Source organism: Cherax quadricarinatus, chromosome 27 (assembly GCF_038502225.1).
Source record: "Cherax quadricarinatus isolate ZL_2023a chromosome 27, ASM3850222v1, whole genome shotgun sequence".
Lineage (NCBI taxonomy): Eukaryota > Metazoa > Arthropoda > Malacostraca > Decapoda > Parastacidae > Cherax > Cherax quadricarinatus.
In genome coordinates, this window is record NC_091318.1 from 2,785,336 (window position 1) to 2,907,934 (window position 122,599).

General features: G+C 41.8%; 1 pseudogene; it reads right to left on the reverse strand.

Moving 5' to 3' along the window:
• Positions 1-3,572: 3,572 nt before the first annotated feature.
• LOC128691085 (glutathione peroxidase-like) lies at positions 3,573-121,567 on the reverse strand (annotated as a pseudogene).
• Positions 121,568-122,599: the final 1,032 nt, after the last annotated feature.

Genomic DNA, 122,599 nt, shown 5'->3' on the forward strand with positions numbered 1-122,599 from the left:
TCATGTCTGAGGGCAATGTGTGGTGTGAGTATAATGCAGAGAATTTGTAGTTTGGAAGTTAGGAGGAGGTGCGGGATTACCAAACTGTTGTCCAAAGGGCTGAGGAAGGGTTGTTGAGGTGGTGGACATGTAGAGAGAATGGAGCAAAACAATGACTTCAAGAGTGTATCAGTCTGTAGTGGAAGGAAGGCGGGGTAGGGGTCGGCCTAGGAAAGGTTGGAGGGAGGGGGTAAAGGAGGTTTTGTGTGCGAGGGGCTTGGACTTCCAGCAGGCATGCATGAGCGTGTTTGATAGGAGTGAATGGAAACAAATGGTTTTTAATACTTGACGTGCTGTTGGAGTGTGAGCAAAGTAACATTTATGAAGAGATTCAGGGAAACCGGCAGGCCAGACTTGAGTCCTGGAGATGGGAAGTACAGTGCCTGCACTCTGAAGGAGGGGAGTTGATGTTGCAGTTTAAAAACTGTAGTGTAAAACACCTTCCTGGCAAGACAGTGATGGAGTGAATGATGGTGAAAGTTTTTCTTTTTCGGGCCACCCTGCCTTGGTGGGAATCGGCCAGTGTGTTTATAAAATAAATAAAATAATCATAGGTGAGTTATCATGGGTGAATCCTTTGAAGGGAGTGGAGTTGGAGGGGGAGTCAGCCATGTTTGTTGTTTTCTGGGTTGTAGTGGTGAGGAGGGTTGATGATACACCGGCGTCCTGCTGGGTAGACAAGTTGAGTTCTAGGGTGCTTGGTGTTATTCTTTTCTTACTGATGTTGTTTCTTCTGCGATATCCTTTCATTATTATTATTGTTTTTTATTAACACACTGGCCGATTCCCACCAAGGCAGGGTGGCCCGAAAAAGAAAAACTTTCACCATCATTCACTCCATCACTGTCTTGCCAGAAGGGTGCTTTACGCTACAGTTTTTAAACTGCAACATTAACACCCCTCCTTCAGAGTGCAGGCACTGTACTTCCCATCTCCAGGACTCAAGTCCGGCCTGCCGGTTTCCCTGAATCCCTTCATAAATGTTACTTTGCTCACACTCCAACAGCACGTCATAGTATCGCTAAAGTAGATACTGTGTAGCTATGGCGGAGAAGGCTTGATTCCCCTGAGTTTGGGTTCAGTGATTGTCTGGCAGTGGAAGCAGTGTTTGGGTTAGCAGGGCTGTCTTCCTTAGATCTTCTATTTTGTCAAGATTTGGGTTACATTCTTAGTATTCTTGGGTCATTTTGTGGTCTACGTGGGTTCATGTAGTTGTACCTTCAATTAGGCCATCACAAGCTTTGATGAGCGATGGTTTCTTGAAGAATAAGAGCTGCTAGGATGCCGCTGCTGCCGCTGCAGAAAGCAGATTAGAAGTATCTATATGAACAACGCCACATGTGCAACACATGCACACCACCACATGTACAACACTACATGTATACCACATGTACAACACTACATGTACAACGCAACATGTGCAACACATGTACAATACAACTTGTAAAATACATGTACAACAAAACATATACAACACATGTACACCACATGTACATGTGAAACACCACATGTACATGTGCAACACCACATGTACAACACTCAATGTACAACATTCAATGTACAACACATGTACAACACCACATGTACAACACATGAGCAACCCTTCATGTACAGCACCACATGTGCAACATCACATGTACAACACCACATGTACAACACATGAGCAACCCTTCATGTACAGCACCACATGTACAACACTACATGTACAACACCACATGTGCAACATCACATGTACAACACCACACGTACAATACATGTACAACACAACATGTACAACACATATAAGCACTACATGTGCAATATTAAATGCGCAACACATGTGCAACACTACATGTACAACACCACATGTACAACACATGTGCAACACATGTACAAGACTGCATGTACAAGACTACATGTACAACACCACATGTACAACACGACATGTGCAGAATTAAATGTACAACACCACATGTACAACACTACATGTACAACACATGTGCACCACCATATGTACACCACCACATGTGCAACACAATGTACAACACTATATGTACAACACCACATGTGCGACATACATGTACACCACCACATGTACAACACTACATGCACAACACCGCATGTATATCACCACATGTACAACCCGACATGTGCAATACATGTACAAGACTACATGTACATCACCGTATGTACAACACATGTGTAGCATTACATGTACAACACCACATATACAGCACCACATGCACATCACGTGTGCAACCCATGTACAACACCACATGTGCAACACTATATGTACACCACCACATGTACAACACTACATGTATACCACATGTACAATACTACATGTACAACACTATGTGCAACACCACATGTACACCATATGTACAACGTCACATGTACAACACTGCATGTAAAACACCACATGTACAACACTACATGTACAACACATGTACAACATTACATGTACAACACATGTACAACACTACATGTACATCACATGTACAACACTACATGTGCAACACTACATGTTCAACGCCACATGTGCAACACCACATGTGCAACACTACATGTTCAACACCACATGTGCAACACCACATGTACAACACATATGCAACACCACATGTACAACACCACACGTACAACACATGTACAACAACACATGTACAACACCACACGTACAACACATGTACAACAACACATGTACAACACCACACGTACAACACATGTTCAACACCACATGTGCAACACCACATGTACAACACATATGCAACACCACATGTACAACACATGTGCAACACCACATATACACCACATGTACAACAACACATGTACAACACCACACGTACAACACATGTACAACACCACATGTACAACACCACACGTACAACACATGTACAACAACACATGTACACCACACGTACAACACATGTACAACACCACACGTACAACACATGTACAACAACACATGTACACCACACGTACAACACATGTACAACACCACACGTACAACACATGTACAACACCACATACCGTATACTTAAGGTATATGGAACGTGAAGTTGTCAGATTTTATTCCTGGATGAGGATGGCAGCTGTAACGCCTTAAGTAAGGAGCACCTTGAAGGAAGCAATTATTAGATACTACGATTTTTATTATTATTATAACTATTGTATTGTTATTATTATTATTATTACAAGTATTATTATTATTATTACAACTATTATTATTATTACTACTATTATATTATTACTATTATTGCAATTATTACAACAATTATTATAATTATTGTTGCGTCTATTATTATTATTGGTGTAACTAGTAATATTATTACATTTATGGGGAGCACTAAATCCATATGGGTCATATAATGGTATGCAGAGAGGAAGTAACTCAGGCTCGATGCAAGGGAAGGTCAGATTTATTATTTTTAACGAGGAATCTCAGCTCCGCAGAAGGTAACCTTCCATCAAGGGTTACTAGACACTACCATGCGCAAGTTTGACCACCAAGAAGATGTGATATATGGGCAGTGTAGGATCAAATGAAACTTGAATTTATACTTTTGGTAATATATTTTAATGAATGAAGCTCTATAACGATTTTGCAGTAGTTAACAGACAGGACCTTTAACCTCTCCTGACTTGTAGAGCTGAGCTGAGTCCAGTTGAATGAGCTGAAGACTGGACTCCAGGTGACTCTACTTTCCAGCGTCGCCCACCCTCAGGTTTGTGGCGACTCCTTCATCACGTCAGGCTGGGTTACAGTCTTGTACATTTACAACTCAGTAGCAGCAGGATGAGGGGGAGGCGTTATCTAAACATTTAATTATCCACAAGGAAAACAATTAAAATTTTGCGAATTCATATATAGTTGGGAAAACTGAGTTATTTGATATTACGATTATTTTAGTAATGTTGAGTTAGACTGCAAAGTTAGTTTTTGGGGAAAAAAATGCATAACTTAAACTCAAAATACCCACCAATAAGAGATATTTACATTACTTTCGTTTCTTATATAGAGAGGGATACCTTCCATTATATTTCATTTTATAATCTGTTATTTTTATGGGGTGCATCTGTGAGACAGTTGAAGGATTCTGTCTAGTCACCAAAAACTTAAATGAAAGAGTCGTTATATGACTAAGACAAGTATTAGGAAAAGAATTCATATTTCTCTAATAAACAAAATACCACCTTCGGATGATCCATGGAAAGGGACCAGTGGAACATGCTGACAGAATGTTTTATAAAGCAAATGCAATGGTCTACAAACAAGCAAGGTAATATAAAATAGCTTATGAGTTATACATTATGACAGAATTTAGTATTCCTGCTGCAAAAGAAACATTATGTCGTTCTTCATCTCAGATGGCTTGGTCCCTGGGTCATAGCGCATGTAGGGTCTTCCCTTCTTGGTGATGAGAAACTTCTCCCAGTTCCAGCGAATGTCATTGTATTTGATAGGAGAGTAATAGAGATAATCCGGGTCAGCAAAAGACTTCCTTGTAGCGGGACAATATTCCTGTTAGAGGGAGATTAGCGTTAGACGTCGATCCACTTGTAAAGGGAAATATTAGGTTCCCCACTGAATACATACACGTGTGTGTGTGTGTGTGTGTGTGTGTGTGTGTGTGTGTGTGTGTGTGTGTGTGTGTGTGTGTGTGTGTGTGTGTGTGTGTGTGTGTGTGTGTGTGTGTGTACTCGCCTAGTTGAGGTTGCAGGGGTCGAGTCCTAGCTCCTGGCCCCGCCTCTTCACTGATCGCTACTAGGTCACTCTCCCTGAACCTTGAGCTTTATCATACCTCTGCTTAAAGCTATGTATGAGTCCTGCCTCCACTACATCGCTTCCCAAACTATTCCACTTCCTGACTACTCTGTGGCTGAAGAAATACTTCCTAACATCCTTGTGATTCATCTGTGTCTTCAACTTCCAACTGTGTCCCCGTGTTGCTGTGTCCCATCTCTGGAACATCCTGTCTTTGTCCACCTTGTCAATTCCTCTCAGTATTTTGTATGTCGTTATCATGTCCCCCCTATCTCTCCTGTCCTCCAGTGTCGTCAGGTTGATTTCCCTTAACCTCTCCTCATAGGACATACCTCTTAACTCTGGGACTAGTCTTGTTGCAAACCTTTGTACTTTCTCTAGTTTCTTTACATGCTTGGCTAGGTGTGGGTTCCAAACTGGTGCCGCATACTCCAATATGGGCCTAACGTACACGGTGTACAGGGTCCTGAACGATTCCTTATTAAGATGTCGGAATGCTGTTCTGAGGTTTGCTAGGCGCCCATATGCTGCAGCAGTTATTTGGTTGATGTGCGCTTCAGGAGATGTGCCTGGTGTTATACTCACCCCAAGATCTTTTTCTTTGAGTGCGGTTTGTAGTCTCTGGCCTCCTAGACTGTACTCCGTCTGCGGTCGTCTTTGCCCTTCCCCAATCTTCATGACTTTGCACTTGGTGGGATTGAACTCCAGGAGCCAATTGCTGGACCAGGTCTGCATCCTCTCCAGATCCCTTTGTAGTTCTGCCTGGTCTTCGATCGAATGAATTCTCATCAACTTCACGTCATCTGCAAACAGGGACACTTCGGAGTCTATTTCTTCCGTCATGTCGTTCACAAATACAATAAACAGCACTGGTCCTAGGACTGACCCCTGTGGGACCCAGCTGGTCACAGGTGCCCACTCTGACACCTCGCCACGTACCATGACTCGCTGCTGTCTTCCTGACAAATATTCCCTGATCCATTGTAGTGCCTTCCCTGTTATCCCTGCTTGGTCCTCCAGTTTTTGCACTAATCTCTTGTGTGGAACTGTGTCAAACGCCTTCTTGCAGTCCAAGAAAATGCAATCCACCCATCCCTCTCTCTCTTGTCTTACTGCTGTCACCATGTCATAGAACTCCAGTAGGTTTGTGACACAGGATTTCCCGTCCCTGAATCCATGTTGGCTGCTGTTGATGAGATCATTCCTTTCTAGGTGTTCCACCACTCTTCTCCTGATAATGTGTGTATGTGTGTGTGTGTGTGTGTGTGTGTGTGTGTGTGTGTGTGTGTGTGTGTGTGTGTGTGTGTGTGTGTGTGTGTGTGTGTGTGTGTGTGTGTGTATGTGTGTGTGTGTGTGTGTGCGTGTGTGTGTGTGTATGTGTACTCACCTATTTGTGGTTGCAGGGGTCGATTCATAGCTCCTGGCCCCGCCTCTTCACTGATTGCTACTAGGTCCTCTTTCTCCCTGATCCATGAGCTTTATCAAACCTCGCCTTAAAACTATGTATGGTTCCTGCGTCCACTACGTCGCTTTCTAGGCTATTCCTCTTCCTGACAACTCTATGACTGAAGAAATACTTCCTAACAATTGTGACCCCTTGTTTTTGTGTCCCCTCTCTGGAATATCCTGTCTTTGTCCACCTTGTCAATTCCTCGCAGTATTTTATGTCGTTATCATGCGTCCCCTGACCCTCCTGTCCTCCAGTGTCGTCAGGCCGATTTCCCTTAACCTTTCATCGTAGGACAATCCCCTTAGCTCTGGAACCAGTCTTGTTGCAAACCTTTGCACTTTCTCTAATTTCTTGACATGCTTGACCAGGTGTGGATTCCAAACTGTTGCTGCATACTCCAATATGGTCCTGACGTATATGGGGTACAGAGTCCTGAATGATTCCATAATGAGCTATCGGAATGCTGTTCTTAGGTTTGCCAGACGCCCGTATGCTGCAGCAGTTATCCGACTGATGCGCACCTAAGGAGATGTGCTCGGTATTATACTCACCCCAAGATCTCCTTGAGTGAGGTTTGCAGTCTTTGACCACCTATACTATACTCTGTCTGCGGTCTTCTTTGCCCTTCCCCGATCTTCATGGTTTTGCATTTGACGGGGTTAAATTCAAGGAGCCAGGTGCTGGACCAGGTTTATAGCCTGTCCAGGTCTCTTTGTAGTCATGCCTGATCCTCAACCGATTTAATTCTCCTCGTAACTTCACATCATCTGCAAACAAGGACACTTCTGAGTCTATTCCTTCCGTTATGTCATTCACATATATCAAAAACAACACAGGTCCTAGGACTGACCCCTGTGGAACCCCGTTCGTCACAGGTGCAGACTCTGACAGCTCGTCACGTACCATGACTCGTTATTACCTCCCTGTCATTCTCTGATCCATTGCAGTGCCTTTCCTGTTATGTGTGCCTGATCCTCTAGCTTTCGCATTAACCTCTTGTGAGGAACTGCGTCGAAGGTCTTCTTGCAGTCCAAGAAAATGCAGTCTATCCACCCCTGTCTCTAGTGTCTTACTTCTGTTACCTTGTCATAAAACTCCAGTAGGTTTGTGACACAGGATTTTCTTTCCCTGAAACCATGCTGGTTGTCGATTATAACTTGTGTCTTTCCAGGTGCTCCAGCACTCTCCTCCTGATGATCTTCTCCATGACTTTGCATACTAAACACGTCAGTGACACAGGTCTGTAGTTTAATGGCTCGTGTCTGTCTCCTTTCTTAAAAACTGGGACTACATTTGCCATCTTCCATACCTCAGGTAGTTGCCCAGTTTCAATGGATGTGTTGAAGATTTTTGTTAGTGGCACACACAGCATCTCTGCTCCCTCTCTAAGGGCCCATGCAGAGATGTTGTCTGGTCCCACTGCCTTTGAGGTATCAAGTTCGGTTGTGTGTATTTTATCCAGCACTTGTTGGTGTACCTCCCTATTCTGAATTCCTGGAGTCCATCCTGTCTCCACTGTGAATACTTCTCTAAATTTCATGTTGAGTTTCACATACCTCATGGTCGTTTCTTGTGAACTCCCCACCTTCCTTCCTCAGCCTGATTACTTGGTCCTTGACTGTTGTTTTCCTCCTGACGTGGCTATACAGCAGCTTAGGGTCCGACTTGACTTTTGATGTTATGTCATTTTTGTATAGTTGCTGAGCCTCCCTTCTTATCTGTGCATATTTGTTTCTGGCTCTTCGGCTTATCTCTATTTTCCTGGGTCCTTTGTCTTCTGTACTTTTTCCAGTCTCTAGTGCACTTAGGTTTTGCCTCCCTACACCTTTGAGTGAACAAAGGACTCGTTCTGATCTTCCCATTATTTCTGTTTCCCTAGGGAACAAACCTCTCTACCTGATTGCATTTTGTTGTCACACAGTCCATCATTTCTTTTACTGGTTTTTCTGCCAATTCTCTCTCCCACTGAACATATTGCAGGAAGTTCCTGATGCCTGTGTAGTCCTCCCTTTTGTAGTTCGATTTTTCCCGTCCTATTCCTGCAACCCTCTCCACTTGTAGCTAAACTATGTAATCAAAGCACAGACCCACATGATCACTAGCTCCAAAGGGCCTTTCGTATGTGATATCCTCGATGTCCGAATTACTCAAGGTGAATACTAGGTCCAGTCTTGCTGGGTCATCCTCACCTCTCTCTTTGGTAGTGTCTCTAACATGTTAATGCATGAGGTTTTCCAGTACCACATCCATCATCTTGGCTCTCCATGTTTTGGGACCCTCACGGGGCTCCAGGTTTTCCCAGTCAATCTCCTTGTGATTGAAATCACCCATAACTAGTGACTTTGCTCTCCCCATGTGAACTCTCCTGACGACCTCGGCTAGTGTGTCTACTATTGCTCTGTTGCTCTCATCTTAATCTTCTCTTGGCCTTCTGCAGACTGGATTGTTCCTACTATGTAGTCCCTTTTGCCCATTCCATCCATTCCTTCCATTTTTAATGAACAATGCAACTTCTCCTCCCCCTCTACTCCCTCTATCTTTCCTCAGGATTTGATAACCGGGTGGAAAGATTGCATCTGTTATCATTCTTATGAGTTTTGTTTCTGTGAGTGCTATTACATCTGGGGATGTCTCCTTGATACTTTCATGCCACTCCTCACATTTATTTGTTATTCCATCTGCATTTGTATACCAAAACTTCAACTCCTTTTCCAAAACTGTGGTCTGGAGGGTACATTGTAGGTGGCGAAGCAGGAAACCTGATAAGGAACTATGGGTGCTTGTTGTGGAAGTGGAGTTTGTAATGAGGTGGGTGGGGGCATTGGGCATGGCATGTGTGTTTTGGATTAGATTGTTTGGTTGCATTGGGGTTGTCCTGGTTGGGGGGTTTCTGTAGGTAGTTGTGAGAGAGGTTACATTTGATCTTCCCCCTTTTCGTCTGGGTTCTCCTGTCCATCTCCATCTTCATTTCTCTTCCCTCCTTTCGTATTGGAACCTTCTCTATCAGCTCGAGATACACCCTCTGGTATGCCGAGATGTCCCTCAGACTTGCTTTTTCCTGCAGGATACTGTTTCGAGCTGTTTCTGCCTTGAAAATCACTTTGACCGGCCGGTGTCTTTCTTTTGCATACCCCTCCTATTCTCAGAAAATTGGCCAGCTGGGTCATCTATTGCTTTCATGATGCTTTTAATAGCTTTTTCCTCCCCTTCTTCAACTTCCTGGAACCCATGAACAAAGACTGATCTCTCCCTTTCATTCTCCAACTGCATACCATTATGTATCCCCTGATTCGATTTAGTTGCCTCGATTGTAGATTTCCTTTCTTCAATCTTTTCACTATTTGTTGTCCCTGGGCCCAGTGGTCTGTCATTTTCCCATCTCAGCTTTCCCTATGCATTGCTGTGGTCTATTAGGGCCTCTACATATAGCTTAGCTCTTTCATTTTCTACAGTCCCCTCGATTGTTCCTGATGTGATCCTTTTTTCTTGGGCTCCACAATGGTTTAATAGGGCCTCTGCATATAGTTTCACTCCTTCGTTCCCTACAGTCCCCTTGTTTGTGACTGAGGTAGCAGTTTCTGATTTGCTCACACTGCTCTTTAGTTCTTTAGGCTGTTTCATATTTTTCAGTTTTCTTATCTCTGACTCTTAGCATCTGCTGCTGTGACTTGCATCTCCCACTTCCTGTTCTCAGCAGCTATCCTCTATTCCATTTTCATGCTAAGCTCTTCTAGCTTCCTTCCCCACTCATGTTCCCTTTTCATGAGCTCTGCTACCTGATCTTCCTTTCCAGACTCATCTTCCAGTCCCCTGTTTTTCATGCTGCTCTCTGGCAACCCATTTATTTTATTGCCTCAGAATTAAAAACTTTGGAATTCTGTGTGGTTGTTTGTGATGTGTTTGTGTGTGTGGGGAAAGTGGAGGGAGGGAGAGGAGGAAGCTGGAGACAGTGGCGAAATGGGAGAGAGGTGTGGAGGGGGAAAGAGGGGGAAATATGCGGGAGAGAGAGGAGGAGGGAGAATCAAAGGGGGAGAGAGAATGGCAGAGGGAGAGGGGGGAAAGAGGGAGAAGAGGGGGGGGGAAGTAGGAGGAGGAGGTTGAGAGAGAGCACGGGGATCAGAGGAGGGAGTGGGAGAGGTAGAGAGGTGGGGGAGGGTGCAGGGGGGAGAGAATGTGTGTGGGTCTGTATATGTGGGAATGTGTGGGTGTGAACGTGTGTGTGGGGGGTGGGTTATTAAGTGTGTGAGTAGTTGGTGGGATTGTGTGTTATGGTGTATGAGTGTGTTTGTGGAGTCTGCGTGTGACACGTAATCTACAAGCTCTACCTGACCTGACTCACACCCACCTCACCTGACCTACACCCACCTACTAGCTTATGTCTTCTATGCTTCACCTGTCTGCTCACCCTATTCTACTATGAATTACCAATTGCTATTCGTTATTGAGTACCTGATATCCTATTCTTTATTGTACTAGAAGAGTTGGACCGGTCACAAACAGCTTGCCGGTAAATTGGAATTCAACACCCGACTCCCCGAAAACCACGTATAGTTGAGATACTTACGATGCAGCCTGTAGCAGCCTGTAGATTGTCCAACTCGATGTCCTGGCTTATATCCGCTTCCATTTCTTGTTGATATATAATATAATCTATTCACTGTATTTATTTCACTTTATTATCCTTCTTGGGCAACATGTGGCAACATTGCCTGGAGCACACTAGGCCTGCCCACGCTGACTTACACCACTAAATATCATTTTCTAGTTCACTTATAAAATTGTGGCTCTCCCCACACTTATGTGGCTCAGGGCAACTTTTAAATCTCTTCAAGGATTGTTCACTACCCTAACACACTTAATTACCCTTGCAGTACTCTTGGGTAGCCCTCAAAAACACTTATATTCACGGAACACTAAAGTTGTGACTTGCGCACGCAGTGTCCCAACTCTGTACTCACCTAGTTGTGGTTGCGGGGGGTCGTCACAGCTCCTGGCCCCCGCCTCTTCAACTGGCAGCTGCCTGGTCAATCTTCCCGCTCCGTGAGCTTTATCATACCCCTTCTAAAAGCTATGTATGGATCCTGCCTCCACTACATCACTACCCAGGCTATTCCACTTCCTGACAACTCTGTGACTGAAGAAATACTTCCTAACATCCCTGTGGTTCATCTGAATCTTCAGCTTCCAACTGTGACCCCTTGTTGCTGTGTCCCATCTCTGGAACATGATGTCTCTGTCCACCTTGTCTATACCTCCGGTATTTTATATGTCGTTATCATATCCCCCATAACTCTCCTGTCTTCCAGTGTCGTCAGGTCGATTATCCTTAACCTCTCCTAGTAGAACATACCCCTTGGCTCTGGGACTAGTCTTGTTGCAAACCTTTGCACTTTCTCTAGTTTCCAAACTGGTGCTGCATATTCCAATATGGGCCTAACATACACAGTGTACAGGGTCCTGAATGACTCCTTATTTAGATGTCGGAATGCTGTTCTTAGGTTTGCCAGGTGCCTGTATTCTGCAGCAGTTATTTGGTTGACGTGCGTCTCAGGAGATGTTCCCGGTGTTATACTCACACCAAGATCGTTATCCTTGAATGAGGTTTGTAGGCTCTGGCCTCCTAGACTATACTCTGTCTGTGGTTTTCTTTGCCCTTCCCCAAATCTTCATGACTTTGCACTTGGTGGGGTTGAACTCCAGAAGCCAGTTTCTGGACCAGGCCTGCAGTCTGTCCAGATCCCTCTGTAGTTCTGCCTGGTCTTCGTCCGATTGAATTCTTATCGACTTCACATCATTTGCAAACAGGGACACTTAGATTCTATTCCTTCCATCATGTCGTTCACAAATACCAGAAACAGCACTGGTCCTAGGATTGATCCCTGTGGCACCCCGCTCGTTACCAGCGCCCACTCTGTCACCTCGCCACGTACCATGACTCGCTGTTGCCTTCCTGACAGGTATTCCCTGATCCACTGTAGTACCTTCCTTGTTTTCCCTGCCTGGTCCTCCAGCTTCCACACTAATCTCTTGTGTGGAACTGTGTCAAATGCCTTCTTACAGTCCAAGAAAATGCAGTCTACCCATCTCTCTCTCTCGTCTTACTGCCATCACCCGGTCATAGAACTCCAGTAGGTTTGTGACACAGGATTTCCCATCCCTGAAACTGTGCTGGCTGTCGTTGATAAGCTCATTCCTTTCTAGATACTCCACAACTCTTCTGATAATTTTTTCCATGACCTTGCATACTATACACGTCGGTGACTACATTTGCTGTCTTCCATACTTCCGGTAGTCGTCCTGTTAAAGATAGTTGTTAGTGGTACACAAAGTGCCTCTGCTCCCTCTCTCAGGACCCATGGAAAGATGTTATCCGGCCCTATCACCTTTGAGGTGTCTAGCTCACTTAACAGCCTCTTCACTTCTTCCTTGGTTGTATGTATTATGTCCAACACTTGATGGTGTACCCCACCCCTCTGCCTTTCTGGAGGCCCTTCTGTCTCCTCTGTGAACACTTCATTGAATCTCCTGTTGAGCTCCTCACATACTTCGCGGTCGTTTTTTGTGACCTCTCCTCCTTCCTTCCTCAGCCTGATTACCTGGTCCTTGACTGTTGTATTGCTCCTGATGTGGCTGTACAACAGTTTTCGGTCAGATTTGGCTTTTGCTGCGATGTCATTCTCATACTACCTTTGGGCCTCCTATCTTACCTGTGCATATTCATTTCTGGCTCTATGACTGGTCTCCTTATTCTCCTGGGTCTTTTGCCTTCTATACTTCTTCCATTCCCTCGCACACTTGGTTTTGGCCTCCCTGCACCTTTGGGTGAACCACGGGCTTATCCTGGCTTTGTCATTATTCCTGTTACTCTTGGGTACAAACCTCTCCTCAGCTTCCTTGCATGTTGTTGTCACATATCCCATCATCTCATCTACTGACTTCCCTGCCAGTTCTCTGTCCAACTGAACCCCATTGAGGAAGTTCTTTATGCTTGCATAGTCCCCTTTCTTGTATTTTGGCTTCATTCGTCCAGCCCTTCCTGGTTCACCCTCCACTTGTAGCTCTACTGTGTATTCGAAGTTTAAAACCACATGATCGCTGGCCCTCAGGGGTTTTCATATGTGATGTTCTCAATATCTGCACTACTCAAGGTGAATATTAGGTCCAGTCTCGCTGTTTCATCCTCTCCTCTCTCTCTCTGGTAGTGTCCCTTACATGTTAGTACATGAGGTTTTCCAGTACCACCGCCATCATCTTAGCCCTCCACGTTTCTTGGCCCCAATGTGGATCCAAGTTCTCCCAGTCGATTTCCTCGTGGTTGAAGTTACCCATGATCAGCAGATTTGCCCTGCTCGCATGAGCCCTTCTGGCCATTTCAGCTAGTCTGTCAACCATCGCTCTATTATTCTCATCATACTCTTGCTTTGGCCTCCTGCTGTTCTGGTAATTACCACCTTGGGACGTCCAGACTGAAGCGTTAGTACTATGTAATCTCATGCTTCTCCTCTGTCTCATCTCTCCAGTGCCACTCCTCCATCCCCTCTGTTTCCTCTGTCTTTCCTCAGGATCTGATATCCCGTTGGAAAGATGGCATCTGTTATCATCCCTGTGAGCTTGGTTTCTGTGAGGGCTGTGTGTGTGTGCACACGATTATCTGCTTAAATTTCCTACTCATTTCTGCAGCATAGCAAGTTCCTGATGATGTGCTGATTGCAACACGAAAGGCTTGGAGCTATCATTCAACTCTCCATGTGCTTTGGATATAGAGGGTGGTAGGAGAAGAAAATATTCAAACAGCTCCGGGGAGAATTTTGAGTTTTCTCTGAAGTAAGTTTATTCTCTTCCCTGAGGATGAGGGTCCGAAGTTCAGTTCTAGAGGTGGTACCTCCCTACAGGTGGTACCTCCCTACAGGGAGGTACCACCGTCCTGCCAAGTGAATGTAAAACGAAAGCCTGTAATTGTTTTACATGATGGTAGGACTGCTGGTGTCTTTTGTCTGTCTCATAAATATGCAAAATTACAAGTACGTCTTGCTACTTCTACTTACACTTAGGTCACACTACACATACATGTACAAGCATATGTATACACACCCCTCTGAGTTTTCTTCAATTTTCTTTCTAGTTCTTGTTCTTGTTTATTTCCTCTTATCTCCATGGGGAAGTGGAACAGTATTCTTTCTCTGTAAGTCATGCTTGTTGTAAGAGGCGACTAAAATGCCGGGAGCAAGGGGCTAGTAACCCCTTCTCTTGTATATATTACAAATTTAAAAGGAGAAACTTTCGTTTTTCCTCTTGGGCCACCCCGCCTCGGTGGGATACGGCTGGTACGCTGAAAGATTATATATATATATATATATATATATATATATATATATATATATATATATATATATATATATATATATATATATATATATATATATATATATATATATATATATATATATATATATATATATATATATATATAACAACACTGTGACTAGCCAAGGACTCGAATCCATGTTGTTTTGGCCCCTCCTCATGGTGAGCGAAAAACCACATGACGCTCTAACCCACAGGATCACCAAATCCTACAAGAATCAAGCATCCAGCAGAGCTAGATGTTAACTTGACCCGAGGACCTTCGGTGGTGTGGACGCCTCTGAGCTAATTTCATTCTACTCCACGTTTGGTGTACTAACGTCAACAAGCAGTATTTTATATTATTGTATCCACTAACACATCTAGTTTACATGTTCTCTTTGTTTTTCCTAATGGAATGTGCCTTGACCAGACCTCAAGAGCCACAGAGATAATTTTTACTAGGCAAAGGTTCGGATCCGTGTTGCTTAGGATATCTTCCCAGCTAGTTTCATTTAGGACATGGCTGACTTGTTCCCATTGTATGTTTTTGTCAATGAAGTTGAATTATGTAAAGACACCCTCATGACTGATCACATTTTGCTGGTCAGGAGAGTTGTGCATATGTCTGTACCTCTATTATGTTGTGATCTGAGTGTATTGTCTCTGATATGGTTATATTACATATAAGATCGTCGTTGTTAATGAAGATGAGGTCCAGCGTATTTTTAGTCATGTAGGCTCTAATATTTGCTGGTTTAAAGAGAATTTGGTGCAGAGATTTAATTGCTCGTGTGTGTGAATTTTCATCTGAGCTGCCTTCTGGGTTGATCTCTGCTAAAAATATTATTTGCTACACTCCTCCATTTTAGGTGTCTCAAGTTGAAATCTCCCAGTAACAAGATGTTTGGGGCAGGAGTTGGGAGACTTTCCAGACAATGGCCAATTTTCCAAATCTGTTCCTGGAATTGCTGGGAAGTTGCATCCAGAGCCTCGCATACAACCACAATGACAAGGTGTCCGTCTTCAATCTTTACTGCCAAAACTTTAACTACATCATTCAAAGTGTTTAGTAGTTCTGAGCTAAGGAGCGACTCAGTGACGTACAAGCCAAATCCCCCTTGTTGCCTGTTTCGTCTGTTCCATCTTAATTAGTTATAACCTGGGATGCATATTTCGTTGTCAAAATGATCCTTTATGTGGGTCTCTATGAAAGCTACAAACATTCCATTTGACTCCATGAGCAGTCCTTTGATGTAAGGAATTTTGTTTGTTGACAGCTTTAGACCCTGTATGTTTGCAAAGATAAATGTCGTTATACTGATGGAATTTAGGGGGGTTTTATTTGCTGGCTTTAGTATCTGTTGTTCTGGAGTGGAGGCCAATGACTGTGCCTCCACTCCCGAAGTGTTTTCAGTTGGTGTAAGAATTCCGTCATTTCTTGCCAATCTTTTTCTTGCCATTATGGGGTAGATTTAAGAATGCTGTGTTTTGTTTTCCGCAGAAGTTTGTGGATATAGGTGGGTGGGTGCAGGAGGGAAAAAGAGTGAATGGTGGAATAATGAGGTAAAGAGAGTAATAAGAGATAAAAAAAAGTTAGCATATGAGACGTTTTTACGAAGTAGAAGTGATAGAAGAAGGGAGGAATGTATGGAGAGAAAAGAGAAGTTAAGAGAGTAGTGAAGGAATGTAAAAGGAGAGTAGATGTGAGAGTGGGTGAGATGCTGTCAGTAAATTCTGCTGAAAATAAGAACAAGTTTTGGAGTGAAATAAATAAGCTGAGAAAGCCTAGGAAATGAATGGATGTAACAGTTAAAAATAGAAAAGGAGAGTTAGATGGGGAGTTGGAGGTATCGGGGATATAGAAGGAATATTTTGAGGAACTGCTAAATGTTGATGAAGATAAAAAAAGCTGTGATTTTGTGCATTTGCCAGAGAGGTATAACATCATTTAGAAGTGAGGAAGAGCCAGATGTGAGTGTGGGGGAGGTACATGAAGCTCTGGGTAGAATGAAAAGGGGTTAAGTAGCAGGGATTGATGGGATAAAGACAGAAATGCTAAAAGCAAGTAGAGATGTAGCTTTGTAATGGTTGGTGCTATTATTTAATAAATGTATGGAAGAGGGTAAGGTACTTAAGGATTGACAGAGAGCATGCATAGTTATTATTAAAGGAATTAATGATAAGATGGAAAGCAGGATAGTAGATGAACAAGGAGGATTTAGGAAGGGTAGAGTGTGTGTAGACCAAGTGTTTACAGTGAAGTATATAAGTGAACACTATTTAGATAAGGGTAAAGAGGGTCTCGTTGCCTTTATGAATTTGGAAAAGGCATGTGATAGGGTGGATAGGAGAGCAATGTGGCAGAGGTTGCAAGTGTGTGGAATAGGTGGTAGGTTACTGAAGGCAATTAAGAGTTTTTACGAGGATAGTGAGACTCAGATTAGAGTATGTAGGAGAAAGGGAGATCATTTCCCAGTAAAAGTAGGCCTTAGACAGTGATGCGTGAGGTCACTATGACTGTTCAGTATATTTATAGATGGGGTTGTAAGAGAAGTAAATGCTCAGGTGTTGGCAAGAGGTGTGGGATTAAAAGATAAAGAATCTAACACAAAGTGGGAGTTGTCACAGTTGCTTTTTGCTGATGAGACTGTGCTTTTGGGAGATTCTGAAAAGAAATTGCAATGGTTAGTGGACGAGTTTGGGAGGGTATGTAATAGCAGGAAATTAAAAGTGAACATAGGAAAGAGTAACGTGATGAGGATAGGAAAAAAAATTTTGGTAACGAAAGATTGGATATCAGACTGGAGGGAAGGACTATGGAAGAAGTGAATGTATTCAGATATTTGGGAGTGGACTTGTCAGAAGATGGGTCTATGAAAGACAAGGTGAATCACAGAATTGATGAGGGGGAAAGGTGAGGGGTGCAACGAGGAGTCTGTGGAGACAAAGAACATTATCTTAGGAAGCAAAGAGGGGAATGAATGAGAGTATAGTTATACCAACGCTCTTATATGGGTGTGAAATATGGGTGGTGAATGTTGCAAGATGGAGAGGGCTAGAGGCAGTGGAGATGTCATATCTAAGAACATTACATACATTCCTCGCTTTACGGCGTTTTGCTTTACAGCATTTCGCTGATACAGAAGTTTTCAATTATTCCCATTTTTCATTTATTCAGACTTCCTACAATTAATATATTCACCAGTCACTATAAGCTAAGGACGAAAATAATTTAAGGTAAGTAATGTGTGTACTGTATATGTATTTTTTATATGAACTTGAAAGTAAAAAAAAAAAACTGATTCACTATACTGAGATTTTTGCTTTACAGCAGTTTTCTGGAACCTAACCTGCTGTATCAGTGGGGCCCTCCCATATAATGCAGGGAATCTGCAGCTTGGAGATGAGAAGGAGGTGCGGGGTTACTAAAAATATTATCTAGAGGGCTGAGGAGGGGTTGTTGAGGTGGGTTGAATATTTAAAAAGGATGGAACGAAATAGAATGACTTGGAGGGCATATGAATTGTTGGATTCTGTGCAATAACTGATAATTGCATCTTCTGGTCAGCCTTAAACGTTTAGTACTGATGTGTTTTCTTCAAAGGAAACACTCTCTTGATGTTAGATTATATAAGTTATCATGTACAAATTTTATCATTCAAATTAGTTTCTGTGAAATAATTGGAAGTCACATTGTTTGATTTTATATGGTTATCCTAAGTTAAATCACCTTAAAGTTCTTTTATGTGCCTATAACATGCGTGTGACGTCAAGAAAATTGGCAAAAAACTTGTTATGTGCACTAAACATACTTTTTTACTGTATTTACATTCTTAAAAGTGCGTCAGTCTTCCTTAGAGAAAAGTTTGGACTGATTTTATTCTGTATATGTCCCAGTTTGCATTTTTTGGAAGAAATTAAAAAAAGTGAAATAGTGCTTTCCATGTGATAATTTTTGAGTGTTGCCTCTGTTTAACGTCAACCTTCCATACTGATAACCAGATGATGAGACTTGTGAGCGCCTTCAAGCTTGATGTGCTTGTGTTGTGTATTTTAGGATACTGGTCTCTTTAGTCGCTTTGGAGGGTTTTAATTAAATTTGGGTTGTATATGTCCTCATTTACTATTTTTATTGAAGAAATCTGAATATTAGTTTCTGTATGATGACTTATGAATGCCTCTTCTGATTCCCTGTAAAACTTCAGTACTAATTTTTACCTGCATTATCAACTTAGGCCTCACTCTGTACTGAGGCTCAGGGGACTGGAGTTATGGAATATGGGGATACTTTCCTCGGGTCGCGCAGTGATCATACAATATCTAGTTTTAATATAGCCTACCAATGAAAACAGATGTCCCCGTGGCTTAGCTGGGAGTACACTCAGCTCACATACTGAATGTCCGTGGTTCGATCCCCGGCATAGCTGAAAACGTTGGGCATGAGTCCCTAGACCTGTTGTCCCTGTTCACCTAGCAGTAAGTAGGTACCTGGGTGTTAGTCGACTGTTGTGGGTGGCATCCTGGGGGTGTGGTTGTATACTTTAGACAGGACTGGGCTTTCAAATAAGCTCTTTGTCTATAAAATTAATTTACTTAAAAAAAAAAATAGACTGCATCATTAATAATATTTCGAAGCCAGTCGGAAGAAGCATATTTAGTTATTGAATAAAAATTAATATTAATATGTATTGAATAAAACTGGACAATTTTGACTTACGGCGAGTGTTGTGTTGAAGAACTCACAACAGTTGTGAGAATTTGAAGCTGGCGAGGAGTTATTCTCCAGCTGTGACACTGATTCCAACCATGCCATTTTTTTAAACATTTTAATATATCAACAAATCTGCCTGCACACAAAGAAAATTTAATGGGTGTTATCCTGGCTCTAAAATACATCAACCATCAAATAATAAGGTGGTTCAAAAGAAGTTAATTTCAACTGATTCAAATTGATATCATTGTTTTACATCTAAGATGGACACATGTGGAACTACATTCCTGAATTTAGTTCTTGTTGTCGAATAATATTAAGAGTTTTTTTTCTTTTACTGAAGGTTTGAAACTCCGGCACTGAGGGTTTTACCAGGTATCCCAGTTATTCCAGGAAGTTAGCGTTGGGTGACACAACTTTGGTAATAGGGATCGCGAACATGTCAGTTATTCCAAGAATCTGGTCCTTTTTACTGTTAATGAAAGAAAAACAAGGAAAAGATAAAGAAAACTCAGGTGACCTCTTTATGATCCTTGTTTGGGGATACCTAAGTAATAATAATAATAATAATAATAATAATAATAATAATAATAATAATAATAATAATAATAATAATAATAATAATAATAATAATAATAAAAGTAACAACAACTTAATGCACAGTATTTCGATCGATTTGTTATCTGAGAAAAATATTTCCGTAGTACATAACGTCAACCATCTGTACCTCAACACAGGTGGTAACAACAGTGCAACATGCTGCTTAACTTTCTGAAGTTAAATATTAACACTGAAGATGTGAAGTGACTCAGAAGATGAGAAGTGACTCAGAAGATGTGAAGTGACTCAGAAGATGTGAAGTGACTCAGAAGATGTGAAGTGACTCAGAAGATGTGAAGTGACTCAGAAGATGTGAAGTGACTCAGAAGATATGAAGTGACTCAGAAGATGTGAAGTGACTCAGAAGATGTGAAGTGACTCAGAAGATGAGAAGTGACTCAGAAGATATGAAGTGACTCAGAAGATGTGAAGTGACTCAGAAGATGTGAAGTGACTCAGAAGATGAGAAGTGACTCAGAAGATGTGAAGTGACTCAGAAGATGAGAAGTGACTCAGAAGATATGAAGTGACTCAGAAGATGTGAAGTGACTCAGAAGATGTGAAGTGACTCAGAAGATGAGAAGTGACTCAGAAGATGTGAAGTGACTCAGAAGATATGAAGTGACTCAGAAGATGTGAAGTGACTCAGAAGATGTGAAGTGACTCAGAAGATGAGAAGTGACTCAGAAGATGTGAAGTGACTCAGAAGATGTGAAGTGACTCAGAAGATGTGAATTGACTCAGAAGATGTGAAGTGACTCAGAAGATGTGAAGTGACTCAGAAGATGTGAAGTGACTCAGAAGATGTGAAGTGACTCAGAAGATGTGAAGTGACTCAGAAGATGTGAAGTGACTCAGAAGATGTGAAGTGACTCAGAAGATATGAAGTGACTCAGAAGATGTGAAGTGACTCAGAAGATGTGAAGTGACTCAGAAGATGTGAAGTGACTCAGAAGATATGAAGTGACTCAGAAGATGTGAAGTGACTCAGAAGATGTGAAGTGACTCAGAAGATGTGAATTGACTCAGAAGATGTGAATTGACTCAGAAGATGTGAAGTGACTCAGAAGATGTGAAGTGACTCAGAAGATGTGAAGTGACTCAGAAGATGTGAAGTGACTCAGAAGATGTGAAGTGACTCAGAAGATGTGAAGTGACTCAGAAGATGTGAAGTGACTCAGAAGATGTGAAGTGACTCAGAAGATGTGAAGTGACTCAGAAGATGTGAAGTGACTCAGAAGATCTTCACAAGTCATCACACTCAAACTTAATATCACAATTTCTTCAATAAAAAATGTCAACTTGGGACACACAACTCAAACTATACGCTAACAAACACCAACTCTGAAGCAGAATATTAAATTTGAAGCTGGTCAGAAGTTCCATTGTTAACTTATCAAAGTTAAGAGACAGAAGCCAGTCAGATGACGCACTCGGTAATTATACCATAAAAAACAGTATCAAAATTTGGGTTTAGGCTCTAATACACAACATAACATTTTTTCTTTACAGATGTTGTGGTCACTTAAAAGTATATTATGTAAATTTAACACATGATAACCCAGTAATGTTAAACTCTGACTTATTTCTGATCAGAAGAAACATTCTCAAGTTATTTCACAGTAAACAATTTACTTAATAAACTTGGCTCAATAAAATTTGCATAACGTAAAATGCAGGCAAAGCTTCCTTCGAGGAAAATACATCAACACTAAAAGTTTGAAGCCGACCAGAAGATGCATTCTCTAGTTATTGTACAGAATTCAACAAAATTTGCATCCACAGCCTATACCTGAAATAAGAGTAAATCTACTTTTAAAATGAATCAGCCGTTAGATATTGATACCGTTCAGAAATTTTTTAATCAGGGAAAAGAGCTAAACTCGTAGGGGTCATAAAACGCCTGTGGAATGGGAAGCATGCAGATTCAATTCAAGGAAGGGGAGGATAAGTCTAGTTCCTTGGATCAAGAGCCCTTCACCAGCATGACGGCACCCCATCCTTGATGAAGTATTATCCAGTTATTTAACACAACACATTACTGTATCATTTCGAGATTTAAAGTGTCAAACTGGCACTAGTACTGGCACTGGCACTTACACTGGCACCAGCACTGGCACTTACACTGGCACCAGCACTGGCACTTACACTGGCACCAGCACTGGCACTTATACTGGCACCAGCACTGGCACTTACACTGGCACCAGCACTGGCACTTACACTGGCACCAGCACTGGCGCTTACACTGGCACCAGCACTGGCACTTACACTGGCACCAGCACTGGCACTTACACTGGCACCAACACTGGCACTGACACTGGCACCAGCACTGGCACTTATACTGGCACCAGCACTGGCGCTTACACTGGCACCAGCACTGGCACTTACACTGGCACAGCACTGGCACTTACACTGGCACCAGCACTGGCACTTACACTGGCACCAGCACTGGCACTTACACTGGCACCAGCACTGGCACTTACACTGGCACCAGCACTGGCACTTACACTGGCACCAGCACTGGCACTGACACTGGCACCAGCACTGGCACTGACACTGGCACCAGCACTGGCACTGACACTGGCACCAGCACTGGCACTTACACTGGCACCAGCACTGGCACTGACACTGGCACCAGCACTGGCACTGACACTGGCCCCAGCACTGGCACTTACACTGGCACCAGCACTGGCACTTACACTGGCACCAGCACTGGCACTTACACTGGCACCAGCACTGGCACTTACACTGGCACCAGCACTGGCACTTACACTGGCACCAGCACTGGCACTTACACTAGCACCAGCACTGGCACTTACACTGGCACCAGCACTGGCACTGACACTGGCACCAAGTGTTTCATTAGTCTACCACAAATGTTCAACATGCTAGTGACTTTCTTTCATGCTTAATATTTTATTACAAGTTAATTATATATTGTAATAGTACAGAAAGTACTAAAGTTTGTTTTAACAACATCAATCTTCTCTTAATTACGTAGGATACAACAGTGTTGAAATTTTTAAGTCAATCAGAAGAAACTATCTAAAATAATGACATAGAAACGAATTTCGGAAATAATCTATATAAAACTGAGCTTAATGCTCATACAGTTACGATATGTTCCTCCAATCTTCCCTTCACGAGGATTGGAAATTTGAAACCGATCGGATAAGAAGTTCTTAAAGTATAAAGGAAAACCTCTGAGGAAGTTAGTGGAAATTAAGAATATTGTTGTTTCTCCTGTCTCGACGTGTCCCGAGTATTTTAAAGTTTCACTAAACTCAAGAAAAACAAAAATGCCATGAAACTTGAGCTTTCAGTATTTCTCAGTTTTCTTTTTGCAGTTGTATTTTGCTTAAAGTTGTCTGCCATCTGTGTTATTAAGAAAGTCCAGTGTGATTAAAAAAAAAAAGGAATATTAGCAAGAACAGAGACCAAACTGAATGAAAAAAATACTTCTAGTTAACATACATTACTTGAAATTAAGACATATGTGCAACATCTGAGTATCTTTATTAAAGACGTTTCGCCATCCAGTGGCTTTATCAATACAAATTCCAGGACATAATATGAAGACAGTATAAGTATATACAGAATATAAGGTAATCAGTCCCTCAGCCTTGGAGTTGGTGTGAAGAACACGACTACGGTGTTCTTCACACCAACTTCAAGGCTGAGGGACTGATTACCTCATCTTCTGTATATAGTTCTGTCTTCATTGTATACCATTCTTGTACAACATACATTAGTGCTTAATATTGAAAGCGAGAGACCAAAAACATCATATGAAGTCTGAAGCCGCTCTGAAGCTGCATTATCAAGTTATCAGCGTTGAAATGTTAAAGCCAATCAGATAAGACACTCAGAAATTATCGTATAAAAAACAGTATTTCAATTTTCCCAAATCTACCATAAAAAAGCAGATTAGCCTATGCACAGATCAAAATCAATCTAAACTTTTCTGTAAGAAAGATTACTCAGCGTTTAAGGAATAAGTAGGTAAGAAAGTAATTTAGTATGTAAGTACGTAAGTGCGTTGGTAAGTACGTACGTCACTAAGTAAATAAGTTAGTAGTTTTTATTTAAGCTTTGGGACCAAAATTCTTAATAAGATAATATGGTCTGTGAGAACACAGACTTTATAAGCACATAAAAATTATATATATTTAACCTTTGAGAATAACCCAATATAATCAATCAATTGAGACATTCTCCAGTTATTTCACGGAATTAATTATAACAAAACTGACACATCAAAACTTACCCTAAAATCAAGAAGCTTCCCTTGAGGAAAACACTTCAGCACTAATCAAATGATGTATTCTGCAGTTCATTCACAAAACTAAAAAGGATTGCTCTTACTCAATCTTAATTTCAAAAATGCTTCATTCATTTGAAAAGCCACATCAATCACTCCAGACTGATGCCATTCATTTTTTAATTTAATCAACGGAAGCGTTAAACCCGATGAGCAGCTAGAAATGTGACGCATTTAGATTCATTCCAAGAAGAGAGTAAGTCCAGCTCACTGGATCACAAGTCCCTGACCAACATGGAGGAACCATTCTTTAGGTAACTTAATCTAGTTATTGCATAACAGTTCCTTACTATTTCGAGAATAAATGTTGCAAATTGGAACCTACACACTACCAACACTACCAACACTACCAACACTACCAACACTACCAACACGACCAACACTACCATCACTACCAACACTACCAACACTACCAACACTACCAACCTTTTAAGTAACATACAACTGTTGAAAATTTGAAGTCTATTATTAAAGTGATTTTTCTAAAGTTATCGCATGGAATCCAGTTTTGAAGTTTTTTATATAAAACTGAGCAGAGAGAACCTGCACATGTCACCTGTAAACATATCTTTACTATTAAAGTTTACCAGGGAGAGAAATTGTAGGCGATCAGAGACAAGACTAGAATGTTTAAAGTGATGCAGCACTAAAGACCAAGAAGAAAAAAACAAGAGTTTTCAATATTTTTCATTTTTTAAATTATATTCTACTTAAAATTGTCTGCATTCATTAATTCTTTTAAGAAAACCCAATTTGATATTTTTTCTAATGAAATGGCAGACACACAACTTCAGTTAAAAATAATTTAAAATAAGAATCAGCAACACCTCGGTGCTGGAAACCCACCAGAAGTAGCAATCATTACTTATAACATGGAAATAAATTTATTTGTTAGTATTGAAATTGAAAATTTACATGGTTGAAAGAGGAATTCCAAGCTTACGTTTAATGAAACCATCGACACACAAAGTATGAAGTCTATCAGAAAAAGACACACTGCATTAATTGCTCTGAATCCAACGATTCCAAGTTTTTAAGTGTCATCCTCATGGAATGAATTTGTTAACATTTTAAAGCTAATAACAAGAGTCATTATTTAATGAATGGAAATCTCTATCAATATTTCTGTAATAAAAAGGGCAAATTGGGAATTATGCAGAACGATAATAACATGAACTTTCAACAAAACACAGCAGAGGTGATCAGAGGAAGCATTCTCCAGTTATCACAGATTCCTAGTTTATAAACTAATTTGGTATATTGATAAATTTGTCAACATATCGACTAAATGGGTACCATCTTCTACATGTATCAGCCATTAAATACTAAAGCCGTCCAGAAGAGGAAGATGAAGACTTAATGATTTAATGGAAATAAAATTTCCAGACTATTTTATGGGTAAAACTGGCATTTGCTTACATACATCGGTGAATTAGAAAGCACCTTTTATGAAGCTAAGTAGTAGTGTTTGGTGGGTTATCAGAGCCATTCCAGGATGCAGGGAATAAGTTCAACAACGTTGTTCATAGGGAACATGGCAATTGTTCCAAGAATCTTGCCCTGGTTACCATATACCAACGTTGAAGCTGATAGACTCATAACTTCTCTTGGAATGAGTGAAATAAAATTTTGGTAATTAATGGTTGTCTGTCCATCTAATATCTACGTTCCACTTTCATACGGGAATTGCAGCCTATTTCTAAGTAAGGTTAAGTTAGGTTAGGTTAGGTCGGGTTGAGTTAAGTTAGAATACCTGGAGTTTACCTGGAGAGAGTTCCGGGGGTCAACGCCCCCGCGGCCCGGTCTGAGACCAGGCCTCCTGGTGGATCAGAGCCTGATCAACCAGGCTGTTGCTGCTGGCTGCACGCAAACCAACATACGAGCCACAGCCCGGCTGATCTGGAACTGACTTTAGATGCTTGTCCAGTGCCAGCTTGAAGACTGCCAGGGGTCTGTTGGTAATCCCCCTTATGTGTGCTGGGAGGCAGTTGAACAGTCTCGGGCCCCTGACACTTATTGTATGGTCTCTTAACGTGCTAGTGACACCCCTGCTTTTCATTGGGGGGATGGTGCATCGTCTGCCAAGTCTTTTGCTTTCGTAGTGGGTGATTTTCGTGTGCAAGTTCGGTACTAGTCCCTCTAGGATTTTCCAGGTGTATATAATCATGTATCTCTCCCTCCTGCGTTCCAGGGAATACAGGTTTAGGAACCTCAAGCGCTCCCAATAATTGAGGTGTTTTATCTCCGTTATGCGCGCCGTGAAAGTTCTCTGTACATTCTCTAGGTCGGCAATTTCACCTGCCTTGAAAGGTGCTGTTAGAGTGCAGCAATATTCCAGCCTAGATAGAACAAGTGACCTGAAGAGTGTCATCATGGGCTTGGCCTCCCTAGTTTTGAAGGTTCTCATTATCCATCCTGTCATTTTTCTAGCAGATGCGATTGATACAATGTTATGGTCCTTGAAGGTGAGATCCTCCGACATGATCACTCCCAGGTCTTTGACGTTGGTGTTTCGCTCTATTTTGTGGCCAGAATTTGTTTTGTACTCTGATGAAGATTTAATTTCCTCATGTTTACCATATCTGAGTAATTGAAATTTCTCATCGTTGAACTTCATATTGTTTTCTGCAGCCCACTGAAAGATTTGGTTGATGTCTGCCTGGAGCTTTGCAGTGTCTGCAATGGAAGACACTGTCATGCAGATTCGGGTGTCATCTGCAATGGAAGAACTTAAACTATAAACTAAAAGACGACAAAACAGTGTGCCAAGAAAATTTTTTACTGATTTTACAACATTGCCATGTTGCCTGTGGCTAAGAAACCTAGTTGAATGATCGCTATTCAGGGATACTTAAAAATACTTTACCTTCAAGTAGGTGAAGAGAGGTTGTTCATTCTCTCCGTTCACGTCAACCTTCCTGAAAATCATGAAGTTGGCTTCAAATCCGTTTCCTGGACGAACGTGCTTGATGCCATCGTATAGCTCTTGTGCCGAACCTGCTGGCTCTTGCTGTAGACCAAACCAAGATGACAGACTATTAGTTACCTTACCATATATATCTATATATATCTATATATATATATATATCTATATATATCTATATATCTATATATATATATCTATATATATATATATATATATCTATATATATATATATATATATATATGTCGTGCCGAATATGTAAAACTGGTCAATTAGCAAGAACTCATTTAAAATTAAGTCCTTTCTAAAATTTTCTCTTATACGTTTAAAGATACATTTTTTTCATTAATGTTAATGTAAAATTTTTTAATTTTGCTCCAAAAGAATCTTAGAAAACTTACCTAACCTTATTATAACAAGAGCAATTTATTTTAGCCTAACCCAACTAAATATATTTTAAATTTGTATAAAATAATTTAATACTAAACAAACACAGTGAAATATATTTTTTTCGTTAGGTTCAGAATGATTTTTGCGAAATTATTGCATACACAATTTTTCACTTGTCCTATATGGCAAGAAGAGCATTGCTATTTAAGCCAAGATCGCAAGTTCTGCCTATTCGGCACGACATATATATATATATATATATATATATATATATATATATATATATATATATATATATGTATATATATATATATATATATATATATATATATATTTTATTTTTTATTATTATTATCACACCGGCCGATTCCCACCAAGGCAGGGTGGCCCGAAAAAGAAAAACTTTCACCATCATTCACTCCATCACTGTCTTGCCAGAAGGGTGCTTTACACTACAGTTTTTAAACTGCAACATTAACACCCCTCCTTCAGAGTCCAGGCACTGTACTTCCCATCTCCAGGACTCAAGTCCGGCCTGCCGGTTTCCCTGAATCCCTTCATAAATGTTACTTTGCTCACACTCCAACAGCACGTCAAGTATTAAAAACCATTTGTCTCCATTCACTCCTATCAAACACGCTCACGCATGCCTGCTGGAAGTCCAAGCCCCTCGCACACAAAACCTCCTTTACCCCCTCCCTCCAACCCTTCCTAGGCCGACCCCTACCCCGCCTTCCTTCCACTACAGACTGATACACTCTTGAAGTCATTCTGTTTCGCTCCATTCTCTCTACATGTCCGAACCACCTCAACAACCCTTCCTCAGCCCTCTGGACAACAGTTTTGGTAATCCCGCACCTCCTCCTAACTTCCAAACTACGAATTCTCTGCATTATATTCACACCACACATTGCCCTCAGACATGACATCTTCACTGCCTCCAGCCTTCTCCTCGCTGCAACATTCATCACCCACGCTTCACACCCATATAAGAGCGTTGGTAAAACTATACTCTCATACATTCCCCTCTTTGCCTCCAAGGACAAAGTTCTTTGTCTCCACAGACTCCTAAGTGCACCACTCACTCTTTTTCCCTCATCAATTCTATGATTCACCTCATCTTTCATAGACCCATCCGCTGACACGTCCACTCCCAAATATCTGAATACGTTCACCTCCTCCATACTCTCTCCCTCCAATCTGATATTCAATCTTTCATCACCTAATCTTTTTGTTATCCTCATAACCTTACTCTTTCCTGTATTCACCTTTAATTTTCTTCTTTTGCACACCCTACCAAATTCATCCACCAATCTCTGCAACTTCTCTTCAGAATCTCCCAAGAGCACAGTGTCATCAACAAAGAGCAGCTGTGACAACTCCCACTTTGTGTGTGATTCTTTATCTTTTAACTCCACGCCTCTTGCCAAGACCCTCGCATTTACTTCTCTTACAACCCCATCTATAAATATATTAAACAACCACGGTGACATCACACATCCTTGTCTAAGGCCTACTTTTACTGGGAAAAAATTTCCCTCTTTCCTACATACTCTAACTTGAGCCTCACTATCCTCGTAAAAACTCTTCACTGCTTTCAGTAACCTACCTCCTACACCATACACTTGCAACATCTGCCACATTGCCCCCCTATCCACCCTGTCATACGCCTTTTCCAAATCCATAAATGCCACAAAGACCTCTTTAGCCTTATCTAAATACTGTTCACTTATATGTTTCACTGTAAACACCTGGTCCACACACCCCCTACCTTTCCTAAAGCCTCCTTGTTCATCTGCTATCCTATTCTCCGTCTTACTCTTAATTCTTTCAATTATAACTCTACCATACACTTTACCAGGTACACTCAACAGACTTATCCCCCTATAATTTTTGCACTCTCTTTTATCCCCTTCGCCTTTATACAAAGGAACTATGCATGCTCTCTGCCAATCCCTAGGTACCTTACCCTCTTCCATACATTTATATATATATAAATGTATGGATATATATATATATATATATATATATATATATATATATATATATATATATATATATATATATATATATATATATATATATATATATGCAAAACAATCACTGTGAAAAAGTAGTGAAATTCCAAGCGCTTTCGTGACTACTCACATTGTCAAGGAACTATGAAAGTAATACAAACAAAGGAAGGCAATTAAAGGGCTTAGACTACACCTCACATTCAACCCCCACAACAAAGAAACACCTGATGCGCGACAATACCGAACTCATAAGAAAAGAGGAACACTGAAGTAGGTCCGCTGGTCCAACTAGACAGGTTCTTACGACATCCCACTAACAAAATATTCTACCCAATAAATAAGGTTTATTATTTGTCCAATGTATTATTAAACTCTAACCAAATTTTAGTAATTATAAATGAGTCTAATTTATATAAACCTAAGGAAATATTCATATTATTTTCAAAACTGCTTTTTATAAAACAAGATTCAATTATATTTCTGTCAACCATGGACATGCTTGATACAACTTACTCAACTTTTTGAAAATCAATTGGATTGTTAAAATCTCTCACATGAATAAATAGAGCATTGGAATCTTGTCCAGTTCTAATGCTATATTTATGTTGTTTTAATCTAAGTTCGAGATTTTTACCAGTTTCACCATAATAAACTTTATCGCAAATTTTACAAGGAATCTTATAGACACATCCGTCAGCGTTTTGGGGGGAATTCTTTATCAAAAGTTTTTTTTTACTGTATCAAGATTTTTAAATACAACTTTAATATTAAAAGTCTTAAGAAGGGAAGGCATATCAACCAAGTTTTCATGGTAAGTTAGAACCAACATATTTTTAGTTGAATAAGGTTGGTTGTTCCTTTTTGGGTTGTAAAAAGTATTTCTAGCAATTTTAAATTATTTATCAATTACATTTCTCGGGTATTTCAGATCAATGGCTATTTCATAAATTTTGGATATTTCTTCATCTATGAACTCTGGACTACAAATACGTAAAGCTCTCAAAAACATTGATGAGAAAACAGACAGTTTAACTCTATCTTGATGGGAAGAATAATAGTGGACATAGGAACAGTTATTTGTAGGTTTTCTGTAAATTTTAAATTTGAATTCATTATTACTCTTAATAATTAAAACATCTAGAAAAGGCAATGAGTTATTTTCCTCAAACTCAACAGCAAAGTTTATAGAATGGGCTAAGCTATTTAACTTGCCAAGGAAATGGTGTATATCTACATTCTTGGGCATAAGACATAAAATATCAACATATCTGAACCATTTTGCTCTATTAGGGAGGATTGTGTTAAGCAATCTTGTTTCAAAAAATTCCGTGTATAGATTACTAAGAACAGGTGAAAGAGGATTTCCCATTGCCATACCAAATTTCTGAGTGTAAAACTTATCATTAAATACAAATTTTGCATCAACAATGCAAAGTTTAATGAGTTTAATGATAGTAGGAACTGGCAATGGTAAATCATAATTAATGAGTTCTTCAGATAAGAAACTTAATAAATCATCAACAGGAACTTTCGTAAACAAGGAAGTAACATCAAAACTAACCATGTTAAAATCATTTAAGTCAGTCAAGGAGCTTAACTTATCAACTAAATCTAAGTTGTTTTTTACATTAAAGTAAGAAATTTTACCAACAATAGGGCTCAAAATGTTAACAAGCCATTTGGACAATTTATACGAAACTGATTCTATGGAGCTAATAATTGGTCTAATTGGATTACCTGGTTTGTGTGTTTTTATTAGTCCATACATGTAAGGTAAAGATGGATTAGTGGAGGTAAATTGTTTAATTAATTCATCTTTGCCTTTCAGTAGAAGTTTTATTGTTTTATTGAAATTGCTTTTATCGGTTTCTAAGGGATTTTTTTCTAAGTTTAGAATAGGTTTCAGTATCATCTAAGAGATTATTCATTTTTTCTTGGTAATCATTTTCTTTCATAATTACAATTGCATTTATTTTATCTGCTTTGGTAAGGCACAAATTTTTATTATTATTAAGTGTATCATAAGATTTAAAGAATCTTTGAGGGCAATTGGGAATGTTTGGTTTTAACATAGAGCTATATACCATTCCTTTACTAATATTAATTTCATCAGTGGATAAATCAGAAGATTTTTCAAAGTTACAAAAGGCTTTTGCAATTTCAACATTATTCAGTTTTTTTGAAGTTGCAAAACTTAGACCAAAACCTAGAGCAGCAGTTGTATTTTTATCTAACACTTCATCTGATAAATTAATTACAAAATTGTTATTAGCATGCTTAGTTTTGATGTTACTTCCTTGTTTACGAAAGTTCCTGTTGATGATTTATTAAGTTTCTTATCTGAAGAACTCGTTAATTATGATTTACCATTGCCAGTTCCTACCATCATTAAACTTATTAAACTTTGCATTGTTGATGCAAAAATTTGCATTGAATGATAAGTTTTACACTCAGAAGTTTGGCATGACAATGGGAAATCCTCTTTCACCTGTTCTTAGTAATCTATACATGGAATTTTTTGAAACAAGATTGCTTAACACAATCCTCCCTAACAGAGCAAAATGGTTCAGATATGTTGATGATATTTTATGTCTTATGCCCAAGAATGTAGATATACACCATTTCCTTGGCAAATTAAATAGCTTAGCCCATTCTATAAACTTTGCTGTTGAGTTTGAGGAAAATAACTCATTGCCTTTTCTAGATGTTTTAATTATTAAGAATAATAATGAATTCAAATTTAAAATTTACAGAAAACCTACAAATAACTGTTCCTATGTCCACTATTATTCTTCCCATCAAGATAGAGTTAAACTGTCTGTTTTCTCATCAATGTTTTTGAGAGCTTTACGTATTTGTAGTCCAGAGTTCATAGATGAAGAAATATCCAAAATTTATGAAATAGCCATTGATCTGAAATACCCGAGAAATGTAATTGATAAATCATTTAAAATTGCTAGAAATACTTTTTACAACCCAAAAAGGAACAACCAACCTTATTCAACTAAAAATATGTTGGTTCTCCCTTACCATGAAAACCTTGTCTATATTCCTTCTCTTCTTAAGACTTTTAATATTAAAGTTGTATTTAAAAATCTTGATACAGTAAAAAAACTTTTGATAAAGAATTCCCCCCAAAACGCTGACGGATGTGTCTATAAGATTCCTTGTAAAATTTGCGATAAAGTTTATTACGGTCAAACTGGTAAAAATCTCGAACTTAGATTAAAACAACATAAATATAGCATTAGAACTGGACAAGATTCCAATGTTCTATTTATTCATGTGAGAGATTTTAACCATCCAATTGATTTTCAAAAAGTTAAGAAAGTTGTATCAAGCATGTCCATGGTTGACAGAAATATAATTGAATCTTGTTTCATAAAAAGCAGTTTTGAAAATAATATGAATATTTCTTTAGGTTTATATAAATTAGACTCATTTATAATTAATAAAATTTGGTTAGAGTTTAATAATACATTGGACAAATAATAAACCTTATTTCTTGGGTAGAATATTTTGTTAGTGGGATGTCGTGAGGACCTGTCTAGTTGGACCAGCGGACCTACTTCAGTGTTCCTCATTTCTTATGAGTTCGGTATTGTCGCGCTTCAGGTGTTTCTTTGTTGTGGGGGAGGAGTGTGAGGTGTAGTCTAAGCCCTTTGTTTGTATTACTTTCATAGTTCCTTGACAATGTGAGTAGTCACGAAAGCGCTTGGAATTTCAGTACTCTTTCACAGTGGTTGTTTTGCATATTTTAAAATCACCTGTTTACTGTGATCTTATTGCATATATATATATATATATATATATATATATATATATATATATATATATATATATATATATATATATATATATATATATATATATATATTTATTTATTTATATGTATTTATATACATGCAAAACAACTGCAGGGGGAGTTGAATAATAGCTCTAGGCCTTTCGTGTTACAATCAACACTCCAGGAGCTTACAAAGTTTCAGAAATGAATATCGCATTTTTGTAACAGTCATAGTATGAACCAGTTTAAGAAGAGAGCCAGAACTTACCTAATGATTGTAGCGACACAAACGGAGGAGAATGATTTTTTTTTTAGCTAACACACATGTAAATATAAATAACTCATTTTACCTTATTCCTAGCATAATAATAAGATATTATCTCCTTTATAGTATAATAATAAAGTATTACATCCTTTATAGTATAATAATAGGGTATTATATCCTTTATCGTATAATAAGGTATTATATCCTTTATAGTATAATAATAAGGTATTAAAAGGACCCCAATGATAATAAGTCTGACTTTTTCGGGTTATCTTAGGTTCTCTACACATATGATAATGATAATGATAATGATAATCTATGTAACTGTATTTGTGTATACCTGAATAAACTTACTACCATGACAGAACCAACGCCGTGGGTTTCGTCCACGAGGCAGCTGTCAGGTGTGCCACCGGGAGTGTGCACTCAGTCCCTCAAATCTCAACATCCGTGCACACAATGGATATCTAAGCTCCCAGAGAGGGCTCCAAGTGGGAACAACCAACAGCCCCTCCCAGCAGACAGAGCTGACAACTACCGCGACTTCACCTCTACAGAGGACCTAAAATTTGCAATCAAATTAACATTCACCAGGACGCTGACACAGCAGATCGCACTCAAGCTGCTAGCAAATTCGCTGACCTCTTGAACAAAGTCAATGATGCCTCTGCAAAACGATACCCCTGCAAACAACAAATCCTGGCACAACCTACTGCTGTTTGGCAGTGGCTGCCTAGTTGTCCCACCAAAGAGGGACCAGTCCTAACAACATCTGTAATTAAGTCAATAAATACATTCCCTAGAGATGACTATTAATTTCTGATATATATATATATATATATATATATATATATATATATATATATATATATATATATATATATACATATATATATATATATATATATATATATGTCGTGCCGAATATGTAAAACTGGTCAATTAGCAAGAACTGATTTAAAATTAAGTCCGTTCTGAAATTTTCTGTTATACGTTTAAAGATATATTTTTTTCATTAATGTTAATGTAAAAGTTTTTAATTTTGCACCAAAAGAATCTTAGAAAACTTACCTAACCTTATTATAACAAGAGCAATTTATTTTAGTCTAACCCAACTAAATATATTTTAAATACATTTACAATAATTTAGTACTAAACAAACACAATCAAATATATTTTTTTCTTTAGGATCAGAATGATTTTGGCGAAATTATTGCATACACAAATTTTCACTTGTCCTATATGGCAAGATGAGCGTTGCTATTTAAGCCAAGATCGCAAGTTCTGCCTATTCGGCACGACATATGCAAGGAATTCGCAAGAGCAGGCGAAATATACACAAACACTGATCTCTGGCTGAAGGAGACTCGAACCTACGAACCTTGGAACAAGGTACGCAGTGCTTTACCAATATATCCACACTGGACCAATACCTTGGAGTCCAGCTTGCGCTAGACTTTGATCCTAGGCAGCCAGCTTTTCATCTCATCCCCTGCATGCATCAGTCTTACTAGAGATATTGCCTTGGATCAAAGTCTAGCGCAAGCTGGACTCCAAGGTATTGGTCCAGTGTGGGTAGATTGGTAAAGCACTGCGTACCTTGTTCCAAGGTTCGTAGGTTCGAGTCTCCTTCAGCCAGAGATCAGTGTTTGTGTATATTTCGCCTGCTCTTTTGAATTCCTTGCATTGTTAATATCTCTAGTAAGGCTGATGCATGCAGGGGATTAGATGAAAAGCTGTAAGCCTTCTCCCTGAAAGCTGGCTGCCTTGGATCAAAGTCTAGCGCAAGCTGGACTCCAAGGTATTGGTCCAGTGTGGGTAGATTGGTAAAGCACTGCGTACCTTGTTCCAAGGTTCGTAGGTTCGAGTCTCCTTCAGACAGAGATCAGTGTTTGTGTATATTTCGCCTGCTCTTTTGAATTCCTTGCATTGTTAATATCTCTAGTAAGGCTGATGCATGCAGGGGATTAGATGAAAAGCTGTAAGCCTTCTCCCTGAAAGCTGGCTGCCTTGGATCAAAGTCTAGCGCAAGCTGGACTCCAAGGTATTGGTCCAGTGTGGGTAGATTGGTAAAGCACTGCGTACCTTGTTCCAAGGTTCGTAGGTTCGAGTCTCCTTCAGCCAGAGATCAGTGTTTATATATATATATATATATATATATATATATATATATATATATATATATATATATATATATGTGTGTGTGTACTCACCTATTTGTACTCACCTATTTGTGGTTGCAGGGGTCGAGTCCTAGCTCCTGGCCCTGCCTCTTCACCGGTTGCTACTGGGTCCTCACTCTCCCCGCTCCATGAGCTTTATCATACCTCGTCTTAAAACTATGTATGGTTCCTGCCTCTACTACATCACTTTCTAGGCTATTCCACTGCCTGACAACTCTATGACTGAAGAAATACTTCCTAATATCTCTCTGACTCATCTGTGTCTTCAACTTTCAATTGTGACCTCTTGTTTCTGTGTCCTCTCCCTGGAACATCCTGTCTTTGTCCACCTTGTCTATTCCGCGCAGTATTTTATATGTCGTTATCATGTCTTCCCTGACCCTCCTGTCCTCTAGTGTCGTCAGGCCGATTTCCCTTAACCTTTCTTCATAAGACATTCCCCTTAGCTCTGGAACTATCCTTGTCGCAAACCTTTGCACTTTCTCTAGTTTCTTGACGTGCTTTATCAAGTGCGGGTTCCAAACAGGTGCTGTATACTCCAGTATGGGCCTGACGTACACTGTGTACAGTGTCTTGAACGATTCCTTACTAAGGTATCAGAACGCTGTTCTCAGGTTTGCCACGCGCCCATATGCTGCAGCAGTTACCTGGTTGATGTGTGCTTCCGGAGACATGCTCGGTGTTATACTCACCCCAAGATCTTTCTCCTTGAGCTAGGTTTGCAGTCTTTGGCCACCTAGCCTATACTCTGTCTGAGGTCTTCTTTGTCCTTCCCCTATCTTCATGATTTTGCATTTGGTGGGATTAAATTCGAGAAGCCAGTTGCTGGACCAGGTGTCCAGTCTGTCCAGGTCTCTTTGAAGTCCTACCCGGTCCTCATCTGATTTAATTCTCCTCATTAACTTCACATCGTCTGCGAACAGGGACACTTCTGAGTCTAACCCTTCCATCATGTCGTTCACATATAACAAAAATAGCACTGGTCCTAGGACCGACCCCTGTGGGACCCCGCTCGTCACAGGTGCCCATTGTGATACATCATTACGTACCATGACTCGTTGTTGCCTCCCTGTGAGGTATTCTCTGATCCATTGCAGTGCCCTTCCTGTTATATGTGCCTGATCCTCTAGCTTCTGCACTAATCTCTTGTGAGGAACTGTGTCAAAGGCCTTCTTGCAGTCCAAGAAGATGCAATCAACCCACCCTTCTCTCTCGTGTCTTACTTCTGTTACTTTTTTTTTATAAAACTCCAGAAGGTTTGTGACACAGGATTTTTCTTCCATGAATCCGCGCTGGTTGTCGTTTATAATCTTGTTCCGTTCCAGGTGTTCCACCACTCTCCTCCTGATAATCTTGTGTGTGGGCTCATTTTCATCTATTTTTCATTGTTTTTCAGCGATTATTCATAATTTTACTAGTCATTCTACAATTTATTCTTTTTGTGTGTGTTCCTGAGATATAGGTGAGTACAAATAGGAAGCGCGTCTGTCTGGCGCTCAGCAGACGGAGGATCGAGCCTCTATTACGTCTTGCGCTGAATGACCCACATGGGTCTAGCGCTTAACATGAATTAAATAATAAATCTGTGTGTTCCTGTAGCTCCAACAGATTGATAATTGATTTTCAGAGTGAAATCTATTATAATTTAGTGTTCTTCATATTTTTTTATATTGTCATAATTCTTGTATTCTGCTTATTTTATCTTTATCATCCATTATTCGATATTTTATATAATTTGTTTTCTGTCATTTTTATATAATTTCGAATCTGCCACATTTGATTTTTATATTAATGTGATATTATTGATAAGGTAACAAAAGGACCCCAGTGGAAATAAGTCACTCTATACATATGCTGCTATGTATGATAATCTACGTAACTGTATTTGTGTATATCTCAATAAAATAACTGACTTACTTACTCTTTCCGTTTGTACACTTCACTCATATCTCCACTAATTCTACGCATTTTCAGAGACGGCAAATTTAGTTCCTTCAGCCTATCCTCACAGGAAAGGTTCCTAATACAAGTAATCAAGTTCATCATCTTTCTGTGTATATGTTCCAGTCGATACTGCAATATGGAGAACATGAATGAGCAGCATAAATAAAGATATATAAAGCTGAAGCATAACCTTAGGACTTTTATAATTTATACATCTTGATGTAAACACTTACGCAGTGTTGTCGTGGTTTTCAATTTCTGTTAACCAAAACACCTAAATCTTCTTCGCATACACTTTGACTAAAATCTACATTATTTAACTTACAAGTGCCATAGTTATTTTCTTTTCAAAAAATTAGAACCTTACACTTTTCGGTATTGAATTACATTTGCCGCTTCTCTGATCCTAACTTCAACCACTCGAGGTCATCCTATATTTTTCCTTCATTACGTCATGTATCGGATCTCATGTGCTTATTCACTTTTTTTTTAAATATGTATTCCTATTACAAGACTTTTTTTTATACATATTTTATACATATTTTATCCCTGGCACTCCAAACTTACCTACTATGTCATCTACAACACTTTCTTCAACTTCAGCATTCAGGTTCCCCTCAACATTTATTTTCTCACTTTGCTGAAGACTCCATAAACATTTGTTTAGCACCTCCCAAAAACTTTCCCTGTCCTTTAAACAACTTCCTTCCCCAGGTGCAAAAATACATACTATAATGCATTCTCACATCTAACTCATATTCTAGTCCACATTATTCTTGAATGATAAATAAAATGGCATGGATGTTTTCCAGTGATAAATCTGTTTTTTTTTTTTTTGCTTTCGCCGCCAGTATCCAGATGACGAATAATACCCATTCCATATATTTACTCTTTAAAATGATCTAACTAGCTTTAATTATTTTTAATAAATGACGCGATAAAATTCTACAGAGGTCAACTCTGCCCCAATAAAAGTAACGTGTGCCTTTATTTTACTGAGAAGTTTGTTGTTAGTGGACCTGAGGATCATCAAGCTTGGAGGGGAGGAAGTAACAGCCGGGGTGAACTCCACTCAGTGACGGATGTAGCTTGTTAAAGTTAACCTTAGCTCAACTTACACCATTGTCAGTTGCTGTGGATGCAGTCCAGACAGTTGTATGTACGACAACGGCCACCTGACGCTTGTTTCACTAGCTATTTAATACCTCTTACAGCAACATTCTTCATTCTCAGAGACATGAATCGTTTTGAAGAGACAAGTTAATTAATAATGATTTATAAAAGTTTCCAGCAGCATAAAAATCCCCTTGTTACTAACATTGTACATAAACGACGTAGGGAATAAATAGCGACATAGCAAGTTTGCCGATGACACCAAAATAGGCCGCTGAATTTATTCTGAAGAGGACACTAGAGCACTACAGGAACATCTGAATACGCTGATGCAATAGTCGGAGAACTGGCAGAGGCAGTTTATGTTAGGTTAAAGGACACAAGCAGTAACAGCTTGACAAAGTTCCTGGAGAGCGAAACGTTGCCACAATAAAATGTCACATTAGTTGCACTTGTGTCCATTTACCTAACATATTGTGGGTAATTCTACCAACATTAAGACAGAAGCAGTTTAATATAGACAATGCAAAGTTCTAAACCTTGGAAAAGACAATAACCAACACGCTTATAAACTAAATAATGTAGATCTTATTCTAAATGCGAAAAAGATTTAGATCTCGGTAGTTATAATCTAAAACCAAACCAACAGTGCGTCAGTATTCACAATAATAATAATAATAATAATAATAATAATAATAATAATAATATCTTTATTTACTACAAGTACATGTACAAGGTATACAGGCCTAGCTGACATCACTGACACACTACTACATAGAAAGCCGCTTGTTATGCTCTGCATGTCGGGCAAATTAGGTCAGTGTTCCAGGATGCGACCCACACCAGTCGACTAACACCCAGGTACCCATTTTACTGATGGGGAACATAGACAACATGTGGAAAGAAACACGCCCAATGTTTCTACTCTGGCTGGGAATCGAAACCAGGCCCTCACCGTGTGAAACGAGAGCGTTAGCCACCAGGCCACCTGAGCGAATAGAGTTCTTGGCTTCACATCAGGTTACTCTTCGACTATATACAGGGTGTCCAAAAAAACACCCCCTGATTTCAAACGGTTGTAACGTGTAACTTTATTGTAATAATCTTTCACAGTCAGTAGCTTCAGATGCAGGATTTCATTCAGTTTCATGTGGTATTGAGTGGCATTAAAGGCACTCAGTGTGCGCATCCCTGGCTGCTCGGCAAACATCGATGCGATAGTCCAGTTCGGTCCAGACGCTCTACGGTATATCTGGAGTTATCATGCGAACTGCTTCAGTGATCGAAATTTTCAACTCCTCCAGGGTTGTAGGTAGTGGTGGTACCTAAACTGTGCTCTTCACGTACCCCCAAAGAAAGAAGTCACAAACAGTTTAGTCCGGTGACCTCGCAGGCCACTTGCAGAGATCACCGGATTTGTCAATCAATACTGGAAACACTAGAATATATAGATATACATCCTCAAAGTCGACTAAATATCTTCCCTACTGTAAATTCGCAACAATTCAGCGGTAGAATACATACTTCAGAAGCTGTACTTCAGCTGTGGTTAACTAGCAGTCTCGGTATTGTTAACTAGCAGTCTCGGTATTGTTAACTAGCAGTCTCGGTATTGTTAGCTAGCAATCTCGGTATTGTTAACTAGCAGTCTCGGTATTGTTAACTAGCAGTCTCAATATTGTTAATTAGCAGTCTCGGTATTGTTAACTAGCAGTCTCGGTATTGTTAACTAGCAGTCTCGGTATTGTTAACTAGCAGTCTCGATATTGTTAACTAGCAGTCTCGGTATTGTTAACTAGCAGTCTCGGTATTGTTAACTAGTAGTCTCGGTATTAACTAGCAGTCTCGGTATTGTTAACTAGCAGAATCGGTATTGTTAACTAGCAGTCTCGGTATTGTTAACTAGCAGTCTCGGTATTAACTAGCAGTCTCGGTATTGTTAACTAGCAGTCTCGGTGTTGTTAACTAGCAGTCTCAGTATTGTTAACTAGCAATCTCGGTATTGTTAACTAGCAGTCTCGGTATTGTTAACTAGCAGTCTCGGTACTGTTAACTAGCAGTCTCGGTATTAACTAGCAGTCTCGGTATTGTTAACTAGCAGTCTCGGTATTGTTAACTAGCAGTCTCGGTATTGTTAACTAGCAGTCTCGGTATTGTAAACTAGCAGTCTCGGTATTGTTAACTAGCAGTCTCGGTATTAACTAGCAGTCTCGGCATTGTTAACTAGCAGTCTCGGTATTGCTAACTAGCAGTCTCGGTATTGTTAACTAGCAGTCTCGATATTGTTAACTAGCAGTCTCCCGTATTGTTAACTAGCAGTCTCGGTATTACCTAGCAGTCTCGGTATTGTTAACTAGCAGAATCGGTATTGTTAACTAGCAGTCTCGGTATTGTTAACTAGCAGTCTCGGTATTAACTAGCAGTCTCGGTATTGTTAACTAGCAGTCTCGGTATTGTTAACTAGCAGTCTCGGTATTGTTAACTAGCAGTCTCGGTATTAACTAGCAGTCTCGGTATTGTTAACTAGCAGTCTCGGTATTGTTAACTAGCAGTCTCGGTATTGTTAACTAGCAGTCTCGGTATTAACTAGCAGTCTCGGTATTGTTAACTAGCAGTCTCGGTATTGTTAACTAGCAGTCTCGGTATTGTTAACTAGCAGTCTCGGTATTGTTAACTAGCAGTCTCGGTATTGTTAACTAGCAGTCTCGGTATTAACTAGCAGTCTCGGCATTGTTAACTAGCAGTCTCGGTATTGCTAACTAGCAGTCTCGGTATTGTTAACTAGCAGTCTCGGTATTAACTAGCAGTCTCGGTATTGTTAACTAGCAGTCTCGGTACTGTTAACTAGCAGTCTCGGTATTGTTAACTAGCAGTCTCGGTATTGTTAACTAGCAGTCTCGGTATTAACTAGCAGTCTCGGTATTGTTAACTAGCAGTCTCGGTATTAACTAGCAGTCTCGGTATTGTTAACTAGCAGTCTCGGTATTGTTAACTAGCAGTCTCGATATTGTTAACTAGCAGTCTCGGTATTGTTAACTAGCAGTCTCGGTATTGTTAAGTAGCAGTCTCGGTATTGTTAACTAGCAGTCTCGGTATTGTTAACTAGCAGTCTCGGTATTGTTAACTAGCAGTCTCGGTATTGTTAACTAGCAGTCTCGGTATTGTTAACTAGCAGTCTCGGTATTAATTAGCAGTCTCGATATTGTTAATTAGCAGTCTCGGTATTGTTAACTAGAAGTCTCGGTATTAACTAGCAGTCTCGGTATTGTTAACTAGCAGTCTCGGTATTAATTAGCAGTCTCGATATTGTTAACTAGCAGTCTCGGTATTGTTAACTAGAAGTCTCGGTATTAACTAGCAATCTCGGTATTGTTAACTAGCAGTCTCGGTATTAACTATCAGTCTCGGTATTGTTAACTAGCAGTCACGGTATTGTTAACTAGCGGTCTCGGTATTGTTAACTAGCAGTCTCGGTATTGTTAACTAGCAGTCTCGGTATTGTTCACTAGCAGTCTCGGTATTAACTAGCAGTCTCGGTATTGTTAACTAGCAGTCTCGGTATTGTTAACTAGCAGTCTCGGTATTGTCAACTAGCAGTCTCGGTATTGTTAACTAGCACTCTCGGTATTAACTAGCAGTCTCGATATTGTTAACTAGCAGTCTCGGTATTGTTAACTAGCAGTCTCGGTATTGTTAACTAGCAGTCTCGGTATTGTTAACTAGCAGTCTCGTTATTGTTAACTAGCAGTCTCGGTATTAACTAGAAGTCTCGGTATTGTTAACTAGAAGTCTCGGTATTGTTACCTAGCAGTCTCGGTATTGTTAACTAGCAGTCTCGGTATTGTTAACTAGCAGTCTCGATATTGTTAACTAGCAGTCTCGGAATTGTTAACTAGCAGTCTCGGCATTGTTAACTAGCAGTCTCGGTATTGTTAACTAGCAGTCTCGATATTGTTAATTAACAGTCTCGGTATTGTTAACTAGCAGTCTCGGTATTGTTAACTAGCAGTCTCGGTATTGTTAACTAGCAGTCTCGATATTGTTAACTAGCAGTCTCGGTATTGTTAACTAGCAGTCTCGGTATTGTTAACTAGCAGTCTCGGTATTAACTAGCAGTCTCGGTATTTTTAACTAGCAGAATCGATATTGTTAACTAGCAGTCTCGGTATTGTTAACTAGCAGTCTCGGTATTGTTAACTAGCAGTCTCGGTATTGGTAACTAGCAGACTCGGTATTGTTAACTAGCAGTCTCGGTATTAACTAGCAGTCTCGGTATTGTTAACTAGCAGTCTCGGTATTGTTAACTAGCAGTCTCGATATTGTTAATTAGCAGTCTCGGTATTGTTAACTAGCAGTCTCGGTATTGTTAACTGGCAGTCTCGATATTGTTAACTAGCAGTATCGGTATTGTTAACTAGCAGTCTCGGTATTGTTAACTAGCAGTCTCGGTATTGTTAACTAGCAGTCTCGGTATTGTTAACTAGCAGTCTCGGTATTGTTAACTAGCAGTCTCGGTATTAATTAGCAGTCTCGATATTGTTAACTAGCAGTCTCGGTATTGTTAACTAGAAGTCTCGGTATTAACTAGCAGTCTCGGTATTAATTAGCAGTCTCGATATTGTTAACTAGCAGTCTCGGTATTGTTAACTAGAAGTCTCGGTATTAACTAGCAGTCTCGGTATTGTTAACTAGCAGTCTCGGTATTAACTAGCAGTCTCGGTATTGTTAACTAGCAGCCTCGGTATTGTTAACTAGCAGCCTCGGTATTAACTAGCAGTCTCGATATTGTTAACTAGCAGTCTCGGTATTGTTAACTAGCAGTCTCGGTATTGTTAACTAGCAGTCTCGGTATTGTTAACTAGCAGTCTCGGTTTTGTTAACTAGCAGCCTCGGTATTAACTAGCAGTCTCGGTATTGTTAACTAGCAGTCTCGGTATTGTTAACTAGCAGTCTCGGTATTAACTAGCAGTCTCGATATTGTTAACTAGCAGTCTCGGTATTGTTAACTAGCAGTCTCGGTATTGTTAACTAGCAGTCTCGATATTGTTAACTAGCAGTCTCGGTATTGTTAACTAGCAGTCTCGGTATTAACTAGCAGTCTCGATATTGTTAACTAGCAGTCTCGGTATTGTTAACTAGCAGTCTCGGTATTGTTACCTAGCAGTCTCGGTATTGTTAACTAGCAGTCTCGGTATTGTTAACTAGCAGTCTCGATATTGTTAACTAGCAGTCTCGGAATTGTTAACTAGCAGTCTCGGTATTGTTAACTAGCAGTCTCGGTATTGTTAACTAGCAGTCTCGATATTGTTAATTAGCAGTCTCGGTATTGTTAACTAGCAGTCTCGGTATTGTTAACTAGCAGTCTCGATATTGTTAACTAGCAGTCTCGGTATTGTTAACTAGCAGTCTCGGTATTGTTAACTAGCAGTCTCGGTATTAACTAGCAGTCTCGGTATTTTTAACTAGCAGAATCGGTATTGTTAACTAGCAGTCTCGGTATTGTTAACTAGCAGTCTCGGTATTGTTAACTAGCAGTCTCGGTATTGGTAACTAGCAGTCTCGGTATTGTTAACTAGCAGTCTCGGTATTAACTAGCAGTCTCGGTATTGTTAACTAGCAGTCTCGGTATTGTTAACTAGCAGTCTCGATATTGTTAATTAGCAGTCTCGGTATATTTAACTAGCAGTCTCGGTATTGTAAACTAGCAGTCTCGGTATTGTTAACTGGCAGTCTCGATATTGTTAACTAGCAGTCTCGGTATTGTTAACTAGCAGTCTCGGTACTGTTAACTAGCAGTCTCGGTATTGTTAACTAGCAGTCTCGGTATTGTTAACTAGCAGTCTCGGTATTGTTAACTAGCAGTCTCGGTATTAATTAGCAGTCTCGATATTGTTAACTAGCAGTCTCGGTATTGTTAACTAGAAGTCTCGGTATTAACTAGCAGTCTCGGTATTGTTAACTAGCAGTCTCGGTATTAACTAGCAGTCTCGGTATTGTTAACTAGCAGCCTCGGTATTGTTAACTAGCAGCCTCGGTATTAACTAGCAGTCTCGATATTGTTAACTAGCAGTCTCGGTATTGTTAACTAGCAGTCTCGGTATTGTTAACTAGCAGTCTCGGTATTGTTAACTAGCAGTCTCGGTATTGTTAACTAGCAGTCTCGGTATTGTTCAAATTTCATACACAGTAAAGTTAATAAGAAAATTTAACTTGTAAACTTTGTAGTATTTTAATTATATATAATTATTTAATTATTTTGACAATACACAACATTTTTACAAGCGACACCTTAAGAGGAGATTTTTACAGACAGCAAATGTATATATATATATATATATATATATATATATATATATATATATATATATATATATATATATATATATATATATATATATATATATATATATATATATATATATATATATGTGTGTGTCGTGCCGAATAGGCAGAACTTGCGATCTTGGCTTAAATAGCAACGCTCATCTTGCCATATAGGACAAGTGAAAATTTGTGTATGCAATAATTTCGCCAAAATCATTCTGAACCTAACGAAAAAAATATATTTCACTGGGTTTATTTAGTATTAAATTATTGTAAACAAATCTAAAATATATTTAGTTGGGTTAGGCTAATATAAATTGCGCTTGTTATAATAAGGTTAGGTAAGTTTTCTAAGTTGCTTTTGGCGCAAAATTCTAAATTTTTACGTCAACATTAATGAAAAAAACATATCTTTAAACGTATAAGAGAAAATTTTAGAAGGGGCTTAATTTTAAACGAGCTCTTGCTAACTGATCAGTTTTACCTATACGCCACGACATATATATATATATATATATATATATATATATATATATATATATATATATATATATATATATATATATATATATATATATATATATATATATATATATATATATACTTTTATGGTACAGATAAGAAAAAATATTGCTAGCTAATGCTAGACAAATGTAGCTCACACCTAACCATCTACTGTCTGCAATCAAGTATCAGAAAGAGAAAGGTGCTCCCTATACAGGCGAAAGCAAAGAATAACAGAGAGGCTAAAGGAGGCCAATATATCTGCAATATGTAGAGAGACTCTGCTCAGAGAAATAGTAAACATCAAACTAAAGCTAAAGGAATCCTATAGGAGTCAAGAAACGCGAGAAGAACTAAGAGCCATAAATGAAATTGAAAGAAACCCAAAGTATTTCTTTTCTTATGCCAAATCAAAGTCAAGAACAACATCCAGTATTGGGCCCTTACTTAAACAAGATGGGTCCTACACAGATGACAGCAAGGAAATGAGTGACCTACTCAAGTCCCAATATGACTCGGTTTTTAGCGAGCCGCTAACCAGACAGAGTCGAAGACCTAAATGAATTTTTTATAAGAGACAAAATTTGGTAGATATTTGGTTGATATTATTCTGACGCCAAATGACTTCGATAAGGCGATAAACGACACGCCCATGCACTCTGCCCCAGGCCCAGACTCATGGAACTCCGTGTTCATCAAGAACTGCACGAAGCCATTATCACGTGCTTTTAACATCCTATGAAGGAGGAGCATGGACACAGGGGTCGTCGTCTCACAGTTGCTAAAACTACAGACATAGCGCCACTCCACAAAGGGGCAGTAAAGCAATTGCAAAGAACTACAGGCCGATAGCACTAACGTCCCATATCAGATCACCAACCATCTAGATACCCATCACTTACACAACCCAGGGCAGCATGGGTTGCTGCTGGACCACTACGACAAGATCCTGGATGCTCTAGAATACAAACAGAATGCAGATGTAATATACACAGATTTTGCAAAATCATTTGACAAGTGTGACCATGATGTAATAGCACACAAAATGCGTGATAAAGAAATAACGGGAAAAGTTGGTAGATGTTTCTATATTTTCCTAACAAATAGAACACAAAAGACTAGTAGTCAACAGAGTAAAGTCTGGGGCGGCTACAGCTCTGTTCCACGAGGCACAGTACTCACTCCCATCCTTTTTCTCATCCTCATAACTGACATCAACGGGGATATTAGCCACAGCTCTGTGTCTTCCTTTGCAGATGACATCCGAATTTGCATGACAGTGTCCTCCACTGAAGGCACCGCAAGATTCCAGGCGGACATTAACCAAATCTTTAAATGGGCTGCAGAAAATATGAAGTTCAATGATGAGAAATTTCAATTACTCCGATATGGAAAACATGAGGAAATTAACACTACATCGGAGTATAAAACAAATTCCAACCACACAATAGAGAAAAACTAATGTGAAAGACCTGGGAGCGATCATGTCAGAAGATCTCACCTTCAAATACCATAACCTTGTATCAATCGCATCTGCTAGAAAAATGACAAGATGGATAATGAGAACCTTCAAAACTAGGGATGCCAAGCCCATGATGACATTCTTCAGGTCGCTTGTTCTATCTAGACTGGAATATTGTTGAACACTAACAGCACTTTTCAAAGCAGGTGAAATTGTTGACCTATAGAATGTACAGAGAGCCTTCACGGCACACATAACTGCGATAAAACATCTCAGTTACTGGGAACGTTTGAAGTTCCTCAACCTGTACTCCCTAGAACGCAGGCGGGAGAGATACATGATCATATACACTTGGAAAATCCTAGAGGGAGTAGTACCGAACTTGCGCACGAAAATCACTCCCTATGAAAACATAAGAGACGGCAGACGATGCAACATCCCCCCAATGAAAAGCAGGGGTGTCACTAACACGATAAGAGACAACACAAAAAGTGTGAGGGGGCCCAAGACTGTTCAACTGCCTTTCAACATACATAAGAGGGATTACCAATAGTCCCCTGGCTGTTTTCAAGCAAGCACTGGACAGGCACCTAAGGTCAGTACCTGATCAGCCGAGCTGTGGTTCGTACATTGGATTGCGTGCGGCCAGCAGTAACAGCCTGGTTGATCACGTCCTGATCCATATGAGACCTGGTCACAGACCGGGCCGCGGGGGCGTTGACCCCCGGAACCCTCTCCAGGATAACTCGACTCCAACTCTTTGTTTTCAGAGGTGCCCAAGGTCTTCATTTCAAGGTAATTGTAGTTTCTGCCTCTCAAATTTATCCAGTGTTTTCTGCATCTTTTCTAATTTTACATTTATCCAGCCTGAATTCATGGTTTTCAGTTCTGTCTGGGTTATTTATCGCCAGTACATAAATCCCATTTATTTATACCATTTTTCACGACTTTTTAGTGAGTGTGTAGATTCAGGGCTCTCAACTTTAGCAGTAAAGGTTTCTGATACAGATACCTAACAAACACGTTTCTTTGTTAGTCTAACTCAAATATTGTCTCACCACAGCACTCACCTTGCCGAGCTGTCTCACCACAGCACTCACCTTGCCGAGCTGTCTCACCACAGCACTCACCTTGCCGAGCTGTCTCACCACAGCACTCACCTTGCCGAGCTGTCTCACCACAGCACTCACCTTGCTGAACTGTCTCACCACAGCGCTCACCTTGCTGAACTGTCTCACCACAGCACTCACCTTGCTGAACTGTCTCATCACAGCACTCACCTTGCTGAACTGTCTCACCACAGCACTCACCTTGCTGAACTGTCTCACCACAGCACTCACCTTGCCGAACTGTCTCACCACAACACTCACCTTGCTGAACTGTCTCACCACAGCACTCACCTTGCCGAACTGGTTGCAGGGAAACGCCAGCACCTCCAGGTCGTTGTAAGACTCTTGTAGCTCATTCAGTTGCTGATACTGAGAAGTTAGTCCTCAGTAAGTGGCCACATTGACGATCAATACAACCTGTGTTAGAAGCAAACTCAAATTATTATCAAAGCGTAGTCTGAAAGGAAGAAAGTTGTGAGATATAGAAATTACCTTGGTGGATGATGTCACTCAGCAAGTTGGGCAGTAAAAAAAATAGATGGGTAGAAAGCATCAATAAGAACATTCAATGAAATAAAAGCAAACAGCACGAACAAAAACACAGCACATGTAAACGCTATCACTCCAAGTTAAAAAGAAAGCCACATCAGCGAAAAATTAAAATGCTATTGTTAAAAGATTTTACCGATGTCTCTACAAGCTCCTCAGTAATTAAGAACAAATAGTTAAAACACGTTCCTCATTCAGGTGCGCACCTGCAAGCTGGTGGCTGTGTGTGTGTGTGTGTGTGTGTGTGTGTGTGTGTGTGTGTGTGTGTGTGTGTGTGTGTGTGTGTGTGTATGTGTGTGTGTGTGTGTGTGTGTGTGTGTGTGTGTGTGTGTGTGTGTGTGTATGTGTGTGTGTGTGTAGGGTGTGTGTGTGTGTGTGTGTGTGTGTATGTGTGTGTGTGTGTGTGTGTGTGTGTGTGTGTGTGTGTGTGTACTCACCTATTTGTACTCACCTATTTGTGGTTGCAGGGGTCGAGTCCTAGCTCCTGGCCCCGCCTCTTAACCGGTTGCTACTAGGCCCTCTCTCTCCCCGCTCCATGAGCTTTATCAAACCTCGTCTTAAAACTGTGTATGGTTCCTGCCTCCACTACGTCATTTTCTAGGCTATTCCACTGCCTTACAACTCTATGACTGAAGAAATACTTCCTACTATCTCTCTGACTCATTTGTGTCTTCAACTTCCAATTGTGACCTCTTGTTTCTGTGTCCCCTCCCTGGAACATCCTGTCTTTGTCCACCTTGTCTATTCCACGCAGTATTTTATATGTCGTTATCATGTCTCCCCTGACCCTCCTGTCCTCCAGTGTGGTCAGGCCGATTTCCCTTAATCTTTCCTCATAGGACATTCCCCTTAGCTCTGGAACTAACCTTGTAGCAAACCTTTGTACTTTCTCTAGTTTCTTGACGTGCTTTATCAAGTGCGGGTTCCAAACAGGTGCTGCATACTCCAGTATGGGCCTGACATACACGGTGTACAGTGTCTTGAATGATTCCTTACTAAGGTATCGGAATGCTGTTCTCAGGTTTGCCAGGCGCCCATATGCTGCAGCAGTTATCTGATTGATGTGTGCTTCCGGAGACATGCTCGGTGTTATACTCACCCCAAGATCTTTCTCCTTGAGTGAGGTTTGCAGTCTTTGGCCACCTAGCCTATACTCTGTCTGTGGTCTTCTGTGCCCCTCCCCCATCTTCATGACTTTGCATTTGGCAGGATTAAATTCGAGAAGCCATTTGCTGGACCAGGTGTCCAGTCTGTCCAGGTCTCTTTGAAGTCCTGCCTGGTCCTCATCAGATTTAATTCTCCTCATTAACTTCACATCATCTGCAAACAGGGACACTTCTGAGTCTAACCCTTCCGTCATGTCGTTCACATATACCAAAAATAGCACTGGTCCTAGGACCGACCCCTGTGGGACCCCGCTCGTCACAGGTGCCCACTGTGATACATCATTACGTACCATGACTCGTTGTTGCCTCCCTGTCAGGTATTCTCTGATCCATTGCAGTGCCCTTCCTGTTATATGCGCCTGATGCTCTAGCTTCTGCACTAATCTCTTGTGAGGAACTGTGTCAAAGGCCTTCTTGCAGTCCAAGAAGATGCAATCAACCCACCCCTCTCTCTCTTGTCTTACTTCTGTTATTTTATCATAAAACTCCAGAAGGTTTGTGACACAGGATTTGCCTTCCGTGAATCCGTGCTGGTTGGCATTTATACTCCTGTTCCGTTCCAGGTGCTCCACCACTCTCCTCCTGATAATCTTCTCCATAATTTTGCATACTATACACGTCAATGACACAGGTCTATAGTTTAGTGCCTCTTTTCTGTCTCCTTTTTTAAAAATGGGAACTACATTTGCCGTCTTCCATACCTCAGGTAGTTGCCCAGTTTCCAGGGATGTGTTGAAGATTGTGGTAAGTGGCACGCACAACATATCTGCTCCCTCTCTAAGGACCCACGGGGAGATGTTGTCTGGTCCCATTGCCTTTGAGGTATCGATGTCCCTTAGCAGTTTCTTCACCTCCTCCTCATCTGTATGTATGTCGTCCAACACTTGTTGGTGTATTCCTTGCTGGTGTCCCCGTCTGGTCTGTCCCCCCAGAGTCCTTCCTGTCTCTACTGTAAATACTTCCTTAAATCTCTTGTTTAGCTCCTCACATACCTCTTGATCGTTTCTTGTGAGTTCTCCACCTTCTTTCCTCAGCCTTATCACCTGGTCCTTGACTGTTGTCTTCCTCCTAATGTGGCTATACAGCAGTTTCGGGTCAGATTTGACTTTCGATGCTATGTCGTTTTCATACTGTCGCTGGGCCTCCCTCCTTATCTGTGCATACTCGTTTCTGGCTCTTCTACTAATCTCCTTGTTTTCCTGGGTCCTATGCCTCCTGTACCTTTTCCATTCTCTGTTGCACTTAGTTTTTGCCTCCCTACACCTTCGGGTAAACCAAGGACTCGTTTTGGTCTTCCTATTATTTCCGTTTCCCTTGGGAACAAAACTTTCCTCTGCCTCCTTGCACTTTGTTGCCACATATTCCATCATCTCGTTTACTGATTTTCCTACCATTTCTCTGTCCCACTGAACCTCCTGCAGGAAGTTTCTCATACCTGTGTAGTCCCCCCTTTTATAGTTTGGCCTGTCCCCTTCAGTTCCTGTTACCTTCTCCACTTGTAACTCTACTATATAGTCAAAACTCAGAACCACATGATCGCTAGCTCCAAGGGGCCTCTCATAAGTGATGTCCTCAATGTCTGAACTGCTCAGGGTGAACACAAGATCCAGTCTTGCTGGCTCATCCTCCCCTCTCTCTCTGGTTGTATCCCTGACATGTTGATGCATGAGGTTTTCAAGTACCACATCCATCATCTTGGCTCTCCATGTTTCGGGACCCCCATGTGGCTCCAGGTTTTCCCAGTCGATCTCCCTGTGGTTGAAATCGCCCATTACCAGTAACTTTGCTCTGCTCGAGTGAGCTCTTCTTGCCACCTCAGCCAGTGTGTCCACCATCACCCTGTTGTTTTCTTCGTACTCCTCTCTTGGCCTCCTGCAGTTCTGTGGTGGGTTATACATCACTCCAATGACTACTTTATGTTCTCCGGACTGAATTGTACCTACAATGTAGTCTCTTTCTCCAATCATGTCCATGCCTTCCATTTCCTCAAATCCCCATCGGTGTTTTATGAGCAGTGCAACCCCTCCTCCCCCTCTACTCCTTCTATCTTTCCTCAGGATCTGATATCCTGTTGGGAAGATTGTGTCTGTTATTGTCTCAGCGAGTTTTGTTTCTGTGACTGCTATGATGTCTGGGGATTTTTCACTGATTCTTTCATTCCACTCCTCATGTTTATTCATTATTCCATCCGCGTTTGTGTACCAAACCTTTAGTTTCTTTTCTATCATTGTGGTCATGCAAGAATATTGGGGTTGGGGGAGCGAGAGCCTTGGTGGGGGCCTATATGGGGCTGTGGTGTAGGTGGGGTTTGTGTTGATGGGGGTGGGGTCAGAATGCCCATAAGGGACAGCTGTTGGGGTGAGGTTTGTGATATGGGGATTGGTGGCAGAGGGAACAGTGAGTGGGTTGTAGTATAGGTTGCTCAGTTGCGTTGGGAATGTCGCGGGTGGGGTCTTTTGGTGGGAGATTCTGTGGGGTGTGTTTGCCCTTCCTCCTGTGTCTGGGTCCTGCTCATTTTCATTGCTTCTCGTTCCTCCTTGCGTCTCTGTACCCTCTCTTTCAGTGTAGTCCTTTCTTCTTGTGTTCTGTCACGGTCGAGGTATACTCTCTGGTACCCCTCTTTGTCCCTCAGTCTTGCTTTCTCTTGCAGAATCCTGGTTCGAACTGATTCTTCCTTGAAAGTTACTCTGACAGGCTGTATCCTTCCACTCGCAAACCACCCAATTCTCTGAAAATTTGTCACCTGGGTCATATTGCCCTCCCCTATTGTTTTCATGATGCCTTCAATCATTTTTTTCTCCTCCTGTTTTATTTCTTCAAAGTTGGCCCCCTTGGCTTCTTGGAGCCCGTACACAAAAACTGACCTCGCCCTTTCCTCCTCCCACTGAGTCTCCATCTGCGTCCTCTGAGGCATTTTATTTCCTTCCATTGACATGTTCTTGCCTTCAGTCCCTGTCATATCTGAAACTTCTATTCTCAGTGGACTGTCTTTCCTGACCAGCTGTCCCTTGCTACTGCAGTTGGCTGTTAGAATCTCTGCATATAGCATACCTTCATTGTCTTCGGACCTGTCGTTTGATCTTAGTGTGCTCGTCGTCTTTTCTCTGGCCCCACGTGGGTCTGATAGGGCCTTCATGTTCGGCATGTCTCCGTTGTTGCTTACCATCCCCTTGTCTGCGCCTGACTTTGAATTTCCTGATGTCACACCTGAATTGTCATTTGTCTCTCTAATCTGTTTCAGGCTTTGCAGTTTCTCTTCTAAGCACTGTATCCTAGCTTCTGCTGCTAAGACCTGTACTTCCCACTTCCTGCACTCTTTAGCTATCCGCTCCTCCATTTTCTTACCAAGCTCTACTATCTTCCTTCCCCACTCTTCCTCCCTTTTTTGGAGCTCTAGCTCCCAGTCTTTCCTCCCTGGTTCGTCCACCAGATCTCTGGGTTTCCGTCCTCTAAGGCCACCCATTTTTTTTTTTTTTTTTTTTACTTTTTATTACCACAGACAGAAGGCTAGAGGAGGGAGAGGGTGTGGGGGAGAGAGAGAGAGGGTAGAAAGAGGGAGAGAGAGGAGAGAGAAAGGGTAGAAAGAGGGAGAGAGAGGAGAGAGTATGGGGGTGAGGGATAAGACCAAGGGGGAGGGAGAGAAATGTGAGGGGGGAGAGAAAGGGTAGAGAGAGGGAGAAAGAGAGGGAGAGGGAGAGGGAGAGAAAGAGAGAGAGAGGGAGAAAGGAGGGAAGAAGGCTATGAGAGAGAGAAACGCGAGGGAGGGAAAAGGTAAGAGGTCTGTGGGGAGGCAGTCAAATTCCAAGGATCAGCTGTGTGTACTCACCTAGTTGTGGTTTCGGGGTCGAGACCCAGCTCCTGGCCCCGAGTGTGTATGTGTGTGCATGCGTGTGTGTGTGTGTGAGCACGTCAGTTGTTTATATGTCCCAGAAATACAATTCACTTCTGTGTATCCGTAATACTAATGAGATACCACTAACACTGAGAGTAGTGTGTGTGTATGTGTGTACTCACCCAGTTGAGGTTGAAAGGGTCGAGTCCAAGTGTGTGTGTGTGTGTGTGTACACGATTCCCAAGGTACAGAGAATTGTCTCTAATTAATATTATACTGAAGTGAAAATACCAAACACCAAAGTCCTCTCCAACTCTATATAATTTGTTCATTTGTAGTGTCTGCCATTTTCCAAGGATATATCTGCGTATGTGGCGTATAACATCTGTGATGCAGAAGTGTGGTACAAAGCAACCGTGCAGAAATATACACACCAAAATCAACACATAAACATACCCACGATGTAAATGATTGATTAATCAAATTTATAAATGTCTTCCTATAATTGTTAGTTGGTGGAAGTGTTCTCTTACCTTCCTCCCCTTATGCTATTAATGTTAATTGGTGGCAACAAATGTTCTCAGTAAACTTAAGTTCAATATTTGCTATTTCTCTGACCAGTGCCTCCCTACGTGTTTCAGTTACACTAGCCCCCCTCAGCAGCTTTGTGATTCTTCGCTTTAGCTTATATAGGGAAGTGTCTCTCTCTTTCTAGTTTACATATTATCTTTCTTCTTCTTAATGGAATGTGTCTTGAGCAGACCTCAAGTGCCACAGTTATTTTTTCTAGGCAAAGGTTCGGATCCGTGTTGTTTAAGATATATTCCCAGCTTGTTCCATTTAGGACATTGTTGACCTGTTCCCAGTGTATGTTTTTGGTACTGAAGTTGAATTTTGTGAAGGCACCCTCATGACTGATCGCATTTTGCTAGTCAGGAGCTGTGTGCATACATGACTGTACCTCTATTATGTTGCAATCTAAGTGCGAACTTGGTACGGTTATATTATATATCAGATCGTCGTTGTTAGTGGAGATGAGGTCCAATGTATTTTCTAGTCTCGTAGGCTCTATTATTTGCTGGTTTAAGGTGAATTTGAGGCAGAGATTTAATAGCTCATGTGTGTGTGACTTTTTGTCTGAGCTGCTCCTTGGGGTTATCTCTGCTAAAACATTATTTGCTACACTCTTCCACTTTTAGGTGTCTTAAGTTGAAATCTCCCAGTAGCAAGATGTTTGGGGCAGGAGTTGGGAAATTTTTCAGACAGTGATCAATTTTGAAATGCTGTTCCTGGAATTGTTGGGAAGCTGCATCCGGAGGCTTGTATACAACCACAATGACAAGGTTTTGGTTTTTGATCTTTACAGCCAAAACTTCAACTACATCATTTGAGATGTTTAGCAGTTCTGAGCAGATGAGCGACTCTGACGTACAGGCCAACCCCCCCATTGTTGCCTGTTTAGTCTGTCGCTCGTGAATATGTTATAACCTGGGATCCATATTTCGTTCTTAAAATGATCGTATCCTAACATTCAACAACTGACACTCAAGAAACAAACTACACAGTGAGGACAGGTGGTGCTGAGATAACAAATGTCGACCAGTAAGCCAGCTGTTGTTATGTTATGACCAACTATCCAGTTAACTGCTACTACACCTCTATGGCATCACAGTCCAGTCTCCACTACTGCAGTCGCTTGTGTGTGCTGCCGGTGACACCATTGACTGTGACCCTTACAAATGATATATTCCCTAGTAATGATATGCCTGAGAGGTGAGGTACCCAGCAGGTGGTAATGACATGCCTGAGAGGTGAGGTACCGAGGTGATATATTCCCTCGTAATGATATGCCTGAGAGGTGAGGTACCGAGGTGATATATTCCCTCGTAATGACATGCTTGAGAGGTGAGGTACCCAGCAGGTGGTAATGACATGCCTGAGAGGTGAGGTACCGAGAAGGTGATATATTCCCTAGTAATGACATGCCTGAGAGGTGAAGTACCCAGCAGGTGATATATTCCCTGGTACTGATATGCCTGAGAGGTGAAGTACGCAGTAGGTGATTTATTCACGTACATGTCTGAAAGGTGAGATAGCCAGCGAGGATTCATTTCTGGGTAATGACATGTCTGAGAGGTGAGGTAGGGACACTCACCTTGCCTTTGTAATCAGCGAGTGAGATGTTCTTAGTCTCAAAGAGGTCCTGCTCCTCGAAGTCATAGATACTTCCTCCATTGGACGGGTGGTGGAAGCACGCCCGTGATGCTACCAGCTCCTGGGCCGCCACGCCCACACAAGCCAGGCTCACTAACCCCGCCCACAACATTCTGAAAAAAAAAAATATTCGTTAATTAAGAAGCTCTCAACCCGCAAAGATCACACACCGCTTGGAAAATGAGAGATAATTGAAGGATTAAACTGTAAACGCTAAATACTACCACATTAACACAGGCGTTATTGACCTGTCAAGGGGAAGCTGCCACACTGGGGTTTGCGCACATTATAAAAGGGATAAAATTGTTGATTTTAGTCTCACAAAGTGAAATCGTCAGCGCTGTATTACCCTAGTGGGTTTAGAGATTCTTTTTGTTTATAATAATAATAAATGAAATTGTAATTTTTTCAAGAGGCCTGTCGTTTGTGACCAGGACATGAGACCCAAGGAAGAAAACAAATTCACCATCACTTGCGCCGGAGCTATCTTGCCAGATAGACACAAACCTGACGATTCAACGATGGTCGCTTAACACCAACAACTTCACCGCAAAATCCGACTTACAAAATGATGCTACGAACACTTCACGTTCAAGTGGTGTCACATTCATTGCACGGTCAAGAAGCTAACTAACACTGCACAAACAAGAGCATTCACGAACACTGCACGTACAAGACTTCACAACATTGCACGTACAAGACTTTACAACACTGCACGTACAAGACTTTACAACACTGCACGTACAAGACTTTACAACACTGCACGTGCAAGACTTTACAACACTGCACGTACAAGACTTTACAACACTGCACGTACAAGAGACTTCACAACACTGCACGTACAATATACTTCACAACACTGCCGCTGCAGCCGCAGCAAGCAGCAACAAGGCTGCTTTTATATCTTGCCGTCCCCTGGGCCTATCCGAACTCCAGTGATGCCCAAATTTGCAAGTACTGCTGCAACAACATGCAAGTAAACTATAGTGACATAAAAACTGACGGTGACGACAACGAAATGGACTAAATATGACAGAAGAGGGACCGGCATTCAAGTACCAGACCTGCTGCCAGACGTGAACCAGACACGAGACGTTTTCCACTAAATGAAATAACTGACTTCCATATCAACTGCACCAGTGTTTAACGGGAAGACAACATGGCAGAAAACCTGATCAACTAAATCTCCAAGGAAATGACAGGTCTGTAGGACTTTTTTCGTCAGTGCCAAACGAGGGAAAGATTTGAGCCTTTAAACATGGCTGACCGGCATTCAAACAGCAGCTACTGCCAGACGTACAACTAGCGAAGTGAAATTCTCATCTTTGCTGACGTTCATCTGTTGACAGTAGCATCATATCTGTACCACCATCATATCACCTGTACCAGTGCTACAGAGAGGGAAACACAGGAGACATCGTCAAATCAACAGTACAAAACTCCAAGGTTATTGGACGGTTATCCCTCAGTGCCAGTCGTGGGAAAGAAGTGAATAGTTAAATAGTCAAGGTTAATGTTTTAGTAGCTGACCTATATTCAGCTGACCAGTGTACAGTGAGAGAATCATAGCAGAAAAAGCCAAATATATCTATAAACTCAAGGAAAGTCTGGTGGCGTTACTCCCCTCAGTGTTTTAAAAATGGCTGAGTCAGCAGACCAGGTCAGGAGACAACAACACGACACAACCCCCGATAAATGGAATTGAGGGGGATTTGGAAGGATAAAACCATTGATTAAACCTTTCTGGTCTACCAGAATGGAAAGGAGTTAGAAGTTAATTGGTGAAGCCAGACTGTGAAGTGAGGTGGGTAGGGGAGTATGTAATAAGGGGTTAACTGTAAGGGTTTTGTGAAGTTAAAGGAAAAGTGAGCAGTGAAGAGGATTTTGAAGAGGAAATTTTACTAGTAATTCAGTGTGATTGCTAAAGCAGATACTAAGTGTACTAGGGACTGGAAAAGAGAAATAAATATTATTGTATATGAGTAAAAGAGCGAAGAGTGAAAATGGCAGGCATTAGAGGGGTACAGGCTGCCATAATTATATTTATATTTCTTCTTCAATTCCATGAAGAAAGAAATCAGTCATGGGGGTTGGAAAAGGTGAATGGAGTAACAGCGCCCTGGACAGTAAAAGCCCAACAGTTGCCATCCTACCAGAAAAGTAAACCTCACTATCGCCGCAAGGTATGGCAACACCGCATACCCATACAAAAACAGTGGCACACAGCTCTTATTATAGTGCTCTTAAGTGGTGATATATAAATTAATCCAGGACCTCAAACTATTGTGCAGAGGCAAAACAGACAGATAAATGACGGCGATAATGACGGTCTAGTAGCTAGGGATGATAACCTTAACTCCATATGTAATGCATACATAGGTCAATGTGAGACAATACAGCCATTATTATCTCAAACACTACCAAACAGATGCATACACTGTACTAAAGTAGGCATGAAAAACAGAAAAGGCACCTTATGTAAAATGTGTAAGGGGTGGGTGCATGATGGATGTATGTACAATTATAGCAACGGTGCCAGAATTCATTTTGTGTGCAACAAATGCACTTTGGCACAGTTACCCTTTAGCAGTGATGACATTGATTTACCTAATTTTAATACAAATGACCCATTGCCATATATTGATGATTATGATTGTTTTATGAAAACAGGCCTTCACTTTATTCATGTCAATGCAAGATCACTTCTTCCTAAATTGGCAGAGATTAGGATTCTAGCTAACAAAATTAGGGCGGCAGTTATAACCATCTCTGAAGCTTGGTTGGATGATACGGTGACTGACGACGAGGTCAAAATAGAAGGTTACAATATAAAACGCTTAGATAGGAACAGAAAGGGTGGTGGAGTATGTGCCTACATTAGAAATGACTTAGCTTACAACCCAAGACCTGATTTAAATAACAATAAACTGGAGATTCTATGGTTTGAAGTGCTGCTTCCCAGGACCAAACCCATCTTAGTAGGAACTAGTTACCGCCCTCCTACCCAGGACCAGTTCTTAGAAGACTTTTCCAGAGTCTTGTCCGGAGTTGAAAGCAATTGCGAAACAATAATACTGGGCGACTTCAATATCTGTTTTCAGTAACAAAATAACGGGCTATGCAAAAGGTATAAGCAAATTCTAGGATTAAATAGCTACACCCAACTAATTAATAAACCAACCCGGATCACACAGTTCTCAGCCACCCTAATTGACCACATACTTTGCAACCGCGCTGAGAACATTAGTCAGTCAGGCGTCATTACCACAGGTCTTAGTGATCATTTCATCATTTACTGCACCAGGAAAATCACTAGGGATAGGATAGGCCTACACAGGACAATAAAAATGAGGTCAACTTGAAACTACAGTAAAGAAACACTGGTAAATAGGCTACACAATTGTGACTGGACAGAGATAACAAGTTGCACGGACGTAAACGATGCCTGGGAAAAATTCAAAACAATGTTCACTACCATTCTTAATAATATTGCACCAGTTAAAGAGGTTAGGATTAAACGAAGAACTGAACCCTGGATGACTACTGAGATATTAGATAATATGAAATTCAGAGACCAGCTGCTAAAAAGATTTAAAGCAAACAGACAGGATATTGCAGCACTAAATGAATTCCAAAGGGTGAGGAACAGAGTACAGAGGCTTATAAAAGGAGCAAAGGCAAAGCACTATTGCTCAAAAATTGAAGAGTATAAGCATAACCCCAGAAAGCTCTGGCAACAACTAAAACAGTTGGGGTATAGCCATAAGCCAGTAGATAGGTCTAACATAGTACTCACTATCGATAATGAGGTATGCCACGAAACATCTAAGGTGGCAAATTGCTTTAATTCCTACTACACATCTGTTGCATCAACACTAGTAAGTAAACTACCAGCTGCATCAAATACCTTTAACACAGACTCTGATAAGTTTCAAACATACTATACCAATAAAGGGGTAACCCCAAACAGTTGTCAACTAGTAAGTGTATCTCATGACTTCATTCAAAAAGAACTAAGCAGGTTAAACCCAACTAAGAGCACAGGCCCTGATAACATCCCGTCTAAGTTCCTAAAAGATGGTGCTTCTGAACTGTCAATCCCTATTGCTCACATAATAAATCTATCAATCACCACTAATACCGTACCGGAGGGGTTCAAGGAGGTCAGAGTTACTCCTATCTTCAAGAAAAATAATAGGTCTGATGTAAGCAACTATAGACCTGTTAGTATACTCAGTATAATATCTAAAATTCTGGAGAGGGCGGTGTATTCTCAAGTAGTTAAGTACCTTAATGACAACAGCATTCTCCATAGCTATCAATCGGGCTTTAGAAGATCCTACTCAACCGATACCTCCCTTATTAATCTGATGGATTACCTGAGAACTGAAATGTCAAAAGGGAACCTCATAGGTATGGTAACCTTAGACCTGCAAAAGGCCTTCGATACTGTCAACCACAATATATTATGTAAGAAACTTCAAGCTATCGGTATAGGTTCTGTAGACTGGTTTAAATCCTACCTTAGCAACAGGAGACAAATAGTCAAAATCAACAAAACGGAATCAGAACCCCTGCCGATAACATGTGGAGTTCCCCAAGGTAGTATTCTGGGTCCCTTACTATTCTTATGTTATGTCAATGATATGCCTATCAGTGTCAAGTGCAAACTCCTACTGTATGCAGATGACAGTGCTCTGTTTGTGACAGGTAAAGACCCACAAGATATTGCTAATGTTTTAACACTGGAACTGGAGTCCTGCAGCAAATGGTTAGTAGACAACAAACTATCATTACACCTAGGGAAAACTGAAGCCATTCTCTTTGGAACGAAACATAAACTGAGAAGGGTAAATAATTTTAATGTTCAGTGTAATGGGGAGTCCGTCACTTTGGCTTCATCAGTAAAATATCTGGGAATCCCCTTTGACCCATGCATGTCAGGAGAATTGATATGGAACAGTGTAGTAAAGAAAGCGAATGCCAGACTGAAGTTCCTGTATAGACAAGCACAGTGTCTACCTACTGAGGCTCGCAGGACCCTATGTCTAGCCCTTATACAATGCCATATGGATTACGCTTGCTCTTCTTGGTACTCTGCCTTGACAAAAAAACTGAAAGATAGATTGCAAATCACCCAGAACAAAATCGTAAGATTCATCCTGGGGCTGGGACCAAGAGAACATGTAGGCCAGGATGAATTACAGCAGTTGGATATGCTGAATGTTGAAGACAGAGTAAAACAACTGAAGCTAAATCATGTTTATAAAATTGCTCACAAACAATGTCCAGAATATCTTGCTGTCAATTTTGTCAAGGTTGGGAACCAAAGAAATCATAGTACTAGGGGGAGAGAGCACAACTTTGTAGTACCCACAGTCAGTGGCCAGGCGTCAAACACCTTTTATTGTACAGCAATAAAGGAATGGAACAGACTACCCGCACATGCCAAAGCCAGTCATAGCATGAACCAGTTCAAGAAGACTGCCAAAAAGTGTCTGATGAATGAAGCTACAGAAAGGGAGGGGAATGATTTTCTATTTTTTAGCTAAAATACGTGTAAATTTTACCTTATTCCTAGTAATGACCCTCGTATTGTAGATAGTCTTAATGACCTTGGTGTAGTAGATAGTCTTTCTAGTATGATAATAAGATGTTATCTTCATTGTAGAATAATAAGAAAATATTATAACCTTTATATTATAATAATAAGGTAAAAGGACCCCAATGGAAATAAGTCACTCTGTCTGACTTTTTTGGGTTATCCTAGGTTCTCTACACATATGCTGCTATGTATGATAATTCTATGTAATCTGTATTTGTGTATACCTGAATAAATTTACTTACTTACTTACTTACTTACACAAGACTTCACAACACTGCACGTACACGAGACTTCACAACACTGCACGTACACGAGACTTCACAACACTGCACGTACAAGATACTTCACAACACTGCACGTACACGAGACTTCACAACACTGCACGTACACGAGACTTCACAACACTGCACGTACAAGATACTTCACAACACTGCACGTACACGAGACTTCACAACACTGCACGTACAAGATACTTCACAACACTGCACGTACAAAATACTTCACAACACTGCACGTACACGAGACTTCACAACACTGCACGTACAAGATACTTCACAACACTGCACGTACAACAGACTTAACAACACTGCACGTACAAGATACTTCACAACACTGCACGTACAACAGACTTCACAACACTGCACGTACAAGATACTTCACAACACTGCACGTACAACAGACTTCACAACACTGCACGTACAACAGACTTCACAACACTGCACGTACAACAGACTTCACAACACTGCACGTACAACATACTTCACAACACTGCACGTACAACAGACTTCACAACACTGCACGTACAACAGACTTCACAACACTGCACGTACAAGAAGCTTCAAACGTACTGTTCACAGAGAAAAGTTCAAAAACATTGCACAAACAAAAGTTTCACTGAACACGACAAGTAATCTCTACACCAGAGAGGCGAGTTTACTGTCACACACACACACACTGCATGCTATTTTTGGTATATGTGAACGACATGACGGAAGGGTTAGACTCAGAAGTGTCCCTGTTTGCAGATGATGTGAAGTTAATGAGGAGAATTAAATCTGATGAGGACCAGGCAGGACTTCAAAGAGACCTGGACAGACTGGACACCTGGTCCAGCAAATGGCTTCTCGAATTTAATCCTGCCAAATGCAAAGTCATGAAGATAGGGGAAGGGCACAGAAGACCACAGACAGAGTATAGGCTAGGTGGCCAAAGACTGCAAACCTCACTCAAGGAGAAAGATCTTGGGGTGAGTATAACACCGAGCATGTCTCCGGAAGCACACATCAATCAGATAACTGCTGCAGCATATGGGCGCCTGGCAAACCTGAGAACAGCATTCCGATACCTTAGTAAGGAATCATTCAAGACACTGTACACCGTGTATGTCAGGCCCATACTGGAGTATGCAGCACCTGTTTGGAACCCGCACTTGATAAAGCACGTCAAGAAACTAGAGAAAGTACAAAGGTTTGCGACGAGGTTAGTTCCAGAGCTAAGGGGAATGTCCTATGAAGAAAGATTAAGGGAAATCGGCCTGACGACACTGGAGGACAGGAGGGTCAGGGGAGACATGATAACGACATATAAAATACTGCGTGGAATAGACAAGGTGGACAAAGACAGGATGTTCCAGGGAGGGGGACACAGAAACAAGAGGCCACAATTGGAAGTTGAAGACACAAATGAGTCAGAGAGATAGTAGGAAGTATTTCTTCAGTCATAGAGTTGTAAGGCCGTGGAATAGCCTAGAAAATGACGTAGTGGAGGCAGGAACCATACACAGTTTTAAGACGAGGTTTGATAAAGCTCATGGAGCGGGGAGAGAGAGGGCCTAGTAGCAACCGGTGAAGAGGCGGGGCCAGGAGCTAGGACTCGACCCCTGCAACCACAAATAGGTGAGTACAAATAGGTGAGTACACACACACACACACACACACACACATACACTCACACACAGGGGTCAGGAGCTGAGATTCGACCCCTGCAACCACAATTAGGTGAGTAATTAGGTGAGTACATACACACACACACACACACACACACACACACACACACACACACACATACACTCACACACAGGGGTCAGGAGCTGAGATTCGACCCCTGCAACCACAATTAGGTGAGTAATTAGGTGAGTACATACACACACACACACACACACACACACACACACACACACACACACACACACACGAATCGACCCCTGGAACCACAATTAGGTGAGTACACACACACACAAGTTTGTGAAGAGTTCAGGACAGGAATTTAGGAAGATATTTCAGTGAAGACAGAAGGGCTTCCAACGAACCGAGGCGGTAGAGTACACCAGCAAGTGCTAGACACACTACACACAACCGAGGAGGTGATGAAACTGCTATGTGAACTTAATGCCTCGAAGGCGATGGGCCCAGAAAACATCTCTCCATGAGTTCAGAGGGAGCAGATGCACTGTGTGTATACCTGGAGTATACCTGGAGAGGGTTTCGGGGGTCAACGCCCCTGCGGTCCGGTCTGTGACCAGGCCTCATGGTGGATCAGGGCCTGATCAATCAGGCTGTTACTGTTGGCCGCACGCAACCCGACGTACGAACCACAGCCCGGCTGGTCACATACTGACTTTAGGTGCCTGTCCAGCGCTTAATTGAAGACAGCCAGGGGTCTATTGGTAATCTCCTTTGTGCATGCTGGAAGACAGTTGAAAAGTCTTGGGCCTCTGACACTTATTTTGTTGTCTCTTATCGTGCTTGGGGTCGCCCCTGCTTGTCATTGGGGGGATGTTGCATCATCTGCCGAGTCTTTTGCTTTCATAGGGAGTGATTTTCGTGTGCAAGTTTGGTACTAATGCCTATAGGATTTAAAAGTGTATCATGTATCTCTCCCGCTTGCATTCTAGGGAGTACAGGTTGAGGAACTTCAAGCGTTTCCATTAACTGAGGTGATTTATCGCAGTTATCTGTGCCATGAAGGTTTTCTGTATATTTTCTAGGTCAGCAATTTCACCTGCCTTGAAAGTTGCTGTTCAAGCGACTCGAAGAGTGTCATCATGGGCTTGGCATCCTTAGTTTTGAAGGTTCTCATTATCCATCCTGACATTTTTCTAGCAGATGTGATCAATACAATGTTGTGGTCTTTGAAAGTGAGATCCTCAACGTTATCACTCCCAGGGCTTTTACGTTAGTTTTTCAGTCTATTGTGTGGTTGGAATTTGTTTTACACTCTGATATAGTTTTAACAACAATCTGCAACAGGTAATGAAAAAGGGCAACTACCTGAGGCATGGAAGACAACAAATGTAGTCCTGATTTTTAAGAAAGGAGACAGACACAGAGCATTAAACTACAGACCTGTGTCACTGACATGTATAGTATGTAAAGTCATGGAGAAGATTATTAAGAGATGAATGGTGGAACATTTAAAAGGAATGGGCTCATATATGACAATCAGCACGGCCTCAGAGATGGGTAATCCTGTGTCACAAACCTACTGGAGTTCTACAACAAATTAACAGAAGACAGGACAGAGAGAGGGATGTGTAGACTGCATCTTCCTGGACTGTAAGAAGGCTTTCGACATAGTTCCACACAAGAGATTGGTTCAAAAACTAGAGGAACAGGCAGGAAGACAAGGAAAAGCACTGCAGTGGATCAAGGAATATCTGACATGGTTCGTGAGGTGTCAGAGTCGCTGCACGTGTTGAGTGGGGATTCCACAAGGGTCAATCCTAGGTTCAGTGCTGTTTCTTGTATATGTGAATGACATGACGGAAGGGATAGATTCAGAGGTTTCCTTGTCTGCAGGCGAAGTAAAACTAATGAAGAGAATTTAAGCAGACGAGGATCAGATAAGACTATAGGGGCATCTTGACAGGCCGCAATCCTGGTCAGACAAATGGCACCTGGAGTGTAATCCCATCAAGTGCAAACTCATGAAGCTTGGGGAAGGACAAAGAAGGCCGCAGACGGAGCACAGGTTAAGGGGTCAAAGGCTGCAAACCTCAGTGAAGAAAAAAGGATCTTGGGGTGAGCATCATACCGAGCACATCCCCTGAGGAGCACATCAACCAAATAACTGCTACAGCATATGGGCGCCTGGCAAACCTATGAATAGCATTTCGACATCTAAGTAAGAAGTCATCGTGTACGTCAGGCCCATATCGGAGTTTGCGGCACGAATATGGAACTCACACCTGGTCAAGCACGTCAAGAAATTGGAGAAAGTGCAAAAGTTTGCAACAAGACTAGTCCCAGAGCTAAGGGGCATGCAATATTAGGAGAGGTTAAGGGAACCCGACCTGACAACACTGGAGGACGGGAGGTATTGGGGGACATGACGACGTATAAAATACTGAGAGGAATTGACAAGGTGGATATGGCAAGAATGTTTCAGAAATGGGACACAAAAACAAGAAGACACAACTGTAATTTACGCTCAGACGAGTCATAGGGATGTTAGGAAGTATTCAGTCTCACTGTTGTCAGAAAGTGGAACAGTCTGGAGAGTGAAGTAGTGGAGGCAAGATCCATAGATGGCTTTAAGATTGGAACGATAAAGGAATTGGAGCAGGGAGAGAATGAGTCTAGTAGCAACCAGTGAAGAGGAGGGGCCAGGAGCTATGACTCAACTTATAGAACCACATATATGTGAGTACATATAGGATAGTACTCCCCCCCCACACACACACCCACACACAGGCAGAGAGAGAGGACCTAGTAGCGATCAGAGAAGAGGCGGGGCCAGGAACTGAATCTCGGCCCCTGCAACCACAATTAGGTGAGTACAATTAAGTGAATTAGGTGAGTACACACACACACACACACACACACACACACACACACTGCAAGAAGGCCTTCGACAAAGTTCCTCACATGCGATTAATGCAAAAGCTAGAAGTCAGGCACACATAACAGGAAAGGCACTGCAATAGATCAGAGAATACCTGACAGGGAGGCAACAACGAGTCATGGTACGTGTTAAGGTATCAGTGGGCGCCTGTGACGAGTGGGGTTCCACAGGGGTCAGTCCTAGGACCAGCGCTATTTTTGGTATATGTGAATGACATGAAGGAAGGGATAGATTCAGAAGTGTCCCTGTTTGCAGATTATGTGAAGTTAACGAGGAAAATGAAATCGGATGAGGATCAAGCAGGACTACAAACAGATCTGGATAGGCTGGAAGCCTGGTCCAGCAACTGGCTCCTCGAATTTAACGTCGCCAATTGCAATGTCATGAAGATCAGGGAAGGGCAAAGAAGACCACAGACAGTTTAGGCTAGGTGGCCAAAGACTGCAAACCTCACTCAAGGAAAAGGATCTTAGGGTGAGTATAATACCGAACACGTCAACCAGGTAACTGCTGCAGCATATGAGCGCTTGGCAAACGTAGGAATAGCGTTCCGATACCTCAGTAAAGAAACTTTTCAGACTCTGTACACCGTGTACGTCAGGCCCATATTAGAGTACGCAGCACCAGTTTGAAACCTACACCTGGTCAAGCACGCCATGAAACTGGAGAAAGTGCAAAGATTTGTAACAAGAACAGTCCCAGAGCTAAGGGGAATGTCCTACGAAGAAAGGTTAAGGGAAATCGGCCAGACGACACTGGAGAATTGGAGTGTTAGGGGAGACATGATAACGACATATAAAATACTGTGAGGAATTGACAAGGTGGACAAAGACAAGGTGTTCCAGAGATGGGACACAGAAACAAGGGGTCACAATTGGAAGTTGAAGACTCAGATGAATCAGAGGGATGTTAGGAAGTATTTCTTCAGTCACAGAGTTGTAATAAAGTTGGTAGAATTACCGACAATATGTAAAGTAAAAGGACACAAGTGCAACTAATGTGACATTTATTGTGGCAACGTTTCGCTCTCCAGGAGCTTTATCAAGCCATTACAAACAATACATGGACACAGAGGGTATATAAAGGCTCAGAGTGAGGTACGTCACTCTGAGTGAGGTACCTCACTAGTATTCACCTCACTCTGAGCCTTTATATACCCTCTGTGTCCATGTATTGTTTGTAATGGCTTGATAAAGCTCCTGGAGAGCGAAACGTTGCCACAATAAATGTCACATTAGTTGCACTTGTGGCCTTTTACTTTACAGTCACAGAGTTGTCAGGAAGTGCAACAGCCTAGAAAATGACGTAGTGGAGGCAGGATCCATACATAGTTTTAAGACGAGGTTCGATGAAGGTCATGGAGGAGGAAGAGAGGACCTAGTAGCGATCAGTGAAGAGGCACTGAGTCTCGACTCCTGCAACCACAAATAGGTGAGTACAAATAGGTGAGCACACACACACACACACACACACACGTGGAGGAGTCATGTGGTTTGAGCTCGTGTTTTGGCGGTAATTTCTGACTGTACCATAAGGAATAGAGTGTGAGATATAGGCGTGTGCAAGCATAAGAGTGCATATAATCACTAAAGCCCCGAAAAAAGGAAATATAAGTGATCACAGAAAAGAAAACATAGTAAATAGTGCCAAGTGCTAAGTGAGGCCGGGAGCAAGGAAGGTGAACGGTTGTGTCAGGTCTAAATAGTGTTGCCACACATAATGCAGTGGGGTATTTAAAGAATAAGTGCGACTCAAGACCAGGGAGATAAGAGATATGTATAGATGTGTCAGTAAATACAGTGAGTGAGTGAAAAAATTAGATGAGCTAGTGACTACAGTGCCTACAGGAAGTTAGTAGAAAAATTACCGAGAAGCATCAAGCATCTTCAACTATGTGGGACCCGCAATGGACGGACCGGCAACGTTACTCCATTGCCAGCCGCATGTAATATTCATCTAGTTTGAGTTGCATGGGGTCAACAGTACCTGTCTCTAGCAGAATTTACTGGCATTTAATAGAATTTATTGAGGTGTAGAAGAGTTAAGCAGTTAATGAGAGGTAGGGGCACACACACAGGCGAGGCCTAGTATACAAAGTGGAACGTAATTTTAAGCACACAAGACAGCACAGTGGGAACCAAGAGATCGGGTACATATGCAATACATATGTAGTACATACGTGGGAAATAAGGACTGTTTACATAAACACACGCACACACACATACTAGGTGAGTACAGGATTTGCTGTTAGGCACTTGAATAGCTGTAGCACACACACACACACACACACACACACACACACACACACACACACACATACGCACACACACACACACATATACAGGATTTTACACCTTCCTGTGAATTGACCCTCTAACCCTCCCTTCTCTCCCGTCTCTCTCCCTCTCTTCCTCTCTCTCTCTTCCTCTCTCTCTCTTCCTCTCTCTCTCTCTTCCTCTCTATCTTCCACTCTCTCTCTTCCTCTCTATCTTCCTCTCTCTCTCTCTCTCTCTCTCTCTCTCTCTCTCTCTCTCTCTCTCTCTCTCTCTCTCTCTCTCTCTCTCCCTCTCTCCTATCTTCCTTCTCCTCTCCCCTCTCTCTCTCACTCTTTCTCTCCCCTTTTCCTTCTCTACTCCCTCTCTTACCTTTCCCCTCTCTCACTCACTCTCTCTCTCTCTCTCTCTCTCTCTCTCTCTCTCTCTCTCTCTCTCTCTCTCTCTCTCTCTCTCTCTCTCTCTCTCTCTCTCTCTCTCTCTCTCTCTCTCTCTCTCTCTCTCTCTCTCTCTCTCTCTCTCTCTCTCTCTCTCTCTCTCTCTCTCTCCCTTCTCTCTCCCCTCCCTTCTCTCTCCCCTCTCTACTTCTACTCTCTCTCTCTCTCACTCTCCTCTCTCTCTCCCATCTCTACTCTCTCTCTCTCTCTCTCTCTCTCTCTCTCTCTCTCTCTCTCTCTCTCTCTCTCTCTTTCACTAAAAAAAAAAGAAAAAAAAAATGGTTGGGACTCGCAGGAATCAGGGATCAGAGCTTTCTGAAAAAATGGAGAAAGAGCTCTCTGTGAAATGGGAAAAGAGGTTGGAGAAGGATACGAAGAATTGGGAGGCACAAGTCGAAACTGCAGTAGCCAGGGTAAGGGTCCCAGAATTTGAGGTAAACAGGCTGAAGCAAGTCTCAGGGGCAGTGACAAGAGAAGACACAGCATATGAAGCTGAGAGGCTGAACAGGAAGGAAGGAGATATGAATTATGGTAAGGTCATATCAGCCTGCAAAGAAGGGCCAGGGAGTGAAAGGGAAGAGCAGCTGGGTGCAGATGGAGAGGGAGATAGGTCGAATGCTGAGGCACAACCATCCTACCAAGAGCCACTGGAAAAATCAAGGGAGAAAATGACCACATACAGACAGGAACCAGAGTCACAGAGGGAGAGGCAATGGGATGAGGAAAGGGCAAAATCAGTGTTTATCCATGGGCTTCGGGAGAGAGAGGAAAGGACACACACTGAAAGATGGCAGGAAGAAAGAAAGGAGATTGAGAAAATCATCACGGAAATAGGGGGAGAAAGCATGGACGAGATTGTAAATTTTCAGAGAATAGGGGGGTACTTGAAGGGGAGAAACCTGACCGATCAAGCTGATTCTCAGGACAGAAACAGTGCGGAACAGGATCCTCCAAGAGAAACCACGGTTGAAAAACTCGGAAGAGTACAAGAAGGTGTTCCTAGACAGAGACAGAACACAGAGCGATAGCAGCTGAGGGAGAGGACAAAAAAGCAAGAGGAGTTAGGAAAGGAGACAAGGATGGAACCAGCAGAGGTCAGTCAGAGCAACAGAGCAGCAAGGGCAAGCACACACACAACTATCCTCAGAACCCCACAACCTATCACACCATCCCAACACACACTACAATCCATACCTACAGCTTCCACCCAACCCCCAACCATAGAATCCCACAGTATGCTACCAGGTCTCCCACCCCCACAGGCCCCCCAAACCACAGTGTTGGAAAGGAAACTGAAGGTATGGTACACAAACGCTGATGGAACAACAAACAAGTGGGAGGAGTGGAACGATAGAGACAAAGAGGCATCACCGTACATCATAGCACTCACAGAAACCAAGCTTACAGGTATGATAACAGATGCCATCTTTCCAACGGGATACCAGATCCTGAGGAAAGACAGGAGGAACAGGGGGGGTGGAGGAGTGGCACTGCTGATCAAACACCAATGGAATTTTGATGATCTGGAGAGAGGAGACAGTGGAGAAGAAAGTGATTACATAGCGGGAACACTTCACTCTGGAGGTCCCAAGGTGGTAATTGCAGTGATGTATAACCCACCACAGAACAGCAGGAGGCCAGGGCAAGAGTATGATGAGAGCAATAGAGTAATGGTTGACACACTGGCTGCAGTGGCCAGAAGAGCTCATGCATGCAGGGCAAAGCTCCTGATCATGGGTGACTTTAACCACAAGGAGATCGACTGGGAGAACTTGGAACCAAATGGGGGCCAAGATACATGAAGGGCTAAGATGATGGAGGTGGTACTGGAAAACTTCATGTACCAACACATAAGGGACACTACAAGAGAGAGAGGAGAGGATGAACAAGCAAGACTGGACCTAGTATTCACCTTGAGTAGTGCAGATATTGAGGACATCACATATGAAAGACACCTTGGGGCCAGCGATCATGTGGTTTAGAGCTTCGAATACACAGTAGAGCTACAAGTGGAGGGGGAAGCAGGAAGGCCAGGACAAATGAAACCAAACTACAAGAAAGGGGACTACACGGGAATGAGGAACTTCCTGAACGAGGTTCAGTGGGACAGAGAACTGGCAGGGAAGCCAATTAATGAGATGATGGAATATGTAGCAACAATGTGCAAGGAGGCTGAGGAGAGGTTTGTACCCAAGGGAAACAGGAATAATGAAAAAGCCAGGATGAGCCCATGGTTCACCCAAAGGTGCAAGGAGGCAAAAACCAAGTGTGCTAGGGAATGGAAGAAATATAGAAGGCAAAGGACCCAGGAGAATAAGGAGAGCAGTCGTAGAGCCAGAAACGAATATGCACAGATAAGAAGGGAGGCCCAACGACAATATGAAAATGACATAGCAGCGAAAGCCAAATCTGACCCGAAGCTGTTATACAGCCACATTAGGAGGAAAACAAGAGTCAAGGACCAGGTAATCAGGCTAAGAAAGGAAGGAGGAGAGACAACAAGAAATGACCGTGAAGTATGTGAGGAACTCAACAAGAGATTCAAAGAAGTGTTCACAGAGGAGACAGAAGGGGCTCCAGAAAGACGGAGAGGTGGGGCACACCACCAGGTGCTGGACACAGTACACACAACCGAGGAAGAAGTGAAGAGGCTTCTGAGTGAGCTAGATACCTCAAAGGCAATGGGGCCAGATAACATCTCTCCATGGGTCCTGAGAGAGGGAGCAGAGGTGCGATGTGTACCCCTAACAACAATATTCAATACATCTATCGAAACAGGGAGATTGCCTGAGGCATGGAAGACAGCAAATGTAGTCCCAATCTTTAAAAATGGAGACAGACATGAAGCACTAAACTACAGACCAGTGTCACTGACATGTATAGTATGCAAAGTCATGGAGAAGATTATCAGGAGAAGAGTGGTGGAACACCTAGAAAGGAATGATCTCATCAACAGCAGCCAACATGGTTTCAGGGACGGGAAATCCTGTGTCACAAACCTACTGGAGTTCTATGACAAGGTGACAGCAGTAAGACAAGAGAGAGAGGGGTGGGTGGATTGGATTTTCTTGGACTGCAAGGTGTTTGACACAGTACCACACAAGAGATTAGTGCAAAAACTGGAGGACTAAGCAGGGATAACAGGGAAGGCACTACAATGGATCAGGGAATACTTGTCAGGAAGACAGCAGCGAGTAATGGTACATGGCGAGGTGTCAGAGTGGGCACCTGTGACCAGCGGGGTCCCACAGGGGTCAGTCCTAGGACCAGTGCTGTTTCTGGTATTTGTGAACGACATGACGGAAGGAATAAACTCCGAGATGTCCCTGTTTGCAGATGACGTGAAGTTGATGAGAAGAATTCATTTGATCGAAGACCAGGAAGAACTACAAAGGGATCTGGACAGGCTGCAGACCTGGTCCAGCAATTGGCTCCTGGAGTTCTCCCAGTTTGTCTTAATTTTACACAAGCTTTATTGAGTCCAATTTAACATTTTTTGAATGATTCATCATTTTATTGTTGAATTTCCCTATTGCACTGAGAGTAAAGACAGCTCACTGTGCCATTCATTCAATTTTAAAGTAAAGTTGAGCAAATCAGATTTGAGTAAAGTACAAGTTCTCTTGATTTTCAAAGTGTTGTTTATTCAGTTGAGTATTTTCTTGTGTGAGTTTCCTTGCTTACTGTGTAACCTGTCAATTTTTAATTACTTATGCAGAATAGTTAAGCATTTTCTTCCCATTTAAGTTCACTGTGTTGTGTGTTCCTCAGTTACATTTTCTTTTGTTTCTCTAAATTCTTGTTTTACATTTTGCAAACATGTCTCAAGTCTTCTCAAGCGATGCCTCAGCAATTGCTGCTAGTACAACCAGTAATGCATCAGTTCACAATTCGAGTAATCCTGTATCAAATAATAGACACACTCAGACTCTAGTCTGCGTAATTTCAGTCGTGATCCATATGATGCTATGCCATTGTTCAATGGTAATCCAGACAACCTAGAAGGTTGGTTTACCGCTGTTCGAACCAGAGCTAATGCTTCAGTTGATGGTCTTCCATCTGAGAGTTGTTTAATCAGTATCGGAAAGGAGAGTCTAGCCCGTTCTCCAGCCGCCTCACATGTGTTCAACTTAATTCGTATGAAGGACTTTCAAGACCTAACCAGGTGGCAAGATTATGAACAGTTAATTCGTAACTATCTTGAACCGGTGCGAGAAACCGATCCTTTTGTCGTTCTCAAAGAATTAGTTTGCACAGCTCCGAGGCCAGAGGAGTCATTAAATGAGTTTGCCCTTCGTCTAAATAACCTTATGTCCTCATTCGTTAGAGCGGGTCAAAATTCCAAGTACCTTAAAGATAACGATAAACCAGCCCTTGAAGGGTTTGCTAAATTAGCAGCATTTGGAGTTATCAAACAACTAATGCCACTGACATCTATGTATGTGTACAATTCAAGTCCTCTAGATGCTACTATGGGACTGCTCGCAGCTCTCATCCATGTACGTAATTTGTGTCCTGAGGGAACCTTCCCTTATCGTAAGTCTACGCCAACCACTTTGTCTACTCCTGTACTTCCTCTAGTTTGTGTTACTACCAAAACTCCCAACCTTAATCACTCGCGTCCATCATCCAAAGCTAGTGCTAAGAGCCATCATTCCCGTAGCACCCGTAGTATGTACAGTACCAACAGTCAAAGAACTTGCTACAATTGTGGTTGCCGTGGCCATATTGCAATTAATTGTCCTGATAGTCACCCTAAGAGGCGTCATACTGATGATGAGTACCAGTCAGATCTTCCCTACTGTACTTATCATAGAATACATGGACATGACACATCTGAGTGCAATGCTCTCTACAACCTTCAGTACTCTAGATCTTTCCGTGGCCGTTCCAACCGCAGAGCCAGGAGAGGAAACAGACATCGTGGTTCTCAAACTAACCAAAAACAGGCTCATTCTTCCAATTCGGGGGAATCCGAGCGCCCCAGTCTACTCGTCCAGTCGTGACAGTAGGTAATAATGAGTACACCATCCCAGTTCAAAATTCCTATGAAGCCTTAGCCAGCCTTGAGAATGACAACCTCGCTGTTGATGTTGTTTCACACGTCTCTGACGTAGAGGAATTTGGGGATGAAGTAGAAAACGCCTTCTCCGATGACAACCCACCTTTCTGTTTGCACATAACTCCAAACGAAACGATTGGTCCTTTAGTACAATCTTCTATCCATAATGCACCCGTTCATGTGTTCATGGACTCTGGTGCGCAAGTTAATATCATCAGGTTTAGCTTGTTTAAAGAGAAGCAGTTACGCCATGTCCTCCTCATTGAACCAACTACTGTAACCTCCCTTAGTGGAGTAGCTGGTTCCCTTCTGCGAGTCCGAGGTCAGACTTTGTTCACCTTTACTGTCCAAGGTAAAGACTTTACTGCTGCTTTTCTTGTTGTCGACCAGATTACTTTCCCTGGTGACCTTTTACTGGGATTTGCTTCCATGCGAGACTTACGCATTGTGCTCGACCCTTACCGATGGCATGCCCAAATTGACGACTTGATCGTTCCATTTTGGGGTTACCAGCTTGGATCAGAAATCTGCCATTCTGCCGCAGAGTATGATGTACGGATTAAGTCCTTACAAGCCAATTCATACTCCAGTAGCGTACCCAAGCGGTCAGGCACTGGTAACTCTGTCACTCCCATCTGTGTTCCACCTACACCTTCAGACATGCAAGATAGTGTATTGCAGTCTAAGTGTCCGAGGACACTTAGACTGCCTTGAGTGCTCAGCCTATCTCTGCAATGCCTGCTAGTCCAAGTAGTAGTTTCTCCACAGGGGATGCCTTGTCAGAAAACGATTACTTGAAACTAGTAATGCCATCTCTTGTTGATGTCACATGCCGTCTGCAGAAAGACGTCTCTGTTGCGGCTAGTGCTCTCACTAGAGTGTCTGTTGTTGTTCCTAATGTTCCAGATGGTGATAATGTCCTAGTTGACAGTGATTCCTGCAAGGTCAAGGGTTTATTTGTTGAACCTTCCTTACACGTTGTAAGAGACAGTAAGATCCATTTATTCCTTGCTAACACTTCGGGTCACAGTGTTCGTCTCAGAGCAAATACCAATCTCGTTGACCTAGTTCACTATCCTTACCCTGTTCAAGTACAGGATGACGTGCCACCTGACCAGTGGGTCGGTGCTATTTCAATAGGGGAGACCTCATCCACTCCACTGGATCAATCCATTCCACCAGTTGAGGAGAAAGACTTAGCTCCCACTGATTTCCCAGAAGAAGTCAAGCGTTTGTTGACTTTGTTGAACAAACGTCGTGAAGCCATTGCCTTACCAGGTGAGAAGATGGGTATAACGAACTTATTGTCCCATCGTATTCCACTTGAGCCTGGTACTAGACCTATCTATATACCTTCGTACAGAATGCCTCATTCCCAAGTTGCTGTTGCAGAAGAACTGATCAATCAAATGCTCGATTATGGAGTTATTGCACATAGCAATTCACCCTGGAATGCGCCCTTGATCCTAGTGCCTAAGAAGGACGGTACTTGGCGCCTGGTGATTGACTTTAGGAAGTTAAATGCGAAAACTATTCCAGATCGCTTCCCACTTCCTATACTAGGTGATCTTTTACGCAATATCAGAGATAACAAAGTCTTCTCGACAAGGGTTTTGGCAAGTCCCTCTTCACGAGGACAGCCAAGAGTTAACTGCATTCTCCACTCCCACAGGTCATTATCACTGCCTTCAAATGGCTTTTGGATTACGATCCTCTCCTATCACGTTCTCTAGACTCATGACCAATATCTTTAGAGGTCTTATAGGTAAAGCACTTATGGTGTACTTAGATGACGTAATCGTCATGTCCGAAGATGTGGATACACACCTGAAAAGACTTGATATAGTACTTGGTAAGCTTGAAGAAGCCAATTTAAAGATCAAACTGTCTAAATGTCAATTTTTCAGATCAGAAATTAAGTTTCTTGGTCACGTAGTCACTCCTGGAGGGGTTACGACTGATCAAAATAAAGCAACGGCAGTACTAAATTTTCCATCCCCCAAAACGGCTGATGCTGTAAGATCCTTTGTGGGCCTAGCAGGTTTCTACAGATCTTTCATTGCTAATTTTTCTTCTATAGCAGCTCGTCTAACTGAATTGCTTAAGAAAGATGCTCCTTTCGTCTGGACCTTCCATCAAGAAAGAGCATTCCAGACACTAAAAGAAAAGCTAACGTCCACTCCCATTTTGAAATTCCCAGATTTTTCTAAGACCTTCTATCTGACAACTGATGCTAGTTCAATTGGCATAGGTGCCGTACTAGCTCAGAAGACTGATGGCAAGTACAACGCAGTTGCAGTTGCTAGCCGAGTCCTTACGAAGGCTGAACGCAATTATACAGTAACGGAGCAAGAAGCTTTAGCAATAGTATGGTCTTTGAAGCACTTCCAAGACATTATTTATCAGTACCCAGTTCATGTCTTGACAGACCATGCATCACTGATACCTTTATTCCAGAACAAACAACCTACTGGAAGGTAAGCCAGATGGACCTTGACTATCCAAGAGTTCAATCCCACTTTTGAACATTTACCTGGCAAGTCAAATGTAGTTGCAGATGCTTTATCGCGACATGTTAGTGTAGTTACTGCAGATCCTCCATTTACTGCAGAGGATGTAAAGAATGCACAAAGAACAGATCCCACGTGGTCTGGTGTGATTCGATTCCTGCTCCAGGAAGATCTTATTCTTACTGTGAAGCCACCAGCACCCATCAGTGACTTTGTAATGAGCCAAGAATTACTGTATCGAACAACCGAGTTGGGTACTCCAAGTAGAAGAGTGTACCAGTTAGTAATTCCACAGTCACTAGTGAACGTAGCTCTACAGCTAGTCCACGATGCACCAGGTGTTGCACACCCTGGTATGGATCGTTCTGTGACACAAGCCAGAATGAAGTACTTTTGGCCACATATGGCAACTGACATTTCAGAGTATGTTAAGAAATGTAGTGTTTGTATGCAACATAAAGGAAATGTCAATGGTCCTAATCCGATCCAAGTGTACCCAACCACTAACGAACCGTGGGAAAGAGTTACCCTTGATTTGTTAACCAATTTTAAATGTTCCCTCCAAGGCAACAAACATCTATGTGTTATGGTAGACCATTTCACCAGATATTGTGAGTTAGTTCCTATTGCAGATAAGACTGCTGAGACAGTAGCTAAAGCGTTTAAGGAACGCATTATCTGCAGGCATACCACCCTTAAGTCCTTAGTAACAGATAATGAAGGTGAATTCTGTAATGAGATTCTTGAAAATTTGTGTACTTTGTACAAGATCTCTAAATCCACCATTGTTCCTCATCATCCTGCCAGCAATGGGTTAGCTGAACGAACCAATAAGAAAGTACTTGATGTCTTGAGAGCCACTATCAACCCCAATAGTGAAACTTGGGATGAAGTTATACCAGATGTTCAATGTGCCATAAATTCTGCTTACAATGCTTCCATAGGTGATACTCCACATTATGCATTGTATGGTGTAGACAAGCGTTTACCCTATGAGTTGTTATATTCCACTCCGAAACCCAATTACAACCCTGATGATTTCATAGCAACTCGTACCAGCATGGCTCAGAGTGTTTTTAGAAGAATCCGTGAAACACTTCATAAATCAACAGCAGAATTTACTAGAGTAACTAATAGCCGTGCTAAGCCGTCAAAAGTTAAAGTAGGTTCGAGAGTAATGCTGACAAATTTCAACAAAACATCCGAAATGCCTAAGCTCAATCAAAAGTTTGTTGGCCCTTATCGAGTTGTAGAACATATCTCTGGCAATAAGTATAAGGTTAGAGAAATTAGTACTGGTAAGTACAAAGAATCGCATTTAGATCATATGAAATTAGTATAGGTAGTAGGTTGGTAGACAGCAACCACCCAGGGAAGTACTACCGTCCTGCCAGATGACTGTGAAACAAAAACCTGTAACTGTTTTGCATGATGGTAGGATTGCTGGTTTTCTTTTTCTGTCTCATAAACACGCTAGATAACAGGGATATCTTGCTACTCCTACTTACACTTTGGTCACACTTCACAGACACGCACATGCATATATATATATACATACATCTAGGTTTTTCTCCTTATTCTAAATAGCTCTTGTTCTTTTTTTTATTTCTTCTATTATCCATGGGGAAGTGGAAAAGAATCTTTCCTCCGTAAGCCATGCGTGTCGTATGAGGCGACTAAAATGCCGGGAGCAATGGGCTAGTAACCCCTTCTCCTGTATACATTTACTAAAAAAGAGAAGAAGAAAAACTTTATAAAACTGGGTTGTTTAAATGTGCGTGGATGTAGTGCGGATGACAAGAAACAGATGATTGCTGATGTTATGAATGAAAAGAAGTTGGATGTCCTGGCTCTAAGCGAAACAAAGCTGAAGGGGGTAGGAGAGTTTCAGTGGGGGGAAATAAATGGGATTAAATCTGGAGTATCTGAGAGAGTTAGAGCAAAGGAAGGGGTAGCAGTAATGTTAAATGATCAGTTATGGAAGGAGAAAAGAGAATATGAATGTGTAAATTCGAGAATTATGTGGATTAAAGTAAAGGTTGGATGCGAGAAGTGGGTCATAATAAGCGTGTATGCACCTGGAGAAGAGAGGAATGCAGAGGAGAGAGAGAGATTTTGGGAGATGTTAAGTGAATGTATAGGAGCCTTTGAACCAAGTGAGAGAGTAATTGTGGTAGGGGACCTGAATGCTAAAGTAGGAGAAACTTTTAGAGAGGGTGTGGTAGGTAAGTTTGGGGTGCCAGGTGTAAATGATAATGGGAGCCCTTTGATTGAACTTTGTATAGAAAGGGGTTTAGTTATAGGTAATGCATATTTTAAGAAAAAGAGGATAAATAAGTATACACGATATGATGTAGGGCGAAATGACAGTAGTTTGTTGGATTATGTATTGGTAGATAAAAGACTGTTGAGTAGACTTCAGGATGTACATGTTTATAGAGGGGCCACAGATATATCAGATCACTTTCTAGTTGTAGCTACACTGAGAGTAAAAGGTAGATGGGATACAAGGAGAATAGAAGCATCAGGGAAGAGAGAGGTGAAGGTTTATAAACTAAAAGAGGAGGCAGTTAGGGTAAGATATAAACAGCTATTGGAGGATAGATGGGCTAATGAGAGCATAGGCAATGGGGTCGAAGAGGAATGGGGTAGGTTTAAAAATGTAGTGTTAGAGTGTTCCGCAGAAGTTTGTGGTTACAGGAAAGTGGGTGCAGGAGGGAAGAGGAGCGATTGGTGGAATGATGATGTAAAGAGAGTAGTAAGGGAGAAAAAGTTAGCATATGAGAAGTTTTTACAAAGTAGAAGTGATGCAAGGAGGGAAGAGTATATGGAGAAAAAGAGAGAGGTTAAGAGAGTGGTGAAGCAATGTAAAAAGAGAGCAAATGAGAGAGTGGGTGAGCTGTTATCAACAAATTTTGTTGAAAATAAGAAAAAGTTTTGGAGTGAGATTAACAAGCTAAGGAAGCCTAGAGAACAAATGGATTTGTCAGTTAAAAATAGGAGAGGAGAGTTATTAAATGGAGAGTTAGAGGTATTGGGAAGATGGAGGGAATATTTTGAGGAATTGTTAAATGTTGATGAAGATAGGGAAGCTGTGATTTCGTGTATAGGGCAAGGAGGAATAACATCTTGTAGGAGTGAGGAAGAGCCAGTTGTGAGTGTGGGGGAAGTTCGTGAGGCAGTAGGTAAAATGAAAGGGGGTAAGGCAGCCGGGATTGATGGGATAAAGATAGAAATGTTAAAAGCAGGTGGGGATATAGTTTTGGAGTGGTTGGTGCAATTATTTAATAAATGTATGGAAGAGGGTAAGGTACCTAGGGATTGGCAGAGAGCATGCATAGTTCCTTTGTATAAAGGCAAAGGGGATAAAAGAGAGTGCAAAAATTATAGGGGGATAAGTCTGTTGAGTGTACCTGGTAAAGTGTATGGTAGAGTTATAATTGAAAGAATTAAGAGTAAGACGGAGAATAGGATAGCAGATGAACAAGGAGGCTTTAGGAAAGGTAGGGGGTGTGTGGACCAGGTGTTTACAGTGAAACATATAAGTGAACAGTATTTAGATAAGGCTAAAGAGGTCTTTGTGGCATTTATGGATTTGGAAAAGGCGTATGACAGGGTGGATAGGGGGGCAATGTGGCAGATGTTGCAAGTGTATGGTGTAGGAGGTAGGTTACTGAAAGCAGTGAAGAGTTTTTACGAGGATAGTGAGGCTCAAGTTAGAGTATGTAGAAAAGAGGGAAATTTTTTCCCAGTAAAAGTAGGCCTTAGACAAGGATGTGTGATGTCACCGTGGTTGTTTAATATATTTATAGATGGGGTTGTAAGAGAAGTAAATGCGAGGGTCTTGGCAAGAGGCGTGGAGTTAAAAGATAAAGAATCACACACAGGGTGGGAGTTGTCACAGCTGCTCTTTGCTGATGACACTGTGCTCTTGGGAGATTCTGAAGAGAAGCTGCAGAGATTGGTGGATGAATTTGGTAGGGTGTGCAAAAGAAGAAAATTAAAGGTGAATATAGGAAAGAGTAAGGTTATGAGGATAACAAAAAGATTAGGTGATGAAAGATTGAATATCAGATTGGAGGGAGAGAGTATGGAGGAGGTGAACGTATTCAGATATTTGGGAGTGGACGTGTCAGCGGATGGGTCTATGAAAGATGAGGTGAATCATAGAATTGATGAAAGAAAAAGAGTGAGTGGTGAACTTAGGAGTCTGTGGAGACAGAGAACTTTGTCCTTGGAGGCAAAGAGGGGAATGTATGAGAGTATAGTTTTACCAACGCTCTTATATGGGTGTGAAGCATGGGTGATGAATGTTGCAGCGAGGAGAAGGCTGGAGGCAGTGGAGATGTCATGTCTGAGGGCAATGTGTGGTGTGAATATAATGCAGAGAATTCGTAATTTGGAAGTTAGGAGGAGGTGCGGGATTACCAAAACTGTTGTCCAGAGGGCTGAGGAAGGGTTGTTGAGGTGGTTCGGACATGTAGAGAGAATGGAGCGAAACAGAATAACTTCAAGAGTGTATCAGTCTGTAGTGGAAGGAAGGCGGGGTAGGGGTCGGCCTAGGAAGGGTTGGAGGGAGGGGGTAAAGGAGGTTTTGTGTGCGAGGGGCTTGGACTTCCAGCAGGCATGCGTGAGCGTGTTTGATAGGAGTGAATGGAGACAAATGGTTTTTAATACTTGACGTGCTGTTGGAGTGTGAGCAAAGTAACATTTATGAAGGGATTCAGGGAAACCGGCAGACCGGACTTGAGTCCTGGAGATGGGAAGTACAGTGCCCGCACTCTGAAGGAGGGGTGTTAATGTTGCAGTTTAAAAACTGTAGTGTAAAGCACCCTTCTGGCAAGACAGTGATGGAGTGAATGATGGTGAAAGTTTTTCTTTTTCGGGCCACCCTGCCTTGGTGGGAATCGGCCAGTGTGATAATAATAATAATAATGAAATTAGTATGCAATGTTGATGATATTGCTACCCAGACTAATGTGACAGATGCTGAAAATCCTCTTGACTCTGTACCCTCTACCTCAAATACTCAGTCAGATATTCAACCTGAATGTCGTTACTCCTTGCATACTCGACAAGTAATGAGAAACCCACAAGTATCTTTTATAGATACTCGTTCAGATCTCCCTCAGTCAAGGCATGTGTTAGCCATTGCAGAGGAATTCGATTCTCCCAGAGATAACCATTCTGCATATGTAAACCTCACCCTCGCAGAATTGGGTTTAAATGTACATAGCCTGTATAATCAGATGTCAGAGATGAAGGAAATTGTCAACTGTTTGTTATTAACTGATCAGTTTTTCAGAATTTTTTTTTTTCGTGTTCACCCTCCCTCCATATTCTGAGAATTTGACAGTAATGATCTGAGTGCACCAGATGCCTTTGCTGTTAATTTCACCTTGTATATATATATATATATATATATATATATATATATATATATATATATATATATATATATATATATATATATATATATATATATATATATATATATATATATATATTTATTTATTTATTTATTTATTTCCTCAGAATCCGTAGAGTGCATGAATACAGATCGATCGATCAATTCCATCCCATATTGTACAATGATTTGTTTTTATAGTTTGTAATGCATTACAATGAAACTCATTACACTAAGTGATTATGTTAACACCCATTACACAAAACTAATTATGTTAACATCCATTATGATACCATCCATTAGTTCTAAGTTATATATGAATTTGTTATTGTATAGAATCAGCCCAGAATCACCTGCCTGTTCAGGTAGTGTATGTCAAGACGACATACGTAACATGACTGAGCTGTCAGCATAGTTGCTGAATCCCCTTACATGTGTTGTATAGATTAACTGAGCATTATAGTATCATCCATGTGCTTATATAGAAGATCCCTAGGCCTGTGACTGTATGACGTCAAGGGATGCTGTATGAGTGAGCGGGACAGGCTACCTCGGCCTCAGTCGACGCATAGGCATAGAAGAAGGCAGGACATGGCAGGCTGGGCTCCCTCCATCTCCCATTACCACAGTCTGACAATATAGCATTACCACCCATCAAGTGAGTTTACCTTATCCATCAATCTCCTCACTTAAGGAAAAAGATCTTGGAGTGAGCATAACACCAGGCACATCTCCTGAAGCGCACATCAACCAAATAACTGCTGCAGCATATGGGCGCCTACCAAACCTCAGAACAGCATTCCGACATCTTAATAAGGAATCATTCAGGACCCTGTACACCGTGTACGTTAGACCCATATTGGAGTATGCGGCACCAGTTTGGAACCCACACCTAGCCAAGCATGTAAAGAAATTAGAGAAAGTGCAAAGGTTTGCAACAAGACTAGTCCCAGAGCTAAGAGGTATGTCCTACGAGGAGAGGTTACGGGAAATCAACCTGACGACACTGGAGGACAGGAGAGATAGGGGGGACATGATAACGACTTACAAAATACTGAGAGGAATTGACAAGGTGGACAAAGACAGGATGTTCCAGAGATTGGACACAGCAACACGGGGACACAGTTGGAAGCTGAAGACACAGATGAATCACAGGGATGTTAGGAAGTATTTCTTCAGCCACAGAGTAGTCAGGAAGTGGAATAGTTTGGGAAGCGATGTAGTGGAGGCAGGATCCATACATAGCTTTAAGCAGAGGTACGATAAAGCTCATGGTTCAGGGAGAGTGACCTAGTAGCGACCAGTGAAGAGGCGGGGCCAGGAGCTTGGACTCGACCCCTGCAACCTCAACTAGGTGAGTACAACTAGGTGAGTACACACACACACACACACACACACACACACACACACACACACACACACACACACACACACACACACACACACACACACATCCTCCTCCACTAAATGGATCAATATTTTCATCTTGATTAATAATGCTGTTTATCTCTACTTGATCTTAATTATTTTATCTATGACTACCATCTTGGATCCTTCTTTTTCCTTATTTTTCAAGAGTATTTACTCAGTACTGTCAGTACTTGAAAATTTTTCCATTTAGTGTAGTGATAAATTAGGATTACATTTTTGTTATTTCTTAGTCTTTCATACCGATATAAATTTTACATTGTTACCTTCCGTCTTTTTTGTCGCTCTAGTGCCTTTGTACATAAATAACCCGCACATAGAAGAAAGAAGCTTACGACGACTGTTCTTCCTACTATCAATGTGCGCCCTTCACTCTGGCTCCGCTATGTGGATCACATTTTTGCTCTGTGTCCTCATGACTCTAGTCTCTTCCAACAATTTAATGATACTCTTAATAATCTTGCCCCTTCCATTAAGTTTAAAGCTGAATGAGAATCAAATTCCTTGCTTCCTTTCCTTGATGTTCATGTCCACCGATCAGATACAGGTTTTGCCTTTTCCGTTTACCGCAAACCTATGCACAGTGGCATGTACATTCAATACTTTTCTTATCTTTTGTGTCAAGAAAAGTGTTCTTATCTCCCTCCTTCTCCGTGCTCTCCGCATTTGTGGTCCTCAGTTCCTTCAATCAGAAATTTCCCCTCTTCATAATTCATTTTCCCGTCTTGGCTACCCTTCCCATTTCACAGGCTCTGCCTTCTCACGTGCTAAACGTAGTTTCTTCTCTCCCAAACTCTCTACTTTTGGGAACTCTTCTGTCCTCTGCCTTCTCTACATTTCCGGTCTTTCTAATCTCAACAACTCTCTCTATTCCGTAGACATAAAACTTACTTTCCGCCAGACTAACACCCTACGTCCCAATCTCGTTCATACCTCTTCTCCCACTGCAGATGCTCCTGGTGTCTACTCTATTTCTTGTTCCTCCTGTCCCCTTCAATACTTTGGAGAAACTGGCAGGTATCTTTCTGACAGACTTAGGGAGAATAAAAATAGTGTTGGGCTTGCCGACACTAACAATGCTCTTTTCTGTCACGTCAGAGATCACAGTCATCCTATTGACTGCCCTGCTAAAACTGTCTTCCCTACTTCCAATTCCAACAGTCGCCGTCTGGTTGAATCCTCCCTAATACATAACTTTCCTTGTATGAATTTTAGTACTGGCTTCAGCTCTGTAGATGCCTTCCTTTCCCACTACATTGTTAAATGCTCCAAACTTCAGAACGCCCGTGACTTAACCTGATTGCTCCTTTTTCATCTTCTTCCTTTTCTCCTTTCCTCTTTCCATTTTCTCCTTTGGGATGTCTTTCTTCTGCCTTGCATATTTGCTCCTTCATTATTTATTTATCAATTCCCCCCCTCCTCTGTGTTCTTGCTCTTACCCTCTGTGGGCACCTAGCTCCCTTGCAGTCCTCCTCTTTCTTAGTATTTGACTGACTCCTTCTTACTATCTCCCCACTACCACTACCTTCTACTCCACTACTACCACTACTACCACCTCCTACCTGTATATACTCCCTCCTACATAATCGACTAATGATCTCGCCTCTCTAATTATCCCGTGTTAGGAGTGACTGGTTACTGGACCATCGTCTTCACCATCAGGACTGGTGCGTCGGTGGCTGCCACGTCATCGACCAACGATCTCGCCTCTCTAATTGCCCTGTGTTGGGAGTGACTTTTCCTCAGAGTGGTGATTGCTGCACCTTCGTCTTCGCCATCAGGATTGGTGCGTCGGAGGCCTCCCTCTGCACTCCTGTTGCTGTCTGGGGTCTCCACGCCATGCAGTCAGTGTTGCCTCTCCTCGCCGTTCACAGTCAGTGTTGCCTCTCCTCGCCGTTCACAGTCAGTGTTGCCTCTCCTCGCCGTTCACAGTCAGTGTTGCCTCTCCTCGCCGTTCACAGTCAGTGTTGCCTCTCCTCGCCGTTCACAGTCAGTGTTGCCTCTCCTCGCCGTTCACAGTCAGTGTTGCCTCTCCTCGCCGTTCACAGTCAGTGTTGCCTCTCCTCGCCGTTCAGGGCATACAATCCTCCATCAAGCTACAGCTCACCTCAGGGTCCTGCTCCCCAGTGTCGGACTCCACAAGAAAACTTTAAAATAATAGCTAGCTGAGCATTCTCACGGATTTGGCCGCCACAACTGATAATTCATCTTTACTATGCCTTATATGTCTTCCACCTCCTCCCCCCCCCCCCTACCACACCCACTCTACCGCCCACTCCGGCCTCTACCCCGTCTACTCCTGCCTCTGCCTCTTCCAAATCCAATTCTTTCTCGCTAAACCTCAAATACTCGAATTCTGATCATGCACTATCTGTCCTGGAAATTTATTGTACCAGATCACTGGTACAATAAATTGTACCAGATCACTGGTCTTTAAAACAAACTCAGGCTTCAAACTCCTTCTTGACAGACATCCCTACGAAACGTACACCTCAACTGCTACCAGACAAAAACTTCTAAATGACGGCTTCACTATTATTTGGATCCCTGAGCACCGCGCCAAATGCACAGTCATTGCAAAACACAGACTATTCTCTCCTGACTGCCAATTAGACATCCCTTCGCTGAATCTGTACTGGAAGACGCTCAGTGACAGACAAACAGACAAACTTGAGACACGACATGACTACTGGACCTCTCTCCTTGATGAAGACATTCACAGACCCACAAACCAACACAACCTTTTCTACTCCTTGTTTGATCCTGCTCCTAACCCTAGTTACAAAAAACCTTTAGATTCTTTGTCAGGTACCTTGTGCTGTTCGTTCTCTGAACAACGTTTGCCTTTGCTGCTGGGTTAAGCCCTGGCTCAATTTCTACACTCCTCTATAGTGCTAATCTTCACCTGTCCCGTCTTAACCGCGCCTGCTACTCCGTCTCTCAGTATTTGTCCCACGATCGCCTTAGCTACTGGGTTAAGCCCTGGCTCTATTTCTACAACTAAGAACACTCCTCTCTAGCGCTATTCTACTTCTGTCCCGTTTTCCCTGTTCGTTCGTTCCTTTCGTTAGTGTGACTTTGTAAATGGTCCAAGTCGGACCGAAACGTCGTCGTAAGCTCCTCTCTTCTATGTGCGAGTTATTTGTGTATCGTTCCAGTCACGGTATTGTGCCTTTTTTGTTATTTAGTACCTCTGTATTCTTTGTAAATGCCTCGCTGTTTTCCTTATACTTTCCTGGTCTTTCATATCCACTACATTACAGGATTTCTTTTCAACTTTTCAAGGGTACCTTCAGGGTAATGTGTTTGAAGGTAATGTGTTTCAAGGTAATGTGTTTCAGGGTAATGTGTTTGAAAGTAATGTGTTTCAAGGTAATGTGTTTCAGGGTAATGTGTTTGAAGGTAATGTGTTTCAGGGTAATGTGTTTGAAAGTAATGTGTTTCAAGGTAATGTGTTTCAGGGTAATGTGTTTCAAGGTAATGTGTTTCAGGGTAATGTGTTTGAAAGTAATGTGTTTCAAGTTAATGTGTTTCAGGGTAATGTGTTTCAGGGTGTGTTTCAAGGTAATGTATTTCAAGGAAATAATCTCTGCCGCAAGGTGGAGAGACTTTCAATGTGATTCAAGAGTGTTTTCAAAGAATAGTATAATAGTGAACAAAGAATACTAAGGTGTTTCATGATCCTGACAACATTAAGTGTTTCAGAGGAAAGTGAATGATCAAAGAGAGTTTCATGTAAAAGGTACCACTTATATTCATATAGTTTATCTGGACATGATACATAGTCGTACAAGGAATTACAGTAGTTGGATGAACATGCCAAAAGCCCCTTGTATGCAGACCATTACGGGCAGGCTTAAAATTAACTTAAAATTAACAAGCAGTGATAGGTTCAGTGGTAAAAATTACAGTAAACAATTTACAATATGAAGTACAATTGAATATTTGAAACAATGAAATTTGAACATACCGATGCTGAAGCATTATAGTTGTACAAATTTGTCACATTACAATGTAAAACAAAAGATGATCAATTTGCTATATGTTGTCTTGAAGTTTTAAGATTTAAGTAATTGGGAGAATTATTGGTAATGTTAAATATTGATTGTTGATTATTTAGTCCTGGGCGAGTAAGTGGTTTTTTAGAAGAGTCTTAAATTGATTTTCAGGCCTGGTTACTTTAGTATGTCCTGGTAAAGAATTCCAGATTTTGGGGCCCTTTATGTGCATAGAGTTTTACACAGTGTGATATGGACACGGGGTACATAAAAAATAAATCTGTGTCTCGTGTTATGGTTGTGTGTCCTGTTAAGATTGGTGAGGAGAAGTTTGAGTGGAGGGTTTATGTTTGCGTGTATTGTTCTATGTATGTAGTAGGTACATGAATAAGTGTGGATGTTCTTTATGATGATCAAATTTAGACTTTTGAATAGAGGTGGAGTATGCTGTCACAAGTGGGAATTTGTTATTCTGATTGCAGCCTTTTGCTGGGTTATTAGAGGCCTTAGGTGATTTGATGTTGATCCCCATGCACAAATTCCATATGTGAGATAAGGGTAGATGAGTGGATGATACAGTGCAAGGAGAGCCGATTGTGGAACATAGTACCATATCTTTGATACTATGCCTACTGTCTTAGGAGATTTTCTTGGAAATTTGTTGTATATGTGTCTGGAATTTGAGGCTACTGTCTAGGTGGATTCCTAGGAATTTTCCCTCTCAGTCTTGTGATGGGTGATTTAGTGTTATGTTAAGTGGAACATTTGCAGCTCTGGTTCCAAACTGAATGAAATATGTTTTGTCAGTATTTAGGGTAAGTTTATTCATCATCCAGGTAGATATTTTCTGCAATTCAGCATTGACACTGTTGGCGAGTATGGCTGGGTTTGGGTGGGAGAAGACGTATGTAGTGTCATCTGCAAATAATATGGGTCTGAGTAGCTGTGGTGCATTCGGAAGATCATTGATGTAGATGAGAAAGAGGAGTGGTCCAAGGACACTTCCCTGCGGGACTTCTACTGTGATTGGTTGCGTGGAAGAGTTTGCACCATTTGCGTATAGGTATTGGCTTCTGTTACTAAGGTATGACTTTAGGTAGTTGAGGGAATGGCCTCTTATACCACAGTGTGTTAATTTAGTGTGCAGCAAATTCATGGTCGACTGTATCAAAAGCTTTACGTAAGTCAATGAAAATTCCCAATGGGACTCCTTTCTTCTCGAGATCGGTATATATTAGCTCTAGCATGTGTATAATAACATCATTTGTGCTTTTATTATTCCGGTGGCCTGGTGGTGGCCCGGTGGCCTGGTGGCTAAAGCGGCCCGGGTTCGATTCCCGGCGGGTGGAAACATTTCGACACGTTTCCTTACACCTGTTGTCCTGTTCACCTAGCAGCAAATAGGTACCTGGGTGTTAGTCGACTGGTGTGGGTCGCATCCTGGGGGACAAGATTAAGGACCCCAATGGAAATAAGTTAGACAGTCCTCGATGACGCACTGACTTTCTTGGGTTATCCTGGGTGGCTAACCCTCCGGGGTTAAAAATCCGAACGAAATCTTATCTTATCTTATCTTTAGTATGTTTGAGATGAGGTAGGAATAGATCCGTCTATGAATTAATTTTTCAAAGATTAGAGAGTTAGAGATTTTAGAGTTTCATGTAAAAGTGGCACTTACAAAGAGTATCATGTAGAAATGGATCAGAGAGCTAACAAGTGACAACTGATCAGATGGTTTCGTGCAGAGGCACAACTTTCAAAAGTGGTTCAAGGAAAGATAATGAGTTTCGAGAAAGTGTTCAAGAGTGCATCGGTGTTCACTGAAATGTAATGAGTAGCAGGAAAACTTTCCTCTAAAGAGTCATGTTTTACAGTTTCAGAAATATTGTTCTCATAACCGAGTGCTGCAAGATAATTTATAAAAAGATAGCGCTTCAAGGTGATATATGTTTTTTCAAGGTTGTGTAAACAATTTTCATTAATTCTCTCAACTTTTCAAAAAGTTGAGAAAGTATTATCAAGCAAGTCCATGGTCGACAGGAATATAATTGAATCTTGTTTCATAAAAAGCAGTTGTGACAATAATATAAATATTTCCTTTGGTTTATATAAATTAGATCCATTTATAATTAATAGAATTTGGGAAGAATTTAATAATACACTGGACAAAAAATAATTTAAAAAATTTTCTTGGGTAGAATAGTTTGTTGGTGGGTTGTGCAAAGGACCTGTCCAGTTGGGCCGGCGCGCGTCAGGTGTTTAACCGTTGTGGGATCTGATAGTGAGGTGTTGGCCAGACCCCTTATATACCTTCCTTGGATGCTTTACTTTCATAGTTCCTTGATAATGTGAGTAGTCACGAAAGCACTTGGAATTTCTCTATTCTTTCAGAGTGGTTGTTTTGCATATATATATATATATATATATATATATATATATATATATATATATATATATATATATATATATATATATATATATATAGAGCTGTCTGTACTGTCTTAACACAATAACATAAATAAAGAGGATATATGTGACTTCCTATAAACTGAACCACTTCACAATGTCAGCAACGGGTTAATCACAAGACTTAGGCTGACAATTATAGTATTGGAGATCTCTCGGTACCACTGCTTTCCCGAGAGAATCAGAACTCGCTAGTGAAATCCCGCTCCTAAGAATAAATAACAAAAAGGCACAATACCGTGACTGGAACGATACACAAATAACCCGCACATAAAAGACAGAAGCTTACGACGACGTTTCGGTCCGACTTGGACCATTGACAAAGTCACGCTAACAGGGGAGGAGCAGGACGGCTATATATAGGCAGGAAGAGGTGGAGGTAGTAGTAGTGGTAGTAGTAGTAGTAGTAGTAGTAGTAGTAGTAAAAGAATTGTATATAATACCGACAGGATGAAATGACACACGCACAACACCCGGGCATCCTCACCGTAGACGTTTCGCCATCCAGCCAGCCACTGGATGGCGAAACGTCCACAACAAAGACAACCAGACGCCGCACATGTGTCTAATTTCATCAGTAGTTGTAGTAGAAGAAGAAGAGGTAGTGGTAGTGGTAGTGGTAGAAGTGGGAAATAAGGAAGACGAGCCAGTCAAATACAAAGGAAGGGGAGCACTCTCCCACTACATTGTAAAATGCTCCAAACTTCAGAACACCCGTGACTTAACCTGATTCCTCATTTTTTCTTCTTCTTCTTTTTCTTCTTCCTCTTCCCCTTTCCTCTCTCCTTTTCTCCTCTGGGTTGTCTTTCTCTCTCCTGTCTCGTGTTTCTGTTCCTTCTTTATTTTATTTCACCACTTCCCCTTTCACGCACCTCGGTGCGCTTGCTCTCCCTCTGTGGGTTTCTAGCTCTCTTGCAGTGCTCCCCTTCCTTTGTATTTGACTGGCTCGTCTTCCTTATTTCCCACTTCTACCACTACCACTACTACTACCTCTTCTTCTTCTACTACAACTACTGATGAAATTAGACACATGTGCGGCGTCTGGTTGTCTTTGTTGTGGACGTTTCGCCATCCAGTGGCTGGCTGGATGGCGAAACGTCTACGGTGAGGATGCCCGGGTGTTGTGCGTGTGTCATTTCATCCTGTCGGTATTATATACAATTCTTGTACTACTACTACTACTACTACTACTACCACTACTACTACCTCCACCTCTTCCTGCCTATATATAGCCGTCCTGCTCCTCCCCTGTTAGTGTGACTTTGTCAATGGTCCAAGTCGGACCGAAACGTCGTCGTAAGCTTCTGTCTTTTATGTGCGGGTTATTTGTGTCCCGCTCCTAAGACTATTCTGGAGATAGTACTGAGGGACTAGGAGAACCTCTTAGGTAATGCTCACTACCCGAGGTGAGAGCGAACTGCCCTGAGTAGAATGCTCAGGTTTGACGTCAACTCGGTATAAGTGAGGGTGGAGAGGTATAAACGGTCCACTAGGTGCTTCACTCCCTAGCCTTTGAACTCTTACAGTCGCCTAGTTTCCTACCAAAACATATACATTAATAATACCCAGTCATATAATCCATTGTTATATAATTTAGAGTCATATAATGTTACAAACTTGAGGAATCTTTAATTTAGCTATTATTAAAGAAACGCTGAGTATAATATTAAGTTAAAATCATTGTCTGCATCGCTCTTGGGCCGCGTAGACCCCCTTGCCTGACGCTTCTCAGTAACCCGACAGCAGTGGTATGAGGAGGGTTTGTTGTGTCTCTGTTGACACCGCTGGTGTTAAGATGGCGGTTTGTCATCGCAGACGCATTAATACTATTGGTATTGAACTGCTTCGAGGTGCGATTACACCTAGTTCAGCTCAGATACTCTTACCCAAGATAATCAGGGAGACATATGGCATTCAAGACTGTGAATTGTATGGGGTAGCGTTGAATGGAGTGCATAGAATATTTGTGAAACTGCTTGCTGCGACAGTTTATGAATCGGTGGTTACGCGCTTTCAAGATGTGTGTTTTGACGTTACGCCTGCTGTGCGTGTGAGACTGGTGGACGTGTCTCGACATTATACCTGGATAAAATTGCGGAATGTCCCCTTTGAGGCGAACGAAGCTGACATCAGAAACGTATTTGAGAAATACGGGACCGTGCATTCTGCCCAGCAGGGTAAGTGGTTGATGAGTGCCTACGCAGGTATGCCGGAAGGTACTTTCAGCCTTAAAATGACGTTGCGGCAACCCATACCATCATACGTGTATCTTCAAGATTTTAGGACACAGGTAATGGTTTTATATCCTGGACAACGGCGTACGTGTCGCATTTGTGGAGAGTATGACCACTGACCACACCAGTGGTCAGTGGTCAGTCGACATAGTGGTCAGTGGTCAGTCGACACGTGAGGTCACAGACCCTGAGCTGCTTTGGGGATTAGCGTGGACGGTTACAAAGCATGGCTTGCTTCTGCAGTGTTTTAAAAATTGAGGTTGGAGAGTTGAAGGAGGAGGTCTTGCTTCTCCAGGAGGAGATTAGGAGGCTGAAGGTCCACCTCAATGGGTCTGGGAGAGAGTGTGAGGTGGCTGGAGTTGTGGGGAATGAGGCTTCTAGCAGTGAGGTGCACTCTGTCTCTCGCTGTGAGGAGGCTGTAGGTGGGGAGGTAGCAACGGCTACCAGCAGTGAGGTGCAGCCCAGCACCTGCTATAGCTTTTTGTAATAGGAATAAGAAGATGAGAGATAGAGTGTGCTTCCCTGGAGCTGGTGTTGGGGACATAGTCAACAGGCTGGATAATATCATGTCAGGTAATGGGAACAAGCCCATTATCTGTCTCAGTGCTGGTGGAAATGATATTGGGAAGGGTAGGAGAGAAGAGCTGCTAGATAAGTACAGGTCAGCTATAGATTTCATTAAGTCTAAGGGAGGGATCCCAATCATATGTAGCATCTTGCCTAGAAGGGGAGTAGGAAATGAATGGTTGTCTAGGGCAATCGGTGTAAATTGCTGGCTAGACAGATACTGCAAGGAACTTGCAATCCCATTCATTGACAACTGGAACAACTTTTATGGCAAACATGATATGTATGCAAGGGATGGGGTACATCTCTCTGGGGCTGGGGTGGTAGCACTTGCAGACTCGATTGAGAAGGCCATTGGTGAAATGCCTATGATTTTAAACTGATGGAAGATAGAGGTATGGGTGTGTGTGGGAAACAAGCAGGTTGCAACACTAGGGTTGGAAACAGTAAATGTATAAAAGGCATTCAGCATGAAGTTATAAATAAAAACAATAGATCAGGTCAGCAAACAAAGGGGGACAGCAGAGGGCATCAAGGGACTAGCTCCCTTAAGGTTTACTATACTAATAGCAGGAGTGTAAGAAATAAGATAGATAAGCTAAGATTAATTGCAAGTGCAGGAAACATGGATATTATTGCTATAACAGAGACCTGGCTCAATCTGAAAGATAGAGAGATGCCCTCTGAATGTCACATACAAGGCTATAAATTATTCCACACTGACAGGGTCAACAGGAAAGGTGGTGGAGTAGCGATGTATGTCAGAGACAATTTAAATTGTGTTAGACAAGATATTAAATTAAAAGCGTCAGCCACTGAATCTGTTTGGTTACAGCTTCTCGAGGGCCGAGAAAAACTAATTTTGGGTGTGATTTACAGGGCCCCAAATCTTGATAGGGAGTGCAGTAAACTTCTATGGGACGAAATTCGTAAGGCATCTACATACGAAAATGTTGTGCTAATGGGAGATTTCAACTATAGACAGATTGACTGGAGCAATTTGGCAGGAAATTTAGAGTCAGGTGACTTTCTTGATACGATCCAGGATTGTTTTTTAAAACAGTCTGTGACAGAGCCAACTAGGGGAAATAACTTCCTTGACTTGGTTCTTGCCAGTAGGGAAACAATAATTAATAATCTTGAGGTTAATGATGAGCTTGGGGAAAGTGATCACAAATCACTCAGTTTTAATATATCATGGAATTCCCCTAATAATGGCAATCAAGTCTCTGTCCCTGACTTCTGCTTGGCTGATTTCATAGGACTGAAAAATTACTTAGGTGGGCTGAACTGGAATGACCTGACTAAGGGTCAGGTAGGTGGTGATGGTTGCCGATATGACGCTTTCCAGGGCATAGTTCAAGCTGCTCAGTCAAATTATGTTCCAAATAGGGAAATCAGATCAAACAAAAATGATCCTAAATGGATGAACAATAGATTAAAATATCTAATTGGTCAAAAGAGAGGCATATATAGGCAATTCAAAAGAGGAGAGGGGCAATTAAGAAATCGATATATTCAGTTAAAGAGAGAAATAAAAAAAGGAATTAGAAAAGCAAAAAGAGATTATGAGGTTAAAGTTGCAAGAGATTCGAAGACTAACCCAAAAGGATTCTTTCAGGTATACAGAAGTAAGATCAGGGACAAGATAGGCCCACTCAAAAGTTCCTTGGGTCAGCTCACTGACAGTGATAAGGAAATGTGTAGAATTTTTAACACATACTTCCTCTCAGTTTTTACACAGGAGGATACCAGCGATATTCCAGAAATGATGAATTATGTGGAACAGGACGATAATAAACTGTGCACTATTAGGGTCACAAGTGACATGGTCCTTAGGCAAATAGATAAATTAAAACCTAACAAATCCCCAGGCCCTGATGAACTGTATGCAAAGGTTCTAAAGGAATGTAAAGAGGAGCTTAGCAAACCTTTGGCTAATCTTTTCAACATATCACTACAAACTGGCATGGTGCCAGATAAGTGGAAAATGGCAAATGTGATACCTATTTTCAAAACAGGTGACAGGTCCTTAGCTTCGAACTATAGACCAATAAGCCTAACCTCCATAGTGGGAAAATTTATGGAATCAATAATTGCCGAGGCAGTTCGTAACCACCTTGAAAATCATAAATTAATCAACGAATTTCAGCATGGTTTTACAAAGGGGCGTTCCTGCCTTACGAATTTATTAATTTTTTTCACTAAGGTATTTGAGGAGGTAGATCATGGTAATGAATATGATATTGTGTATATGGACTTCAGTAAGGCTTTTGACAGGGTCCCACATCAGAGACTATTGAGGAAAATTAAAGCACATGGAATAGGAGGAGAAATTTTTTGCAGTGTCTTCCATTGCAGACACTGCAAAGCTCCAGGCGGACATCAACCAAATCTTTCAGTGGGCTGCAGAAAACAATATGAAGTTCAACGATGAGAAATTTCAATTACTCAGATATGGTAAACATGAGGAAATTAAATCTTCATCAGAGTACAAAACAAATTCTGGCCACAAAATAGAGCGAAACACCAACGTCAAAGACCTGGGAGTGATCATGTCAGAGGATCCCACCTTCAAGGACCATAACATTGTATCAATTGCATCTGCTAGAAAAATGACAGGATGGATAATGAGAACCTTCAAAACTAGGGAGGCCAAGCCCATGATGACACTCTTCAGGTCACTTGTTCTATCTAGGCTGGAATATTGCTGCACACTAACAGCACCTTTCAAGGCAGGTGAAATTGCCGACCTAGAAAATGTACAGAGAACTTTCACGGTGCGCATAACGGAGATAAAACACCTCAATTATTGGGAGCGCTTGAGGTTCCTAAACCTGTATTCCCTGGAACGCAGGAGGGAGAGATACATGATTATATACACCTGGAAAATCCTAGAGGGACTAGTACCGAACTTGCACACGAAAATCACTCACTACGAAAGCAAAAGACTTGGCAGACGATGCACCATCCCCCCAATGAAAAGCAGGGGTGTCACTAGCACGTTAAGAGACCATACAATAAGTGTCAGGGGCCCGAGACTGTTCAACTGCCTCCCAGCACACATAAGGGGGATTACCAACAGACCCCTGGCAGTCTTCAAGCTGGCACTGGACAAGCACCTAAAGTCAGTTCCGGATCAGCCGGGCTGTGGCTCGTACGTTGGTTTGCGTGCAGCCAGCAGCAACAGCCTGGTTGATCAGGCTCTGATCCACCAGGAGGCCTGGTCACAGACCGGGCCGCGGGGGCGTTGACCCCCGGAACTCTCTCCGGGTAAACTCCAGGTAAACAAACTGGCATGGTGCCAGATAAGTGGAAAATGGCAAATGTGATACCTATATTCAAAGCAGGTGACAGGTCCTTAGCTTCGAACTATAGACCAATAAGCCTAACCTCCATAGTGGGAAAATTTATGGAATCAATAATTGCCGAGGCAGTTCGTAGCCACCTTGAAAAGCATAAATTAATCAACGAATCTCAGCATGGCTTTACAAAGGGGCGTTCCTGCCTTACGAATTTATTAACTTTTTTCACTAAGGTATTTGAGGAGGTAGATCATGGTAATGAATATGATATTGTGTATATGGACTTCAGTAAGACTTTTGACAGGGTCCCACATCAGAGACTATTGAGGAAAATTAAGGCACATGGAATAGGAGGAGAAATTTTTTCTTGGATAGAGGCATGGTTGACAAATAGGCAGCAGAGAGTTTGCATAAATGGGGAGAAATCAGAGTGGGGAAGCGTCACGAGTGGTGTTCCACAAGGGTCAGTGTTGGGCCCCCTGCTGTTCACAATATACATAAACGACATAGATGAGGGCATAAAGAGCGACATCAGCAAGTTTGCCGATGACGCCAAAATAGGCCGTCGAATTCATTCTGAAGAGGACATTAGAGCACTCCAGGAAGATTTGAGTAGACTGATGTAGTGGTCGGAGAGGTGGCAGATGCAGTTTAATATAGACAAATGCAAAGTTCTAAATGTTGGACAGGACAATAACCATGCCACATATAAACTAAATAATGTAGATCTTAATATTACGGATTGCGAAAAAGATTTAGGAGTTCTGGTTAGCAGTAATCTGAAACCAAGACAACAGTGCATAAGTGTTCGCAATAAAGCTAATAGAATCCTTGGCTTCATGTCAAGAAGCATAAATAATAGGAGTCCTCAGGTTGTTCTTTAACTCTATACATCCTTGGTTAGGCCTCATTTAGATTATGCTGCACAGTTTTGGTCACCGTATTACAGAATGGATATAAATGCTCTGGAAAATGTACAAAGGAGGATGACAAAGTTGATCCCATGTATCAGAAACCTTCCCTATGAGGATAGACTGAGGGCCCTGAATCTGCACTCTCTAGAAAGACGTAGAATTAGGGGGGATATGATTGAGGTGTATAAATGGAAGACAGGAATAAATAAAGGGGATGTAAATAGTGTGCTGAAAATATCTAGCCTAGACAGGACTCGCAGCAATGGTTTTAAGTTAGAAAAATTTAGATTCAGGAAGGATATAGGAAAGTACTGGTTTGGTAATAGAGTTGTGGATGAGTGGAACAAACTCCAAAGTACAGTCATAGAGGCCAGAACGTTGTGTAGCTTTAAAAATACGTTGGATAAATACATGAGTGGGTGTGGGTGGGTGTGAGTTGGACCTGATTAGCTTGTGCTACCAGGACGGTTGCCGTGTTCCTCCCTTAAGTCAAGGTGACCTGACCTGACTGGGTTGGGTGCATTGGCTTAAGCCGGTGAGAGACTTGGACCTGCCTCGCATGGGCCAGTAGGCCTGCTGCAGTGTTCCTTCGTTCTTATGTTCTTATAGCGGCCGCATGTGAGAAGAGACGCGTGACCAAACCTGTGCAAGAAGAGGTAGCCCCGGTCGCACGTGGTGAAGGTGAGCATCGATCATCAGAGGAAGGGCGTGGTCGTTTGTGGAGTGAGATGGTGGAACAGGCTTTTCGAAATGAGAGTGAGTCCTCCCCTCAGCTCCCTGCATCTGAGTCGTTGCCATTACCACCTGCTGGATTGGTACCCCGAAATGGCGTGTTAAATATAGGGGAGGAATTGGACGAAGTTTTAAAGACCTTGTCACCACCTGTGGTGGAAGCTCCATCTACGAATGACATAGCTGGAGACTTTTTGAGTCCAGATTGTAAACAATATGAGACTCAGAGGAATGACGACGATACTGAGACATCGGGGGACTTCATACCTCACTGTAAAGTGGATGTTGAGGTACACCGTGAGGCTTCCTCAGACCTTGACATGGAGGATAAGAACGTTATGAGGAAACGAGCAGCTATGTCAGATTCAGATGACGTACTGACGCCAGCACAGAGGACTGGGAAGAAAACTGAGAGGATGTTAGAGGGAAGGAATGGAGAGGGTTGGCAAGGTTGGACAGAGTGTATATTTCTCAAGGAGTAGTTGCAAAGTCTTTTAATACGGTCGAGACGGTCTTGTCAGATCATAGGGCAGTAGTAGTGGAGGTAGGGTGGGAGGGGATGGCGGAATTTTATCGGCCTTATTGGAAATTAAATATTAGTGTGTTAGGTGATGAGGAAGGTTTAGAGGGTTTTTCTATGCTGTGGAAAGAGCTTTCAAGGGAAGCTCAGGAGGTAGAAGACATTGTAACGTGGTGGGACTCGGTAGCAAAAGAAAGGATAAAATCCTTTTACATGAGGGAGGGTAAACGTATAAACACTCTAAAATATGGACTAGTGAATTATTTAGAGGATCGATTAAGAGGTTGTTATGGGCAGGAAAAGGTTGGTGGTATTTACCCCATGGACGAGATTGTAGACATAAAAGAGAGCTTGCGAACGTTGCATAATGAGCGGTTTCAAGCGGTGCGGGCACAAGCAGGATTAGAAGAAGTTTTGTGGGGAGACAAGCCATCCACGTGTGTGTTGCGGCAGCAAAAGCAAAAGCAGGCGCTGATGGCAATCCCGAGCTTGGAGGTACATGAGACGATAGGAATCCATAGAGTAGGTCAAGTGATAAGAAACACGAAAGCTATGAGTTCATATTCGGATATGTGGTATAGAAAACACTGGACTAGTAGAGATGTGGATGAAGTGGAATTAAATAGGGTGTGCACATATGCCAAGTGCAGTTTGGGTCATAGTGATAGGAAGGCTTTGGGTGGGGATATTACTGAGGAGGAAATTGAAATTGCTTTACACGAAATGAGAAAGGGCAAAGCCCCGGGTATTGATGGTTTACTGGTGGAATTTTATTTACAGCATTGGGCGCTGATTGGGAAGTTCATGGTAAGATTATTAAATTGTATGAAGGAGAAGGGTACGTTAGGGAATAAGCAGAATACAGCAATTGTGGTGCTGGTCCCGAAAGGCAAAGGGCAGCCAGACCTTGGGAAGTATAGGGCAATATCGTTGCTCTGTGCAGACTATAAGGTTTTCGCTAAAATTTTGGGTAATAGGGTAAAATGCGTGGTGGGGAGGGTTGTTTCACCATCGCAGTTTGGGTTGCCGGGCAGGTTGATGTTAGAAGCTCACAGGATTTTAAGAAGTCTTGTGGAGTCAAAGGGGGGGGGGGCGGCTTTACTGGCCTTAGACTGGCGAGCCGCCTATGATAGAGTGGAAAGAGGTGCACTGCAGAGTATACTTAGGAGACAGGGTTACGGTGAAGAAATAGTTGGATGGGTAAACATGATGTATAAGGGAGCAAAGATGAGAGTACAAATAAATGGGTGTATGGGGACGGACTTTGAGATGGGTAGAGGTTTACGACAAGGGAGCCCTATGTCACAGATCTTATTTCCGTGTTTTCAGGATCCCTTTTACAGGATGGTTGAGAGCACAGTCAATTCCTGGGGTGAGGGGGGGTAGGGGAAGGGAGATGTTGGCCGGCATTAATAGGTTATGTCGATGACACCACTGTTTTGGTGTATGAACGGATGTCTATGAAAGTGTTGGAAGATGTTGTACGTGTGTTTGAACGAGCCACGGGTATGAAGGTAAATAGTGAAAAGTCAATGATCATATGGTTGGGTACCTGGAAAGGGGGAGGAATGGTGAGCTGTAACGTGGTTAACACGACTGCGATGTCATTAAAGATTTGTGGTATTATTTATAGAGACGATTTGGATGTGGCACGGGAAGAAAATTCAGTAAGGACGTTAGAAAAGGTCATTGGTCGTCTGGGTGTTTTGAGGCCCCAACATCTCACTCTGGCCAGTGTGATCGTTGTTAACGTTTTATTGTATAGTAAAGTGTGGCACGGTGTGGCTGTATTCCCGATTACAGGGACAGCGATCAATGGAATATTGAGACGAGTATTTACCTTTTTGTGGGGATCGAGGTGTGATTGGTTAAAACGTGAGGTTGTTACCTGTCCATCGAGGAGGTTTGGGATTGTTGGACTTAAAGCGTAGGGTAAAATGTGTTTTTCTAAAGTGGGAGGTTTGGCGTGTGGGTGTGATGGCGGGAAATATGGAACAGGTATATATGAGATTGAAAAAGTGGTATGGGGGAATGGAATTGAGGGAATGTGAGATTGTACTTCGGGCTTTGTTGATGATAAGGGAACGGAAAAACATTCGCATAAGGGTTTTAAGTAGGTTACTGGGGGGTACGTGCGCAGCTCCAGTAGAAGGTTTGTTCCCCATGTACTCGTGGGAAAATATTTGGCTCAGATTTAGTAAGCTGAAATTACGGCCTAGGGTGCGTGAAGTCACGTTCCGTTTTTTAAATGGTATATTGCCGTCAGGGGCAATACTACGATCCAGAAGAGTCGTGGAAGGTGGCGGGTGTGGGTTTTGTGGAGGAGAAGACACGGCTTTTCATGTTGTCTATTTTTGCGAAGGTTTAGAAGATGTCAGGGGTTGGTTAGGTAGGGTGGGGGGGAGAGGGGTGCAGATCCTGCGCACGTTAAGTCTCGACATCGGTGGATTAGACCAGGAAGTTAGACGAGCTTTAGATTATATTATCGTTGATTACATTTATATTTCGTGGGTAATGAGGGGGAAAGGGGTAAGTGAGGTGAGAAGACGTGTCCTTGCAATAACGTTTTATCGTACAATGTGTAGGAATAGGGAATCGTATGGGATGAGGTGGGACAAGGGTTTTTCGGACGGTTATAAAAGGCTAACTATTGAAAGCCTTGTGAATTCAAATTCAAATTCAAAGTTTATTCTCTATAAGGATTACAATGCTGAGTTTACAGAAATTTGGTTATTGTGTGGTTTACATGTTGTAAAATAATGATTACAGAGTGTACCACTAGAACGCTTAGCATGGCTAGGCATTTTGGGCAGACTTAGTTTTATTCTTAATTGTAAAATATTACAAATTATGAGGTAAGTTGGTATTATGGCTAAGTGACTAAATACTAGTTTGTGAGTTTAGCAATGTGAATGCTTTTGTTTTGGCACAGTACATAGTTTCAGTATTGGAGTATCACAGGATTCATTATTTTAAGATTGAGATTAATATTTCTGTTTATGGTCAAATGGGTGAGTGAGTGTAAGTGTGAACCACCAGGTGGTATTTGTGTACTTAGTTGACGGGGTGTATCAGGGAGATAAGATATTTTCTAATGGTAGTTTTGAAGGTGATGAATGTGTCTGCAGTTCTAGAGTTCTCAGGTAGGGTGTTCCAGATTTCAGGGCCATTGACATACATTGAATTTTTGTAAAGGTTTAGTCGGACACGGGGAATGTCGTAGAGATGTTTGTGTCTGGTGTTATGCCTGTGGGTTCTGTCACAACTATCAAGAAAGCATTTTAGGTCAAGGTTGATATTAGAGTTTAAGGCCCTGTAGATGTAGATTGCACAGTAGTAAGTGTGGATGTACTGAATAGGGAGTAAGTTTAGGTCTATGAAGAGTGGGGGGGGAGTGTTGCCAGGGATGGGATTTAGTGATTATTCTTACTGCAGCTTTTTGTTGGGTTATTATTGGCTTTAGGTGTGTTGCTGCAGTTGATCCCCAAGCACAAATAGCATAGGTGAGGTATGGATAAATAAGTGAGTGGTATAGTGTGAGAAGGGCATTTTGCGGCACGTAGTATCATATCTTGGAGAGGATCCCAACCATTTTGGATACTTTTTTGGTTATATGCTGGATATGGGTGCTGAAATTCAGGTTGTTGTCAAGGTATAAGCCTAGGAATTTGCCCCCATTATTTCTGGTAATTAGAGTGTTGTCAATCTTAATGTTAATTTGTGCATCTCCTACTCTGCTACCAAACATAATATAGTAGGTTTTGTCAGTGTTAAGCGTAAGTTTATTGGCTGTCATCCAAGTCGATATTTTGATCAGCTCCTCATTCACAATGGTGTTGAGGGTGGCAAGATTAGGGTGAGAGATGACATAAGTCGTGTTGTCAGCAAAGAGAATGGGTTTCAGGTGTTGGGATACGTTTGGAAGGTCATTGATGTATATGAGGAAGAGCAGGGGACCAAGGACACTTCCCTGCAGAACTCCAGTATCAAGTGGCCGTGTTGCTGATGCTGTGTCTTTAATGGTGACATACTGATACCTATTAGTAATGTAAGATTTGAAATAAGCAAGCGCATGGCCTCTTATACCGTAATGATCAAGTTTGTGGAGTAGGATGATGCCGTGGTCTACTGTGTCAAAAGCTTTTCTTAGGTCAATAAAAATTCCTAGTGGATATTCCTTATTTTCCAATGCTGTGTAAAGCAGATCTAGCATTTTTATGATTGCATCATTAGTGCTTTTATTTTTCCTGAATCCAAATTGGCAGGGGTTGAGTATGTTTTGAGCCGTTATAAATGAATACAGTCTCCTGTGCACGAGTTTCTCAAAGATTTTGGATAGCAATGCTAAGTTAGATATTGGCCTATAGTTGTTTAAGTCTGTAGGGTCACCACCTTTATGTATTGGTGTAACCCTTGCCATCTTGAGTAGTTTCGGGAAGGTGCTAGTCTCTAGTGACTTGTTAAAAAGTAATGAAATAGCATGCGAAAGGACATGGGCCGCTCGCTTGTACAGTAATGGTGGGACATGAGACGGATTCCCCGAGTTATTTTTAAGTGACTTTATAATTTCGGTGACTTCCGTGGGCTCAGTTGGTGCAAGATAGAAGGAATTTGGGAAATTCCCATCTAGGTAGTCCCCGGCATGGGCATTGGTATGTGGGATTTTACTGGCGAGATTAGATCCTATGGTTGAGAAGAAGTCGTTTATCTTGTTAGCTGTGTCAGTGGGATGTAGTGGTGTTTCATTAGGTTTAGTTAGAACAATATTCTTGGTTTTTCTCAGTTTGTGGGTCCCTAGAATCTGAGAGAGTGTTTTCCAGGTCTTTTTTATATCTCCTCTAGTGTCTGTGAATCTACTGGAGTAGTATAGTTGTTTGGCTTTCTTTATTACTTTGGTGAGAGCTGATGAATAGTGTTTAAGAATATCTTTGTGTATTAAGCCCTGTCTATATTGCTTTTCATATTGGTGTTTCTTGTCAATGGATTTCAGAATGGTGCTGGTTAGCCATGGGCAGCCAAGCCATTTGTTTGTGATCTGTTTTGTTTTTATAGGACAATGTTTGTTGTATAGTCTAAGTAATTTGTTAAGAAAAATGTCTGTCCAGTCATCAATACCATTGGCCTTGGAGAATTCTGTAGGCCAGTCAACAGTCTCTAGGTCAGCTGTGAACTTCCTTACTGAGGCCTCGTCATGGAGTCTAAATGAGACTTTGTTGTATTCAAGTGGTGGTTTACTAATGTTTGTCAGGAGGAAGGTAGGGTAGTGGTCTGTAGTGCTATCTGTGATTATCCCTGATTTAAGGGGGGCTAGTATATTGGACCCATATGTGGTCTATTATGGTTGCACTTGTCTCGGTGAGCCTGGTTGGTTTAGTTATTGTTGGTATGAGAAGTGTGTTGTTCATATTGTTGATGAAATCAGTTACAGGCTGATCATCTAGTAAGCCAAGGTTGATGTTGAAGTCTCCAGCTAAGAGAAGGTGGTGCTTATTCATTTGTCTGTTTGTTATTAGTGACTTTAATTTCTCACTGAAATTTGGGATGTTTGGGTGAGGTATCCGGTAAATGGCACCGATTGTTATAGGTGTCTTAAGGTTTTTACAGTAAAATTAGCAAAAATGTATTCCCCATATTCATCACTAAAGCAAGTGGTGCTAATACAAGATAATTGGTTAGAGTAATAGATTGCAATACCACCCCCAACTTGGTTTGGTCTGCAGTTGTGAATAATTTACGGGCATGCCGGGTAAGTTTCCGTGTAGGTCTGTGGGCAATAGCTGGCTCGTCTCTTGGGGGGGGGGGGAGGTGTGAGTTGCGTGCATATGAGATTGGGCGTGGATGTGTTCTAGTTGTTATGGATATGTGTTTGTTGATTCTGGAGTTAGGGTTACTTACTATACCTTTTGTGTACAGAATGACAGTGGTGCCTTTACAGTATTTATGTTTTTGAAGCTTTTCTTTTGTGTAAAGACTCGTTTTTTCTTGAGTCACAAGTTTTCTTAGTATTTTGTTTTTGATTGTGTTTTATAGGTCCAGATATCTGGGTTTACAAACCTGCATATATATATATATATATGCATGTTTTATCCCTTCCCTGTTACTGTTCAATCTAGTCTGTGAGTCACCAAAGTATTAAAGGGATATAACACGTGTACATTACCCTGAGTCGTCCAAATTTATCCTATAAATATTTCGCAATATTGTGATTTTTGTTTGTGATTCAAACGTAGTTCATAGGTATCAAGATTGAACACATATAGAATGGATGGAAATTGCTGACGATTAATATGATCGTCAATTTATATAATAAACAAACTCTATTCTTGGTCAGAAAAGTGGCAGATGCAGTTCAATGTAGATAAATGCAAGGTTCTGAAGCTTGGGAGTGCCCATAACCCTAGTACTTATAAGTTAAATGATGTAGAACTTAGCCATACAGATTGCGAAAAGGACTTGGGGGTTATGGTGAGCAGCAACCTTAAACCAAGACAGCAGTGCCTAAGCGTACGTAATAAGGCAAATAGATTACTGGGATTTATATCAAGAAGTGTAAGCAACAGAAGTCCAGAGGTCATACTGCAGCTTTATACATCATTAGTAAGGCCTCACCTAGATTATGCAGCTCAGTTCTGGTCCCCGTATTACAAAATGGACATAAATTCGTTAGAAAACATTAAGCGTAGGATGACTAAATTAATACATAGCATTAGAAATCTTCCTTATGAAGAAAGATTGAAGACTCTTAAGTTACATTCACCTGTTAGACGAAGAATGAGGGGAGACCTGATCGAAGTGTATAAGTGGAAGATAGGTATTAATAAAGGGGATATTAACAAGGTCTTGAGGATGTCTCTCCAAGAGAGAACCCACAGTAATGGATTTAAATTAGATAAGTTTAGATTTAGAAAGGACATAGGAAAGTATTGGTTTGGAAATAGGGTAGTTGATGAGTGGAACAGTCTACCTAGTTGGGTTATTGAGGCTAGGACTTTGGGTAGTTTCAAATTTAGGTTGGATAAGTACATGAGTGGGAGGGGTTGGATTTGAGTGGGACTTTCACATCAGAGCTTATTTCTTGGGTGGCATTGAAAATTGGGTTGGGCAAACGTTTTGTTAGTGGGATGAATTGTAAAGGACCTGCCTAGTATGGGCCAGCAGGCCTCCTGCAGTGTTCCTCCTTTCTTATGTTCTTATGTTCTTATTATGTTAATGAATTTGTGTTAGAGTAAATCATTGAATTTGTGTCTAAGTTTGAATTTCTATAAACAATTGTATGTTTTGTATGCAAATTACATAAACCATTGTTTAATCATTAATGTAACATGTTTGTATGATGTGAATGTAACTTATAATGGGTTTAGTGGGGTTTCCACAAGTGTTATATTTGTTGCGCAGTTATATCTTTTGGTATTGTGTGTTTAGTGAAACGTACGTATGCGTTTTATGGTGTGTTTGTCGTATATATTTATTCGTATTAGTTACAAAGTTTTTTTTCTGGTATTTATGGTGTGTATCTTGGTGTACTCTATAGAATATGTATGGTGATGCTATTTAATTTTTAAGCAGCCTTGTATTTATGATGTTTTAAATAAAAAAAATAATAATAACGTAAATGTTGGGGGGGGGAGTCACTAGTATTGTAAGTGCTTTGTGTCATTTTGCATTATGAAAAAACAGTGATAGAAGCACTGTGTTTTTTTTGCAGTAGTGTGTTAGTTATGTAGTTAGGTGTATATCAGAATCATTATGAATAGTGTTACTTAGTGGACCGCAACACACCCACTGATAATGCCTCTTTTTATGTATATTTACATCATATTTATATACGTAACTATCTATGTATATTGTATGAACTGTTTTAAATGAAATATAAAAAAAAAATATTAAGTGAAAAAATCCCGCATTAACATTAAATTACGACCGAGGGGCATAACAGTCTGTCAGAATATTAATATTCCTCATGTATTTTTTTGTAATTCCTTACTGTTTCTACGTCAGAAAGCTAGAGAATCATTGTCTGCATCGCTCTTGGGCCGTGTAGACCCTTTGCCTGACGCTCCTCAGTAACCTGACAGCGGTGGTCCGAGGAGGTGTTGTGTCTCTGTTGACGCCACTGGAAAATTACTGGTGTTAAGATGGCGGTTTGTCATCGCAGATGCATTAATACTATTGGTATTGAACTACTTCGAGGTGCGATTACACCTAGTTCAGCTCAGATACTCTTACCCAAGATAATCAGGGAGACATATGGCATTCAAGACGGTGAATTGTATGGGGTAGTGTTGAATGGAGCGCATAGAATATTTGTGAAACTGCTTGCTGCGACAGTATATGATTCGGTGGTTACACGCTTTCAAGATGTGTGTTTTGACGTTACGCCTGCTGTGCGTGTGAGACTGGTGGACGTGTCTCGATATTATACCTGGATAAAGTTGCGGAATGTCCCCTTTGAGGCGACGAAGCTGACATCAGAAACGTATTTGAGAAATATGGGACTGTGCATTCTGCCCAGCAGGGTAAGTGTTTGATGGGTGCCTACGCAGGTATGCCGGAAGGTACTTTCAGCCTTAAAATGACGTTGTGGCAACCCATACCATCATACGTGTATCTTCAAGATTTTAGGACACAGGTAATGGTTTTATATCCTGGACAACGGTGTACGTGTCGCATTTGTGGAGAGTATGACCACATGTTAACCAGTGTGGAGCAGTGCCGCGTGCCTCGTTGTGCTCCGGGTTTTCTCGTGTTTACACGGTCGCTCTTATGTGCTAGAACTTTAATTTGTGCCATCAATCCTATACGATACATCCCTCTAGCGCCTGGAACCAATCTTGGGCGGAAAACATTATATACTGAGTCAAAAAAGGATAATTAGTGTGCACTACCTAGCAGAGTTTACTGCCAGAGGGGAATCATAGGCCTGTGTTCTGTGTGCAAAATAATAATAATAGAACTTTTCTTTGTCAGAGGAAAGAAAGTCTCCCTGATAACATTGTGTATACATAGTGTATAGTGTATACTACAGTGGCTCCCTAGTATATAGATGATAAAGGCTAAAGTGTCATTTGAAAACAGGTGAATTTGTAAATGAAGTGATAAGCCTATAGAGGCAGGTGCCAGAAGTCGCCAGAAACTTACCACAGTGGTCAGCTGTTTTAATAATCTTCCTGGCCTGCTAGTGTACTCGCATATAATCTAGTGATACCAGTGAATAGCAGAATACAGTGTTGTAGTAGCAACTAACCAGTATTATAATGGTACTTAGTGGAGTGAAGTGACTTTCATTAGTTTCTTTTTTCTTGAAATACCAGAGGTATACTGTGAATTTCATATAACCTGTAGTTACCAGCGATCGCAATATACACAACGAGAAGCAATTATTACTACAGAAAAAGCATCCTTCCTCCAAAATTTCCACCAGTCAACTATAGTGATAATATAGCATTTATTGTGGTGGAGACGAAAAAAAAACTAGAAAAGCTAGATACAGCGATTGATAAACAAGGGTTGAGGCTCGACCGTTCTTCACTGTAGGAGCTGCCAGAAATCTCCGGCTCTTCAACACGCAAGTTATACTTTTGTATCAATCAAATCACATATTACTCGGGTAGATAATTTCAAGTAGATCCTTTATGTGTTAGCCCAAATCACCGACTAGTATGTTTTAAATAAGTGACCCACTGAACAGATCAGATCGACTGGTCCGAAACCTCGACTGGTCCGAACCCTTGATGGTCCGAACCTTTGACGTGTACACACATCCCAACTCCCTGATATAAAGTACGTGCCCAATTCACAATGTCCTTCCCGAACCCCTGCCACTCCATGATTCTCCAGAGAGCCTCCCTCTCGACACTGTCATATGCCGTTCTCCAATCCAATGCCAATACCCCTCGTTCCCCCTCTTGCAGACCCTCAATAAACCTTCTAATAACCCCATGCCCCTCATACATTGATCTCCCCGGAATCCCATATTGACCCCTCACTATTACCTTTTTTATACGATTTCCCAAAATTTTTGCAAAAAGTTTGTAGTCTGCACACATGAGTGATATCATCCGGTAATCTCTCACTGTGCACTGACTTTCACCCTTTGGCACCAAAACTACTAGCGCTGTTGCCTGCAAAGATCCCAACGCACCCCTCTCTTTTATGACATTAAATAATTGCACCAAAAATTCTTTTAATACTCCCCAATGCTGTATGTAAAACTCCGCAGGCAGCCCATCAATCCCCGGCGCCTTACCCCTGCTCATACTCATTAAAGCCGTCCACACCTCTTCCTCCACAATAGGCCCCTGTAACTGTTCCCTGTTATTCCTGTCCAGCACATGCTGCACCCATCCCCCTGTCTCTCTTAAAGCCCCCTCTCTCACACCCACACTCCTCATATGTGCACTAAGCCAAGCATCAACATACCCTCCCATCCCCTCCGTCGTCACCAAATCTTGTCCCTCCCTATACCCCTCGATGTCCTCAAGAACTCTCAAACCCACCATTTCCATTGCAACACGCCGGCGCCCCTGCCCTCGCAGGACACACGCCGATGGTCTATCACCCCACATGACCTCCTCCAACCCCCCTAAAACCCTTGCCGCATCAAACCTCTCATTTTGCACTTCCATTAGACGTTCCTTCACTCCCTCTATGTCAGCCACTGGGGCTCCCATCCCCCCCTTCCTCTCTCATAATACTCCCTTAACTGCCCCTCCAGATACCTAATAAGCCCATAAGCCAACTGATTCTTGTGCCTTCCCTGTCGGACATAGAACTCTCGAATCCTCGTCTTCGCCGTCACATCCCACCATCTCAACACATCCCCATTGACTTCCATCCCCTCCCATAAGCCTTTCCACCATTGTGCAAATAGGACCCTCCCCTCAACATCTTGAAGCAACCGAACATTCAATTTCCAATAACTCTTATACCTGTTCAGCCGACCCTCCCATCCCAAATCCACCAAAACACCTCTATGATCAGAAAAAAAGACATCCAAAACCCTTACACTCCGCACCACTGCTTTCCTTGTCACGTATATCCTGCCCAGCCGTGCAGCATACCCCTGCCTCACAAAGGTGTGCTGCACCTCCCACGCCGCCCCCCCTCCACATCCACCAACCTCACCCTGGTTAACAGGTTCCTCAGAACGCCAGAACAATATCCTGCTCCTCTAGGTTCCACATCCTTGCGGCGTATAACGTAATTCCAGTCCCCTTCCACCACAGCTAATGCTGGAAGCGGCCTTAAGTGATACACCAACACTTCACGTACAAACTCATTCTTCACTCGACTGTCCCCCTCCACCGGACCATAAACACACACAAAAGACATCTTATCTCTTCCCCATGTCCCATCCACTCTTATAACCCTCCCCTCACCCCCCTCCTCACAATGATGTACAGTAAACGGGCTAGCCTCCCTCACCAAAATAGCCACTCCTCCTTTCAATCTTGTTGAGTGTGCCGCATATACAGTATACCCCTCAATCATCAACATACAACCCAGCTTGTGGTTGTGCTCTTGCACAAACACTACATCCACACCATACCTAATAAGCATCTCATGAAACCATACACACTTCCTAGAATTTTTCAGACCATCAACATTTATAGAGAGACTCTTGAATTTGTCAATGGAGGTTTTCCTTTACGTATTGCACCACCTTTATCCCCCTTCCCCTTTATACGCCCTTGATCTTCAATCACCATTCTGTGATCTGCTTTCACATGCCCCTTGCCCCTGGACCCCCCAGGTCCATGCTCAACCACTTCAGCCCAAACCCTTTTGCCCGAACGCTGTGCCGGAGTGAGCACATCGTCCACGTCGGAGGGTACTGCCGCTCTCTTCCGTGACACTTGAGCCTTTCTCCCCGCCTGCACCCGGAAGCCATCCCCGTGCACTTCCGCCACCACCGTGCCAATTTGCAACCCAGCCTCAACCTGGGTCTCTGACATGCCTCCCCCCCTCTCACCACCTGGAACCCCAACAGCATCCAGGGCACCCACAAGCCCCTCTACTGTGACCTCTCCTGGGGTTCCTAACAGGTCGTGAAGGACTGAATCAATGGTAGCCTCCACAGCCCTGTTCTCACCCAGCGACACCACATCTTTGGTCTCCGGTGCCTGCCCGGCAATGCATGACTCTCTTGGAAGAGTTACACACTCTTCCTCCCTCAAGGCCTCCACGACCTCCACACTCCAAATCTTGTTCAAGGAAACCGACTCAGGTCGTGCCAAATTCAACATCTCAAAGTCCTCTGATGCCTCCTTATGCTGCTCCTTCGCCTGTGTACCCTGTTGTTTATCACACTGTGCAGCAATGTGATCATAGGCACCGCATAATCGACAGGTATGTCGTTGCCCTGCGTAAGTCACCATTACTTGAGTCCTGAAGTCTTCTAGGAAAATATAGGAAGGAATAGGATGCCTCAATGTCATTTTTAAGGAAAAACTTCCTTCAGGCATCCCAGAATACGATCCTTCCTTCCATTTCCCCAATGTCGCCATATGAACAGTCCCAAACTTCTCGAAGACGGCACGTAGGTCTGCCTCATCAGCCTCAAAGGGTACATTTCTGATCTTCACCCACGTATAATGGCGGGACACATCATGTGGCCTTACCGTCACTGCAGGATTCACTGGTACACAAAGATCTTGGAACCTGGCGACTATGTCCTCGTATACACTTGCATGGAGAAATTTCACAAAAATTCTATATGCCCCGTTCAAGGCTACACCATACAGCTCTTCGTTGGCAATGCCGTATGTGTCCCTGATGATGGCAGGTAATAAAACTTGAGCTGAGTGGGCATGCACAGCCCCACACACCACTTCTATGCCGACAGTGTTTACCCTTCTTCTTGCCTGCTGCGCCATTTTGAGAAAACCAAGTTGCCACCGGCTGACAGCAGAGGGCAGGCTCAGCTCACGTCCGCTCGTCCCAGAGGTTGAGCGACGAATGAAAGCAAAAGACTTGGCAGACGATGCAACATCCCCCCAATGAAAAGCAGGGGTGTCACTAGCACGTTAAGAGACCATACAATAAGTTTCAGGGGCCCGAGACTGTTCAACTGCCTCCCAGCATACATAAGGGGGATTACCAACAGACCCCTGGCAGTCTTCAAGCTGGCACTGGACAAGCACCTAAAGTCGGTTCCTGACCAGCCGGGCTGTGGCTCGTACGTTGGTTTGCATGCAGCCAGCAGCAACAGCCTGGTTGATCAGGCTCTGATCCACCAGGAGGCCTGGTCACAGACTGGGCCGCGGGGGCGTTGACCCCCGGAACTCTCTCCAGGTAATAGCAGTGGCATGCAAAAAGAACAGACGCATGACCAAACCTGTGCAAGAAGAGGTAGCCCCGGTCACACGTGATGAAGGTGAGCATCGATCATCAGAGGAAGGGCGTGGTCGTTTGTGGAGTCAGATGGTGGAACAGGCTTTTAGAAATTAGAGTGAGTCCTCCCCTCAGCTCCCTGCACCTGGGTCGTTGCCGATAAGATCTGCTGGATTGGTACCCCGAAATGACGTGTTAAATATAGGGGAGGAATTGGACGAAGTTTTAAAGACCTTGTCACCCCCTGTGCTGGAAGCTCCGTCTACGAAAGACGTAGCTGGAGACTTTTTGAGTCCATATTGTCAACAATATGAGACTCAGCGGAATGACGACGAGACTGAGACATCGGGGGACTTCATACCTCATTGTAAAGTGGATGTTGAGGTACACCGTGAGGCTTCCTCAGACCTTGACATGGAGGATAAGAACGTTACGAGGAAACGAGCAGCTATGTCAGATTCAGATGATGTACTGACGCCAGCACAGAGGACTGGGAAGAAAACTGAGAGGATGGGTGAAGGAAGGGATGGAGAGGGGGGGGGGGTCATGAGGGACGCCATAGCAAGAAGGGAGGCGAATGGGAAGGTACTGTGAAGAAAACCCATAGAAATAACAATTCAAATGGTGAAAAACGAGAGGAGAAGAGGCAAGGGCGGAAAATATAACAGGCCTTAGGTGTATGACTGCTAATGTTAACGGTTTATGTACTAGACTAAAGAGAGATTGGTTAAACAGTTTTCTTAGCAAACACAGAGTTGATGTTATGTTCCTTCAAGAACACAATTTCAAAGAGGGAGAAGTGTTGGAGGTTGCAGGTTATAAAGTACTGACCCTGCCAACTATCCATTTGAAAAGTGGTGTGGGTCTTTTAATAAAAGAGACGAGCCTGTTTGTATTGCAGAGGTGTGAGGGGGGTGGGGGAGGGTGTGAGAGTGGATGAGACTTGGATGGGAAAGCGTGTATCTTTGGTAAGTGTGTACACCCCTGCGGAGAATAGCACGAAGGTTCGAAAGGATTTTGTGTGTGAGGACCTTGTTTATTTTTTGCGTGCACTTCTGGAAGTGGCGATAGTGGGGGGTGACTGGAACTGTGTCATAAGGGCGGCTGACGTCGAACCCAAAGGGGCTGGGCATATGTCTGCACCTCTCAGAGATTTGTTGAGGGATGTTAAGTTACGTGATGTGTTTGGGGGAGGGGTGTGGGACACGGAACATACTTTTATCAGAAGGGGATATGCTGCAAGGTTAGACAGAGTGTATATTTCTCAAGGAGTAGTTGCAAAGTCTTTTAATACGGTCGAGACGGTCTTGTCAGATCATAGGGCAGTAGTAGTGGAGGTAGGGTGGGAGGGGATGGCAGAAATTTATCGGACTTATTGGAAATTAAATATTAGTGTGTTAAGTGATGAGGAAGGTTTAGAGGGTTTTTCTATGCTATGGAAAGAGCTTTCAAGGAAGCTCAGGAGGTAGAAGACATTGTAATGTGGTGGGACTCGGTAGCAAAAGAAAGGATAAAATCCTTTTATGTGAGGGAGGGTAAACGTATAAACACTCTAAAATATGGGCTAGTGAATTATTTAGAGGATCGATTAAGAGGTTATTATGGGCAGGGAAAGGTTTGTGGTGTTTACCCCATGGACGAGATTGAGGACATAAAAGAGAGCTTGCGAACGTTGCATAATGAGCGGCTTCAAGCGGTGCGGGTGCAAGCAGGATTAGATGTTTTGTGGGGAGACAAGCCATCCGCGTGTGTGTTGCGGCAGCAAAAGCAAAACCAGGCGCTGACGGCAATCCCGAGCTTGGAGGTAAATGAGACGATGGGAAACCATAGAGCAGGTCAAGTGATAAGAAACTCGAAAGCTATGAGTGCATATGCGGATATGTGGTATAAAAAATACTGGACTAGTAGTGATGTGGATGAAGTGGAATTAAATAGGGTGTGCACATATGCTAAGTGCAAGTTGGGTCATAGTGATAGGAAGGCTTTGGGTGGGGATATTACTGAGAAGGAAATTGAAATTGCTTTACACGGAATGAGAAAGGGCAAAGTCCCGGGTATTGATGGTTTACCAGTGGAATTTTATTTACAGCACTGGGCGTTGATTGGAAAGTTCATGGTAAGATTATTAAATTGTATGAAGGAGAAGGGTACGTTAGGGGATAAACAGAATACAGCAGTTGTGGTGCTGGCCCCGAAAGGCAAAGGGCAGCCAAACCTTGGGAAGAACAGGGAAATATCGTTGCTCTGTGCAGACTATAAGGTTTTCGCTAAAATTTTGGGTAATAGGGTAAAATGCGTGGTGGGGAGGGTTGTTTCACCATCGCAGTTTGGGTTGCCGGGCAGGTCGATGTTAGAAGGTCACGGGATTTTAAGAAGTTTTGTGGAGTCAAAGGGAAGGGGGGAGGGGGCGGCTTTACTGGCCTTAGACTGGCGGGCCGCCTATGATAGAGTGGAAAGAGGTGCACTGCAAAGTATACTTAGGAGACAGGGTTATAGAGAAGAAATAGTTGGGTGGGTAAACACGCTGTATAAGGGAGCAAAGATGAGAGTACAAATAAATGGGTGTATGGGGACGGACTTTGAGATGGGTAGAGGTTTACGACAAGGGTGCCCTATGTCACAGATCTTATTTGCGTGTTTTCAGGATCCCTTTTATAGGATGATTGAGAGCACAGTCAGGTTCCGGGGTGAAGGGGGTAGGGGAAGGGACTTGTTGGCCGGCATTAATAGGTTATGTGGATGATACAACTGTTTTGGTGTGTGAACGGATGTCTATGAAAGTGTTGGAAGATGTTGTGCGTGTGTTTGAACGAGCCACGGGTATGAAGGTAAATAGTGAAAAGTCAATGATCATGGGGTTGGGTACCTGGAAAGGGGGAGGAATGGTGAGCTGTAACGTGGTTAACACGACTGCGATGTCATTAAAGATTTGTGGTATTATTTATAGAGACGATTTGGATATGGCGCGAGAGGAAAATTCAGTTAGGACATTGGAAAAGGTCATTGGTCGTCTGGGTGTTTTGAGGCCCCAACATCTCACTCTGGCCCAACGTGTGATCGTTGTTAACGTTTTATTGTATAGTAAGGTGTGGCACGTTGCGGCTGTATTCCCGATTACAGGGACAGCGATCAATGGAATATTGAGACGAGTATTTACCTTTTTGTGGGGATCGAGGTGTGATTGGTTAAAACGTGAGGTTGTTATGTTACCTGTCCGTCGAGGAGGTTTGGGATTGTTGGACTTAAAGCGTAGGGTAAAATGTGTTTTTCTAAAGTGGGAGGTTTGGCGTGTGGGTGTGATGGCGGGAAATATGGAACAGGTATATATGAGGTTGAAAAAGTGGTATGGGGGAATGGAATTGAGGGAATGTGAGATTGTACTACGGGCTTTGTTGATGGTAAGGGAACGGAAAATCATTCGCATAAGGGTTTTAAGTAGGTACGTGCGCAGCTCCAGTAGAAGGTTTGTTCTCCATGTACTCGTGGGAAAATATTTGGCTCAGATTTAGTAAGCTGAAATTACGGCCTAGGGTGCGTGAAGTCATGTTCCGTTTTTTACAAGGTATATTGCCGTCAGGGGCAATACTTCGATCCATAAGAGTCGTGGTGGGTGTGGGTTTTGTGGAGAAGACACGGCTTTTCATGGTGCAGTGTAATTCTGAATGTTTCTCAGCAGGTGTTGCGCTCGTGCCTTCGCTTAAATATATTGGGATGAGTGGCAACGACAAGTTAATTGAAAATCCTATATATGCGGGAATGAGTCTAAAGGATCTATTGGAAACTGCTAATTTCCTCGAATTTGCTCTGAGGGACCTGAAGGGAGCAGAAGCGGAACACACAGGGACTACAACAAGACTGATCACGGCCATAGACCAGCTATCAACCTCAGATTGTACAAGACATCTTCGAGATCCTCAGATGGGCCATCTTAAGATTAAGACTCGTGTCGGGACGCATTTCCTGATGAATCAGTCATTCAACCCTTCACACTTCTCTGTGGGACAGCATCGTGGAGTTCGACCGCGAGGCAGCTGCCAGGTGTGCCACAGGCAGTGTGTACTCAGTTCCTCAAGCTTCAACATCCGTGCACACGAGGGCCTGGGATCTTCAATCAACTTGGCGTCCACCAGGACGCTGACATGTCCCTAGGACAGCTCTCCATCGGGCTGCTAACGGAGTCACTGGCTTCTTGGACCTCTTGGGGAGGGTCGATGGTGCTCGTGCAAGCAGCAGATCCCTGGGCAACTTGCTGCTGTTTGCAATGGATGTCTGCCGAGGAGAGACAGGCACCTAGCAACATTTGTTGGGGTAATGGATGAATTCCCTGCTATGTTTGTTAACTGCTCATTACTCTGTAATTTGTCTATGATTGTAATCATGTCATAACGTGTTTATCATTCATTACCTTTGAAACTTGTCATGATTGTGACCAGCTCTACCTGGAGCTCATTACCTTTGTAAATTATCATGATTAATGTGTTTATGATTCATTACCTTTGCAATTATTCATGAGTGTGACCAGCTCAACCTGGAACTCATTACATTTGTAACTTGGTCATGATTATGACCAGATCTAGTTCATTACCTTTGTAACTTGCTCAGCTATCAAAACTTTGGAGTCCAGTCCCTGGACCAATTATGTACCTCTGTAATCTTTTGACTACCGCCCACAGGATGGGTATGGGGTGCATAATAAACATATTAAACTAAACTAACTTTTCATGTTGTCTATTTTTGCGAAGGTTTAGAAGATGTCAGGGGTTGGTTAGGTAGGGTGGGGGGGAGAGGGGTGAAGGTCCTGCGCACGTTAAGTCTCGACATCGGTGGATTAGACCAGGAAGTTAGACGAGCTTTAGATTATATTATCGTGGATTACATTTATATTTCGTGGGTAATGAGGGGGAAAGGGGTAAGTGAGGTGAGAAGACGTGTCCTTGCAATAACGTTTTATGCTTCCTGCTGTGGTATCGAAGGGTAGAGGGACTCAATATCCAGGGATACAAACATCAAGTCCTGTGGGGCCTCCCCCAGGCTGGCTTTCGTATCTTCTAAGATCTGCAGGAAGTGGGTTGTGTCTTTGATTCTGTCAGGGAGCAGCTTTAACAACGGCATAAGGACTGCTGTCATTACTTTATCTACCGGTCGTGTTGGTGCTGCACAGCCCGACAAGACTGGCCTGGTTTTGAAGGTACCTAGTTCGATATCCAGGCTTTTGTGGGTCTTCGGTAGAAAGTACATGTTTGGGAAACATATGGTTACCCCAGGTAGTATACCCAAGGGGTTTCATAACAACAAATAACATATGGTTATCCTAGGTAGTATATCTGTCTAGGTTAAAAAAGGTTTTATAAAAATTTGTCCAGTCTCCATGTGAGACTACGCAAGAAATAGCAGAAATACACCAGAGAACAAATGGTTATCCTGGGTAGTTTTACAATCTAGGTTACAGCTGTTTCTTCAATGTTGTCAAACTCTCCGTCAGTCCTCCTGTGCCCGGGAAATGGGTTAGGTTTTGCTGTGAAGTGCCGGAAGCAACAGGAAGAAATCTGGATCGCATGTCGGCCATCCTAGGCAATTTCTCCATCTTACTGAAGAAGTCTTGCTGCAAACGGGCATCCTGTCGCCTCTACTGCGTCCGGAATAAGGTTAGGGTTTGGTGAGAAGTGCCGAAAGCGTCAGTAGATGAGACAAGTTGCTTAATGGTGTCGCAGTCGTTGGGTCCAGTGCAGTGTTCCTTTCGTCACACCGCTCAAAGTTTTCAGGACCTGCTTACGTTGTTGTCCACTCATTCTCGTAGGTTAGGTAGGGTTTTTTCTAGCTTCTTCTGTCCTCGATCTCATCGGTCTTGGGAATTCTGCCCTAGTCAGTCCATCTTGTAGGGACAAGTCCCTCTCCCAGGCTATCATCGGTGGATCATCTGGGAAGAAATCTATCCACGATGCATCCTCGAATTCTTCTTGTATCCATGTCCAGAAGAGGCGAGGGTCATCTTATGAATCAGTATATTGACACTAAGAGGGACATTAAAAAGGGGATAAGAAAAGCTAAAAGGGACTATGAAATTAAAGTTGCTAGGGACTCTAAAACTAACCCAAAAAGTTTTTTCCAGGTATATAGAACAAAAGTCAGAGATAAGATAGGTCCCCTTAAAAATAACTATGGGCATCTTACTGACAAAGAGAATGAAATGTGCTCGATTTTAAATAATTATTTTCTCTCGGTTTTTACACAGGAAGACACTAGTAGTGTTCCGGTAATTAATTTTTATAGTGGGCCAGAAGAAGATAAATTATGTAACATCATAGTCACTAGTGAAATGGTTGTGAAGCAGATAGACCGACTGAAGCAAAATAAGTCACCGGGTCCTGATGAGGTTTTTTCAAGGGTTCTAAAGGAATGCAAAATGGAAGCCTGTGAACCATTAACTAATATTTTTAATTTATCTCTTCAAACAGGTGTAGTGTCTGATATGTGGAAGATGGCTAATGTAATTCCTATTTTTAAAACAGGGGACAAGTCGTTACCGTCAAATTACCGCCCAATAAGCCTGACCTCAATTGTAGGCAAATTACTAGAGTCAATTATAGCTCAAATTATAAGAAGCCATCTCGATAAGCATAGCTTGATTAATGATACTCAGCATGGATTCACAAGAGGCCGGTCTTGTCTAACTAATTTATTAACTTTTTTCAGTAAAGCTTTTGAGGCTGTTGACCACGATAAAGAATTTGATATTATTTATTAGATTTTAGTAAGGCATTTGATAGAGTTCCGCACCAAAGACTGTTGAAGAAAGTAGCAGCTCATGGCATTGGGGGAAGAGTGCTCTCGTGGATCGAATCATGGCTCACAGACAGGAAGCAGAGAGTGTCCATAAATGGGGTTAAATCCGAGTGGGGATCAGTAACAAGTGGCGTTCCACAGGGATCAGTCTTGGGCCCGTTGTTGTTTATAATATATATCAATGATCTTGATGAAGGAATTACTAGTGATATGAGCAAATTCGCCGATGACACGAAGATAGGTAGGATAATTGATTCAAACGTAGATGTTAGGGAACTTCAGGAGGATTTAGACAAACTCTACTCTTGGTCAGAAAAGTGGCAGATGCAGTTCAATGTAGATAAATGCAAGGTTCTGAAGCTCGGAAGTGTCCATAACCCTAGCACTTATAAGTTAAATAATGTAGAACTTAGCCATACAGATTGCGAAAAGGACTTGGGGGTTATGGTAAGCAGCAACCTTAAACCAAGACAGCAATGCCTAAGCGTACGTAATAAGGCAAATAGATTACTGGGATTTATATCAAGAAGTGTAAGCAACAGAAGTCCAGAGGTCATACTGCAGCTTTATACATCATTAGTAAGGCCTCACCTAGATTATGCAGCTCAATTCTGTTCTCCATATTACAGAATGGACATAAATTCGTTAGAAAACATTCAGCGTAGGATGACTAAATTAATACATAGCATTAGAAATCTTCCTTATGAAGAAAGATTGAAGACTCTTAAGTTACATTCACTTGTTAGACGAAGAATGAGGGGAGACCTGATCGAAGTGTATAAGTGGAAGATAGGTATTAATAAAGGGGATATAAACAAGGTCTTGAGGATATCTCTCCAAGAGAGAACCCGCAGTAATGGATTTAAATTAGATAAGTTTAGATTTAGAAAGGACATAGGAAAGTATTGGTTTGGAAATAGGGTAGTTGATGAGTGGAACAGTCTACCTAGTTGGGTTATTGAGGCTAGGACTTTGGGTAGTTTCAAATTTAGGTTGGATAAGTACATGAGTGGGAGGGGTTGGATTTGAGTGGGACCTGCACATCAGAGCTTATTTCTTGGGTAGCATTGAAAATTGGGTTGGTCAAATGTTTGTTAGTGGGATGAATTGTAAAGGACCTGCCTAGTATGGGCCAACAGGCCTGCTGCAGTGTTCCTCCTTATGTTCTTATGTTCTTATGTTCTTATGATATATATATATATATATATATGTCGTGCCGAATAGGCAGAACTTGCGATCTTGGCTTAAATAGCAACGCTCATCTTGCTATATAGGACAAATTAAAATTTGTGTATGCAATAATTTCGCCAAAATCATTCTGAACCTAACGAAAAAAATATATTTCACTGTGTTTGTTTAGTATTAAATTATTGTAAACAAATCTAAAATATATTTAGTTAGGTTAGGCTAAAATAAATTGTTCTTGTTATAATAAGGTTAGGTAAGTTTTCTAAGTTCCTTTTGGTGCAAAATTATAAATTTTTACATTAACATTAATGAAAAAAATATATCTTTAAACGCATAAGAGAAAATTTTAGGAAAGACTAAATTTTAAATGAGTTCTTGCTAATTGACCAGTTTTACATATTCGGCACGACACACACACACACACACACATATATATATTTATATGTATATATATATATATTTATATATATATATATATATATATTTATATGTATATTTATATATATATTTATATATATTACCTGGAGTTTACCTGGAGAGAGTTTCGGGGGTCAACGCCCCCGCGGCCCGGTCTGTGACCAGGCCTCCTGGTGGATCAGCGCCTGATCAACCAGGCTGTTGCTGCTGGCTGCACGCAAACCAACGTACGAGCCACAGCCCGGCTGATCAGGAACTGACTTTAGGTGCTTGTCCAGTGCCAGCTTGAAGACTGCCAGGGGTCTGTTGGTAATCCCCCTTATGTGTGCTGGGAGGCAGTTGAACAGTCTCGGGCCCCTGACACTTATTGTATGGTCTCTTAACGTGCTAGTGACACCCCTGCTTTTCATTTGGGGGATGGTGCATCGTCTGCCAAGTCTTTTGCTTTACATATATATATATATATATATATATATATATATATATATATATATATATGTATATATATATGTATATATGTATATATATATGCATATATATATATGAATGTTTTATCCCTTCCCTGTTACTGTTCAGTCTAGTCTGTGAGTCACCAAAGTATTAAAGGGATATAACACGTGTACATTACACTAAGTCGTCCGTATTTATCCTATAAATATTTCGTAATGTTGTGATTTTTATCTGTGATTCAAACGTAGTTCATAGGTATCAAGATTGAACACATATTGAATAGATGGAAATTGCTGACGATTAATATGATCGTCAATTTATATAATATTTATTATATTAATGAAGTTGTGTTTTAGAGTAAATCATTGAATTGTGTCTAAGTTGGAATATCTATAAACAATTGTACATTTTGTATGAATATTACATAAACTATCGTTTAATCATTAATGTAACATGTTTGTATGATGTGAATGTAACTTATAATGGGTTTAGTGGGGTTTCCACCAGTGTTATATTTGTTGCGCAGTTATACCTTTTGGTACTGTGTGTGTTTAGTGAAACGTACGTATGCGTTTTATGGTGTGTTTGTCGTATATATTTATTCGTATTAGTTACAAAGACTTTTCTCTGGCATTTATGGTGTGAATCTTGGTGTACTCTATGGAATATGTACAGTGATGTTATTTAATTTTTAAGCAGCCTTGTATTTATGATGTTTTAAATAAAATATAAAAAAAAATACAAATGTCAAATTCCACTTACTTCGTTGAATATATTTATGTATTTTTGTCTAGTCTGAGCACCAAAAAAAATAACATTTGTATCTCTCTTTAGTATTTAGCTTTGCAAACAACTAAATGTGGCTTATTGTCTTAATCTGGCGAATAATGAATGTTATATGAAAATTTCACTAATATGCTGTTATAAGAAAAGAAAGATAACGTAAGGAGAGTACAGTACCTGGTAGAACGAACCTGTACGTCCCGCCTGACTGAAGTCCAGTCAAGGACTGCTGTCTTGTGGTCCCTTTGGCTCAGTGCCCGCATCCGCTCACTTGCATTAACTGATAGTTTCCTATTCTTCTTTACAGGGTTTATGCACCTAGTAGTGTATATTTGTTTTAGCGATTAAAATGTTGTTAATATTAGTGTACCATGAGTGTGATCTGTCCATAATGTGTCTTTCCACGGACTGACGAAGTCCAACATGTTTATTGCACGGTGCATAGATCAGTAGATTGATCTCAGTTGCTTTTCTTTTAGGAACAAAAACAAGTGGATATGAAGTTTTTGTTAATTTAAAGCCAGTGTCAACGTACTATATTATTGGTGAGTGACTGTCGCCACACCAAAAAAAAAAAAAAAAAAAAAAAAACTTACTTCCCAGATCAAAGTGATTACCTTCAACTAAATCAAGTAGGATGTTAGGTATGTAATGTAGGCAACAGAGTTCAACGGTCGACAGCTGAACTCTCACAAATGGCAAGTTTTTCATGAATCTGACTGACCATTGTTTATTATGGCTAATTCGAGTACATAGTTAAGGATGTTTTGAGTGTAGAATAATCCAGTAAAGAAAAAAAAAACACAATACCGTCATTGGAATAATACACAAACAACCAGCACATATGTGATAAAGGGTTTTGAAAACCGACAGCGGTTGTCAGACACTGCATCGTCATGGGATCTTGATACAAGAAATTCCTCACTACTTGTCGAACCTTTGGATGAAGACTTACTTAGATTTTTTTTTATATTTTATTTAAAAACAATACAGTTTAACATAAAAATAAAAAAATAAGGAAACAGTATGGATCTCAATCAAATTAACTGACAAACGGATTGCACCTATATGCTCGCAAGATATTGCTGCAATATATACAACAATAACTTACGGCAAGAACATAGCTACAAAAAAATACGGTCACAGGGTCGTGAACTGACATATATACACATTTTTGATTCAAAACCTTACATATATATAAATTTTACATATAACATGACATCTGACAATGGCTCAATACACTAGAAAAGAAAATATACAAAGAAATTATATCAATTAAATCCCATCCATCGCATTAATCAATGAACCAAAACCTACCATCATAATCTTACTAGAACATCTACATACGTAT